The following is a 144,179-nucleotide window of genomic DNA, read 5'->3' as shown; positions in this document are numbered from 1 at the left end:
AGTGTCTAGATTAACATGAGCTGATTATTGAGAACTTTGGGTACTGGGTAATCTTCCCTGAGGGCCTGTTCTGAGTTGCTCTGGTCTGACAGGAGTGTCGTGACTATCATGTATTTATACATTCTCAATGTTTCTGATGTCAAATTCTGTCTCCTAGCATTGGGCATTTACTAGGCTGTATTTGCCCTTTTCAGTAAACTTCCATTGCTCTGAAAAGAATATTGGGGCAGCTCCACCATTACATATGTCCTGAATGTTTAGAATTTTTCAGTTCACTCTTAATGTGCAAAATTAGGGCCCATAAATTAAATTCTACACATGGATAACACAGCCCCATAATATTCCAACAGCTTATTTTGAGGAGTGTTCATTCCTGACACTGATTTCTTTTTAGTCATTGATGCTGTGTCCAAGGGCTGTCATGTTGCACAGTTGTTTCAATGAATGTTTGTATGGCTGCAGGCAAAACTTGACTCAGCTTCCCGGACTTTATGTTTGCAGCTCTTGATTCTGCTGCTGCATTGCTGTCCAGCTGAACGTGCTGCTGTGGACATAGCAGTCTAGCATGTTATGCACCGCTTTGGCAGTTGGGGGCGGGGATTAGAGCACGGTCACGGCCACGGGGGGGTCCAGGGCGGCTGCGGGTGATTGGCTGGATGCAGACACTTCCTGGTTGAGGCACACCTGGTCAAAGAGGTGGTGATGCCAGACATGATAACGGATCAGGGCAGCAGAGGGAACCCTTGAGACTCCTCTGTGAGGGTGCAGTGTATGAGCCCTTGTGGTGCATATGCTTAGGGGTAGTGACATGGGAAAAGTGACTTAGTGGCTTCTTGGTGCCCTGGGGTGATGTTAGTGTTGAACATCCTATTTGAGGGCCTCGGCTGCAGCACTCTGGTCATTGTTGAATCCGGATGTGTTTGGTGTCACTGGGTCTTTGTTCTGACAGCATTCCCCAGGCTGTCTTTTTTGTCAGGCAATAAATCTTCTACACTTTTCTCCTTGGGATGAAGAGCTTTTTGCAGAGATATTTCCCATTAGAGTCACACAGGATTATGATCTCTGCACAAGTTTGCTGCACTATCTATTTATTAGCATTGTGCTGACCTCGCTTTATTTGAAGTTACATCAGGTCTGTTATTTGTGTCATCATCGACAGATATAGTTGTAGTTGGGACAGAGAAACAGCGCATGAAAAAATAGGAATCTAGTTTTTCAATGGTCTGTTGCAGTTTATCTCTCCAAAACAAGTCCCGCATGTTGATGTGTTTGATAGTTACCTTGTTTGCAAGCGAAATAAGTGGTCTTTTAACTTTCTTGTTGTAGCTAAAGACACAATCAAAAATAATTTAAAATGTATCGATGGACATCATTAAAAAACCTAACGTTCAAAAGCCAACAGCCTTCTTTGTTGGTTATGTAAAAACTTGAAAGCTGGAAGGCTTCTTGTTTGGAAGTATTGATCCTACGGTATATCCACAAAGGGCACGATTGAACCAGTTTGACATAATTGGCAGCATCACAAATGCCTAAATTGGTCTATGCAGGCCTGAACTGTACAATAGGCTCATTAACAGTTCAAATATTTCCACAGGTCAGTCTGAACTGATGCATTAAAATTATTTCAGTAAGGTCACACAAACAATGTGCTCTTCCTTCTAGGGCTTCTGGGGGATATTTCCATAGTGACGGCCAAGATAAAAATTGCAGCCTGGTTACAGTGTTAAGAGGCAATATGTGCACAATATGGGGTTGTGCCACTTCTTCTATGACTAGAAAAGCTTGAGGACAAACTTTAAGCATGGCAGCAGTAGCGTTAGAAATAGAGTAAAGAAACTAATGTTAGTGAAGTAGCTTAAAGGGGCAGCTCCCCCAAAAATGAAATTTCCATGAAGTTTCCACTTACCCTGAAAACTATCAATGTATCTATCCAAGATGGACACTGAGAAGTGGATTTTCTACATTTGACTTCTTTTTTAGATGCAGTTTGCTGTGATATAATGGTGATTGACCTTTTTTCTGTTAATGAATCCATTGAAAATTAATGTTCCAAAAATTCAGCAGCAACATCTCTTTCCGAATATAATGCCACAGTCACTCGCAAACATCAACTGAGCTCAAAAATTCTCATTTTAATCCAGAACTATTTGCTCTATTGCTGGGACTCAACTGTGTACTCGCAAGCAGTTGATCCGCCAAAGCACACCGATATTCTGGGATTTCGTCACATCTCAGCGAAACTGTCTGGATAGATCATTCTCTGGGTAAGTGGAAACATAATTTCATAATCTCATTTGTGGGTGAACTGGCCCTTTAAGTTAAATAATTGGAAATACATCTAGCTCTGTTATAACCATGAGTCTTGTGAATATCATAATATCATCGTTGCATAAAACAGTACTTGTTGGATAATGTAATTGAATTGCTCGAAAGAAATCTCAAAAGATTGCCCCGACCCCTTTGTGCTGGGACAATACCATCCGACAGTACCTTCTGATGCTCCATATGGTGACATCACATAAAGAACCGTAATATGGAGAGTCAAGTCTCTCCAGTCCAGGGGCGCCCAGGATGGGGGCCAGGACACAGGGGTAAGGCCAAAAGGTGAAGGGGCTGGGGAGTAGGGCAGTCCAAGAGGCCACCTGGAATAGTCCATGGGGCCTTTGTGTTGCTGAGTAACAGTGCGGCACAGCTGAGTGAGTCTCCCGGGCTGACCCTCTGAGACCGTACTGTACACAACCTCACTGTCACTGCTGTCTCTTTGGCTGCCAACTCAGTCAACTGGAAACACGGGGCTAAAATCAGATTGTTTCTCTTATTTTTTTTCCTATGCTTCATGGGTCATTGTGTTGAATGACAGATGGGTTCAGCCTCAGCTCCGTCCAGGAAAGGCAGGCGCGGAGAGATAGGTCATTTTCTTGTCTGAAATGTCGTAACATCCTCATGTTACAGCCGCAGACATATTCCTTACAAATGACTGTGTTTAGTTCGGTGCTGCCTCCTGAATGTATCAGAATGCAGGACGTGCCTCTGTCCCGGAGAAGAGAGAGCGGGTCAGTCTTCAGAGACATAGCCTAGTTTTGAAAGTGGTGTTGGACATGCTGGAGGGGTGCTGGGGGTGGATTGCTGCTTGTTACTCTGCGTGCCATTGTTGAACACATTATAGTATGGAAACAGCTGAGGTTTGGGCTGTTTCTCAGATGTTATGAGGATATATCTGCCTGTTATTATGATTGGTTCATCCATTCACTCAGGGGTACTGAAAAATCATTGCACACAGGTGTACCCCTGCATTAACTCATGCTCTGTGAAGTGAGGGTAGATGTTATGAAGAAGCAGGAAGTTGAACACATGGAAACACTTTGACCCCTGTAGCTGCTGTCAGATCTAACTTTCTGTTTGAGTTTTTCTACACAAGCAGTAAGGAGGCTTGCATCCTCACACAATTCCCAGTCACAGATGCACAAACACACGCACACACACACACACACACACATAAAGAAAAGAACAGCTCTCTAGTGCAGTTTTTCACAAAGGGAGCTAATGGAGGACTAAACTAAAAGCAGATAAATCAAATTATTTGTTAAAAAAATAATTTCTGATAGAATTTGAATTTATACTTTTTATGGTAAACAGATACAGTGTGTAGAATGTGTTATTTGAGGTTAATTCTGTTAAACAGTAAAATTAAACAGGACCGCATAATGTTTTACATGTTCATTCTGTGATAAGAATGAGTTTTTACTGATTAATTTCATGATAAATGGACTCCCTGTATGTGATGGGTATGGAAGCATTCTCTGTGGCATGTTTTGAGATCAACATAGTAATTTCATTATCATATAAACAGGCAATAGGCAGACTGTATGTAATTGAATTTCATGTGATGTTGTGTTGGCGTAGCACAGTGTAATTACCTTCAGTCCTGCTGTAACTTTACTGAAATGAAATAGTTGACAACAACAATAACATCTCTGAGAATCGAGAGATGAAGCCAAGGTCAGGGCAGAGGTCAATCTCAGAGCTCCGCCACCTCTGACCCCTGACCTTCCCATTGGAAGCTGTCATATCCATCAATCAGACTGACTGATTTGATATTGCAGTGTCATGGATCTCCTTTGGTACATGATTTTGACTTATTAGCTGGCTATAGTGTTCTCTTTCAGCACTTACCAGCCAGAATACATTTTCCCTTTTAGGCTCTACAATATAACCAATCAGAAAGCATTGTCTATTTTTTCCCATTATGATAGCATTCAGCGTGACATTTAATGAATGGGAAGCTTTTCCGAAGCATCATAAATAAACATTACCTGTGTTTATTCATCTCAGGTGAGAAGACCACTCTCTTGTCTGCCTCTCTCCCTCCCTCTCTCTCTTGTTCTGACTGTGTGGGCGCTCTGCGCTGTGGGTTAGTATAATTTCTGCCCCTCTGAGGGTTCTTCTCCTTAAACAAAAGAGAGAAGCAGGTAGCTTCATTATCATCATCAAGCCCTATTCCTGTATTCCTGCCAATTAGAGCCATTAGGCAAAACAAAATTTAGCAATTAGCGAGAGTAATTGCTACACAATAGCTGATCTTTTAAAAGAATACTCAAGAGTACAACATGAATTGCCTCCCAAAGTTATTTTATTAATGCATTTCTCCATAACTTCTCTATAACCCTCTATTTTTCCGCCGGATCAAACTCAGGCTGTAAAATGAGCCTTATAAGTCTGTAATAACCAGCTGTTTGACAAAGCTGCCACACATTTGTGGTACTCAATGTTTATGTTTTTATAAATCTGTAATAACTGGATGCCTGACAAGGTAATGGCATATTTACAGTGCTTCTAAGTGAGTCCATTATCTAGCTGTCTATTCCATTCTGCTGTAATGTGGTGGGAGCTACAAAACAGCTTCTCCTGCTAATCTTTCTCACCATTATACATCCACAAAGTATGACAGACACATGGCCATGTATTGTAATACATTGAGATGCATTATTGATGTACAAAATCTATATAGTATACATGATGTCTGTTAGTAGTCCTTACACATGAACACAGAATCAGATCACCTTCGGTGATCCTTTGCCTTAACACATTGATATACAATCAGTGAACACTTTATTAGGTATTTATTTGACCTATTGTTTTGACTCATTGGTCTTCTGCTGCTGTGGCCTTTTGTTGTGTGTTCAGAGATGCTCTTCTGCATCTTCACTAACCTCTCTCATTAACAACGTGTTTTTGCCCGCAGAACTTCTACTCACTGGATGTTTTTTGTTTTTTGTATCTCTGTTGTGTGTCAAAATCATAGGAGATCAGCAGTCAAAGTCACTTAGATCACATTTCTTCCCTATTCTAAAATTTGTTCTGAGCTACAGCCGAACCTCTTGACCAGGTCTGTATGCTTTTATGCATTTAGTTACTGCCACATGATTGCCTGATTAAATATTTGCATTAACAAGCTGGTTTACAGGTCTACCTAATATGTTGCTCACTGAGTATATATTGAGAGTAATATATGACTATTTTGGTGAAATGGAGGACATTTTGGGTGCAGATCATTAAGGCTTTTATTTTGTCCGAAGTACCCAAAAAAGAAACCCATTTTTCCCATTTGGGGTGTAAAAGCAGTGCTGGTTTTCGAGCTGGCCTATGCGCATGCTGTCAGAGGGAATGTGCCCATGCGAGCGGAAGTGTCTGGAGAGATGGAGCAGTCCTCACCTCCGACGCAATTCCACACGGACGCGGTGAGCGCACTGGCGGTCCCTCGCGAGGCGTCAGGGTTAAAGGCAGCTAGGAGACGGGGCAGATGGGAGAGCATATGACACGTGAGGGTGTGGGGACACTGTGGGATACTGCGTCCATCTGGACTCCCCTCTGATCTGCCACCGTTCCCTCCGCTCCCGCAGCCCAGAGTCCGCCGAGCGCGGATCTGTGTTAGATCAGACCGAGCGGATACACTGCCCTAGTTCTCCGCGTGGCAACGGGGCCATGCTAATTCTGTATGTGATCATTCAGAGTAGCGCTGGGGCTGTGCTAATTCAGGAAGTAGAGGGGAGACTGTGCTAATTCAGGGCACAGCGATGGGGTTGTGCTAATATAGCGAGTATGTTGGAGACTGTTGCTTTAGCCTATGTTGAAATGGTTGTGTTCATTCGGCAAGTGGAGGGGTGTAATTCAGGGCGCAGTGATGCGGTTGTGCTAATATAGCGAGTATGTTGGAGACTGTTGCTTTAACCTATGTTGAAATGGTTGTGTTCATTCGGCAAGTGGAGGGGTGTAATTCAGGGCGCAGTGATGGGGTTGCGTGAACTTGAGAAGTAAAGTGTGTTAAGTAAGTGTGGTGAAGGAACTGTACTCGTTAAGTGTATTTACATGAGTAACACATGTCCGTGTGTTAATCCAGTGCTTGTTCATGTGAAAGTGGGAAACTCTGGAGGGGTGACTGTGCTAATTAAATGTGTGGCTGTTGGGCTGTGCTACTCAGTTTATGTAGCAGATCAGCATTTATAATACACTGTTCAGTATGTGGTAATGGAGCTGTGCTAATTCAGCACCAAGATAGAGTGGTGCTAATTCAGTATGTGGTAATGAAGCTGTGCTAATTCAGCAATAAATTAGGGTAGTGCTAATTCAGTATGTGGTAATGGAGCTGTGCTAATTCAGCACCAAGATAGAGTGGTGCTAATTCAGTATGTGGTAATGAAGCTGTGCTAATTCAGCAATAAATTAGGGTAGTGCTAATTCAGTATGTGCTAATGGAGCTGTGCTAATTCAGCACTAAGTTAGGGTAGTGCTAATTCAGTCTGTGCTAATGCAGCTGTGCTAATTCAGCACTAAGTTAGAGTAGTGCTAATTCAGCATGTGGTAATGGAGCTGTGCTAATTCAGAGCCAGTGGAACAATGGGAACAGCAGGGCCACTCAGTCTAATTATGCTTCGATGGGGATGCTAAAGAGGAATTAATGACAGCTGACAAGTGCAATTAATAATTAAAGCAGGGCCGCGAGTCATGCAGCGAGCATGTGACAATAGTGGGGTCACTGTAAATGACAGATCTGCATCATGTGCTTCTTTATATCTCTCTCTCTCCTTCTCTCCCTCTCTATGACTCTCTCAATCTCTCTCTTTCTCTCTCTCTCTCTCTCTCACACACTCGCACACACACAGACACACACTCACACACACACACACACTCTCTCTCACACACACACACACATTCACACACACACACACACACACACACACACACACACACACACACACTCACACTCACACACACACACCACACACACACACACTCACACTCACACACACACACACACACACACACACACACACACACACACACTCTCTTTCTCTCTGTCCTTCGTCTGCAGGCCATCCTGCACAGCGACTGGACTGCTCCCCTGACATCAGCGCTCATTTCAGTGTCCGTTGCCCCCCCCCACCCCCCCGCCACCGCACACCCCCCGCCCCACCACCCCGGTCTTCCCTGCATTGTAACCTCCCTCCCCAGGTTGGTCATATGAGTGGTGCAGCTTTCACTATCAGGTGTTGACGAGCCTGTTTAAAATTCATGTTGAAGATTGTTAGACAAGGGAAGAGTGAAAGGAGACAGGGGGCTGGTGCTGAAAGATCATTTCCATATCAAAGACTCAGGCTTTGGGTCCTAATGGTAATTATACGGCCCGCATTCGGGCTCATTGGTTGGATCATAACAACAAAAACAGGAAGAAAAAGACTTGGCTGGGGCTTTCAGGTTATGTTAATACAGCTCGTCTATTTAATTAGAGCTCTGCCGTTGTCTTTGGCTTTGTTTGCATCTGACGTGCTTTCTGGGGGAGAGGGGAACGGGCAGAAAAGCGTTTACGGAGGATCCAGAAATGAACCAGAATGAGAGCGGCTGGTTTGAGCCATAATGAGGTCCGCTGTGGATGGACCTTTGATGGTCCTCCTAGCTCCGCCCCCTCCTCCCCATTTGCTCCCTGGAGTGGACTGGCGAACAGGGAATGGGCTCGAGTCCTGGTGTGTGTGTGTGTGTGGGTGTGGGTGAGCGGTGTGTGTGTGTACTGTATGGGAGTGGGGGGTGTTGGGGGCGAGGTATGGCCTTGGCCGTGGGTGTATGTTTTTTTTACACAGAGTGAAGGACTTTGATAGGTATTTATTCAGATTTGAAGGAAAGCAGAAATTAAGATATGAGAACGGACAGTTGTTTCTGTCCAAATATTTGTTACTGTTATTAATGCTATAGAAACTTAGGTCAAACTTATTTCAGTGTGATCATGCTCATTGAAAAATTTAGGTTTAACCCAGTGTTGTCCACAAGAGTGAATGATTACACTACTGTCCATTTGCCACTGTGACATCAAAGTCTTATTTTATTATAAAATTAGTTTTATAAATAATTGTATTATTATTGATGCAAATTCACACGCAATATAACCCTAAAATCAGGCAATCATAAGAGCTAATGCACTCTACAATGCCAGATATCATTTATGTAGCTGGCAGAATAGATCAATTAGAGAAAATATGTTAAAAAGAGTGAATATTTTTGTGGTTTGCATTGGAGATGAGATAATATTACTGATTTCAGAGAATAAGTTGTTACAATGAAAGACAATGCAGAAGTAAGGCAGTAATGACAAATGAAAACACACGAGCATATTGCAATGCATTATTTGTTTACAAGGTTCTAATGTGTGCACATGCTGTGATAATGTCAGACTTAACTATCCATAATAAATTTCATAATAAATTATGAAAGACTTCTGCTCAGTTTCTTTGTCTCCAATATTTCAACACATTTTCATACGACATGTGTTGTGTGTTTTAACCTAAACGCTAAACACTAGAATCTTGTTATGATTCTGTTCCCTGTTCATTTCAGTTGCCAAGGTCTCCAACTACAATTGAAAATTCAGGAGTTTTGTTTGCATAGCTGAAACAACTAATACAAATATTTTATCAGAAACCTCCGAGGCAAAATACACATGCTGATCTATAAGTATGAAATATTTATATATCCGTCCATACATTTCATCCATTTTCTTTGCCCCTTGTGTCAAAGTCAGGGTTGCGGTGGCAACAGGGCAAGCTGAGTAGCCCAGACATCCCTTTGCCCAGCAACTTCCTCCAACTCCTCCTGGGGTATCCTTAGGCATTCCCAGGCCAGCTGGGAGATGTAATCCCTCCAGCGCACTCTGGGTCTGCCCCGGGGTCTCCTCCCAGTTGGACCTGCCAAAGAGAGGCGCCTAGGGGGCGTACTTACCAGACGTCCAAACCACCTCAACTGACTACTCTCAATGCTCAAGAGCAGTGGCTCTATTCCATGGTCATCTGAAGTAATATTATTTTGTGTGTTTTGCGATTCCAACATTATTTAGAATCACACGCCTCGAGGGAAAACTCTGGCTTGCATTTAATCACCTTTCAGTCAGATCAATGCAACCAATGCAACCAAGTGTCCATTTCTTTCTTTTTGGGCAAATCCCCAAAATGAACACAACTGGGTTTGCGCTTACATCAGGTTATACAGTGCAGTCCATATGTATTTGGACAGTGGCACAATTTCTATTATTTTGGGCTCTGTACTCCAGCACTTTTGATGGTAAATGAAACAATGATTATGAGGTTAATGGGCAGGCTGTCACCTTTCATTTGAGGCTATTCATATCTATATTGGGTGACCCATTTTAGGGGACCAAAAGTAACTGCTCAGTTGCTTCTGAGGAGATTCAGATGAGATTCTGAAACTGAACACCAGTAGATGAGTTTTAGAGGAGATTCTAAGACTGAACACCAGTAGATGAGTTTTAGAGGAGATTCTAAGACTGAACACCAGTAGATGAGTCTTAGAGGAGATTCAGAGACTGAACACCAGTAGATGAGTCTTAGAGGAGATTCAGAGGCTGAACACCAGTATATCAGACTTGAAGGAGAGACAGGTTTAATGTGAGTCTTAGAGAAAACAAAAATGTTGATCAGGAAGTTTTAGAAGGTGCTGAAGATGGGGCACTGGTATATAGTACATACTGTCAGCCAAAGCACAGCTGACCTGCAGTGTAGTTGTGGAGGACAGAGGACATAATGGGAAGGGCAGCTATTTAATGGAAACAGTGAGGAAGAAGGGTCATCCTGTTACTGTTGTTGTTTAAGTCCAAGCAGTGTCTGTTCAACTAAGTTGGCAAATAACCTTGAAAAAAGTAGATGCTTTTCTGTATTGTTTTACCTTACGATAAATTAATTGCAAGCATTGAAAACAGCAGTAACTGAAAAATAATTAACGTTCTTTAAAAATAATTGCTATGCTCATTCTACTCCTTACCATCCTTACCACACAAAATCCACGCACAGCCACAGCTTTTCCAAACAGTGAGTGAAGGTCATTGACATGGCTCTCATTTTCAGATGCCATTTGTTTTTCTCTTTGCCAAAAAATGACTGAAATCTTAACTGAATACTTTGGTGGGTCCATGTAATTACAGAACATTTAGCAGTTGGCCATAGATAGCCATACATGTAAACTGCTTTGGGGTTTTTAGGTTTTTAATTTGATATCATTCATCAAGCTGTCTACTGGGAAGGTGCAGAGGGTAGGAACACCAATCTAAAGAATTAACTCAGAGCTCAAATGGTTCCACAAACAGCCCCTTTAATTCATTGGTCCTAAGTTGTCAAACCATTGAAGAGATCAGATATTTAAGCATTAATTATTCACAGTTCAATGCAAGCTTTAAAGGTCCCCAATTATTATTATTTGGCAATTTTATAATATCCCACAGAGTCTAACAAACATGGTGATAAGCTTTTAAAAAAAAAACATTACAAAACATACAAAAACAACAAAATACATATCCAGTGAGTCTCACTCGCTTCAAGCTAATCAGGCCATTTTGGGTGGGTGTTATGCAATTCTTTCACATGGTCTGCTTGTGCACATTGGCTATCTGACCAGGAGTGACACAAGTGTCCTGTCCATCTACTGCACACACATCTCCTGCTCTGAAAGTGAACATGGCATCCGAAGGTAATCTAGCAGGGGACAATAAGGAACTCCCTGCCCCCCATCAGATATGGACAGACATGTTTGAAAGGTTACTGTATAGACAAAAGTTGAATAGAAAAAAGCTGACCACAGTCCTGCATCTGACACTCACAGTGGAGCAGTGCTTGCTGCCAGTCAGATCTTTTTCATGATTACGCTGTTCTCACTCTTGTGAAAGACTTTGGGCGTGGAACTTTGTGTTGGATAATATGGGACAAATTGCTTCAATAATGATTCAGTGATGTGAAAGATTTTATCCTTCAATATGGGGAGAATCTGTATGATAAGGGGCGGATGGCAAACTGACTACCCTACCACACATGTTCAAGCCAGAGTCAGATCCGTGAAGTTGAAAGCACAAAGGAGACATCTCATTGTTTTAGTGATGTGTAGGGTAATAAAGGCGAACACATGAGCATATAACAGCACAAAGAGTCATTAACAAGAACCAGAATATTCCATTAGTCCTCCCGTCAGTCCAGACTGCTTAAGAAAATATTATCTCACTACAGTTAGAATACATTTTCACAGAATATCTCCTGCGCTTTTGGGTTAGTTATGGCATTCAGTGCTGTGTTGTTCTTTCCCTTCAACACTGAGCTTGGCTTATTAGGGTAGTCTTGACATGGGTAACAGCAGCAACGGTTGATAGCCAGTCCCTGCAGAAAGGTCCATTGTAGGTCTGCGTAGAGATTTAAGCGGTTGCAGATAGTTGTTTGTGTTATTTTTATGTTTAGTTTCTTTAGGAGCAGTTAATGTTTTAATTGTGTTTGAAATGTGCCGGATCTGGAGGTGGAGAGAGAGGAGGAGAGAGGGAGAAAGAAAGATTTGCAATGTCTGGGTCGCATTCATTTCTTTTTTGTATTTCTGTCGTGAACATTTCCATTCACCAGTGACTTGGAAGTCAGTCTGACAGAGTGTGTATGTAATGATGTACTGAGCTGAGGTAACCTGTGAAAGGTCTCTTTGGATACAGCAAATGGCCGAAGCGAAGCTGTGCTATTATGAGAGAGACTTAAGAGTCATCTGTCCTAACACTGCAGTTCTCCACCCCTGGGCCTTGGCTCCTTGGCCTGCTGGAGGAAAGAGTCAGATAGAACAAAATAAGCAAAAATAAGAGCTCCAAGAGTGAGAGGTAGGCCCTTTTTATTCTTGCCTGTCAAAGTCTGAGGGAGAGTAAGTGACACATGCACACACTCACACACACACACGCACACACACACACACACACACAAACACAGACAGAGAGACCCACACACAGAAATACATAAATATATAACGCTATGAACGTTTCAGGTCCCAAAATATTACATAGTAATAGCAATTACTATTAAACGAAGAGTTTTCACACATTTGTCTTTTTTTTTTTTTACCAAATTCTTAATCTAATTTGACCTATTATTTTTGTTCTAATTCAGGGCTTTAATTATGTCTTATCATTGTGGATTATAGCCTTTTTGTGATGACTTTGTATTAATTGTATTACTTTTGACATGTATTAAATGCGTTTGTAATATGAATATGTTCAGCAGACTGATACAGTAAATTGAATTTGAAACAGAGAGTGAAAGGGAGAGGGAGATTTATAGATACCGTGAGAGCTGGAGGAAAGAGAGCTGGATTGTGCAACTGATTTAGATGTGGCAGGTTTTCTGAGAATGATGAGAGATCTGAATGATGAAAACCTCAGTCTTTATCAGTACGTATGTTTGGTGGGAGGAGCGAGTAGCTGTTGCGATTCAGAGAGTTGGTTCAGTTGTGACGTACATACAGAATCAAGAAACCATCACACAGAGTTTGGAAGTTCAATCACATAGCCTCACCACTGGGTTAGGGCCAGAAGGATTAAAAGCGACTGATGCAGGTCACGGTATTCTGTGAAAGTCATTGCTTAAGTGAACCTGTGCTTCTTGGGACTGAACCATGGCTTTCTCCATAGGAAGATTTGCGCTGGAGCTGTATTTTGGTTTTACTCTTCTGTGCAGTCCTGATTTCAGTCTGCCCCAGAAGCCTTAGATCCATAAAATTCACTATTGAAGAGGACCTTAATATTCAAAATAAAATCACTTGTTCAAGATAATTATATTTTTTACAATTTTTTTGTCTGGAACAAATAGTTTAACATTGAGCTGTACACTACACTTGAGTTTATATTGCCTTTTGGGTGAGTAGTGTGTGCATGTCACTTGAATGTTATGTGCTAAACTGCAGATAGGTTTGGGAGTTGCTTTGTGGGGTTAATATTGTATGTTGGTGGGTGCTGTGTGGTCAGAGAATGGTGAGCAGGAGTATTGGTGTCAGGTGGGTTTTTTGTTAGTGAATATTGCGTCCTGCCTGGATATTGTGTTGTTGGGGTCAATAAGGTGTGCTGGGATCAGCTGGCTGGTTGAAAACCTTTTCCTAACAGAGTCTATAGTTAACCATCACAGACCCAGGTTTCATTGACAGCAGCCTATAGGAAACCTCTGGTCTGTCTTTAAGGAATGCTGCCTTTCACCGAACATCCACATTAACACATCCCACTCAGGTGTCAGCTGAGGGAAACCAGTGTCTAAACCGCTACGCTTGGCCCTTCTCTCTCCCTGTCTGCCATTGTCACGGCTTTCAATGGCTGTCTGATCGCCTCGGCTTTCCGCGTCTCAGCAGAGGCCACGTTCACGGACGCCCGCTCGGCTCTCACTGCGAGGAGCAGGAGGACAGCGTGAAAGGATGCAGGAGATAATGTCACCGCGTGGGTCAATGTTTCCTCCGCCTGCAGAGTCAGGCCTTTCACGGAGGCAGAAAGACAGGGAGTGTTATGGATAGGCCATTGTGCGGAGGGCTCCGTTCGGAGGCTGCTGCGATTAGGGCTTATTGCAGAGGTCCTGACTGAAAGCGCTCAAAAGCATCCATTCTGCTCTTTGTTCCTGAAGAACTTTTCATCAACAATGCAGAATAAATTCCAATCATATTTTATAGACACTGACTGCTTTAATAGCGCAGTCTTTCACCTGAACAATGTATTCTGAGACTGGTGAAATGGAACTAGTCTTGGCCTGTGGGTCTGCTTTTGAGTCCCCTGGCTGGCCCTCATGGTCAATGATACCCCCTCCTAATTAGTTTGTCTGAGGTAATTGTGCTTGTACACAAGCAGCATGGCACAGTGTCACTATGGTGGAGGCAGTAAGCAGAGTGTTCTAAATACTCTCCATGCAGGTTTATAATGGGGGCAGAATGGGCACCTCACCAGCCTTTCAGTGATGAGTGCTGTATGTAGCCAAGAGCAAAGATGGACCATGAGTCTCTGCGCTGGACAGACAATGTACAGTATGTGTATAAGTGTATGGGTGTGTGTGTGTTTGTGTCTATGTCAATGACTGTGTGTGTGTGTCTATGTCTGTGTCTTTGTGTGTGTGTGAGAGAGCGAGTACAAATACTTGCTTTATTTGACACGCTTATAATGATACCTTCTGGTGGCCATTTTGAGCTTGATCCCACTTGTAGCTGGTTGCAGCAGCGTATATTTCCGTTATTACGTGTAGGCTGTCACTGAAGCACATGTTAAACATGCTAAATCTGGTACCCATCAAAAATTCTAATAGTTAAACCTGAATGCATTTCCTATTATAACTTAGCCAGGCCTAATGGAGACTTTATCAAAAGTGTATTAAAACAGATATGTTTTTATAGGGGGGCAGTGGGCTATGACAGAAGGCCACAGTGGACCACTGGGCCGCAGTTGCTGGGAGGTTTGTGTGGTAGGGAGCAGGAGGTGTGTTCTGCTATTTGGATTAGTGTTGTGGGACCAACCTTCCCACAGCTAATACTTCACCTCTGTGCACAATTAAGCACTCTCTGTGGATGTATGTGTGAAGTGTGTGCATGTATGTGTGTGTGCATATTATGTGTGCGCATGCGTGTGTGTGTGTGTGTGTGCATGTGTGCCTGTACTTGCGTCATATAGGTAGAGAGTATGCTTTAGCAACAAAATGTTATTTGCCATGCGAATAAATCCCCATTTGAATTTAATTGAGTAGAGAGAGGGGTGAGATCTGTACACAAATTGAATCACACAAATTGATAAAAAGTTGAATAAAAACAGAATGTGTAATCTGTAGATGGTGTATTTAGCAAAAAAGGGCTGGGCAGGGAGAAAGGGGGGATGCAAGGAACAAAGGAGGACAGAGGGGAGTGTGAGCGATAGAATGAGAGAGGGATATGCGGGAGAAGAGAGGAGTGGCAGGCCAGAGTGGCAGCACTCAAACTGATAGTTTCTTCATTTTCTTCCTTTGTTCTTTTCTTTCTCAGTATGTTTTCCGTGTGCAACGGACGTGTATCTAAAAGCAGTGTGTCAGCAAGTAAGAGAGAAAGTATGCATCACAGTGAAACAGGATGGTGTTTGCACAACTCACTGTCATCTCACTGGCTACTTCAGAACTGGGGCTTATGTTAGTAGTGCTGAGCATAATAGAAGTTTGAAAAATGACTGATAATGCGCTTTGATGAATTCTTATCATATCACACATGGTTCCTGAGGCCCAGTAACATCAAGCCATGAGAACTGCCTGGGCCCCAGTGCTCATAAGACCACTAATAACCCCAGCTGTGCCCCCCCCCCCCCAATGGATGGCACACACACACACACACACACACATACACACTCTCCAAAACACATGCACACACACTCTCTCTCTCTCTCTCCCGCACACACACGCAGGCACACACTCTCTCCCATACACACACACACACACACACAATCTCTCACACACACGCGTACACACACACTCTCTCTATCTCTCTTACACACACACACACACACACACTCACTCTCCCTCCTTCCTGCGTGGGGTGAAAGCTCTGGCGGGGTTATTTCATTTCTGCTGTCATTGTCCTGCTTGTTTGGAGGAGCAGAGGGGGCCGGCCTGCTTGCGGACGAGGTCTGGGCTAATGACAGGAAGTCTTTAAAGTCTGCAGTGCATTTCATCTGCGCTCTACAGGAGCCCGCTGGCCAGGGCCAACGTTTGATCCCCAGCGCGCCAGGAGCTCAGCGCTGCTAGTTAATTAACAAATCTCTCATTATACTCCCTCTTTCTCTCTCTCTCCCTCTATCTCTCTCCTACTCTCTCTCCCCCTCTCTCTCCCTCTCTCTCTCTGTCTCTTGCTCTCTCTCTCTCCCCCTCTACCTCTTTCCCACTCTCTCTCTCCCCCCCTCTCTCCCTCTCTGTCTCTTGATCTCTCTCACTCTCAGTCTCTCTCTTTCTCTCTTGCACACACACACTCACACACATCTCTTGTTATATTATGATACACCCTTTCTCTCTTTCGCGCTCCCTGACATGGATGTACACACACACACACACATACATACACATGCAGCATACACATATGCACCCATGGCCCCCGACACACAATGTCCAATTCTGAATTTTCACATATTTTATGTGCTATGAAAGTATTTCGAGACACTACAAAAAACAGAAATGCTGATTCATATAATTGTATACTGCACCTTTAATTCTGTGGAGAGGGGACAAAAGTGTCCTTTTCTATTTGAACCGTACAAATTCCCATTTGTCTCTCTCCCATCCCACCCATTCAGAAACAGTTTCTCTCTGCCCCTGTGGCAGGCTGATACCTGGCGTGTACTATAAGGCGACTGGACATTCTCTTTCTGTGCCACTGTCTGACTCACTCTCTCCCTTCATGTGTGTGTCTGTCCAAAGGAGAGAGAAAGAGAGTGAGAGAGAAAGAGAGGGATAATTAAACTCCTCTGTGATGTGAAGGGCGTAGCCAGGGCAACAACAGCAGAGCTGGGACTTTGCATTGGTTCTTTCATTGGCCTCAGGGTGCCGAGAGACTCACATTAGCATTTAGCATTTAGCAGTTTAGCATGTGTGTACTTACGGTATCCGAGTTTTCTGGGGGGCCTGATTCGTCAAGGAGAAAAAAGAAATGAGGTCATTCCGAAAACAACAGATGCAGCCACGGGTTGCACATACACAAACTCCAAATCCAAGTCTGTTGGCCAGTATCTGTGTTCCGAGCAAAGGGTGAACTGATGGAGTTACACATTTGAAACGGGCCAGATTTTTTTACAGAAGTTTACAGCAGTTATGTGTTGTGGTACTGCAGTGTCTTAGACTGGAAGTGCTCTGGAACGTTGTTGTATGGTATGACAATGTGATTGTATTGTAGTGTGACAATATATTGCTGTTCTACTGCTTATAGTTGTGGCACGCTGCTGTTCAACCTTCCGTTGATCAGTAAACAATAATGCACATGTTCCAACCAAGTGGAGTAAGAGATTTGCTCCTCACAAAATGCAGATTCACAGAAATCTCTTCTTGAGTTATTGTGAATGGACAATGGAAGTGAGCACCTGTGCTTTTGTTCTGTACCATCTGTAGAAGCAGAGCATTTTCGTAGGTAAAATTGAACAGAGGGGCAGATGACAGCTTTAATCCAGGGATCATCAAATCACGGTCCTTGAGGGCCGGGAACTTGTGGTTTTCCACCCTCCCTTTACCGGAAGACAGAAAACCAGGGCTGGATTTGGATTCAGGGCCAGAATTGATGATCCCTGGTTTAATCTCACAGCTAAAATGCACAGACTTGTGTTCTCCAGCTCGGCAGCACAAACATCAATCTCAATTGGAGCATTATATCATCTTACATACTTGGACACTTACCCAGAGAATGAGTTAATCTGTTCGAATTGCCTACTTTAACTGGATTGTTACTTCACCTGTTACTCTTATACACTGTAAATGGGGCATTGGTTCCCCTGACATACTGTACTTGCATACTGTGACCAGGGCATTTTGCTACCATTATTACTACTATTACTCTGTCTCTCTCTCTACTGTAAATTGAACATCTTGGCTCACTTGTTATACATCTTTATTGACTGAAGCACTGAATTCTGGATATTGCAGTTCTGTGTAATCACAGCCCTCAGTGTTGGATTCTGAAGGATTCATATTACTGTAACAGCACTCATTTCTGGATACTGCGGCTCTGCACTGTTGGAGCACTGAGTTTTGGATCACGTCGTCCAACGTTGTGTTGAGTGCTGAGCGTTGGAACGGAGTGTAGCTCCTGTTGCTGCCTTGTGTGCATCAGCGAAGGCTTCTGCTCCAGTTAAGCTGTGCAACTCTGTGCTGGTGACTCGTGATGCTGAGGTCCGTGTGGCCTATTATGTACCCCGGTAACACTTCTCTGCGTGTTGTAGTGTTGTTACTGCCCCCTCCCTCATTAGCATGGTACACTTGAGCATTTAACCGTCATTATTATTTATTTATTTGCTTTCATTGGCAAACAACCCCGTGATTAATACCATTCAGTAAAAGCTGATAGCCGAGAGCGGGGGAGACCTCCAGCGACGTGAAAGCGTGGCTCTTTTTGGCCTTTTCTCTTTGAGACTTGCCCATCAGAGCAGTGGAGAGAGCATATTAGCCTAATGGCTCCAGCATCCAGATGACCTCATTACCCTTTCAGGAGCCTGCGTGCGCATTCCTGTCACAGAGCCGGCCGTTTGTGTCCTGGCTGGTCTCTGAGTGGAGAGGGGTCCTGGGTAATTTGCCTCAGCGGAGCGGTGTGGCACTAAAAGGCTTCTGGGTAATTGAGTGGCTGGCTCCGGACTGAAGCGCCCTGCCCTCCCTCATTATGCCATGTTTCCTGTGCTGCTTGTCGTGGTCTGGCTGTTCAGCCGACGGAAACCGACAGTAATGTGCTGTGACACGCCATGTCCTCTCTGTGAGACAGCAGCAGAAGCTCCCTCAGCATAAAGCCAGGCACTCCCCCCTCGCCCGCCCCACCCCACGCCTGCCCTGTGCTGGACTCATCCCCGGTAAAGCCCCCACACCACACTGCTCTGTGTCACACTTGCTGCAGAAATGTCAGGACCCAGAGCGGCCCCTCCCTCCCGCCCGGCTGATACGCAGACACGTTGGTAAGACCAAGCCCCCCCCCAGAAGCTGATTTCATTGATCCCCCTGACCTCTGTCCTCTGTCTTCCTGTATCTGTCCTTCTGTCTCCGTATCTCTCTCTCTCTGTCTGTTTAATGCCTTCACTGGATACAGCTGTCTATTATAATTAAGCCCTTCTCTGTAAAGTCAGCCCCTCCCGTCTGGTCCCCTGGCTTCCCAGCAGATTGACTTGTCTCTCGTGACAGTAATCTTTTAAATGCTAAATCCTCCCCTCCCTCACCCACTCTCATGTTATTCCTGAGGTTCGTACTCTGATCCGTACTGTACGTCCAGATCATTTATCAGCAATACTGACACCTTTGATCTATCGAGCGAGGTATCGACGAGGTCGCTTTGTTTAGCATTCAGGGCGGCAGCCTTACAGTAAGGTCACTGTTTTGTTTCCTTTTGAAGCGCCCCGCGTGGCCATTGGCTGATCGATCGCGGTGTGCTTCACCTGAGCGGCGGCCATCTTGAGACTGACAGCGCGCCTCCTCGTCATGGCGCTAGTGTTGTTGTTTCCATCCGCTGTTACTATTCATGCTGCGCACTGGGACAGAAGGAATGAGTGAACCGCCACAAGCAGGAACGTGTCACTTCTTCTTTGGAGACGTGTGACTGAGCCGGGCCCAGTGGAGCAGGGGGAAATCTCCCCCGTCTGACTGCAGCAACCCTCCCTGCCCCCCTCCACCGCAGAGACTCCCTCTGCCCTGCACCCTTGTCCGTCCGTGTAATCCCTCCCCTCTCCTCCTCGGTCTCTTCATGCCTCTTCATCTCCTCCTTCGCTGATTGGTGTGCTCCCTCCTTCGCCCGCCTGCTTCCTCGCTGAGTTTTCCCCCTGGCTCTCAGCCGCTCTCTGCTGCCCCTCTCCCATGTCACGCGTAACCTCCGTGATTTCCCATGGTGCTCTGCGCTGATGCATTCTGGGTAACGGGTCACCTGTTCTGCTCACTATTCCCAAGCCAAGACGGGTGGAGGCCCTGAATGTACAGCATTGCAAATTATGTGGATGTTTTAGTAAACAAAAATAAAATTCAGTGCAATTGGTTTCTTTGGCTGAAGAAAATTGACTGTATGTAATGATTAATGATGATGAGGAATTTCTTATATTGATCTTTAAACCAGCTACTACCAGCTTTACTAATCCAAGGAGAGGAAATACAATGAGGGTTAATTTATCAATTTCAGTATCAATATCTGCTTCAATATATTGTGTGCCTTCGTTCATATGAATGCTTTCATCCGATGAGGCGTAGTCAGGCAGTTTATTCCTCGTAGGAAATTATGTTTTACCCTGCGAGGAGGACTGCACTCAGCTCAGAAAGCTTACAGTATGTGGCTGTGACTGAGATTTGGTCACATCACAGTCACAGTCACAACGATACAAACGGCAAACCTTGTGGTGCTCCATTGGGCTTGTTTTTACTAAATAGAGCATGACACAGACAGTCTGCTAATTGAACGCTGCATATACTGTACCTGGTTGTTCAGCACCAAGCTGTCTTATGAATGGCAGTTTCCGACTCCTTCAACCTGGAGCCACTTTTCTACTGTGCAAAAGCTGACTGGCTGTGTGCCCAGAGCACTTCTAGATACAGGCTCAGTCAGTGGCTCAGTCTGAAATCTCAGTACAGGGCTGGGGATGCCTGACTGCACTGACCCTGGTCTGTCAGCACCTGTTTGAATGCAGTGAGACTACAGTCACGCCAAACTTTATATTCGACCATGGATGGCAAAAGAAAATGGCTTCTTCCATTCTATGATGTGACAGTCCTCTCAACTCTCAGCTGCTCTGTCGAAATAAGTGAAAAAAGTTTCAGTAGAAAAAATTGCAGTACAATTTAACATATGCGGCGGTTAAGCCCAAGTCCACATTTACAGCCTTTTTTCATATATGGTGTGTGGAACAAATACAGAGGTTAAATTTCATGTTTGGTTAGCTGATTGAAATGTGAAAATTTAATAAAAAATAAAATCAACATTTCATGAGCCTATACATCTGGGGAATATTTTGGAATGTTTTTGCCATTTACAATCTCACCAATATATATTTTATTTGCCCCTACTTTGGTTTCGCTTTCGGAGAATGTTTTTTATTTTATCTTAGATAAGCATATTTTCCAATTTCTAAAGAGAAGATGAAGAGGATATATCCTAATCTTATCATATGATTTCCACCCTAATAAGTATAATGAAGTTATTTTTTTGCATTTCAGTGTCATTTCTTGGAGAGACGCACGCTGAAAATGTTGGATCAATTGAAAAATTCTTCAAAATTCAATTGGTCGCATCTAAAAATTTGACTGAACTAAGTTACATTTAATTCAATGGATCTATTTACTTTGAAATTAAATTTCATGTATTTGAGTCACATACGTTTTTTTAGACGTGACTACTTCAAAGAAAGTTCATCCGACATGTGACTTTTTTCAGTGCAGGAGCAGGCCTGGTGCGTGAAATGTGCTCATCATTCAGTAATATTAATGCCCCTCTTTCTCTCGGGCATGGGGAGGTATACCCAGTCCCCTCCCCCTGAAGGAGGCCCTGTGTCAGAGCTGGAGGCTCTGCTCCCAGAACACACCGTGTGGTGGGAGCCTATACCGCATGCTTTCAGTAGAGTGTGCAACCCGAGCAGTGCAAAATGTGTGTATTGTTTGTGTGAGGGGTTCAAAGGGCTGGTGGAGGATTTATGCTAGGAACGTATTGTGTAAGGAAGAGGAATTCTCAGAATGATTGAACTGTATGCTGGTCATTTCTCACAACACTTGATAATTCACAGAAAAGTGTATGGATCGGGAAGGTCATTCCTGCTGAGCGCAGGGTCTGGATTTGAAACTGGTTTACAAATGTACATTGCATTCTTATATTTCGTGTAGGAGTACATCATACATTTTCTGCTGGAATGCAATATTTTTGTTGAAATCAAAGCCAGTAGCAGGTAGTGGCTATGCACTTATAATGCCAACGTTTTTTAGTCTAAAAGGGCAAATACGATGGCCATACTTCAAGGACACATCTCTGAAGAGCAAGAGTGTAAATGCTGTCTTCAACAAAAGAAATAACACATTTTGAAGCTGTGACAACACCACAAATAAACAGAGAAAAGAGAAGTCAATGTGACAGATAAGAGATGGGAGCCTATAGTTATCCCGCACAGAGTGAGGTGACATTTAGCAGGGCAGTGCTCTTATTGTGTGTGGGTGTGAATGTGTATGTGTGTGTTTGTGCTCGTGTGTGTTTGTGCATGAGGACCCATGTGGGTATGTGTTTCCGTTCTGCAAGAAACGGTCTGTCCTAACAAGTGTCTTAGTATTGTGTATGTAAATCTTTTTGCTTTCTCTCAAGTAGAGAATAGTAGCTTGTTTTAAGTGAAATTTTCTTGCCCCATTGGTACTTTTTTTCTCTTATTTAGCAAAAACGTAATAGAAAAAAGGACCACAAGCTTGTGTGCGTGTGTGGTGTGGTGTCCGTGCGTGCAAGCGTATGTGTGTGTCTGTATGCGTATGTATGTGTGTGTGTGTGTGTGTGTGTGTACAAGCATATGTGTGTGTCTGTATACATATGTACGTGTGTGTGTGTGCGTGTGTACAAGCGTATGTGTGTGTCTGTATGCGTATGTATGTGTGTGTGTGTGTGTGCGTGTGTACAAGCGTATGTGTGTGTCTGTATGCATATGTATATGTGTGTGTGTGTGCGTGTGTACAAGCGTATGTGTGTGTCTGTATGCGTATGTATGTGTGTGTGTGTGCGTGTATACAAGCGTATGTGTGTCTGTATGCATATGTATGTGTGTGTGTGTGCGCGTGTGTACAAGCGTATGTGTGTGTCTGTATGCGTATGTATGTGTGTGTGTGTGTGTGCGTGTGTACAAGTGGTTGCGTGTTGCATGCATGTGTGTGTCTGTATGTGTGTACAGTACACGTGTGTGGGTGTGTGAGCCCATTTGAGCTCATATACACACATGTGTGTGTGAATGTGTGAGCGTACAGTATTTGGCTCAGAACAGCCTCCCCGCCTCCCCTCCTCAGGAGACTACACATCTATTTTATTCATGAAAAATGAGAGTTCTTCTCCCGCAGGAGCCAAATGCACACGGGTCATTACGAACGTGATAAGAAGTTGGTCAGTTCATTTACAGGGCTGATTAACAATGCTTATAAAAGCGATAAGGAGTTGGTCATCTCATTTAAAGTGAAGGGCACTATACATGATAATGTTGAAGGGTCTGTCTGTGCCACTGTTTCTAATCCTGGGAGGCCTGTTCTGGAGTCATTACGGAGACAAAGGCCTTTTCACCTGCGCCGTTAATAACCTTCCAGAGAAATCCTGACAAACCCAGTATAACCCCATGTTTAATTCAGCAGAGGACGGAGCAGGACGCAGGGAAAGCAAACACAATACTGGATGATTAAGATCTAATCCGATTTCACACCACTTGGGTTGGCACAATGATTTAATTTAATGCTGAATTTGGAGTGATGTGGTGCAGTCCTGCTTCATGCACACTGACGGAGGGACTCTGAGATCGCACTGATACTGAGAGAGGAGCCGAGCGGCCGTCACCAGAGATATCCGCCCCGCTGTTTGCGCTCCTGTTTACACTCTCTTATTGTCAACAGAAATTAGGCGATGGTGGCTGCTGGTCTGCTATTGTGCTGCGTGTTGTTTGTGTTGGGAGGCGGTTGGCTTCCTGCACATGTTAGCGTTGTATGCAAGCATGTGATGTGCTTTGCATAGGTCCTACTGTGTGCGTATGCATATCTGAATACTGTGCTGTGTATGCAGTTGAATATGTGTGTCTATGGTATGTGTACGTGTGTGGATGTGAACGGGGAGTGTGCTTTTGTGAATGTGAGGTGTGCTGTGTGTGGTCTGTGCGTACAGGGTGTGGTCAGCGCATTCGTGGTGGCTGAAGCAGCTTTTTGAGACGGGCGTTTAAGGATCCACGTTTTAAAATCCTTCCTCCTGACGCCGACACTGAGAGGCTAGTTAAGCCTCTCCTCGTGTTTGGCAGCTGTCTCGGGCCGAGCTCAGGGGCCGTTTCTCTGCGCTCAGGGCTGCTGTATCCTGTCGCATCCAGCCAGGGCCTCGCCTGGAACCCAGAGAGCAGAGCAGCAAAGAAACACGCCGAGATGGAGCAGCCGGTGGGGGAGCGCGTGTCCACTCCAATCAGCACCCCCCCGGCCCCCGGCAGACACGCCGGACCCGGACTCTGCGCCGGGAGGAATTAAGTGTGAACGACTCCATTATCGCTGCGAGTGAATCCCAGTCACAGGCCGGGCTACGGGAGAGCAGCCCTTTGTTGCTCTCGCCGCTCCGATGTGCTCACGTTGATTTGGAAGCGTAATTACACAGCGTGTGCTCTGTTTGGAGAACGCTTCATTATGGCGGCTGTGCTAATGGCGCCGAGGCAGCGGCGGGGCCCTCGAGTGCGCCCACTCCCAGGACCCGGCCCCAGCACGACCACGCCAGGGCCAGGGCCAGCCCCGAATGAGCGCCGTACTGCGCGCGCGCGTGTGTGTGTGTGTGAGTGTGTGTGTGTGTGAGTGTGTGTGTGTGTGTGTGAGTGTGTGTGTGTGTGTGAGTGTGTGTGTGTGTGTGTGAGTGTGTGTGTGTGTGAGTGTGTGTGTGTGTGTGTGGGTGTGTGTGTGTGTGAGTGTGAGTGTGTGTGTGTGTGTGTGAGTGAGAATGTGTGTGTGTGTGTGTGTGCACGCGTGTGTGTGTATGTGTGTGTGTGTGCACGCGTGTGTGTGTATGTGTGTGTGTGTGTGTGTGAGTGTGTGTGAGTGTGTGTGTGTGCGCATGTGTGTGTGTGTATGTGTGTGTGTGTGTGAGTGTGTGTGTGTGTGTGTGAGAGTGTGTGTGTGTGTGAGAGAGAGAGAGTGTGTGAGTATGTGTTCGATGCATGTTTTGTAGTTTGTTTTATACATGAGATGTGTTGTTTTTCTTCTGTAATTGCAGTGTAACATGTGAAGTTGTGCAGAATGAGCTGTGTTTTGCTAATTGGTCCCTGGTACGGCTGGTCATAAACAGTTTGGTGATTGGTGGTTTAACTTCTCACCTGGAGGAGAAACCATGATATCTCATTTTGTCTGCCACATGTGCCTCTGTACCCCTCCACTGCTCCTTCTCTTTCACACTGTTTTGTGTCACAGAGCTCTCTCTGTCTCTCACTCTCATTACATTACATTACATTATTGGCATTTGGCAGACGCTCTTATTCAGAGCGACGTACAGTTGATTAGACTAAGCAGGAGACAATCTTCCCCTGGTGCAAATGCAGGGTTAAGGGCCTTGTTCAAAGGCCCAATGGCTGTGCGGATCTTATTGTGGCTATACTGGGATTAGAACCACCGACCTTGCGTGTCCCAGTTTTACCTTACCTTAACCGCTACGCTACAGGCCGCCCCTCTCAGTGGAGGTGGGTGAGACTCATTCCGTACTCTGTACTTTCTTCCTCGGGAGGTGGGTGGGACCCACACCCTGGCCGATCACATTATTATGACTGGGCAAATGGGGGTTTCCAAAAGGGGACCCTTATTAATAACCTGGGCTCATGACTGCCATGCAGACAACACAAACAGATTCTGTCCAGAGTCTCTCTCTGATTTTGTGATTAATCAAATTCGCCTACTCCATAAATTGTACGTAAAACAGAAAAAGAAGTGCAAACTCTACAGTTGGCCACGATAGAGTGAAATAGATATATATATAGAATAGCAGCAAGAATGGAGGCAGAATACAATGGTGCAGGAATCACAGTGGCACGTTTAGGACTGTGTGTCAATGGTTAGTTGAAGCTATTAATTAAATGGCCTGCAAGTAATGTGATTAAAATGGAGAGATTTACTGTCATCCTCTTGATTAACTCAGGCCAGAGCTTTATTAATTTAATAAAATGGGATCAGTGCTCAGCTGTTCCTCTGAAAAGTTACACACGTTTCCCAGCTCACCATTCAACTGTACAGTGAGAATAATAATCTGTGTGGAGTGCTGTTCTTATAACTAACAGTAGAGCAGCTGTCTGCCTGAAGTACGTTCTTTATAACTAGCAGTAGAGTAGGAGGGCAAGTGCATCCAATAATGGTGGAGAGACCTTCCCCAATCAGTCTGGGTGGCATATGCACAGCATGCTTTCTTCTGTCTCAAAACTCGCCTTTTCCAGTACATGTACATGTTTCAAGGTTTTTACTTTAAAAACCTTGGAAGCACATTGACAATGACACTTAAGTAACTGTACCTAGCTCTGGCTCCTGTGTGGTATGCTAAGCAAGTCTGCAAATGATTCACTCTTCAGCTTTAGAATAAGCTAAGATTTAGAATAAGAGTGAGCAGAAAGCAGTTTTAGAAAGAAAATGAAGGCCATTATGTGAGTTGGTTAGTTCTTATTTAGCCTTTATATTATTCAGAAATTTATATTGCTCATTACAGCCATGAATCCTCTATGAAATAGAAGGACCTCCTGGACCTCCTGCAGTCAGGTCCAGTATTATTGGCACCCTTCGTAAATGTCCACAACAAATACTGTTGACTAAACTTTTGTTTTCATTATTATTTACTTTATTTTCTAAGTAGTGTGCTTTATTAATGATTCAATGGAATCAAACAACAAACACTTTTCAAAATAAAAAATCTATTTCCCCAAAGATCCGGTTTCACGATTATTGACACTCCTGGTTTAATACTTGACACAATCATCCTTGGCAAGGATGACATCCGTGAGTTTTTTTCCTATAATTTGTATCATTGTAAGGATAGAGAACACATTTGGTGTGAGTTTTGACGATTCCTCCATGCTTTGATATCCTTGGTTTTGCACTCCCTCTTCTGTTCACACCACAGTGCAGTTCTTAAACCGTGATCCTTTATGGCCTCCCTCACCATCTTTCTTACCATCCGTGGGCACTTGTGTCCTCCTCTTGGCAAGTTTGCAACCATTCCATTTTTTTTATTATTATAGTGGTAAGTGGTATATTTAGCCATTTGTATTTTTAATTTTTTTAACCTTTTTTGTACCCATTACCAGACTTTTGACGGCTAATTAATTCTTAATAGATAATTCTGAAAAGACAGTTATTTGACTTTTTTTTTTGCCAAATATTCTGGAGCTGACTGTATATATGTTGTATACTTAGCATGTGAAATGTACTTTTTTTTACATCACTTTGGCTGAAAGCACCTACTAAATGACTAAAATGTCAATAGTTTAACATGACCTCATCGACTTAAACCCCAAAACCTCAACAACATAATAACAGCATGTCCAATAGACCCCCATCACCATATCAAACATCAGTTGATTTACATCATTTCTACTCCATGCTGAATACTGATCTGACAATGCTTTTTCTTCATCAAGTATCATATTTAGAAGAAATATGTCCTAGGCAATGACATCTCCCTCTGCCTGCATCATCTTAAGTGTAAAAAATAAATGATCACAGATTAGTACTTTCACACAGCTCATCTCTGCTGACCTGAACAGAATTTGTTCACTGAGCCCTCTACTGAAGGATCAGATCCACTCTGTCACTGAACCCTCTACTGCAGAATCAGATCCACTCTGTGACTGAGTGCTTCTCTTCTGCACACAGGATCAGATCCACTCTGTCACTTAACCCTCTACTGCAGAATCAGATCCACTTTGTGACCGAACCCTCTACTGCAGAATCAGATCCACTTTGTGACCGAACCCTCTACTGCAGGATCAGATCCACTTTGTGACTTGGGCTTCTTTAACAGAGCATCAGCCTCAAAGCTGCCCTCTCCAGGCCCACTGATGCCTTCACTCGCTGTGATGGGACTGGTCACTCGCCGTGATGGGACTGGTCACTCGCCGTGATGGGACTGGTCACTCGCCGTGATGGGACTGGTCACAGCTCTTTGTCTTCTGTTATATAACGGAACAGTCCTGTCCCAGTCACATCAACATATTAACCGACAGCATAAGAGCAAGAGCTGCCCGGCTAGCTTTGCGTAAGAGTACTCCACACAGAAAGCTCTATGTAAAGGATGAGAATACTGGGTGTGTGCATGCACGTGGACGTGTGTGTGTGTGTGTGTGTGTGAGAGAGAGAGAGAGAGAGAGAGAGAGAGAGAGAGAGTGTGTGTACGTGAGAGAGAACCTCTTTTTAATGTCCAAAAAGTTACATTTCCTAAACCCATTTTCCTCACTTTAGAAGAATAGATCACATGATTTCCAACAATAAGGACTTTTATCAATCATAAAGGCATATTGAAATAAGGACATTTTGTGGAAACCTTGAGAGTATTACTTTGCAAAATGTATTACAGTTTTTTAAAATAACCTTGTCATTCACAAATGGATTGTGCCCCAAGGGACCACAATGTAGCAATAAAACTTAAGATTTGACAATAGCAGGAGCATTATATAAAATTTTCTCTCTAGGACCTATGCTAGAAATACCAGGTGTGAAAACAATGTATTTATAGTAAAATGCAGGAACACAAAAGATATTTGAGGTGAGTTATATAAAGGTAAGAATTGTGTGTATTGCCTTGTGGGAAAGCATTTTCTGGGACTAAGGCTCTCTTCAGACTTGCGGGGTGACACAATTTTTGTACCTTTAATTTCACTCTTTATCATGTTAGCAGGGCACGATAATCGCAAGCTCCATTATATGATTATGTGTCTAATAAGCAATGTATGTGAAAGCTGGGGGGTAGTGTACCATGATGGTGTGATTTGCTGGAGAATGGGCATGTCCTCATAGGCCAAAATCAGCTATCATAGGGTATAGGGACACAGTGGATTTCCCCATACAGCTCTACTCTATTACTGCTGTTTATTTCTGCACTTGGGGCAAATAGCTCTTCATTGCTACCACCAGGGATGCTGGGCACAGGCATGTTGAGGTGAATATATCTTGAAAATACAAGGCATCATGTGCTAGTGATTAAAATAAATAAACTTATACGTAATGGCAATATACGTAATGGCATTTCAGTGATAATGTGTAATAACATAACATTCTAAATTGTCTGTATTGGCACAGAAAAGCTCATTTCGGTGGCTCACAGGATTGTAGAGTGAAGATTAAGATTTACAATAAGTCTCACTCCGGTAATGGAAGGTCCCAATATTCGGAACATTGTACAACTGTACCTCCCAAATCTTATTCACAGCGTTCTAAATGCTTTACAACTGAGACTCCCAAATCTTATTTGTGTGATGTGTAATTTGTAGGATCCTATCAATCTCCTGAGGGTGCACACAGGACCGTGATTCATTTGTTGGGAGAAAGGCACACGTCAGCATTTCCTGAGGAAATCTCCCCCCTAGCCTTGTAATAAAACTCATTGCTTGTCCTACTTGCTGTACTCACAGGAAAAAAAAAAAAGTTTAGAACAACCAACAATGAAAATATAATCCTTTGAAGGATTGGGTTTGCATGAGATGCACTGTGCTTTTGTAAACGATTAAACAAACAATGAATTAATGTCACAATGGGTATGATGATTATGTCAACTCATTTGCAATAGGGATCATCTCATTAATGGTGGATCCCATTGGACTCTTATTATAAACTGTGTTGCACTGAATTGTAAACAGAATTATAAACTGTGGAGAATCTATTTCTTGAGTTATATCGCAGTGTACATTGGAGTCTCTGCAGAGGGCTTATTATATACCTTTAAGCTCCTCATTTGCATTCTATGGGGGAATTAAACGTATATACTCTTGAGTCTGTGTGGGCCATGTTTCATACATTGCTTTCTTTACTTAATAAAGCCTTACTCCATGGCTGTCTTATAACAATTATATTCAGCAGTCTATTACACCACAATGCATGCATTACAGTATATTTAATAATATTTCATTATATTGAATACTTTTGGGGAGATGCAAATAATTTACAAGAATTTACAAATTTTATTATTGTAATATTATTCATTTATTTCTTAGTGAATTTAAATTTAATCCACATGTATAAATTTAATCCACATCTTTCCACTCAAACTCTGGACTACACCTCCCATAAGACACTTTGGTATAAGGCGCATTGGTTACACTTTGAAAGCACCTCTGCTAATGTTGTCTGAATGCAGTTTGTATTATCTCTTCTTAATGTATTAGTGCACTACTGTTTGATGTTTGCAATAGTTTACTGTTCCTATTTTCGGTACATGTTTAATATATGCTGGTGCAGTGGTTGTTAGAAGAAGTGTGTTTATGACACTGTATGACTTTCCTGCATGCACTGCCTGGGAAACAAAATAATATCCTTGCTGGCTATTGCAGACTCTCTTAACTTCAGATTCAAGTACTGATATTGAAAAGTTTCTCAGAAGCTGAAATATCTTTGCATCGTATACAGTAGCTATTATGTTTCCAAATGACTTCAGTAGACAAGCCAAGCTCTAAACAAAGCTAGTGGCACTGAGAAAAGTGGGTTTGAACTCTTACTCTAGTTAATTTAAAAACATGTATGTAATTAATTATTTTGTCTCCGGGAAGCATTGTTACTTGGAGGGGTTACCTGTATTTAATTAGACTAGTACTGCATAATTACTGAAAAGGTTTTCTGAGGAACATAGCTAACAAGCTAGTGTGCACAATGTTTAAAGGGTTAAAGTATTTGGTAGAATTCCACCAGGTTTATATGCATTAAACATCCCCAGTAGAGTTTACTGGACCTGATTATGTACTTTGATGCAGAGAGTATCATATCCAGTTGTCTGTTTTATGGAAATATAGGGCAGCTGATACAATTTCCCCAGCCCCCCACATACTAAACACATGTGTGTAGTGATCCTTTGTCAAAATACACAAATAAATCATTGTTCAACTAAATGTCATGCCATTGGCAGAAATATAGGTCTTGATTTGTACAGTATTCTGTGAGGGATTTTCAGTGAAGTCCCTGTGGGGGTCTTAGCATATACTCTTTTCTTTTACTTTATCTATTTGTTCTCTTGTCTTCGGTGTCAGAGCTGGAGAGGGACTTCCTGTGGACGATTGTGTAAAGAGCAGTGTGAGATGTCACAGAGCTTTTACTGTCACCAGAACTGTTGCTGTCAGAGAGCTGACATTATCACTGGGACTGTGTATAAATGTGCAGGGTGAGAGAGACCCAGAATGAAGCAACAGTAAGTGTGAGAATAACAGGAAAGATTAGAGGAGTCTGCACAGAGACACTCAGACTCAAGTTCTGTTTCCTTCTGAGTTAGGATGAAGCATTCATAGTGAATGCCTGCTCTCCTCTGGGTCAGGATTAATTCACTCATAATGGAGGCCTGTTTCTGTTTTAGTCTGGGTTAAGTAGTCACAGTTGAGGCTCTCTTTCTCTGAGTCATACTGATGGTTTGTCTCTCTCTTTGGGAAAGGGTTAAACATACGCTTGGCAAAGGCATGTTGCTCTGTTTCTGAATGGTATACTCAATTGTGAAGGCCTGTCTCTTATCTCTGTCAGTCAGGATTAAATAGATACAGAGAGTGAAGAACTGTTCTTTTGCTCCTTCTCTCAGATGTCAATTTTGGTGGACCTCAGAATTGGGGCAACCACAGAACTTACCATGAAGGACGGTGTCACATGGAGACTGAAGTAACGGTCCTTCTCACACTTGGTCATAAAATACTCGTAAAAAACTGCTGTTGTTGTAAGTCTTGAGGAGATACTGGCCTTCAGGCCTCTGACTGCCCAAAGGTTCAGAGCCAAGAGGTACAATATGTTGGGCAACTCACACTTGGTCGGCATATATTTTTGGGGACTTCAGATTGATATCCTATCTTAAGTGGTTTGCATGTTGATTCCTGATCAAACACAAGTAAGAGAGGCCATCATGACTGTGATGCCCACCCAGCTTCTCACCATGGAAAGAGAGCATCAGGAGGCCCTATCACAGTGGTGGGAGCTCAGGCAGTAATAAGCTGCTTGCTGCCCGCCTCTGCTGTGATCATGTAGATTTACTGCTGCTTAGAAGGAGCAAGCTATTAAATCATTACAGTGGCCATTACAGCCGGGCAAGCTGGCTTCTTCTCCTAACCAACATATGCTTCCCAACCAATGCCTAAACTCTTATTTATGGACTTAATTTAATGTGCGGGAAGAATTCAGAATTAAATTTGGTGTGTGCCTCCAGAGAGTGTCGGTGTATAATAACATGGTAATTTTTACACATCTTTATGAGAAATGAGAAAATTAATTCTTTTTGACAAGCTGTAATTATTGGAGCTGGAACAGTTGCAGCTGAGCAGTTTGAGCTCTGCTTGTCTGGCAGTGAGCTGAAGGAGAGAGGTGTGGGGGGTACACACACACACACACACACACACACATACGTATACACACAAATGCGCACACACGTGCATGGACACACACACACACGCACGCACACATACACACACATGCATGCATACACACATGCACACATGCACACACAATTATACACACTGATGCGTACACAACGATACACATAGCCGCATGCACGCAGACTCAAAGATATGCACCGGTACACCGCTAATCCCCAACACAGGCACATACGCACACACACATGAACACACAAAGGATATCGGTGTGTTTATTTTGAAGTTTGCTTGTTTGGAGGCATGATAGTCCATATCTTTAGCTTTATTGATAGCCTTTGGGAAATTAGTTTCGCTTCATCACAGACTGTGGCAGACATGCGCATGTTCTAAAGATGTAAACAACCTATTAAAATGAGCCGACCCAGCTATGAACAAGTGCATATACAAGCACAGTGCAATGTGTGTCACGCTGTGCTTACAACCTCATCTAATGTTCCAGCAGTATTTATGTGGGGAAAAAGGTTAAATTTAATATTTAGCTGACTAAATATGTGTCTAAAACCAGAAGCTCATGAAAAATCCATAACAGCATTACATTAAATCTAGTGTGACATTATAAAAAGAAATGGTTTCTGCTTCAGACGGCTTCTGTGCTGTAAAGGTGGGGTGCTCTGTCATGGAGGACCTTTGCCTATTTGCTGCCAGTGTGACCTGTTGAGCATTCGTCTGCATGACACACGGCCGGGGGCTGAGAGGGATCCAATGCTCACATCCCTCCATTACTCAAACCTGTGGCTAATGGGGTGTGATCACACTGTGGGCTGACACACACCTCCTGCTCCTCTCCAAACTGCCAAATGAAAGCCATGACAGAGAATGGGTGTGGTCACAGTGGTGAGAGAAGTGGGCGTGGCTGTATAAAGGTGGGGTATAGAGATGTGGAAATGGTATACAGTATAGTCTCTGACAGTTGGCAGCAAAACATCTCCAAGACATCAATGACCCACCGTCAAATTGGCAGTAGGTATGACGTGCTTCTACTTGTATGCTTTCCATTTTGCTGGCAAACATGTTGATGGTGTGTATGGCCACAACGTTCAATTTTGGTCTCATCTGACGATAGCGCTCTCTTCCAGTCATAATTCCAAAACAGGCTTGGTAAGACACAACCTATTTCTGCAATTCTGAAACTGTGATGCTTTGGTTCCTTATGGCTTCCCTCACCATCTTCTTTACCATGGGAATAATATGCACTTGCTTCCTCTTCCTGGCACGTTTGCAACCATTCCATATGGTTTATGCCTTTTTATTATTGCCTTTATAGTGCTAAGTGGTCTTCTGAATTGACAGTTATTTGGCTTTTCCCATGCTGATGGTTGAATAAGGATTTTTTTGTACTCTTGTGAAACAGCAAGTAATGGAATGACATAAGATAGTTCCCTGAGACTGATATTAACTAAATTAAAGTAAAATTGTATTTCCATTTTCACTTTGTTTGATTTTATTTACAATAATTACTAGGAGTGCCAATAATTTTGGCACCTTTGGTTTTCAGAAAAAAATAGATAAAATGAGACTAAATAAAAATTGAAACATGAGAGTAACTGCATTGAAGTAAAAGTATATTGTTTTCCTGTATGCTTAAACATAAACTATAGATCATTATCCATGTTTTTTTACTATATGCAGCCTTCTTTCTCCATTTTTATTTCACTGTATGTGGTCTAAGTTCTGGCTGCATGCAGTGCGGTCGGGTGCTCTCAGTTCACTGGAATCGCAGGCTGCATAGAGTGCGGTCAGATGCGGTCGGCTAGCAGGAGCCTCAGCTTCTCAGAGAGATGTGCGGCTCTGTGAGCATGCAGAGAGCTGGAAATGGACCCTAACTGGATCTCTGTGCGTGGTGTGCTGACCTCTCCTGCTCAACCCATTACACTTTATTTATTTATCCTCTTCCATTTTGTCACCGGCTGTTACATTTTTGATGGGCATCCCTGCAGCGGTAGTCCCCCTCGGGAGCTGTGTCTGCTGGCCGGTGGGGCTCAATTATGGATGTCAGGCAAGCGCAGGAATGCAGGTGTCAGTTAGAGAGGCGTCTGAGCTGGGGTTTGCACTGACGGTGCAGTCCACTAGGCTAGAGCTGCTCAGAAAGCATGTTAAGCAGACCGGGTCAGAACCTGCCAGGTGCTGCTAATGGATTAGCTACTGTCTGAGTAAATTAGCAAGTACATCTGTTCGGTTTCTGACGGAAGCGCGTAAATTAGCAGCTCTGAGCTTACCTAAACACACCTCCCAGCATGCACTGCGGTTATGAACGCACAGCGAAAGCTTCAGCACGCATCCTGTTGATTAATCATCAAGATTAATTAAAGGTTTGATAACCACAAATTATATAATGTATTAATTTATTATTTTTCCGAGGTCAAGTTCTTTAAAGAACGCAGGTTATTGCACGGGGTGTGCCACAAGGGTCCAACATTGGCCTCTTCTCCCTGAAGTCACTGCGGGGAGCCTCTGTACACATGTGTCCTTCCTGTAAGCTTATCGTTTCCTATGTGATTATTGTGCATTGTGTTCAAATGCACAAGGGGGGAATTCTTGTACTATCCCATATTAGAGATGCAGAGGGAAATTATATATTCTTGTAGTTCCTTGTATTGTGTTTGCCCTGATACTTCTCTATCTACCATGTATTCACGCAGACATGTTTTGGGCGAATGACGGATAAGGTTCTGAAAGGAGGGCAAATATAGTTTATGTTCACGTGAGTGTTTTCTATGCATTCATATTTTTTGATTCTGTTAAAAATTGATGTGATTTTAAACAAGATTGATAAGTTTCCTCCCCCAATGGGTTAGTGATGCTTTTGAAATAATCTATTTTCTGTGTATTACCCATTAGCAAAATTGGTTGAACATCAATATTTAGACTGGCTGAAATGTAAACTGCTTCAGACAATTTCAATTATATTACCATTAATTATACAATGTTGTGCCTTTCACAAGATTATTCACCAACTAGTTTCCTGTCGGGAAAAGAAACATTTTGAAAAAGATTGTTTGTCTCTCTTGTAAAATGTAGTGTATTGGATAGATCATATGACTGGTATATACGATGTATTTGTGCTGTAATCCTTAGCCTGGTATTTAGGTGAGCACAGAAAATATAAGCTTACTGCTGTGTTGTACATTGTGCAGGTCATACAGATACTCTGAGATCATATACATGGTCAAAGCCACTGAATTTTTCATAAGCCACCATAAACACTTTTGTGGGTCAATAAAGGAGAGTACAGTTAACTAGCATTTTATGTGTGTTTATTAACTGTTCTTTTAGGAAATTATTGTATTACAAATGTACATGCGCTTGAGCACAGTTCCTCTAAAGGTAAACAAATGCTGATGTCGCATAGTTGTCAAAACTTGACATTATCCCTGGTGCTTCTCACATTTTTAGATTTGTGTTTACAAACTTATTATTTTTACTTATTAATATAATTTTCCATATTTTGAGATCTAATATCTAACATTTTTGTGGCAACAGAATAATACTGTACATTCAGACAATATTTTCTACATGCAACTATGCATACTAATGATAAAAAAAACTTATTGTTACATAACTGCTATTTGAAATATTCACCATATCAAGATTTTTTATTGAGGAATGCATGCAAAATGTCCACAAATGTGTTGCGACAATATACATTATTGCTGCTTTATTCTCATTGGTATGCATCAAAATGTAAGAACAAAATGCATTGTTCAGCAAAAATGGCAATATATTGGCATGCTTTGAAAATATGTTTTGAATGCCTCCATATGTCTACATTTTTTAAACAGTATTAATATGTTTGTACAGCAGAAGAGAGGCAATACATAATGATTATGTGGGGCTGAAAAAAAATATTTCTGGATCATGCAGTACCGCAATCAGCGGAGTGGTGCTGGAAAATGTATGAACTTGAACTTCTGAGTGCAAGCTGACTGTAGCAAACAGTCATTAAGGTAGGAAGTAGTAAGTTACCAATGGCACATACTGTTTCTTATAACCTTGCATTGCTCAATAGCTTGCTAATTCTAATAAAAATGATGCTTGAAATGAGGCAAATAAACTGGACTTCCCAAAATATTTTGAGGAAATCAGATGAAGTGCTTTTCTGTTTTGTTGTTATATCTCCCTTCTGTGTAAATGTGAAGAAAAAAAAAAAAGCTCGTTTAATCTGCCATTTCTGTATTTTTTTAACAATATCAGAAGTGCATTCCTGCTTATTGTGATAGCTAGCCATGTGTAGCAAAGCCAGTACATCTTTGTTTCCAACTGAACGTTGGTCACTTCAAGTAGGCCTAATACCAACAAAGAGGAGTTTGGCTGTGGAGTTATTTTTTGGACTCCTGTTAGAGGGGGCCCTGCGATGCCTATTCTCAGGATGTAGAGAGAGACGAGATAACAAGTTAAGACTGAGCTGCTGATCATGGCTCCGGCATTTCATGAGATGGAGTCACTGTATATATTTTAAGTTTTTAGGAGAACATGGAGGACAGTGATTGATACCTCTCATTAGCAAGCTCCTTGTTAGAATGAGTGATTGAGCATTGATTTGACCTCCCCAGTAATGTTCGTGCTGTGAATGGCAAGGTCTGGGTTTGCTCTCTGTAACTACTTGTTTTTTTTAAAGGATACTTGGCAAACAGAGCTTAATGATGTTTCTGAACTTTTGCATTGCTGCATTGTCTTCAGCTAAAGCCCTCTTTGGGGAAACCCCTGCTGTGACAGCTTGGTAACAACAAGAATTAAATAACGGAATTAACAGAATTAAATAACACTTTAGATTCCGTTATAACTGATGATAGTTTAAACTTAATACATATTACTCCAAGCTGATTGACTTCTGCCTAATGAGTACTTTTTATATATTTTTTTAATTAGTTCTGTTTTTTTTTTTACTGGTACTCGGTTAACACCCTGAAGCCAACCCCTTCCTTGGAATATCTGTGTGATGTGAATGAAAAATGAAATGTTTGTGAAAAGACATTTATGTTTGGGCCATTGCTTTTATAATTAACTTCAAATACATCAACAATTGCATTTGAAAGTCAAACATTTAAATAGTCTGTTTTGACCCAGGTTTGGCCTGTATCTCTTCATCTCTGCTTTTGGATATTTTAACATTTCTGCTGGAGAAAAAAAATGTGCAGTTACATAAACAATTTACTATTGCAAATGCAATTACTGTTCCATTTAGAACAACAAGCTTACATTGTTAGTGGTATTGGAACGTGACCTACTCCATGGGTCCAGTCCTCAAAGTCCAGTCCTACAGTGGATTATCTGGCATTCCCAGTGTGATTTAGGCCTTTAGGGCAGCACCACTGACGCATGCAGGAGATGCTTCTGGCGGATACATGGCCCCGGTCTGGGGAGGGAATCCTTGTCTTCCGCTCTTAAAAAATGGAATTAGTGAAGGCCTGCAGTTGTGAAGGGATCCAGTGTTTGTCTCTAAGAACAAGTGATGTCCAGGGAGAAGTAAGTGATTGAAGTTAATGGGACATAGAGCCGAGGAATAAGGAGGATTTTCACGGAACATTCCAGCGCAGCCACATTTTCCATTGTCAATGTGAGAGACTGCATGCTAGCAGAACACTGAAGGTTTATTCTTTGTTCTTTACCCCCTCTTCTTCCCAGCTTTATATATCACTCACTGTTCTGGGTTTGCCATCTTAGTTGTGAGATCTTTACATATGATCCCTTCCATATGATTTGTGGCCTTTCCCTGTGTGCCTTCAAGAAAGTTTTAACGTCCTTTGACAATAATAGCAACCATAGGTGTCTGAGTCAGTGCTCAAATCTTGAATGCATGTCTGTGTCTGCTTACTGTATGTCTGTCTTTCTCCGTATGTCTGTCAGTCTGTCTGCCTCTCTATACCATAGCTTAATGTCTGGTTGTCTGCCTGTCCCTATCTGTCTGCTGGGTGCTTCATTAACTTTCTTTAGCTGATGTTATAGGATTTTTGTCAACTACTCTGCAGTATCTGTAGAGGCTGATAGGAATGTACTCACTGATACGGAATCTATCAAATCCTACTGGAGCTGAACCTTTTCCCGTGAAACAGAATGATTAATCTGTCACTTCTCATTGAAAACAGCATTGAGTTTGACAGTGTATAAAGAATGAACGATGGTGACTATGCATATAGTATTCACATATATTTATGTATGTGTCTTTCTGTGCTTCTGCTTGTATCAGTACAAAGAATGTGTATGCATGTGTGTTTGCATTCGTTTATTATATGTGTCTCTGAGGGTGTTTGTGTGAGCAAGAGAAGAGAGAGAGAGAGAGAGAGAGAGAGAGAGAGAGAGAGAGAGAGAGAGAGAGAACCTTAACGACTAGCAAGCTTGGCTTCCCAAAGAGTAAAGGCTGTGTCCTCAGTTGGGATAAAGAAGCTTTCTTCATTTTTTTGTTAAAAATAACTGAATGAATAAAAAATTCCAAAGGACAGTAAATATTACATTGCAATATTGCAGAAGTGGAATTTGTACTGTTATTGATGTTGTAATCAATATTTTACTTGACGAAATATGCCTTTGTGGGATTTGAATTTGAATCTTGCAATATTAAATTGAAGAGAGAGTGACAGACATTCAGTCATGTGAATGTTGTCCGTTGAAATTATAGATGCTGTTTCTAAGAACAGACCCAACAACTGACTGTGTAGGGCAGGTGGGACACTAATTAACTCAAACACCTAGGCTATCTGTTTCACCTGCTAGCAAAGGTCAGGTTTGACTCCACATTTGCCTTTTGCAAGACAGTGAAATTACTTAAGAGACATTTACTTTTCTCACACTCTTGTCCCACAATATTTATGCTTTAGAGTATCAGGGTCTATCCAAACAAAATGTGTTTTTACTTGTTAGGAGTTACAAGAAGAAGAAAAAGAAAGGTGTCTCTATTGAAAATGTAAAATCAATATAAAAGCATAAGTATCTTCTTTGAAGCAAGTGTGATTTCTTTTTGTCTCTTAATGTTGTTTTTTACCCTTCCTTTTCATGAACACTGAAGATGGTTATGATGTAATGAAGATTGAAGACATAAGGAAAGGCTCCATTAGGTTTTTTTTCTTCAGTAAATTAAACCTCAATTAATCACACTTAATGGCCCTTATAATACTTCCTCCAATACAAATGCTGGCTTTCACTGCTCAAGGTTACTTTGTATTGTTTTGACACATCATTGTGGATAATGTGTGATGTGTAGATCACTTTAACTGTGATGTGTTCGGGTTGTGTTTGGTAATACCTGTTTTGATATTTAAATTCTGAATTGTGCTCTCGCCCAAGGCCTGGTGGAAATGTGGCAAAAATCTGTCTCAGCATGTGAGAGAAAAAGACACTGATCAGAAAATGTGCAAAACTTATGTAGACAGTAGCTTTCAGCTGTCTTATCTTCTGGTTAATCCTATAGACTGTAAAAAAAAAAAAAAAAGGTAATATATGTGACTGTAATGTCACCCATTGATTTTCCATGGACTTGGGGCAAGGGAAAAGGGGGGACCCTTATATGGTCATGGGCTTGGTCTGGGTGCAGTGTGATTGACAATCTGGAGCCATTAACTAAGTTTGTGAAAGTGTGTAACCCTAACACTAACTCACCCCCCCCAAAATGAGACACAGTGATAGGCAATGATGCAAACTATCCCTCATTGATAGACAAAATGTTAAAACTTTGTCCAAATGACACAATAACTGAACAAAACGGCACATGGAAAGACATTACACAAAGAAAAAAACACATATTGCGACTGCATATTCTTGTAGGAAAAATGACTGTATTTGTCTTATGACCATATTGGTACCATTGACTTACATTGAAATGGGTGGCTGAAAGACCTACAATGGAGACAACAGCTGTAGTGCTAGTGAGCAACATCTCTCAAGAATACCAGGAAGTGAAAGCTTGGTCTTATCTGCTTGGTTCCTCCTCTCTGGTGGGTGTTAGGTCCATTCTTTCAGACTGTGGCTCTACACGATGTAGTGTAAATGTCCGCAAGACTGATGAACTGTTCTAGAGCCTAAAGTTTTTTGTTTATACTTCGGGAAGGCCTGCGATAACAGTCACTGAATTTCAGTGTTCCATCTGGCTGTCCAATCGACACTGTGTGACAAAGTAGGACTGTTCTGCAATGTAACAAAATTGTACAGGTGCGCAACACTGAGAAAAAGTGTCGTACTACGTGTTTTCAGTTGTCGCAAGGGTCATACGACGAGTGTAAATCAGGCCTAAGGAAGCTAAGCTGTGTGCCTGCCTGTGTGTGCATGTCTTCATGCGAGCCTTCATCTTTTGTCAATGTAAGAGTAAACCAATGCAACACACATCGAAAAGAAGACAGAAACAGATCTATTTGTCCTATATTTATGCACAGTGGGTCATCCACAGTAGAGAGAATTTGTGACCTGTTACCATTCTGCGGGACACTGTTCGATTGATGTGACCTCAGCTCTGTTTTATTCTTGTAATAGTGGAGATCTCGACAGTGCTGAATATGACATTGGGGCAGATTGCCAAATATGCCAATATTATCTAGGTTTCAAAGCCTATTTCTGGTAATGCTGCAGTGTTTCTACAGTAAGCCCCTTAGGGGTATTCTCCTATAACTCCTTTAGCGTAATGTCACAATATCCCTAATGCAGCATCAGCTAATGCAGCAGTACCCCTTCAGTTACTTCTATGGGTTAATGATTTAGAATCTGCCTTCAGAATAATGCTACAGCATACCTAAGGTAACTCATTCAGTATAATGGTGCATTTCATTGTGTTCATTCTCAGGGTACTGATGGACATGCCTGTCCTATGATATACAGTAAGTGAAGGTGAACCAGTGTTCTCAGGTGAGGTAAAATGTCTTAACTGACAGTGTGATCCAGAAAATTATTTATCAGAAATGTTTTGGATGTGCTGCATTGGCATCACTGTAGCCTGTCTATGCATGAAGTCCTTTTCTAATGTCATTATTGAGACCTGTAAAAGAGTCCAGACATTCTGTGCAGGACCCAGTTGGACTCCCACTTTATAATCCTTTGTGATGTAAATTACCCTCGTAGTCGCTGGGAAGAGGTTTTTAAATTAAAGTTAAGAACTGATGGTGATTGTAGCTATTCTCATGCTAAATTCCCCTCTGGTATCGTTGGTTATCTGTCCTTCACCAGTGTGAAGTAAAACAGCGGTCAGTTCTGTGGGTGTGTGTGTTTTTCACATCCGCTTCTGTCAGTCTGAGCTCTCCCGATCATGCTGCAGTACAGTTGAGCATTATCTTTTCAGCAATGATTCAGGCAGCCTTGAACAGCTCAGCGCACCCAGCAGCCTCTTCTCTACACTACCCTAAGCTCTTCTATGCATCTACTCAACACTCATCCTCTCCACTCTGCCATGAATAGCTCTGAGTATCCATTCCATCCATCTGAGGATGGCCTCTTCTTCACACTGACAGCTGGGACCATCCCACTAGCTTGCGTTCAGTTCCTGTGGGTGGACAACTGTCTGTTTTTAGGTTGATCGGGCACTATTGGTGAGGAATGGGTCTGTCCCTCATTAATACCTACCAGTCCCTGGCTGTATTGGCCTTGTAAGGAACATGTTGCTTTGAACAAACCGCAGTAGGGGAGGAATGAGTCTCAACACTCCAGATCACATAAATCTCTCTCTGCCTGCATAGTGCAGGACTTAGCAAAACAGTGAGCTGAGCCCAGCACATGGATAAATGGGGACGGGGGGGGGGGGCTGGGTGGGCAGCACAGAGCACAAAAATAGTGTCCAAGAGCTGATTACTCCTGCTGGAGGAAGTTCCAGTGAGTCACTGCTTCCCAAGACTGAGTTTAGCGGATAGTCCTTCAGACCGGGGAGAGAGAGGGGGTGTAGAAAGAGAGAGACAGAGAAAAAGAGAGAGAGGAGATCGAAGATTCAAGTTTTCTTTTATTGATTTCCTCCTCCAGTTTTCCTCTCTGCAGTTCTTGAGAGTTGAATGACAGTAAATTGAGTGTTTTCAACCATTTTTATCCCTCCTGTTCTCCTACAACCATCCCTTACATAGTCCCAGCATGCATCCTTGACATAATAAAGACCCTGGTTCCCAACTTACATTGTTGTTGTCATAGAGACACTAAAGGCCACTGCAGATCAAAGTAACATTAGGCAGTGCACTATCGGAGGGTTGTGATACAGTGGTTGTTTCGCAGTTGTTTTCTATTTGGCCATCAGGATTATAGGATAGGATTTTACAGAACTGTGGAGATAATTGAAAAGCCATTTTTCAGTGCTGTAGATATTATTGAAGAGATGTTTCGCGGCTCTGGAGCAGTGGTCAGAGCACTATTCGGTGCAGAGTTGTTTTGTTTAAAGAGAGGTTTTTACAGTTCTGAAGAGGCTGTTGGAGAGTCATTTACAGTGCTGAGGAGATTGTTAGGGAGGTGTTTTAACAGCTCAGCGGGGAATGTTGGAAAGTTGGACATGAAGGGACTGCGCTTGATGGTGTTTCCCTTGCTCCTACTATGAGTCCGGCGAGAGATCCAGCGGCATTCGGAACTAATTGTGGATTATTCAGGAAGGCCTTCATTAGCACTTGCCACACATGGTCACCAGATGTGTGGCTAGCGAGAATGGACTGCCATACTCTCCCCCCCACCCTCTTCCTCTAACCTAATAGTCTGCCCTTTGTTTCCACAGGGCTATTGTGCATTAAGTGTGCCCCGGCCTGGTAAGAGAAGTCACTCAGGGCTGAATGGAACTCTTTGTAACAAAGCGGGAGAGAGCCCGTGGACTGGGGGGCTGGGAGGAGTTCATGCATGTCTCTGGAATTTTTATGGCTTGTTTTTGCAGTTTTAGAATTCTGAACTGTAGCCCATAACATATCCATTCCACCTTCCAAAGCCCACTCTGATATAGCTTTTGTCTATACTAAAATATATGTGATATACGTAAGTGATTCTGTTGGGTTGATTATATTTGTATGAGCAGTTTAGTTCACTATATTGTTGCCGAATTTCATTCGTCTTTCACGGTGTTGAGAAACTGAGGTTGCTTGTTTGTCGATCTGGAGGTCCTCAATTTGTGTAAAAGTTGATGCAGAAGCCCCTCATTTTTTCCACAGGCTAACATTCAACCTTTTCCTGTTGTGTCCGAGTTGATACTGAGCTTTCAGTTTCTCTAATATTTTCATTTTAAATCTCACAGTTTGCAGTTTGTTCCAGAGTTGACACTGATGATTCTCAGTTTCTTTGAGTTGACTTCAAAGCTCCTCAAATTGTCTGAGTTGATAATGAAGCTGAAAAAAACTGAGGCTCCTCTGCTTTTTCAAAACCTGGAACATGAGATGCAGAATGCTACTGAGGAGGGCGAAGCGGGTCTTTGTGATGGTTTCTCTTGTGTCAGGGTGGCAGCAGTTGCTATGGTGCTGTTTACAAACACATTACTTCCCCAGCCTTTCTTGCCACAAAGTGGAGAGGCTTGTGGAGAGGTGAGTGGTATTGATTTTGAATCGAACCTGTTACTCTGTTTGGAAGCTAATGCACTTTCCCCCAAACCAAAAAAGAAGGAAAACAAAGGACAGCCGACTCTACTGCTTTACCAAAGAAAAAAGATTTCTACGGAGGAAAAACATGCTTGAAAGAGGAAATCAATTAAACCTAACCCCTATATTTTGTTGACTGGTAACAACGACTCTATAAGGAAGAAAACAGTGTTTCCATAAAAAAATGTTGCTCAGTGAAAGCGTGCTCAATGATGATGTGGCCCATTCAATGTTTAATAAAGATGTGATCCTGTCAAGATGAAATGGCTGCAGACATTAAGGTCTACTGGTTATGGGGAGTGTTTTTGTAAAATGTGCTGGATATTTTGACCGGTGAAGTTCATTGGTGTTTTCTGCTGTTGAATAGTGATTATAGTGTGAGCATGTGTAGTTTGGTCCCCTCCCTGCCTGCAGGCCCCATAAGTCTCACGGATGAACTTTTGTTATGTGGAAGTCCGGTACATTGTGTGAAGGACCAGCTTATTGAAGCAGGAGCTTTAGGCTGAAATACATTTTCTGACTTCTAAGGTAACGACATCCGAAATGTCAAATCCAATTGGTGCATTACAAGGCACAGGTAAACTTCACTAATTTAACGCCTCTATCTCCCCCGGTCTCCCCCCTTACTGTATATGTACAGTAGAGTGTCTGTGTAGAGTATCTAACTCCACCCCCCTCCCTACGTAGAATGTCTAACTCCATGCCCCACTCTATGTAAACTGTTTAATTCTATCCCCCCTCCCTATATAGAGCATCTTACTCCATCCCCCTTCCCATGTAGAGTGTCTAACTCCATCCCCCAGTCTAGACAGAGAGTCTGTCTCCAACCGCCTCCAAACCCCATCCCACTTCCATGTGTAGAGTGTTTAGTTTCATAAGCTTCAGTGCCTGCACTGGGATGAGTAGGTGTTTAATAATTGCAATTGTGTGACAGTGCTCTTAGGGATGGTATTTCGATGAGTAGGTATGTTTAGTGACTGTGCTTGGGTGAGTATCTGTGTTTAGTGACTTTAGTGAGTGGGTGCACTTAATGAATGATGTGGTGAGTAGGTGTATTTAGTAACTCTGCTGGGGTAAGTATGTCTGCTGCAAAAGCTTTCAGGAAGTGTACTGGCGTTGAGGACGGTTGAGGTAGTAATAGGCCGGGAAGCTGAGGCTTGGTTGATGGCGCAATTCTGATTCTTCCCTTTTCCTTTGACCTGTGCTTGGTCCCAGGGGCTGTGCTGCAGTCTTCTTTTGTACGGTCTCAGGAGTTATTAATCCGGTATGAGGTCTGAATGAATCAGGGTAATGCGTGGTTACAGTACTAATTCACCGCCCCACTGTTTGTGTCTGTTCTAATTAAGGCAGAGTCATGGCGCGGTCTGTTCCATATTATATGCTGCGTCCCCTCCCTGGAGGACCAATGGGGGAGAGTTACCCCCAGGTTCACTTTAATTGTTTTCTTCCTTGAAGTGCAGAGTGTGGGAGGAGCATGCTAATTCCAGTGGGGGGTTACCGTGGCAGCGACATGCTGCATGAGCTGTGCAATAGAAGAAGGCCTGGTTGTTGATTTAAACCACACCTTCCAGCATTCCTGCCCGAGACACAATAGCCTTTGTTATCCAGCACCCGTCTTCTTATCCCCTAATGGCTGGGCTACTGAACCCCATTGTCTCGAAATACTCTCTCACACACTTGTACACACACTCGACCATAGGCACCAACACAAATATCGCAAGATGTTTCTTCTGCTTTAGCATGCAGTCAACAGAGTGCAGATTGGAAATCTGTTACATATCCGTGTGCTAATTAAAACCATCCTTTACCATGTGCGAGTGAAAAATCAACAGCCTTAATTATGATAATTACCACCAACTTCCTTTATATTCCCACGCAAACAAAGCAAATGTTATCAAATGAAGCTGCTCGTTAATGAGGTCGTCTGTCAATATCTGGTAATCACATATGGGTCATTTCTCCACAATGAACCACAGATAAAGATCTAGGTGATTTCTCCACAGTGAAGCATTGACTTGTCCACAGTAATGGTGATGGTGGTCTGCATGTGAATGCAGTGGCTTTGGTTGCATGTCTAGTATTTCTCTCACTGGAATGGCATATTATATCTACCTTTATACTTTTTTTTTTTGTATCTTTTGATGTAGTATGTATCATATCATCTATTTCTGGACTGAGCTCTTACAGTTGGTATCTCATATTAGAGGGTATTGTGTTCCAAAGTTGAGTTCATCATATCTCTTATTGCTGAGTTTATTAAAGTGGATTTTTTTGTATCTCTAATTTAGGAGTTTATCACACTGGAGTTTATCAAATCCCAAAGTACAGTTTATCATCCCAAAGTAGAGTTTATCACATATCATAATGGAGATTATCATGACCCTAAATTGAGTTTATCGTATCGTATGGCTCGGTTAGGAGTTTATCGAAGTGGAATTTATTCTATGTCCTCTCTTAGGATTATAGATGTCACTTGTTTGCTGTTCCCTCTGCCTTTTACTGTCACCCTGGTGATTTACTGGCTCACAGTAAGATACACACAATTCAAGGCGTTTATTGTAATTGGGTTTATCATGATCCTAAATTGAGTTTATCGTATCGCTCGCTTAGGACTTTATCAAAGTGGAGGTTATGGTATCTCTCACTTAGGATTTATCATGTCCCAAAATTGAGTTTATCATATCTCTTACTTCAGAGTTTATGATAATGGAGTTTATCATGATCCTAAGTTCAGATCATTGTATCTCTCAGGTATTTCTCTTTATCACTGGTTTGAGTTTATCATACAGTTGGGTGCAAAGATTTGGGCACCCCTGGTTTGAATGTCTGTTACAATTAATCTGTATGTGATGAAAAGCAAATCTTTGATGATTTACTCGTTAGGGCTTCAATGAGTCAGTTGAGTATAATTCCAGGGCTGAACTTTTTATTCTGAAGTAACTAAAGTATCCAACGGCAGTGGCTGTATTGTCTGGTGTTAACAACCATGGCTTCCTCTAAACAGTTTTCAGAATGAAGATGGTTAATTTTCACCAAGAAGGAGAAGGCTACAAAAATTATCTCAATGTTTCAAACTACCAAATTCCACTGTCAGAAACATTATTAGAAAATGGAAGATAAATGGAACAGTTGAAGTCAAGGGAAGATCTGGAAGACCAAGAAATAGACCTGGTGAGAAATGCTGAGAAGAACCTAGACATCACTGCAAAAAAGCTGCAAGAAAGAGTAGCAGACACAGGTATAGCTGTTCACAATACAACAATACAACATACTTTAAACAATAAAAACCTACATGGCAGAGTTGCCAGAAAGAACAACCTCAACCACCAGTGAAGCAAGGAGGTGGATCCATTATGCTTTGGGGTTGGGTTGGAAGGAAGAATGGATTCCACCAAATATTAATTTGAAATTCTAGAGGCTAATGTTCACAGGTCAGTCCATACATTGAAGTTGAAGAGAGGTTGGGTATTCCAGCAAGACATGATCCAAAGCATAACTCAAAATCAACCATGAAGTACCTCCAGGAAAGACGGATGAAGTGCCATATGTGCAAGGAGGCCGAAGAATATTTCTGCCAGGAAGAAGAGGTTTTCTGCCAGGAAGAATGGGGAAAAATTCCTAGACTCTAGCTACAGGAGGCGTTTACAAGCTGTTATAGTTGCCCGAGGAGTTACTAAGAAATGACGGGGTTCCCAAACTTTTCCCTTTTTTATTCTTTTGAAACTGTGAAAAATATTAATAAAAAGTAATATTGCTTTAAAATTTGAAGAAATGTATAATCTTTAACGTTGTACCATTTAGAGGTCAGGTTTGCTTCCTGGCTTTTTGACCAGGGGTGCCCAAATCTCTGACTGTGAATCTGATAAAAGCTCTCACTTTGGAGTTCATCATAATGGAGTTGATCCTATCCACTGTTGGTTTTGTATTATATTTAATACATGATAGCCCCCATCTATCCATTATGTGACTCTCTCACACATGTTATTGATATTATTTTTTTTATTTTGTGTTTGCAGTGTCATACAGCAACAGGAGAGCTGTAGGAAAATGAAAACTGCTGAACCTGAAGACCGGTAGGTATATGTGTATTTCCATTCCATTCTCCATACTTGTGCTTAAAGGGTTGTGCTGATACATATAGAACCATACCAGTGTAGATGGAACAAACCAGAATAAATCACAAGAATAAGCAGAGAAGGAAACTTCAGAGTTCTCTGCATGGGGTGGTTATGTCTAGGGCAGGTGATGAGTGAACCAGCTCTGTATTCCCCGTAATTGTAAATACCGGAAAAAGGCTTCCGCAACACTGAGGGGAGGTTTATAGCAAGACAGTCATCACAGGAGGCCATTGTCAAAACAACCATTTAACTCCAGTTTAATGAGTGTTTTTTCTTAATGAATGTTAAGGCAGAAGACATCAAAAGGAAACGATACCACAGCTACAGTATGTCTGATGAAAGGGTTTGGATCTTGTGGTTGCAGGTCGTTTATAAGGAGATTAAAGAAGATGTCACTTGTCTTCTGTTCCCTCTGCCTTTTACTCGTTCAGAGGGCTGTCACTCTGGTGATTTACTGACTGCCAGTAAGACCCAAACATTTCAAGATTGTGTTGTTTTAAACAAGCTTGTTTCTGTGTGGCAGATAAAGAATGTATTTTAGATGGGCAATTGGGAGCAAGTATAATACAGGATAGGCTGATAACACAGGGTGTATTTGACGCAGCTATTGTTATTACAATACTACTACAGGTAAAATATATGCACTTTGTCTGTTTGAGGGATTTGTTATAATACTAGACAGATACTGAGTGCACTTTCCTGAGTGCATGGTGTCAGTATTAGGCAGATAGGTGGCATGTTTCAGTTAGTTGAGGTTTTATTTTAGAGGAGATAGGGCAGTCCATCCTCATTTTGTATTTTTCTCTTTATTCAGATGGGGGAAACAGAATATCAGAGATAGAGATCAGATCCCAGAATGTCTCATGGCTGGGAATTAAACCCCCTCAAACATAAGCCATATAACCAGCACGGCTCATGTTTGTGATGGGATTTTAAATGTTAGATGGGTAAGGGCATGTTTGGGATGATTTATAATATTAGATGTACATTAATATTGGGTATATGGGGAGCACATTTTTTCATTTTAAACAGAGCTGCTCATTGTGACCTAGTCTAGCTCTCAGGCAGGACTGTGCCAGAATTAGGTGAATTCACTTCTCCATAAATGGAACCTTTATCCTCATCTCTTCCTCTTGCCTCTCCTCCTCTCCTAGTTCCTCCCTCCCTCTCTCTCTCTACCTCTACTTCTCTATCGCTTTCTCTTCCCTGTCTTCTTCTCCCACCCCTGGTCTTGTTTGATGTGATAAAAAGCATGTTGCCTAACACTCTGCGTGCTGTTTAATTTGGGCTCGTCAGATGAAAACAAACTCTGTATGTCACGTCAGAGCCGCTCTGCCTCTCTCACTTCTCCTGTGTGTATAGGAGGCCCATGGCATAATGTGTGATTGGAGAGACCCCCCCCCCCCCCCCCACCCCACCCGTTCTTAATTGTGTTGTAAATTACCTTTGCTCTGTATTAGGCTCTGCCAGTCTATCAGGGCCATGTATGGAGGGGGGGCAGGGGCCTCTGTTTGATGTACGCTCAGAGCAGGGCCGCTCTGTATGCATTAGCGTGAGCGGGATCATTATGTGGCCTGTGTATTTGAGTCATTTTTATTTAAGATCGCAGACAATGGGCAGCTGATTGAGGGAAACAGGAGGGAGACAATGGTGGTCTGTGACAGACAATACAGCACCATTCCTCCAGCTCTGCTTTAGAAGGGCTCGCGCATTGGGCCCGGAGAAAACATGCTGCTTAGGAGGAGGAATATTTTGCCGTGGTATGTCATTATTTTGCAAATTTCTATTATCTCATCATGTTGTCTTCATTGTAATTGCAGCTAATTAGGAGGCTGGTTAGAGACCGGCTTTGAGGCTGGCTTTTCTCTGAAAAGAGCCCACCGATTCCCGCTCCACACGAGAGGAGGCAGAGAAAGGGGAGATTAATCTGGTTACCTTGGCGACACTCGCTTCCATCTGCGGAGAACAATGCATTTTTGTTTCCTTGGATCAGTTCAGATCAACAGAACGTGGTTTCCCTCCGTAACAATACTGAATTCTTTTTAACTGCCCCCACCCCCCCTCCCCTTCACCCTCACCCCCACCCCTACCCCCATCCTCCTGTCCCTACCGTTCTCCCCTTCTTATTCTCTCTTCATCTGGTGCCCTGTCTTCCTCTGCCCCCCTGTCCGGCCTTCCCTAATGTAGCAGGGCCAGGAGGGAGGTGTCTCTCAGGATCTGCGAATCAAAGAGCAGAAGCTCAGAGGTTGTGAGGGTGATGACCTTTGACCTCATCACACAGAGCTGGAAAGCTTGCTTCCAAACCCCCCTGAACTGGAAAAGCACTTAATAATAATAATACAGTCTGCTCTCCCCATGTCTGTATCTAAGAGAGAGACACACAATGAGGTTGCCGCTAAGCTGTTGCTGTCCCACAGCACAGGATAGAGACTGTGAGTCTGTTACCACAGAGGGCATAGGTGTGATATGAATCTACAGGGCAGGACTGGAATATGCTGTAACTCCACAGGACAGGACAGGACTGATGCTGTGACTGCCCAGTACAGGAGTGTGTCATGACTAAAATAGAGGACAAGTGTGTATCCTGACTAAAATATAGGACAAGAGTGTGTCATCACTAAAATAGAGGACTGGAGTGTGTCATGACTAAAATGGCGGATGTGAGTATGTCATGACTAAAATTGAGGACAGGATTTTGTCATTACTAAAATAGAGGACAGGAGTGTATCATGACTAAAATAGAGGATGTGAGTGTATCCTGACTAAAGTAGAGGACAAGAATGTGTTTTGACCGTGCAACAGAAGACCTTGACTCTAAAGCGGAAAACATATGACTCTATGAGTGTGATACAGTATCACACAATGTTGTGTGACTACAGCAGAAGTGTACAGTGATTCTGTTGCACTTCAGGACTGAGATGAACTGTGGTTCACCCAGCGCGGGACTGCACAGCGACTCGGCTGAGCGGGTTCAGATTAATAAAAGCCTTTGTTCTTTTTGTCCTAAATGCATCCGCTTCGGTATCACACGACTCCTTGTTGTTGGGACTCTAAGGTTGGATTGGAGCAGAACACAAGGTCCCTCCATCTGGTGTTCACTCAGCACTGTGGAGAGATTCACACAGTGTAGAGGCCACTGTAGACATCTGCCTCGCTGTATATCACACGCACTCACACATGCACTTGCACACACATGCATGCACACACACACACACATGAAGGCACGTATGCACACACACATGCACACACCCACATGTATGCACACACACATGCACACACATACACACACACACATGCAGGCAAGTATGCACACACACATACACACACACACACACACACGCACACACACACACACACACACACACGCATGTATGCCCACCTGTCCATCTGTCTCTGCAGTTGGGGATGTACATGGTTGCAGTTTTATATTTCGAAAGTGGTGAAAATTATCATTTGATTATCCACCAAAACAGAAAAGCCCTTTCGTCAACTGTTTAAACTCGGGTTTTACTTGCGTTGCTTGCTAAGAATTTGTGACATCTCGGGGAAAAGAAAGGCTTCTCTCTGGTACCAGCACACATACTTATCTTTGTGAAGAATTTCCTGTAGTGTTTAATGTTCAGTCAAAGTATAGGGCTGATGGGACACTCTAATTTAACATGTCATCTCTGTCCAAATCCCTTCAAAGATGAGCCTCATGCCAAAAACTTACTCCTTTTTTCTCTCTAACTTCCACTGGTGCCAGAAAAGCAGCATCTTGATACCCAGCATTCAGAAAAGGTTGCAAAATTTTACTTTCAACAGCAGTTGCATTCCAAGCCCTAACATGTGCTGCACATATGCACCTGTTCTTAGCATTTCCACTAATGGGGGAAGAGACACTCATTAATCCAGCTCTGCTTTTTTATTAATTCGTTTATGCACACATTTAACTATAGTGCAGAAATCTACCATTACCACCGTGCTGTGAGTTCACAGGCTCTGCACTGGCTGTGGTGTTGTGATGGAAGGTAAGGGATGCCCTTCACTATAGGGTTAGACATATTTAATCTATTTGTATCCGAATTCAAATATAGCCATAGTTGGTTGAGCAGGTAAATGAACATACATTGTTTTATGGTTGTAATTTGCAGGACCCATGGTTATGAATACACTATAACTGATTTCTTATATTATGATTCGTAGACTATATCTAAACCTCTGGCATGAGAAGGTTTTTTAGTCTTGGGCTCATCTGAGATGTTGCTGCTCTGAGAGGACACTGGTGGTGGAGTTACTGGCTGTGTCTCAAATGGTCCTCTAGTTCCCTATATAGTACAATAACTAAGGTGTCATCCATTTCTTACAAATTGGTGGACTTGATTGGACTTGATTTGAGGCACAGCCACTGTTGCCTGCCCTCACAAAGTTATATGAAAATAATGACGTTAAAAAAAGGTATGTCTGTGCTGCAGTTTTTCTTGTTGAGGCAATTCTGTTGTATTTCCAAGCTTAATCCAAACCCAGCCATATACAAATCAGTGGTACACAAAACAACTCTGGTAAACAAATGAGAATGACAATGGCAACTCAGTTCATGGACGGTCATGCTTGTGATTTAGCCACGTTCTGTCCTGTAGCTGATAGAGCAATGGCACTCCGGACTTCGGATGTGATGGTATTGTGCCAAACCATCTTTCTGAATGGCCTTGTTGTCCAGGGGTGGATCATAGCACCCTCCAGCAAAGACAATGCTTAAGCTGGTGAGCCTAAGTGTGGAACTGAAGATTCCCAAGCCAAAGTCTCATGGATAACCTCACCAGTCAATCCAGACAGTACTTCCAATGTCAAAAGCCATGACAGTTGTTACAGCATCGTTCTTTTAGGTCATAACTTTGGGCAGAATGTCCGCAGTACTTGGGTGTAACAAATATCCATTCATCAAATTTTCCACTGTCAAACTGGCAGTGTGTTGTCTCAAGCTTGGTATGGAGTAGGTGTGTCTCTTACCAGAAGTATAGAAGATGATGTCAGACGTGTTTACAAAGTCCTGTTGGGCATAGCATTGCTAATTCCTTCCAAACATAAGGAGAAGGACATGATGCTATGTGCGAACAATGGCAGAACATGAATAGGTTTTATTATTTTGAGACAAATGCTGTTTTCTTTTGTTTTAAAGCAAAACTAATCCAATAATCAGTGTTTGTTGCCTGTTCTATTGTTAGTTTCTCAATTTTTGCACTAGCAGCAGCAAAGTGAGACCAATGTAATGGCCATTCGTAGCTTTCATTTTAGTAGACCGGCATCAGTGTAAATCATGAGCTGAGCTCAGACAGCTGGTTTACATTCAGCTTGACAGTGACCACCATAGAAAACTATCCTCCACTAAACTGAGCTAGTTTGATTCCAGTTCTATAGTGCAAAAAGCACATTGGAATGTACGGTATAGGACTGGGTTATCTGTTATCTGTTAGACTGTGCTTTTGATGTTCTCTTTTATGGTATATTCAAATTTGCATGTACAGGGATGGCATGCAATACTAGAAGTCGGCATCTGGTGTTTCAAGAAACAGAATAATGCATGTTTTTATGTTAACCTTCTGTCAGTACTGATATTATGACCCTGAAACCAATTCTGCAATAGGAGAGGACTCGATTCTACGATTCTGGGTCATAAAGTATTATGTTATCACTCTGAAACCAATTATGAGATGCTTGACGTTTCAGGGCACAATGCAAACAGAAGGGGATGTAAATGTAAAAAAAAAAAAGAAAGAAATATAATTCTCTTTGGTGACAGGGGCATGCTTGAAAGTGGCATTCTTAAAACCATCTGCTTTTCAGCCATATTGCACTTTCATGTGTTTTCCCTTGCCATACACCATAAAGTGAGGTAAAAACGTATATATTGTGAATGTACACAACCACTAGACTTCTGCACAGGGCTAAATGGTCCCTTTCAGGCTGTGCTGTATAGGACAGAACAGTGGATTCCTGGTTGGAGGCAGGGTCATGCTGGTGAAAAAGACTGTGTATGTGTCTGACTTGGCTGTAAACAGAGTCCCCCTCAGAACCCCCCCACCAAACCCTGGGGCCGACTCTGATGTGAACTGACAGGGTGGGGGAGGGCCATAGCAACAATGGGACCATATAGTGCACACTGTGCCAGCAGGAGTATTGTATTCAGATTAATATAGTTGTGTTTTGTCAATAAGTCATTGTTATCATCGGAATGATGAGAAATGCAATGGTCATGATGACCATAACCATCACGGTGAGGACGGTCACTAAGACAGTGAAACAAGCTTTGTCAAACGCTTTGACAGATATTTTTCATTTTTAATTGTTGACAAAAACGGTCGGGAAAAAATTAAAGTTGAAGAAAATGTTGATGTTGTTGTTGCTTCAGACAACAACATCTTGCTGAAACTGCTTTTGTTTGGACCTCTGAAACTTCTACACTTACCTTGTTTGCTGCAATGGAATATTTGAAGATGCAACCCATCAACTCCACAATTAGTTGATGATGAAACAGCCATATTATCACTACTGGGAATAAGACGCTCTGTGGTGTATATTAGACCTGGGGAGGCTCCCTTTTTCTGGTTGCATTCGGAGAGTAGCGCTAGGTGACTTGCGTGCTAAGAACACAAAAGCCTATTCACTGTAGGGATGCATAAATTAAGAGTAAAAGAGGGGGCATTATCTTCCCTTATTGGGAAGTGGGCACAGGAAGGGGCAGAGTCGGACAGCAGAGATACATGTTGACCGGTCCACTGGGCTGGAGTGGGTCGGATGCCAGGCAGATGCCAGGCCTGTGTGTAATGCAGTGGGAAGCATGCAACACGGTGGCGGTATTGTTCCTATGCGCGGTCCGAAGGACAATGCCCTCTCTGCCATCTGCATCCCCTCCCCTCCCCCACTCCTCCTGCACAGCGCTGGGTGGGCTTAACCATCTGTGTACCAGTATGGGCTCCCTGGCACAGGGAGGGAGAGAGAGAGAGAGAGAGGGGGGGGGGGGGGTGTATGAGCTCTCTACATCACTTGGGGAAAAGGTCTGCAGCTGCAAATGAAAACAAGTGAGTCCTTCACTGCAGGGAGATCAGAGGTCCTGCAGCCACTGAGAGATTAGAGGTCAGATGCAAGTCCTACTGGCCAAAGAGCGATCATAGGTCAGACCCATTGCCTTCAGGCAAATAGGAGGTGGGAGATAATGTCTTCTGGCATAGCATGCCGGGCATGTGCTAGTACATGCACATAGATTCTCAATGAATAAGAATGAATCCATTACTCCTTTAATAATGAATTACAATTATCGATTGGCTCTCACCTACAGGAGAAACTCACCTGAAGCACTACCAACTAGTAGCACTTGCCTGGGTGATGCATGGTGTCCATGTTTGCCAGAATGCTCCCCACACATTGCATGCGCAAGTGCCAGTCTGTAAAGTGATTGTATGGAACATGTAGGAGGGTATTGGAGCGTAACTGGTTTATATATGGTGCCGGCTCACACGGTGGCTCCAGTCCAGCTGGCTCGTGCCCCTCTTCTTCCTCCTCAGTGCCTCTGGGTGGGAGTGGCTCTTTGTCTCACTGTCACTGGCAGGTTCTGGTGACTGTGGTGAGCCCAGCGGGGGAGCAGGGCTCCAAGGGGGGGCGTCCCTCTCTCCCCGACCCAGCCCTTCTGCCCTCTCTAGCAGCGGACCTCCGCCCCTTACGCCCGCGAGTGGGTGGACAGTGCGGGCAGCGTGGTGGAGAGCGGCCATGTCCTCAGGCCCCGATTGGCTGCAGCAGAGCAGAAAATGCCACTACAGGAGCTCTGCTTCAATCTGAAGGTATCTGTCACTCCGTAGGTGTGCTTTATGGCAAGGACTGGATCGCCAATAACACTCAGCCATCTGCTGTGGCCTTTGCTACCTTCGGTTTTACTCACATCCGTTTCAAATCTGGTCTGAGGACTTCTCCCCATTGTGAGCAAAATTATTTTCTCAAGAAACTGTTGCTTCGCAAAGCGAAGCATAAGGTATCAGTAGACCAAAGAGTACTATAGTTTTCAAAAGTGTGGCAGTTCTTTGCTCAAAGCTGGATAGCCTTGAGTTATTCATTAAACACGAGTCAGTTGTTCCGAGTCTCCTGACAAAAGCATTCAGTTTGATGTAACACATTGGAAAATACTGGGATACTGTTATTTTTAAAGAGGAGACAGAGAAAAATGAAACTGTAGTTTTTAGTGAGAGAAGACTCTGTGTTTGCAGCAGGGAGATCAGAGACAGTGTTACTGTGGCATTTACAGATGGACCTGTCCTCAGGTGGTGCGTGAGCAGAAAAAAAGACTGAAAATCACTATACTACACCAGCTCCCATGCTCCCTCTGAAATAAGGCTTATCCTTCCAGCTCTGTAATCTGAGCACTTCTGTTGATGTGGGGACCTTGTGCATAAACATGTGCTCTTAAACATTGTTGTGAGAGAGCTGCCAAATCCATTCGCCCGGAGATGGAACTGAGCATCCTGCAGGCTTTGTGCCGTAAACCGTTTAAAGAACAAAACACATGTAAACTTTAAGTAGATGCTTGAGATAGGAGTCCACCCAGGCATACTGAGAGAGCAGAACGGCTTGAGGGATATTGGCGCCTGGAACCGGGGGACTATTTTAGCGGAGAATTGGGGTGTTTTATCTGCGGCACCAGTGCGGGTGTCATTATTAGGGCCCCCGCTGAGCTTGGCGGGAAGTCTGCGCGGCTCTAATGGAGCATGGAGATCATCCCTCCGTCTCTGGCTCTCACTCTCATCTCTTATCATCTCATCTCTCCTTCTCATCTCTCATTCATCTGAGTGGCTTATTCAGCGGTGTCGCCGACGCCGGGCCTCGCTGCCACAAATTGTTACGGAAGCAGAAGTAAAAGAACAGAGGTATTTTCTCTGGACTTCACAGCGTCGACTTGGAGAGGTTGGCTCAGGGTGGAGGTCCCGGCTCTTGGTTCCTCTCGCAGCGCCCAGCCTACGAAGCTGTAGAAATGAGGCTGCCATACTGTAGGCCCGTCTGGCTTCTCCTCTCAGTGGTGCAAGTGTTGTCACCTTCTGTAATGTCTGTGGGTTTGTCTGAAACTGTATCTGTAGTACTGGCTAACCGAGACTCTGGCATTAGTGATGTGTGACTGTGACTCTATGCTGTCAGTCTTTTGCATTGTATAAGTAACTGGTTCTGTGACCAGATCATGGTGATGTCTGAGGAACGGCGATTCCCAGTAGCTGATTTTATAAGTTTTGTTCATGACTGTGTGGCTGGCAAGATATTAGTGAAATGAACTCAATGGACAAAAGCAATTCAATTAGACAATTACCTTCCATTTTAACTTCCATTTCATGTCATGCGGTTCCGGCAAATAAAAAAAAGGTTATTCTTTTTCGAGAGCCATTTTTCATTTTCTTTTGCGATGTCAAATATGAAATTCAGTTGTCACTTTTAGCAGGGTGACTGTTTATTTGTGCAAAATATGTTATGTGGAATATCTTATTTGTACAGTATATTCCATATCTTAGTGTAATAAGTAAAGCGGAAGTGTTCTTTAATTTGAACCATTCTTGTGGAAAATGAAGAATGACAAATATAGTAAAAAATTATAATATTGTATAGTGTATTTCAAGAACACTAATCAGATTCAGAAGTTATAGAGAAGGACAATAAGAAATTCACAGGAGCTGTTTAGTTATACTTCTGCACTTCTGTCATGGGTTACATTTTGTACAATTCTTTCCCCGACTTGGAATTGGAATACCATGCAGTAGGCAATGCTAGCACTACAGGAGAGAACTAGCACCAGTCATATCTTTCACTGGAAACAGCTTTACACTGTGCTTTAGTGTTAAGCTGAGACTAAAAAGCTGACTGAAAGCTACCCTGTTCCTGTCTAAAAGGAAAGCGTGTATCACCTATTTTAAATCCTGGTGATAAAGTAGTCAGCTAATGCCATAGCTGAGGTTCATACCTGCAATGTAGGGCCCAACCTATGTCTTTGGCTAGTGCCTTTACTTGTTGAATCACTCGGGAGTCCTCGGTTACAATTTATGAAATATAGGTCAAAAGAAAATATGAAAAAGTGTTTATCTGGGAAGCTTGTCAAACTAGCTAGGTTTATTGCAAAACAACACACTAGTGTCTCTCACCTGAAAAACTGAAAAACTGTAAAGGGTCTTTGTAACTCCCAGATGTGGTTATTTGCAATGAAACACAGAAATCCTTTGAACTGGTAATTGAACCCACTGTGAATCTGGGTACCTCAAAGCTTCTGCATTGTATGTGACCGCATATTTGTTGAAAAATTTTTTTTTCAATGGCTTTAAAAAGTTATGCACCTGATTTACAAGGAAAAGCTTTTCATTGTTTTAATACCTCTGTGTGCATGCATTGTAATCCATTTGTCTTAAATACTTAAATGACTTAAATAGTGTTTGTGGGGGTGCTTTTTGCGCACGTGCGTGTGCACGTGTGTGTGTTTGTGAGTGTGTGTCCATCCATATCCCAATATTTCTGTGACTAAAAATAGTATGTTATGCTGTAGCCTCATACATTGGTTGATATGAAACATTTAAACAGATTTGTGATCAGCTCAACTAGCTTCACAAGTGTACCATAAGGAGTTTCACAACTTCCACTCAGGGCATTAATTGGCTAAGTACATCTGTGCTTGGCATTGTTAGTGTATGTTAAAGATGATGATAATGAAGCAAATTGTATCTAAAATTGAAAATGTTCATTAGTCCTTCTGTACTACTGGTAGATATAGGCTGTGTGGTTAGCCAGTCTGTGTGTCTGTGAATGCAGGAACTTTTTTGTCAAATGATTGCTTTAGAATGGTGAAGCTGTGCATCAAATAATACTGTAGTTAGCCCCCTGACATTCTACTGTATGTGTGTCTGAGTACCAAAATGTTATGAACTCTATACATTTGTGTGTGTGTGTGTGTGTGTGTGTGTGCCTGTCCATCATTAACCTTTTCCTAATTTTGAGAAGCAGCGTGTTCATAAAAATAAATAAAAAAACGAAAAAGGTTATAAATAGCAGCGGACACGAAGTGATTGTTTCACTTTCGTAAATTTGTAAATTAGTCATGGTTTGGAGCCAACGCAGCTAATTAAAAACAGGTGGAGGAGCACAGAAGCACTGAACCCCTGTAATTAACAAGAGTTTATCAAGTTAAGATAATGCATGAAATAACAGGACTCCCATGTTAGACTGCTCACGTGAGCTAGAGCATTTCCACATGACTTAGGCCGTCAATCCCTTATATCCAGGCCCACTTACTGTAGAGCTTCTCACTGAACACACTCTGCAGCTGTAGAAACTGAAGTGAACCTCCACACAGAGCGCAGAGTACAACATCAGTGTCCAGGCAGTTCATCCCATTGCCTTCTAGCCCATAGTCCAGTGCTAGTGCAGTACACACAAACCTGCTAGACGCCCAATATCTTCTGCAAGTATTGCCTCAGTCTTTGGGCATTTAAACCAACAGATGAAGCTTTCCCAAATAGTTTTGGGAGTTTGAAGGGCCACTTCACAGAAAAATGGAATTAAACTATGTTTCCACTTATCCATCTAGATAGTTTAGTTGAGATGTGACACATTTTCTAGATTTTACTTTTTTAGACGCAGTTTGCCGTGATATAATGGTCTATGGACCAGCCCATTTTAATCGAGAACTATTTCTTCTTCTGTGGGAACTCAAAATGGTGTCCCTGCAAGAAGAAGTTTCTGCCAAAGCACACAAGTATTCTGGGGCAAAGTGTCCATCTTCTTCATTCTCTGACATGGTGAAAGGTTCCTGTATTGTCTTGGCACAATTTCACAGACTAAAGTTCACAGCTGGCTAACAGTTCATGTTTTGATTTGCAAGCCAAGCACAGCAAACAATTGGCTAAAACTGATCAAAACAATTGACACTTTGTTATTTGTTATTGTGCAGATTGTTAATTTTACTTTTATGATTCATATTGATCATCATTACAATCTTATTAACCCTATCGACTTCGCCCCCTTGTGGTTGAGTTCTTGACGTTTCAAATTATTGTTGTGTTCATATTTATAGAATACAAAAAACTGCAATGTAATAAAACTGCCAAACGGTGATACCAGATTGTTAAAAAGACTCTCCGCTAGCGAGAACAGCAACTTAGATGCTTATCAGCCTCTTATTTGCAAAGCAGGACAATAAAATCCCTGCCTCCACCTCGCTGCAATTATGGTTTACAACAACAATTGTATTTGAACAACGCTTGATACTATTTCTCTATGTCAAAAAATGTTCCAATTTAAGAACAAATATATATATAAAAGTTTTTTTTAACTAATTTTAACTAATGTTGCAGTTTATTACATAATTTGTTCAGCCATTTTAAAGAAAATTATACTTTTGTTGGGGCTATACATGAGCAAATGTCATCTTGAACAGCTTCTTGGTCTTGTGTAAATGCATTGCTAGGTCATTTCAGTACCAGGTTTTGGGAAAACTCATTTGGAATTTGAATGCTAGCTTTACTACATTTTGTACACAAGTTGACATCAGGTTTGTGCACACATATAAAGTAATTCTGGGTTGGTCCTTCACTTAGATATTCAGTGCTAAACTATACTTTGTGCTAAACTATACTTTTTTACAAACTATACTTTGTATTTTGTATTTTTGTCTAGACTGTATGTGCGTGCTCTGACATAAATTTGTCTGAATGGTACAAGCCTTTTCTTTAATTTATGTCTTCAACCATGTGTGTCCAGTAAATAGTTTTTGAGATATTGACACTTTTATAGGACTAGTACAAAACAGGTGGAAATTGCCCTATAGGGAGGCAAAGTGGAAAGGGTTAATGCTGATGCAATATTTTGTTTTTGCAAATGAAAAAACAAATATTTAATGGATTCTTTAGCCCTATGTATACGCCTATGTATATGCATGTTTGTGACAGTCTGTTTATGTATGCATATGTCAAAGATAGTATGAGTGTGTATGTGTATGTGTGTGCCTGTTGTGTATGTGAGAATGTCAAATGTTGTCAAGGCTTATTTGGACTCAGTGGTCACCACTTCAGTGTGTGGAATGATAATCAGCATACTTAAAACTGTGCTCACGTTTATACATTTTTATTTTGTCTTTTCAGATGTTTCCACTAAATTTAGTACTTTCTCTTTTGAGTCTTGATTTCATCACTGTTTTCCACACCGCTTTCATATGTCCTTGACTTTAAAGTTCTTTTAACATTAATTAATACCTGAGGAAAGCAGATGAATGTGTGGAAACAGGCTCTTGTGTGGTTGATGTGACGACACACTGCTGTTTAATGTCTTCAGAAACACAAAGCCATTTTTTTTCCTTTCTTGGGAAAACAAACTGTTCCATTAATTAACACTGAACCTGAAGATTACCAACAGCATACATTTATGAAGAGTAGCCAGAAAAGGAAATAAATATGACATTTGAAACTGACAAAACTTGCTGTGTGTACATTTGTGTTTGCATGTGTGTGTGTGCATCTGTGTACGTGTCTGTGAAGGCATGCATGTGTGGGTGTGTGGGTGTTTGTGTATGTGTGTGTGTTTGTGGGTGTGTGCGTGTATGTGTGAGAGAGAGAGCGATATTAGTGAAGTTGTGCTGTGAGGTCGTGCAGTTCACGTTGAACACACACAAAATGACGGCTGAGTGACACACTGTTTACAGTTCCCTCTGAAAGGCTGCTGCTGTATTTCAACCTGTCAGAGTAGCCTTTCTTTCCACAGAACAATGGCTGATTGCTTTTCTCTCTGCCGTACAGACCTCACACTCCTAACACTGAGTGACAGCATTAAGAGCTTTCTGCTGCTAACGCTGAACACACAACCATACAACCTCTCTGACTCCTGCTTCTTCTAGGGTACCTGGTGTGTGAAATTGTGTTTGTGTTTGCACGTGTGTGTGTGTGTGCTTGTGCGTGTGTGTATGTGCACGCTGTGTGTGCGCTGTGTGGGCTGTGCATTTGGCAGCGCAGCCTGGCCAGAGTGCACAGTCCCCCTCTTGCACTGCACTGGCCCTTTAAGTAAGCTTACCGCGAGGGAGGGAGGGAGAGGAGAGAGAGGGAGGGTGTGAGTGTATGTGTGTATGAGAGAGAGAGAGCAAGAGAGAGAGAGGGAGAGAGAGAGAGAAACAGAGACTCTCAGTTGTTTCAGAGGTTAGAGGATCAATAGGCAGGGCTCTTTGGAGGATCCCTCTTACTCCTGGAACTGCATGTTGTGTTTGGATTCCTGAGACTCAGACCTCCTCCAGCAGCATGCTCACAGACCCTGAGTTACCCCCGGAGTTCACCAGGTATGCTCATTCATACAGAAACAATGCTGAGACAGAGCGAGCCGGGCTACAGGGGCAGGCTAACAGTAGAGGGACAGAGAGAGAGCGCTGAGATAGAGAGAGTGGGTACTGGGACACATAGAGAGTGAATACTAGGACACGGAGAGTGGTTACTCGGACACAGAGAGTGGATACTGAGTCAGAGAGGGTAGAATAAGGGCAGAATAAGACTGCTGGAAGCGAGTCAGGGAGACAGGGAAAGGTCGAGTCGGTCTGTTTGCTGTCAGAATAGCGAGTTTCAGAGTCAGAGTTTTGTGCTGTTTGCTTTTGAGAGACAGGGGAGTAAAAAGTTGTCATGGGGCTGTTTTGTGTGTTTATGACAAAAAGCTACAGAGAGAAGGAGACTGAGAAAGAGTGAGAGAGAGAGAGAATGAGAGAGAGAGAGAGAGAGAGAGAGAGAGACTAGTGTGTTAATGAGAGTGTGTGTGTCCACTTCTGGCTTCAGTAAATACAGTGCAGTGACCATGTGGAGGGTCCAATCATCTCTGTTCTTAGGGCTCAGTTCAGAATAACCACATCTGTGTGGGTGTTCACATGTTTCTGAAGTACTGTGTCTGTGTGTGTCCATATGTTTTAAAAGTAGCGAGTCTGTGTGTGTCCTTTTTTCCAGACTGCTGTGTCTGTCCATGTTTTTCGCAGTCCAAGTGTCTCTGTACTCATCCGTGTTTCAGAAGCACTGAGTTTGTGAGACAGATGTAGTACTTATATGTAGTACTGCCTCTTTGTAACTCTTCAGGGAATTATGATAAGCAAATCAGAATGCAAACTTCACCTGGTCAAAATGTGTAATATGTCTGTTCATTTCTTCAACTGAATTAATGTGTTCACTTTGATATGTTCAAACTTTGGAAAATTTGACATAGCATTTTTTTTTCGGCGACAATGTAAATTTCAGGTGTAAATAAAATGAAACATAATTGCGCTAGGCTTCATTCCACATGTTTTTTTTATTATATTTGATTGAACTTTCATGTTGTTTCAGCTGTTGCTTTGGCCACATGATTTGTCACTTTTAGTGGGACAGGAGACTGTGTTCTCACAGCTGGCCCTGGGGCAATAAGGCTGCTAAATGCTCTAAAGGAACCATCAGGCATAATACCCTCTTTTAATGCAAGCATTTTTATTGACTTTTTTTTATTGCAGTAAAGCAATGATATGCCAGATGCAACTAATCGTTTGTTCGGATATAAATTCAGGGGTTTATCACTGAATTAAGAGCGCATTTATATGTCGCAAAAAAAATGTGTTTTTAATAAATCATTTATCTGGCGAAGCAAAGAAGGAAAAGATAACAACAGCTCGGTGGAATTAAAAAAATTAAGGGATTACACAGAGAAAAGCGGAATGTATGGAGATAAATTTAGGGATTACAATGACTTAGGAAAAGGATGGTTAAAACTCCGCTTTCGAGTAATATATTCCATCAGAGCTCAGCCCAGCGTGTGCGTGTGTATGCGCGAGTCGCCTTCGTCCTAACAGATCTGTGCATCTCTCATCTCTGTGGCCAGCTCCTCTTCTGCACAGGGCTGAACAACCAGGTCTGTATTTATTATTATAAACATCAAATTGGATAAAAAGAAATATAGGAGAGTCGTAATATAGGGGAGTTATATAGTACAGGGGGCAAAGTCACTTGTTCACTTGTAGTTTGTAATGTGAGGAAACTGTCTGCAAAAGTTTATTTTTAAAGCTTTTCTCTGTTTGTAGTTCTATGTATAGAAGTAAGCAGAGGTGCTTGTAATGACTGAAATTATTGCAAAATAATTAGAGGAATCAGGGGTGTAGTTATCAACAATGTATTTTACACTTTATTTTAAATTGAGCTTTTTTCAGAATGAAATGGAGTGTCAGCATGAAACAGATAAGGAAATGTTTAAATATTATTTAAAAACAGCATACAAATATTAAGCTTAAAAACCACAGAATATTTTGTATCGTCATATAATTTTCTTGGCAAGGCTCATATAATTTATATTATCTCTTATAAGTGATAGCGATGACCAAATCATGTGCACTATATACTGTAATTATTATGTGTTATATTTCTCATTTTGAAATCTTTTCACATTTGAGCAATAGTAATGGATAATATTTAAAACTTTTAATATTATGTACAGAGTCCTAGTAAAATCTATCAGTGTACAATACATTGTATTTTAACAATGAATGATACAGATGTTTATGTCTTTATTGTAAATAATAATAATAACAATAACAACAACAATTATAATTCATATTATTATTATTATGACTATTTATTATTCTTCTTATTATTATTATTATTATCGTCTTTTTTTTATTTTTTTGGTTGTTGCTGTTTTAATAAACTTATGTTTAGAGGTAAATCTGTTGAGGTGATTTCAGGTGATTGAGGAGAAAAACAAACACCCAGAGATTTTCATAAATGGTCCAAAATTTCTTGAAGACAGTAATGTCTTTACTTTACTTTATGAGTCCAATTTGGACCGAGTATCAGCCTTCAACAGAATTACTTTTGCAATTATAATTTAAACGATTCTTCTTAATAATGATAATAGCACTGTTGATACTGCTAAAAAGGGGTAATAATTATTATATGTATCACCATAATATTATAACTTCCTTATTGAATGTTTCCTAAGTGTTCCTGAGTTGTTCCAGCTTACAGTTTGTGTCCAGGTGTAAATGACAGAGGAAAGCCTGTGTGCATTGGGAGGACAGGGTTCTGTGGAGAAGTTGACAGATTCCTTTAGGCCGGCAGGGGAGAGGAAGGGGAGGGAGGGATTGGTGTGGGACTTTAACACTCGGCCATTTGTGGGGCTTTAACACTCGCCCATTTGTCTCCCTGGGTTTAAATGGTGGAGTGTCGGCTTGAACGCTGGTGTTATTGACCTGTTCTCGGTGGCCCAAGCTCTGATGGAGACAGGACTCTGTCATCTCCTTCTCTCTCAGTGCATTTCTCAGTGTGTCCGTCACTGTGCCCATTCACAGCAGACTGGCCCATTGTCTGGGCCATATTGTTAGCCCTCAGAATGGGTTGATAACCGTGTCTCCATGTTTGAAAAAAGAGCGAAAGAAGAATACCAGAGGAGAATGCTAAGTTTCCCCCTCCCCTCCAACGCTCCCCCTCCTCTCCTCGCAATCTAGACCTCCCAAGGGTTGTCATCTGACCGCGCTGACCAATAAGGTGGCAGCTCAGTTGTTTTGAGTTGTTTTTGGGCTGGAATGCCGGAAGGCTGAAGTTTAAATGAGAAGTTCTATTCTTCCCTGGGGTCTTTCAGGGTCCTGTCTGAGCCTCGCAAATGTCTCTCAACAAAGGTCCTTTTTCTTTAGGCCTGGTGTCTTCTGAGAATGCAAAGAAATGGGAAGTCACATGACAGCTGGACAGGGTTCAAGGGTCAGGCCAGGTTTTCTACATTATCTCTAGGAAAATGAAAACGGCATTAATAAGAGGGGAAGAGGAGCAGTTCTGTTTCTGATTTTGGTGATAGAAACAGAAGAAGGGTTTCGGGTTGAGTGTTTGTGCCCATTTTAGGCAAGTAACAGACAGCACGCTCAATATTTATAAGGTGTTGCTGTGGAAAAGAAAGTCGGCAGTGAGACACTTTCTTGTGTTTGAGGTTTGGAAAGGCCCTGTCCCCTCTCACAGAGACACAATCGCTGCTCTGTCCATCAGGAGCTGGGAGGAAAGCTTGCACAGGAAGAGGAGGAGCTGATATGAGTCAGGTGGTGTGTATGAGAGTGCAGACGTGCATGCAGCACAGAACAGCTGTGGTCAGAACAGCCAACACTGAATGTCTGAATGACCCTCTGTTACAGAATTGAGATGTGTGCGTGTGTGTTTGTTTGTGCGTGTGTGTGTGTGCGTGTGCGTGTGTGTGTGTGTGTGTGTGTGTATGTGTGTGTTTGTGAATGCATGTGTGTGTTTGTCTGTGTGTGTGTGTGTGTTTGTGTGTGTGTGTGTGCGTGTCCGTGTATGTAGGAAAGAGACTATAAGTGAATGTGAGTATGAGGAAGTGTTTGTGTAGGAATAGGTGTGTCTATGTGTGTCTATGTGTGTGTGTGTGTGTGTGTGTGTGTGCAACAGAATCATTGAGTTGTTACAGGTCCCATTTCTCTAGGACAGTACCTCCAGTGTAACTTTAATATGGTGGTTAATACAGGCTCCGTGTGTGGGTAGATTAGAGGCTGGGTTTTATGGATTACTGAACAAATGGAGACTAAATCTGTGCATCATAATGAAGAGCAGCATTCATCTGTCAATAAGCATTTCTGTATTATTTCATAAACGCGTCTGGGGAGAGTTTGGTTTCCGAATGGAGGGCCCCTCGCAGGAGCAGATTCTGTCTCAGGGTTCACTCCACGGAGTGCTGGTCTCCAGCACTTTCCCCACACACTTTTTCTACTGATTTTTTTTATAGAAACATGGAAGCTTTCCAACGTAAAATGTCACTGAAAATCACAGCACTGTGATTCAGTCTAAAGAAATAAATAATGATAACAAAAACAAGGCAAGGAACTCTACAGACTGGGAACTCTGCAGACTGCAGATGAAGTGATGACTAAAACGCTGGCAACAAGCGGGTGCTGCTGGTTTTTTATTTTTTTATTCTTTTTTTTGAGGGGGGCGGGGGGGAGGGGGAGAGCCTTTTCCTTGAGCAGTTAGCTGGCTCATGCCCTCTGTTTCATCCACCAGTGCACAGGGCCACAGCTTTTGCTACAGGATAGTGTGTGTTTTGTGTGTGGAGGTTGTGTGTGTTTGTGTGGGTGTCCATTTCTGCATGTCACTTTTTGTGTGTTTTTTGTGTGCGTATCCACTGATGCACGTACAGATGTGTGCTTCTACCCAAAGGTTTATTTGTGTGTTTGCGTGTGCGTGTTTGAATGGTAGTTAGGCAAGACATTGTTTTTAGTTTTTTTTTATCTGTTGAATAAAGTGCTGTTGGTCCCTTCTTAAATTGTTTATTTAGCTAGGCTTACGTGGACTTTTTTCCTGCCTGTGTTTTTCTCTCTGCTTGTGTCAGTAGAGCCTGTTGTCCTAAGCTGTCCTTATGTTCCAATGCTCTCATCTGTGCCGTTTCCTCTTAGTCAGTAGGACACAGACTTCGCAATTAGTTTTTTGCATTTGTGCTGCTTCTTGTAAAACACTTAAGGGCAGATAAAGCAGGAATCTAGGAAGTACGTGAGGTATAACCCCTTCGACTTCCTTAAATAAGAAATAAATGAATAAAGACAGAAAGAAAGAAAGTAAGAAAGAAAGAAAGAAAGAAAGAAAGAAAAAGAAAGAGAGGACTGTACAGTGCAGTCATCATATCAGGAGTCTATTTGCCTTAATGGTTCCTCGGCAGGTCATATGTATGTAAATGCTGAGGTTTTTGTTTTCAGGCACAGGACCTGGAGCTTACTGAGTGAGTGAGCGTGTTCCATACAACTCAGTTAGCAGAGTAGATAAAGCTTTAAAAGGCCGATAAAGGCGTAATAAAACTGCACAATATCTGCTAACTGCAAATTTTCAGCGTACCAAATGATCAGTGTGAAAGCAGACTCAGTCAGTTAAGTGTGTGCTGAGTAATAATTGGTGCTGAAAAGGCACTGAGGGGCAGTGTTTGCCGTTTAACGTATCCGCTCGTTCAGTCTTCGTGCAACAAGTATTTTCCCCTGTGTTTATGAATAATTTGTGTGATTTCATGCTTCTCTCAGCTGTGGCCTTTACAGATATGATAGTGTGCATTTGCGATCGAGCGGTTTTCACAATTCTGTTCTCTGCAGATAGTGTGCGTTTGTGATCTAGTGGTCAACTCAGCTCTATTCCTTTCAGATGGGAGAGTGAGTATGTGAGATAGAATGGTTAGCTAAGCTATATTATTTAGAGCATATTTGTTTCACACAGATTCGTTTTTTTCTACTCTAGGTGTGTAAGATGGGCTGTTCACAAAGTTCAGATCACTTATGAGACTTATGAGGCTGTACTGATCTTGTCTGTGACTGCTGCGCTCCGTCTGTATGTAACTGTTTTTCTCTTAGTGTGTCTCTTACGATGGCTTTTAGTTTCTGTAATTGTGTCCCTGTCAGTGTGTGACACTTGTTTGTATGTGGGTCTCAATTAGTGCCTGCCAGTGTATCTACGAGTGTGCAATGTGTCTTCCTGAGCGTGTACACCAGAATTGTTTTGGTGCCAATGTGTCTCCGTCATTGTGTTCCCTATTTCTGTGTGTCTCTGTCAGTATTATGTTTCTGTATGTCTATTTCTATGTAAAGCATGTTTCTGTGCATCTCTGTCATTGTATAATATACTTCTATGTCACTCTATCAATGTGTAATATGTTCCTGTATGAATTCCCTCACCGTATCTCTAGAGAAAGCTAACTGGGTTTGTTTCATTAAATATGAAAATGTGTGTTTAACACAGCTGATGGCGATTAGGTAAATCACTCTGATTCTGTACTTAAACTCTTGTCAGAATTTAATGGACACCATTACTGACTTAACAAAAATGTACATAACTAACATCAGAGGGTATTTAAGTAGCAGTTTATAATCATCAAAGCACACGCGTATGTATAGCTTTAATCTAAGCTTAATGGTTGGGTACTGGGTGTGATGAATCCATGAACTAGTGCACTGTGTGAGTGAAGAATGCTTTTGCACTCTGGGAGTATAGAGTACTGTTGCACTCTGAGAGATTAATATACTATTGCTCTAAAGGTTTAGTGTGATGGTTCATTTAGTGTAAAGGAGTGTTGCGGTCTGGGAGTTCAGATTACTAATGGAGTCCTAGCATTTTCTGCATCCTCGTACTTTTTAGTACTTAACAGTAGGTTATGGGACTATGTGGCCTGAGTACGCCGTTCCTCTCTGGGAGTTTACTCTTACATTCTGGAAGCTCCTCCCGTGTGTTGAATGCTCATAGCATTGTTGTAGCGTGTGAGTTTCGAGCACTGTCACATTTGGGAATTGTACTGCGTGGTGTTGCGGTGGAGGGAGGGTAGCTTGGCAGGCGTGCCTTTATTACTGCCATAGTAGGACGGAGTGAAATTATGCTAATGGTTGCTAATTATGACCTTGGAGACACTCCTTGCTGCCAGTTTATCTGCTTAATAAAAGCCTGCTTTTAATCCACACATCAGTACAGGCTTTAGAGGTTTTATGCAGGCTCTCCACCAACACGGGTCTGCCAACTTTGAATGAAATGCCTGCTATAACCTGGTCACCTGGGGAGCTGGATTGTACAGTAATTATACTTCAAAGGATTGGAGGAAAATAGACATTTTATTGCTCTAAAGGAGCTGTGAAAATCCTCCATCAGCCAGCCAAATAGGGGGCATGGGCCAGGGTGCATGGGGCATATATGCACTATATACCCACACATGCACGGATTGAAATGTAGGCCAGGGATTTGAACCCCCAACCTTTGGATTAAATATACAGAGCAGTCATCACTGTGGCACACAGCTGTGTTTGTACTGTATGCTTGAGTGTGAGAAAGAGGCATTATGGTGTATTTACCTCCTCTGAGGGTATATAGCAAAAAAGAAATACATTGTGTGAGGGAGCCATCAGGGGCAGAGAAGATCGGCCGACCAAAGCAAAGGGGGATAATGCATGTGTACTGTGCTGTCACAAGGCAAATGCAATGTCAGGAGTGCAGCCACCTCTGCCACCACTGACAAAATGTAGGAAAGAAATAAAACTTATTCCAATCAAGCAGTAATTTTCGGAATAAAGGATGCGAAGACGGCCATCATGTTAAGAAAGACCCTTTTTATGCTCAGTGCCGTGTCAGGCCAAATGTATAACGACACTTTAGTGTGTGCTGGTTATGGTGTGCCACCTGTGTCTCTGTCTGCGCCTGTTCAGGTTTACCTCTGATAGGTGCATATTAGCTTGCTGGAGAGTGACACTGGGTTCAAGGCTGAAAGTCGTAAAGTGTCCCAGAAAACATCATGCAGTTATTGTAGAAATATAGCTTTTTAAAAATGAAAAGACTTGGGTCATTCATTAAATTCCCCACATGGAATCGATAATAATAATAATAATAATAATAATAATAATAATAATAATAACAACAACAACAAGAATAATAATAATAATAATAATAATATTATTATTATTATTATTAACAATAATAATAATCATCATAATAATAAACATAAAAATCAGAGAGAAAGGTAATTATATTCAATGAAGTGACTTTTGGCACAGAACACCCTTCTCTCTGTGTGTCCTAATCTGTTCGTCACTCCTACTATTCTATCTCTCCGCACCTACTCTATCCTCTCGAGTCTCCTTCATGTGTCTCTCCTCCTCTTCCCCCTTCTCTACCTCTGCTACCCTCTTCCTGAGAGTACGCATTTCCAGAATGTCTCCCTTTCTCTCTTTTCCAGGATGTCTTCCAAGCGACCAGCCTCTCCATATGGGGCAACAGATGGAGAGGTAGTCATGGTGACAAGCAGACAGAAATTGGAAGAGGAGGAGAGTGACGGACACCCCGTCATTCACTTCCCCCTGAGCTCCAGCAGCAGCAGGCCCTCCCCCCGCTCCCTGGACAGCCCCCCCATGGTAGGACAACATCTCCTCCGCACACTGCACACTGCACACTGCACACTGCGCACTGCTCCCGACCTCAGCTCACTCTCCGACAAAGTCACACTGCTGCAAGCCATACCGTTTTTGGAGGGGTGATCGTCTTGCCCTCAAGACCTAAATGTTGATGTTGGGTTAGATGATGGGTTTGATGGATTGAAGCAGAACTTCTGCTCAGATAATAACCTGAATGGCTGCTGTTGACAGAAGCCCGGTGACTGGTTGAGGTAACAGTGACTGGCAGAAATAGCATCGCTGTGAAAAATGGCATTAACACGTGAAATATTCTCAACCCCATTAAATTTGATCTCAGCAATGAACAGTGGTGTTGTGTGTATTATTACTTCATATTAATGTCAAATAACATTACATGCAGGCTATTTCAGGTGACATACAAATAAGGTTTTTACAAATGCCAGATATAGTCACGCGGGATTTACTGATTGCTCTGCGGCATATCATGATATTAACGCTCCATACAATAATGGCACATCGATCTGAAGCTCAGGGTTGTGTTGTGTATGAATGATAAAATCACGATCTCTATTTTAAATATTAGTCTATTCTTGATTCCGAAGGAGTGCTAAAAAATTCAACGTGAGTAAATCAAGGGGCTGTCGTCTGGCTGGATCTGTAAAAGCGCTGGTCGCCAGTCGTGCGATGAGCCCCAGTGACACGGCACCGAATCCCAAACGTGTCACCGTCGGCTGTGTCTGGCAACCCGGCGGCGTGTAAATGCCGTAGCCTCCGCCAGGGAGGGGGGGTTTCACTCGGCAGGGCTGTCTCTGCGTCCTGCCTCCGCAGGGATGACTCTGCGCTTCGACCCCAGCCGCAGAAGCAGCTGCTGGCAGGGCGCGCTGTGGAAGAGAGCGTACGCACGCCTCCCCTCTTCCCAGCCGAGGGGAGAGCCGCGTCGGTGAGACGGGGCAACGAACGCGGTCGCCACTTCCAAAATCGGGAGAGGCAGTCGGAAAGGATAAAAAACCGTAATGGAAAGCCACTGAGATATTTCCCGAGGGGACAGTGTGAAATAATTTGGAATAGAAGTAATGCATGCCAACGGTGGAGATAAGTATGTTGTTGAACCTGCGATATTTGTTTAGATCTCGCACGCGGCGGGCAACCGTTCAGTGCCACTTTGGCTGTGAAAAGCATCCAAGCAAAAAGAGGGATAAATCACATTACCGAGGAACGAGAAGCAAAAAGTAAGCAACAGTTTCTGGGCTTAAAAGCTCACGAGCAGATATAATTACACACAATTCGCAAGATTATCTGACACTCCCAACACACTTATTTGCGGACGTGGAGAGAGTAGTGTCTGTTTGGGAAGGTGTTTCATCGCATGAAGCCAGCGTCGAAGTCGCAGAATTCCCCGTCCTCTTGATATTAATTAAAAATATGAATTTGTGTCATTCTAAAAACATTTAATACTGTCGTAGTGAAATGCCAATTTATTCTATTGTGAATAAAGTAGGGCCCTAGTTACCAGGATAGGGTGTATGGTGTGGTTTTATGTACTGAGTGGAGGTGTGTAGCATAGTTTCAGGGCATGCACTGTATAGTGTGGGCCTATTAACCACGCAAAGGTGTGCATTTGTAGTGTGTCAATGTCTGTGAAGCGTTTTGTAAAAGCGTGTTCTGTGTGGATGTGTCAGGTGTAATGTGATGGGGGGTCATGTTTGAATGTGTTGAGTGTTTTTGCGGACAGGTGGAGTGTTGCAGTGTTAGGCTGTGTTCTGTTTGAGGTGTGATGTGTTGGGTCTTCTGTGTTCTGTGTGAGGTGTAATGTGTAGGGGGTTGTAATGTGTTGAGTGTGTTTTTGTGGACCGGTGCTCTGTGTGTAATAGGTGAGTTCTGGTCACAGGACTCACGTGGAATCACAGTTGAATGTCACAGCACTTATGGCTGACCTTTCCCCCAGACCCTTTATCTGTCTGATAAGTGAGGGCGCACAGACAGCAGACTTTGGAAAGCACTGCAGCACTAAAACAAGTTGTTGATATTTCAAGGAATTAATTGTAATCTGGACAATGATTACAGGTCTTGCAGGACACTGGAGGCCTCAGAGCGCCCTTAACTCTCATGCCCCTCTCCCCTGGGCTCAGTTCTAAAAAGCAATGATGCAGGGAAAGGGTTTGTTATTTACAGGCTGCCAATTCTGCCTTGTTGAGCAATTTGATGTTAAATATACTTCAATAAAACCTAATGTGTTGCAGGACATAACAAACCGCAATTTCAGACTGTCAACATATCTGACATTTATAGCAATTGAAAGTTTGACTATGTTATGTAATGTAGTATATAACAGTTAATATTTCTTAGAAAAAGTAAATATGCCCCAGAGTAAATGCCACTTGAAGATCAATCATTAGCATCCACATAGTTTTTGTCCTTTTTGTGTGTATATAGCATTTTTGCAGTGTCATGTACTGTAATAATGGCAGCAGTGAACCTGTGTCCATTTGACTATGCAGTTATTATCATGCATTCATGAAGACAATTAACAGAAATTGAGTTCCTCCCATGCAGATCACAGAGACAATATCAGCTCAAATAAACTATTGTCAGGGTTCAATATGAAAGTGAGCTTGGCATTTTACATTTTACTGTAGTAACCTCAGAGCCAACTTCAAACAGTGTAGGTGTACATATTGAATAAAGATTTTCAATATTAAATGAAGTCACTTGCATTGTATTATTTAACTTTGGTCGGAAAAGATAAATGTTTCATCTATCATGAATTGTAGCAATAATATAATCATAAGAGCCATATTATTATTATTATTATTATTATTATTATTATTATTATTATTATTATTATTACAGTACCATTTTTGGTATCCTGGTTATAAAAAGCTTTTTCAAATGTAGAAAATATTTTGCAGACCTCTCAAATCTTTGAAAATGAAATGCTACTTTAATCGTCTGACTGACAAATAAAATGGGAAAGAATAAAGCCTTATATTGACATGGATGAATAAATCCTACCCATCTCGTGGAGGGGTGGATTTTGGAATGGGATGGGATGTGTAAAATGTGAAGTTTGTCAGGGCTTTAGCGCCAATCCGATCCGCGCTGAGTGGCAGTAGTGTTGAGTGAGAGAGAGATTTACATGCGAGGACTCCGAGGGGCTTTGTCACGGCAATTGTACAAAGTGATACACAGTGTAAATCGACTCCGCGTGTCCCTGGGTAGCGGCTGGTTTACAGGCGCTAGCGAGAGGAGATTACTGCTTTATCTTGTCATACTAAATTAACACGGCAGCGCACGCTTAAACAGGGCTGACCTCTTCATCTGCCGACACCGCAGCGCCAGAAGAAAAAAGAGTGAGATTTAAAACCCGCTCCTCCGTCCGCGCGCGCGTTTTGCGTGCGCTGGAAGGGCAGTAGGAGCTCCCTGTCCCCAGAGTTTTACAGTAAAAAACGGAAGCTTTTACAGATAAAAGGTGGGAAGGGTTTTACTTGCAGGTGATAATAACTAGGTGATAATTAATCCCTTTTGTATGTTTAATGAGCGGAGCGTGCCAGAGAGGAGTGCTTGGTGAGAACTTACTTGTCCGCCCATTCCATGTTGTTTAAGCAAGGTGCGCTCACGAGGACAAACTCCTTGTCAAACTGGAACATGCCTAGAAGGTAGCTAGATGTTGGCTTACGTTTTGTAAATAACCCTGAAACTCTAACGAGCTGTTCTTAATTAGGCATTTTATTACTTGTTAGGCAACGGTTAGTAAGACTCGCTTAAAATATTATGGGACTGAACTGAGTCAATTGTTTAACTATTTAAACATGACCAGTAACTAAAAATATGAATGACATTCTGCCCTGAAAATATTTTGATAAATATAAATTAAAGTCAGCGGCGTGTTTATACAACAATGCATGGTTATGTATGATAGCATATGGACAGATGTATTAAAAACCAACAACAATTTGTATTGATCTTATTAAATCAATACAGTAAACAAAAATATGTATTATTTTAAAATGATAAACATTAATATAATACAATTATTAATCTTAACCAAATAGTAATTATGACTATTGTTATTAGTATAACGATGAGTGTTACTGCTATTATTATATAATAAACTTATATTATTTTTATTATTACTATGATGAACAATAATAATAATAATAATAATAATAATAATAATAATAATAATAATAATAGTAATAATAATAATAATAATAATAACACCATTAATACTACTATTATTATTATTATTATTATTATTATTATTATTATTATTATTATTAATTATAAAGAACTATATGTGTGTGGTTCTATAACAGTTACTTTTGCATCGTGTGTGCATACATGATCAATAAAATCATATGACATGTTAATGACAATATTGCACTCTGTGAAATATTTACAGGGGTTCCAGGCTGCAGGTTTTCTCTGATGAGTACTATTTTAAGCCAGCTGTACAGTTAGTGTATCGATGCTGCGTGGTTGTTCATCTGAAGGTTGAACCTGTGAGTTACAGGTAAGGTTCCTACAGGTGATGGTATTTTGATGGAACTTGTGTTAAAGGCCTTTATTGTGTTCCAGTGTGTTCTCTCTGTGCCTGACTTCACAGCACAGGAGCTCTGCTGGGAATGCTGGGATCTCATGGTTGCCCCACAATCACAAATGACAAGCTGCTCTTTAGCCTCTACTCAAACACTGGCGCATACCCACACTCACAGACAACTACATGAGCAAACACACACAAACACACACACACACACACACACACACATACACAACTGCCAGGCTGGCTCGCTCATGCGTGCACATGAACAGGAGGATTTGTTGTTCCAGGGTCATCAGCATGTGTGGGTGTGTGCGTCTGTGTGTGTGCGTATGTGTGTGTGTGTGTGTATTTATGTGAGAGGGAAAAAGAGAGCAAGGGTGTACATGTGTGTGATCTGTGTTCGTGAATATCAGAGTTAAGGTGCTTTCTGCGACGCGTTCGAAGGCGGGGTTGGGAGCCGCTGCCTGTGTGCTGCCTGAAACGATAAAATAAAAGCGCAGAAAGACCGAGAGCAAGGGCTGGCCACAATTTAGGATGTCTGTTCCACCCATCCCCTCATCATACTGTGTCTGCAGGAGAGCTGGGTGTTTATCCTGTGGTGGCTGAGAGAGGAGCGAATGAAAGAGAGAGGAACACGAGCAGTGGCATCTGTTTTGGCTGAGGGAAGAAACAGCATTTAGATTTGATTAGATTTTCTGGCAACTGTGAAGTGTGTTTAAATATGCTCCTGTCACAGATGAGCTTAAAAAGACAAAAGTTGTTTAATTCAGTTCCCGTGCTGAGGCAGTAAAGGGATAAAGGGAGGCAATGGGAGAGCAGTTTGTTACAGTCGTTTGGAAGAGAATTGACATCTGCAAACTAAAAGCAGAACCGCCTACACCAGCCGGATTGCAGATCAAATTCATATAAATACATATATTCAAACAAACACGCACACACGCGCGTGCACACGCACACACACACTCGCACACACACAGAAATGTGGAATACGAAAACAATCCCTCTTACGCAGCTACGCATTGACATATACTCACATACAAATTCACCCACACTAACGCACACAAATGTAAAACACAGTCATTCATAGACACTTGTAAAGAGCCATATATGTGCTCTCTCACACATACACACACATACACGTACACAAATATGCATATGCATCCTCTTACATGTGCAAGAAGACAACAGGGCAGAGCCTGGTTTTTTTAAATGAGTGCCAATGAGCAGCAAGTCTTCAGGCCATACTGTAAATGTTTGATTTCACCTCTACCTGGACTGGCACAGCTACAGCATGCCGATGGATCCTCATCAGTAGTTTCAGAAGCGTCTTAAGGGGTTGTTTGGAATATAATGGTGATAGATGGTATGTTAATGTTTCTCTGATTCGTTTTGGGTTTTTGCACCGAGTTACTTCCAAGATTTAAGTCCCATCTCCTTCTTCTCTCTCATCTTCTGTGACTCCCCTCCCTCCCTCCCTCCCTCCCCAATTTAATTCTGAAGTCTGTCTAAAAAAGAATGTAATGCGTGAAAGCTAGATCCGGAAATGGGAATCTTGGCATTTTAATCCAACCAAACATGTCATTAATCAAAGATCCCCTTCTTTAAAGAACCATGCTGTTTTTAATTCTTCTGGAGTGAGGAAGGACCATTGTTTACAACCTTTTGCTGATGACATTTGTAGTCCACGAGTAGAGAGAGAGGGTTATTTTCTCTCCCCTTTTCTCATTTTTTGTTTGTGTTTTCTGGACATTTTTTTCTTTAAATAAATAGTGCTTCTTTTTCTAAGTAGGCTAGGGATTAAATAAATTGGATGTGACAGGTGTGACTTGGTGTTTAAAATGCATGCCAGACTAATGTGGGGAGAGTCAGAGCTGCCGCTCTCCTCTTTTCTCTCCCTCTGCTTTTAAATCGTGACGTGTCAGTGTTGCATATTTTCGGGGTTTAAACTGTGAGTTGTCCCTCTTACGTTTGAGCGTAGCACATTGTCTGGATTTAAACTGCGCGTCGTCCCCCTGGAATATCAGCTTTTATATACTTTCAGTGTGGTTTACAGTTATCTTGTCTCCTTGGCTTGTGAGAAGCATTCCCTCCCCTGACAATGTTTCTGCTGTTGTTCAGCACAAGCTAACCAAATTCAGATGAAAAAGAACAGATAAACAGAGCAGCACAGCACTGGCAGAACAGATCGGACCAAGTAGACAGATCTGCCGTGTTTATGCTTGGAAAGCATCGGAAAGACTGCAATTTATTTACTTCAGCCACTTCAAATGTACTATGTTCAAATTGTGTGGTGTGACTGGTTCCCAGGTAAAATTGTTCAATTTCTCATTGCGAAGGTTGCGGAGGGATTGCTGAAAAAATTTAGAGAAACTGGTGAAATTTTGAAAATTATGAAAGTGAAGTGTATGAAGTGAAATAACAATTAGAAAGCACACACACCCGTTTCAGCTGGGGAATAGGATACAATGCATGATTGTTCTTCATCATAAAAATGTATTGCATGCTATGGTACTCAACTGTTAAGTTAAAGCAATCTTATTATTGGTGTCATCTGTGTAGAAAAAACCTTAGTCAGAAAGAGTACTTGGTCCTGACCTGGCAAAAACCGTGGCGTCCCATCACCCCATTAATTTGAGTTATTTTATGTTTGAAGTGAATCTGATAGAATTCCTCTGTAATATCAAGTAGTAGCCTTCATAATTTGATGGATATTGGTATCAGTGAAGATGACAAGATTTGCACTTGCCAAAGTATCCTGATATATATTGGCAGGTTATTGGATTTTATTGAACAACACTGTTTAGAACAGAGGAAAGTGACAACACCTTAAACCATTTTCCTCTAAATAAAGTTAATTGTGTCAGTGGAAGAATGAACATCACGAGGACCTCAGCCAATTTAAAGTCCCCGGACCATATTGCTTTTTTCGGGTACAAATATTGACTTGAAATGGAACATAATTTTAGGATTGGGCAAAATAGTACTTTGGCAGTAGTTTCACACAAAACAAAAGAAAGGATTCCAAGTTTGTTCTGAAATCACCCAAAAGGAGAAGTGGCCTAGGTCTGATACTGTGAAGCACAAGGAATTCTGCTTAGGGACAGCTGGCTGCTCACATACATGAACGTCAGTTACGCTCTTGGCACATCTCTAGTAAAACATATTTTAAGGAATCATTTGTAACGTTTCTTGAGTTCGTTTAAAAAAATAATAAGAAGAAGATTGGGCCATCTGGGAACTTGGTTGTAGCTACACAACACTCTGGGAAATAGCCTTTCACCCTACATACCACACTTCTGAATGTGTCCCATGAGTGAGATCACAGCAAAGGATTCGTGGCGTTTTCAAAGCTGAGCTGGCTGTTGAAGAGGGTGGAAATTAACAGTTTTATTGACATCGTAAAACCTTTTAAACTCACGGCTGTCATATTTTGCCTGGTTTTTCTAATTGGCATTGACAATTGAATTGTGTTTATACAAAGAAGAAACAAATTAAATTGAAAACCTTTGTATTTACGTCTGAACCAGAGTTTTAGTGTGCATATTTCTGTGACTTATTACTAAATGCCTGCATCTTGCCCCCAGCATTTGCTGAAGAATCACATGCTAAAACACTACTTGCTCCTGATTTATGGTATCTATAAGGTCATGAGGACATCAGCATTCATAACCCCTCTCATTCCTCTGTCTCCCTGAATAATATGATTAGAATTTGAATCAATATTAATCAATAACTGCAACTCTAATTGTGTGCTAAGTGTCATCTGATTTTTTTGTTGCTGTTTTTTGGGGGGTGCAGCTTGGGGGGAACACATCATAGCCTTAGTGAATGTGAGAACCGTGTTGGGGCTGACAAGAAGCGATAGGACATTTTCTAGCCGCCCAGGAAATTCCATAAGAATTTATACAGAAGAGACCTATTTAAAGTAAACATATCTTAATATGTAATTTATCACATTCAGCTATTACGTACATTTATTATGTACAGTAGGGATATTCAACCACAATTAATGTCACATGAAAAACATTCTGTTTATCTCTTTAAACTGACATGGCGTTCAGCTATGCCCAGCCTGGTTTGTTCAAATATTGGTATGTCATGGCTTTTTCTAATTCCACTGTGTTCAAAGCTTCTCCCAAACCATGAATAAAACGGTCTGGGCTTTTGTTAATGATCACTATCTGATCACTTCAATTAAAGTGAGATTGCCATGTAAACAACTGAATGCTTTTTATTGAGACATTGCAGAGTTGAGTTACCTGCGGGAGGATTGCAGCTGGTGTGTTTGCAGTTGGAAACTGTTTGTGGGGTTATTCGAGTGACTAATGAATTGGTGTTCATGTAGTGTTTAACACAATATGCTTACTCCAGTCTGTGACACAATGACCCCATTTGGTTATCTAAGTATTGGGATTTTGTCTTGTCTAAAACACGGAGTTATTCCACTAAACAAATTTAGATCGACGTCTCTCACATATGGGTTTATTCTACTTTTGAACACTCTGCTGGTTCGTTCCGCTTCCTGTCAGTCATACAGGTACTACGCGCGATAATGGGCCAGATATACTAAAGATTAACCCTGATTAGCGAAGCTGGACTATTGACCTTGCGCAAATACCTGACTTGTTTTGTAATTAAACCTTACAGTAGATTGCCTGTGTTCTGGGAGAGAGCCAGAGAAAGCACTACTGGGGGATGTGTAGTCACTGTCCAAGGCCAGATTAAACTGATCAGGATTGTATCATTTTATAGGTTATTTATCCGATATGCTGTTCTATAATCAGAAAATTGTTCTGAGATACTGTGGTGTATTTGTTATCCTCATGTCTTCCCTGTTGGTGGCATGAATTTAACATCAGTTTAATAAATAAATATTACCAAGCGGGAAATACACTTCAGTTGAAAAACTTGGAATTGCTTTAATGCTGGGATGTCTTTCAAAGGAAAACTTGAGCTTTGGGGAAAAAAACGTTACCTCTGTTCAAAACTGTCTGAAATCTTCAGTCTTTAATGTTTTCTTCTGTGTTTAATCCAAATGACTGCACACAGAAGAATCCAAAAACAGCAAATTCCAGAAAACTGAAAAGGAACTCTGCATCTTAAATGAGTTTTAGCATACTGGCTGTCGATGAAAGCATGTAGACATGAGGTAAAGAGGAGGATCGATACTGAAGGGAACATTGTAAGTCCGGCTCCAGCTCTTTGAATTAGGAAGGGTTCCAGATCTTTTGCGATGGCACATCTCCTCACTACCTCTCCTGTCCTCTCCTCTCCTCTCCCCAGGAGCATGAGGGCAGTAAGGGTGCTTCTCTGAGCCCCTACACCCAGCACAATTCTACCTCACCCACGAAGATGGAAGACGGTGGCCGCCCGGGAAGTGAGCCCGGCTCGGCCACAGCGCTGGGCACCCCGGAGCGGCGTAAAGGGAGCCTGGCCGACGTGGTGGACACGCTGAAGCAGCGCAAGATGGAGGAGCTTATCAAGAACGAACCAGAGGGTGAGTACTCTGAAGCCCTGTCTGTGCTCTCATGCTCTCCGAAGGTCCTGTCTGTGCTCTCTCTTTCTGTCTCTCGTCCTGTGCTGTCCCTTTCGACTGCTTCCTGTCTGGACTTGCTGTCTCATGTATGTACTTCCTGTCAGTGCTGTCAGTTGTCTCGCCTACTTCCTATCTGTGATGTCATTGTTCCTTTTACTTCCTGTGTAAAGTCTGACTTTCAACTGCTTACTGGCTATATCTTCTCCCAAACCTCTTCCGTGTTTTGGGGACTGTTGGTGTTTTATTATAGCTGTAGTTTTATCATAATTCACAAAGCCTTTCTTTGACCTTTTTGCATGACTGATGTACAGTATACGGGTAAAGGAGAATGATTGTAGAGAGAGCCTGTGTTTTTGAAACTGCAGCTGATGTTGCACCTTCTTTGCTAGAAAGATATTTCTTAGAAGTATCTTTCAAGTTAGTATTTACTCAAAGTGTCCTTCAGGCCAGTAGTTTTGTAACAGCAGTAGTTTATTGGTATTGTAAGGTCAACAGTTTTTAAAGCACTACCAACAGCCAGGAAAGCCATTTTTACACGAGTGTCTAATAATGTTTGTAGTTTCTCAGTATTGTTACAAATGCCAGTAGTTTGAGTATGGTTCTGAGGAATTCTGGAACATTCCTTGCCTGAAGTGATGTGCTGGTTTGTGTGCTGTAGCTATGGCAGAAGCACCTCTTTGTTTCAGCAGGGACAGCACTAGTATCTTTGTCTTTTGGTCCTTTGCATATTTATTACCAGCCTCACTGTACTCAGACCATCAGTCTTTTACTGCAGGATGAGGAGAGATTGATATCAGCTCCTGCAGCATCCCTCACACACTCTGTTCAATAAAGTTCTCTTTCCCCTTATAAAGGAAGCGCCAACCTTTCAATGATTAACTTTCAGAATCATTCCCGAGACAGAAAGATGGCCATATTTACCAAGAAAACATGGATAACAATAAAAAGGTGTAACAATGAATTCAATGCTGTTCCAATCTGTGTGAAGTTAATTGGGAATTCACCATGACAAGTTGCAGAAAGCAGGCAATTATGCAGTCTCTCTTATGTAGATCCCAATTTTGGTTAATGTCATGCATTCCAAAACACAAGACAACACTTTACCTGGCCCTTATATTGAGAATCCATTCAAAAATGTAAACGTAGACAAAGTTATCAGGAATTAAAGACATGCCCACATAAGACTACAATATATTTATTCACATTTATATGTAAATAAATGGCCAAGACTTAACTGTTAAACTTAAAGTGTACTCAATGGACCATTTACAAAATCTCCCTTGGTTTTTAGTGCAGTCATTCTAGTAATACGTATGCATTTGAATAATTAAATGCACAAAAATGACGAAGAAAATTGCTCGGAATAGTGACTTGGTTTCACGTTATGACTTGGTGAAAAATCCCACACAGTCACTCCTTTAGTTAATACGGCAGCAGCTGCTAAGGGAGTCGCAGAAGGGGGGAGGACTGGCTCTTCAGGGCCGTACGGCGGGCGTCTCTCGGGGTACGGGGTGAGAGGTGCGGGGTGCGGGGCCAGGGCCGAGGTGTGGCGGGTGATTTGCGTGTGCCAGGGCGACATTCGCGGGCGCTCAGGGGGGCTGAGAGTAAGCAGCACTGAGACACGGTGTGGAGAGGGAGATCCATTAGTGCAGGACACAGCAGCCTTCAGAATGGGTCATGGGCCACGCATTATCTCTCTGCTGTTTGGAACAAAGGAACCCTGTGCTGAGAGAGAGAGAGAGAGAGAGAGAGAGGGGGAGGGAGAGGGAGAGAGAGAGAATGATAGAGAAAGAGACAGATAAAGAGAGAGGGGGGACAGAGAGGCCAATAAAATGAGAGGGAGAGAAAGAGAAAGAGGTATAGAGGGAGAGCATGAGAGAGAGAGAGAGATGAAGGGAGTGAGGTAGATGTATGGAGCTCTGCTCTTGTACCCAGATGTAAATCCAGTCCTTTCCTTTAGCCCATTGTGTGACTGTGCTCTGAAAGACCATTAGCAGAAAACGGCAGGTTGGGATGAAAGATTAATGAAGGCTTTAATCATTATGAAAGGACTCTATTATTATTTGTTTCATCCCTCCTTCCTCTTTTCACACGTCCCTGAATCCCGGCCTTCAGCCAGATCGATGACACACACCGAGACGTTCTAACGCAGTGAATGTGTGTGTGATGTGAAGAGGAACTACAGAGTGATAATGGGACTGCAAACAATAACTATCTTTAGTGCGCTGCTGACACATAGTGTATGAACATAGCACAGGGCTCAGTGAGGTGCAGAGACACAGGCCAGGATTCAATAGAATTTGTCCTTGATTTAAAAATAAATGCAAAATATAGTTTGCAATGAACTCACCAAATTATGAAAAGAACCTAAACCTCATTGTGAGTCAAATTAAAGACAGATGTTGATTGTATTCTTGCCATCATTTTGCTATATAACACCCACATTGAAGCATTGAGTCACAGTGTAGGTATAACATACAGCCCTCAGCAAGATGCACCTCATACTGTAGATATGTAGAATACATATAATATGCTCTGCAGTATAACTAACCCTGAAACACAATACCACAATACTTAGTGCTAAATCAACTCTAACAAGCTTATCCAAAAGGGACCATTTGTACTCTGTTAGTTTTAAGTAGGCCTTATCGGAGTTGATTTTAGATTAAACATTTTGCAGTGAAGAAGTTCTTTGTTTAGCCTCTTTTGTATTTGGGTTTATCATTTGAAGACTGTACATTTGCGAACAGAGAGACAGTACACACCAGAGGGTTGGCTTCATCAATGTGATTTGTAGGGAGCTGTCATGGGAAATAGGCACGGGAAGTTCGATTTTTAAAACAGATTGTAAATTGTAAGTTCCAAATTGCATAGTTACAATATATGGCAATGAAAATACTTCCACAAGGAATAGAAAATAGCCAACACAAATCTGGCCATCAAATCGGCTGCACTTTACCTCTTTCAGTTCCTTTTTAAAATAATTGCGTTGCAACAAAGTAATAGTTTTCATCACTTCAACTCACTGAACTCCAGTGCAGGTTTTTTTTTTGCAGAGTTTAAGTCTTTTGTTCAAAGATGGGTTTTTCAGCAGCAGAACCCCACTGCGATGCCCTCCAGTCGCTTGCTGTTCACAAGCCCTGTGTGTGCCTCTGTGTTTCTCGTCCACTTGAATGAGTGCATATCCCTTCATTTATCCTTTGGGAAGGACGTACACGAATGACACAAATCTTTATTAATCCGCCGCCATTGTGTCTCAGATGCATGGTGGGACAGACAGTCATCCGTGCAATCCGCTGCCTTCATCAGCCCACTGAATCAAGTGGCACTTTACATAAGAGACAATCAGCACTTTACATAAATACACTCTATACTTTACATAAAGATGATGATTACTTGATAGACTTCTGAATCCTTACTGAAAGCACATATTAGAAAGCAATATTCTGAATTTCACTTTCAGATAAATTCTTGCTTTAATAGGATGAATAGTGTCTGCAGTAAATAGCTTGCACATAGTAGTCATGCCAGTTGAGTGTTTTTAAGCACCACTTGGCTGCATGAAAAATGCTGATACTTGCATTGGAGATTTATATTTATAGAATGATATCATAAAGAAGAACCAATAATAATTATTTAACTTTCCGGAAATTACGTGTTTTATAAATACATGTCTCGCCTATTTGCACGTCACATTCATGAGTTTTCCCTTGCCAAGTCATGCTTTTCTTTTGCCAAAGTCATGATTTCCTGGTCTCTGTCATAGCACAGCTCTCAGGCCGGACAGTCGCTCAGAGAAGTCGTCGTTTGCGTTTCAGCCAATTCCTGCTCCCAGCAACCCAGTCCTGGGCTGCTCCACTTAGTTCTCAGATAAATGAGTAACTCTTCTCATTGAGTGTGGTGGGGAGTCGTTTATTAAACCTGCAGCCAGTGAAGATACTGGGTCACTCCCGTATGCCTATTCTCCCATGCGTGCGCCCGGGCTGGCTGTCTGAAGCACTGCCAGGACCCAGTCAGGAGCAGGGACACTGGGCCGGTAATATATCACTGCCAAACATGTCCCTAGTCAACGGCAACCATTCATCTCCCGTCTCTCAAAACCACAACCCCTAATGATTCATCTCACATCCCCCTACTGTAAATACACCACGCACATTCACAACAATAACTACACTGTGTCTGCTTCTGTAACAGTTTTATTTCACGCTGTAAATATTTGCACCTTCACCTTACATCTCCTTTCTTTCCCAAGGTTACTCATTAACTTTACAAATTTACTGTGCTCTCATATCCTCTTCCTCTTCCCCCTTCTCCAATAACCTCTCCTTTTCTATCCACTTCTCTCCTCTCTTGTCCTCTCCTCTCTTCTCCTCTTGTACCCACTCCTGTCCTCTCCTCTCCTCCCCGGTTGGCTGTATTTGTTTCTCCGCTGACTGTGGGCTCTTGTGTCTCAATAATCTCAGCTAGTGACAGCTGTGTGTGGGGTCTGGAGAGGTGGAGGTTAGATGCAGAAAAGCGTTCGTGCTGGAGTGTGCGGCGTGTGTGTGTTGTTTTTGTCATAATGAGAGGGAATCAGAGTACTGGGGTTGGGGGGGGGGGGGGGGTTCGAGAGGGACAAGAGCTCTCTCCACCATTCCCTCACCTGAGGTCCGTGATGCTGCTGTCGACCCGACTCATCACAGCTGTAATACTCCTGGGTTTACCCTGTACACTCCCCTACCCCCCTCACACACACACACTCACACACACACACACACACACTCACACACACGCGCGCGCGCACACACACCGCTGCCACTCTAAGAGCTTCCGTATGTGGTTTAACCCAGACTCGCTTCTGAGAGCTTCTGTATCTGGGGCACAGATGTTCTGAGCCTCCAGAGGAAGAGTGGGATCTTGATTCATGGATCCGGCCAGCCCTGGTTCCTGCAGCTAAGGGGAAGCCCCACATTGCAGGCTTCACAGGGTTTTTATGGGCCGGTCCTGGCTCAGAGCGAGGAGCCCTGCCACACCAGTGGGGCTCTGCAGCGGCACAGCGGTCTTTATGTATGTCAGAGATTTCTCTATCGATCCTGTCAGAACGAATACCCTCACAGCGCTGAACACCTCCTGTACCAGCCTGCAAGACACTCCATTGATCCCCGTATGTTTAATGGATTACAGTATGTTTAATTAATGATAGTATATTTATCGGTTTATTGAATTCTCCCCCAAATACGTGAGGCGCTCCTGCCTCCCGGCCCCAGGCTGTGGAGTGGCGCCGTCCGTGCTCAGCCGAAAACCCAGCTGAGCAGATTTACACCACCAGCGTCTGCAGACAAACTGTAAAATGGGATCTCACTTTGTCATAATCCCGAGAGCCCTGCCGCAGTAGCTGGACTGGAGAGAGTGGGACTTCAACAGGTTCCTCATTAATGGCTTCCATGCTTTTCACACAGAAAAGTGTGATTCAGGCGAGCTTCAGTCAGACTGTGATTTAGGGAGCAGCTGTGGGTCAGTTCTGCTGTGAGGTCAGCAGGTCTTGCCGAGGTAAATTGTTTTGTCTGATGCCAGGTCATTAGGTCACGCAGGAGGAGATACTAACCATAAATGGAGACAACCACAGGCAACAAAAAACACGTTATTCAACAAAGAGCACGGTTGTTATGTTTGTAGACCCTGAACAATAAACACAGTCAATATGCAAACACATTCATGAACACGGAAACTGGCTGAGGAAGGATCAAGGAGGATCCTATAACTGTCACATATGTGCAGAGGCCTCTTGGACAGCCCTGGAGTGTTTGCTCTTGTACTTGTGTGTGTGCGTGTTTGTGTGTGTGGCTGTGGAGTGACCAGTGACTGAGGCAGTTATGGAGGGACAGTTTAAAGAATGAAATTGCGAATGGCAGAGAGTGGCTGATCTGTGGAGCTGCTCACAGAAGCGGTGTTTGCGAGTGGCAGAGAGCGGCTGATCTGTGGAGCTGCTCACAGAGGCTGTGTGTGCGAGTGGCAGAGAGCGGCTGATCTGTGGAGCTGCTCACAGAGGCTGTGTGTGCGAGTGGCAGAGAGCAGCAGCTGATCTGTGGAGCTGCTCACAGAGGCTGTGTGTGCGAGTGGCAGAGAGCGGCTGATCTGTGGATAGAGCGGCTGATCTGTGGAGCTGCTCACAGAGGCTGTGTGTGCGAGTGGCAGAGAGCGGCTGATCTGTGGAGAGAGTGGCTGATCTGTGGAGCTGCTCACAGAGGCGGTGTGTGCGAGTGGCAGAGAGCGGCTGGTTCACAGGCTGAGCGTGGGAGAGCACGCAAACCTCCATATGTGATTTGCGCCATTTGGTAGTAATTAGTTTGTTGTATAATTGAACACTAAGTGCTGTGTGTTTTGCAGGCATTGTTTGCCGTTCTTTTCCGTCTCTCGGAGAGAAAGAGAAAAGCAGTGGCAGAGCTCAGGAGCTAAAAGAGAGGGGGGTTTGTGAATGTTGAAAGGGAGCGCTTTACTACTGTGCAGTGAGAAAGATGTGTCTTACATTCAGAGAAAAAGAGGAAACACACAGAGGCTAATGAGCTAGAGATGGGAGTCCAACTAAGCGAACGGACTGTATATCTCTAATATATAACAAACAGATCTCTGTTACATGACAGATTTCATTTTAGAGATTGGTGTTACTGTACCTGAAAGATTGGACAGTACAGTTTTTGTTATAAGGCAGATTTGATTGTAAATATTTCTTGTCCAGGAGAGATGGGACTGCATGTGCCAGTCTTACAGCACATATTTAACTTAATATCTGTGACAAGGCAGACTTGACTGTAAATGTCCTGTAAATACAAACTTGGTTATAGATCTTCCTCACAGAATGGATTTGACTACAGACTACACTCTGTTACAGGATAAATTTAAAGCACAGGTTTGACAGGCTGATTTGTCTTGCTTTTAACCAGAAAGAGTGAGTTGCTAAATATGTGTAGGAAAGCCAGGCACACACCTCCACATATAAGTTTCATTCTTCAGGGTTTTTGACAACTTTTTCAGTGCATCGTCGCTGGCTAAAACTTCCTAGAGGAACAAACAAATATCTTGTTTTTCTGATTCGATTGGATGTTTTTCTCTTATCCTTTTGGCATGCAAAACAGCCAAAGACATGGGAAGAACCTGTGGGTTATATTGCAGTCCATTGTTCTGATGTCTGAAAGAAGTATTCAAGTCACTTTATATTGAATTGTTTCATCTGGTTTCCAGTTTTTTTTTTTTTTGTAATTCTTCTAAGACCTTGAACAAGACAATCAATGGAGATGAAAGCTTTTTTGTCTCACTCTTGTTTTGTCTTTCTTAAGCGATTGAACAATACAGTGCGGATGGGAATGCGGCCCTGTTGCTTTGTGCACTACATGTGCTGAAAGGGTTTTATAAAACAGTCCTGTTGTCTTTTGCTCCGAGTGTGTGCATGGATGGGAAAATCAGGCCCGTGTCTTTGTGTGCTGCGTGTGTGTAAAGTTTTATATTCACCACCTGGTGTGGCATTTATATTGCCACAAAAGCCCAAGGTCCATGAATTAGACAGATTTCCATAGCGGTGTCATTAGAACCTCCATCAGCGAGCTATCCTTGCGATTGGCCCCTACACCCGAGTTTCAAGCAAGGCCCCTCTGTGCCTACTTTAAACAGCCTCTATTTACATAAGGCTGGAGGACTTTACTGTACCGTCATCGCGCGTGCAAATTAGTATGTTAAATAATTCTGCTGACTTTTCATGTGGGGTTGATTGCGATTAAGACACAAGTTTTGTCATTAGGGGCTACGTTTATATGCACGCCGCACACACACAAACACACATACACCCACACGCACGCCGATTTCATGAGTGTTTCACCTGTCTGAGCGATGATTACAAGAAGGCTGCTTTCGAAATTTCAACTGAATCATAATCCATATGCTAATTTGCTCAATCCACCCCTATCAATTAACTTGTAAAATTTATTTTGAGTGTGTACAGGAATTTTTAAGTCAATGCTAAGTAATAAAATGGAATGTTTCATGAATATGTATAATATTTTTAAACCTTTGTAGTACTCATATAAAAATAAAATTCATAATGCTATTTCTGCCTTTTAACCTGTGCACTAACTGCATGTGCTTAGCTCCTGTGTGCCTCTTATTTTGTTTCAGTAAAAGATGTATGATACCATGGTGACTTATGAGCAGAAAACTCTCATTATGTTTACAGCATATAAACACTTCCACTCTTTCATGCAAAGCATATTAGCACACTCGTACACACTCTCACACGCACTCACATACACTCTTACGCAAATTCAAAAGCAATTCACTCTTACAAGCTCCCTCAAACTGACATACAAATGCACAGAAGCATTCACACAAACTCTAATACATTTGTGTATACTACAGTCACACACTCTGACTTTCTCACGCATGCGTGTGCATATTCTACTCACACACGCAGTTGTGCATTTTTCACTTTCCTGACACTCTCATTTGTTCACGCGCACTCGCACATTTACACACGCGCGCTCAGTGAAAAGGGAGGGAAAGGGGGAGGCTGTGCCGGAGGAGGTTCGGGGAGGGGGGGTGGGATAGCGGGGGAAGGCGGGGGTCTCCCCACACAGAGAGAACATATTAATTAACCCCCAATAGCTGCAGAGGGATGAGGGAGTCAGACAGAGCAGCTTTGAGATGAAGTGATCTCTCTCTCCGCCACTGCACTGGGGTCAGGCCCCGGGACCAGAACAAAAGGACTCCTTATTAGAGCCAGATGTTCAGAGACAGACCAGGCGGCTCAGAGACCCCCCCCGCCCAGGCCGAGGGGCCGCTCTGCTCGGGAGAGGCCCAGACCGTGCCCGCCAGCCTGGCAGCCCGCCGCGGCCCGCCCCACCTCCACGCAGAGCCCCGGAAGGCCGAACAGGTGTTCCCCACTTTTGATTTCAGTGTATTTAAATGAATCCTGTCAGCTCAGCTGTTCAAACAACTGCTGCCTGCAGCTGCTCGTCACTTCGGGCTGGATCCGTCCCAGGCTGCCACTCTTCCAGCCAGCAGGGTGACACTGCTCGGCGACAGGGTGACACCGGCACCCTCTGTTCCCCGCCGTCCGTTCCCCTGGTCTTTTTACGGTCGAGCGGCGGTCCCGTCCTCGCGGTCTGTGCCGCGGACCGTTCTGTTGCGTTTTTAGGAGGAATCCTCCAGAATCCCTCCCGCCAGGATGCAGCGGTTTATGGGTTTCAGTGGAGGCCACGCAGAGGGAGATGAGGGTGTGTTTAATCGCCCTATCAGTGCTGTGTGTACGCCATCCCCTCGCTCAGGTACTCGATGCTTCTCTGCTGAGTGTTCCTCAATCAGACTTTGAGAAGGTCTTGATTACACTCAGCCTCAGGAAAACAAGTTTAGCTCACTAGGAACACGTGCCCGCTGCGCAATTTGCTGTCCTTGTCAATAGGAAAATATATATATATTGTAGGAGGGTTCATTCTGGTTTCGGGGAGCAGAGTTGTGAGGGAAAACCTGAGGTTTATGAGTGTGGGTACATGGGATCAGGTCAGACGTGGAGGTAAAAATTTAAGGTCTTGTAGACCCTTCCCTGGTGCCTGACTTAATTCAACGACAAAAAAAAAGTTAATGTTTATCGCTACTTTTTTTTCCCTCTGCGTCTTGTACAGAGACACAGCTTTCCCTTTTCCTTTTTTTCTAAATGTATCTAGTTCTCACTTTGACAGCATTACGGAAGGGGGGAGATGGAGAGGGAGTGAGATTGATCTTCTAAGAAATGATATATCAGTCTTTGTCTGGCGTGGTTTTAGACGCATGTGTGTGAAAAGACTATGTACCTGTGAATAAACAGGGTGCAGAGACCAAGCGGCTGCTGACAGTTGATATATTCTGTGTCTGCAATTTATACAGAGGCCTGGGTGACTTTAATGTGTGGCTTCCGTTTTTTAAACCATTGTGTTTTTTATTTTTTGTATTATTTAACAGATTTTGTTTTTTTAAAGATACAATTAACTAAAATAACCAAGGTAAAAATCAAACAACTATTTAAAAAGCTTTTAATTATTTTTTTAGAGACCATTCACTGTGTGTTCTTGGCTGAACACTTTCTTTGAAATTCTGTTCAATTTCAAATATATTTAGACATTTAAAAAAATAATTGTATAAATGAAACAGCAGTTGTGAAATAAATTATTTCTTACTCTGATAAATAATTAAAATAATCATTGTGAAATAATATTTGTATTACTTTGATATAGTTTCCTTTTAAATAAAACATTTCTTAAAATACAGACTTTCCCAAAAAGACCATTATTAATGAAGAGGTGTACTTTGTTTGCACTGTTCAAGTTCCTTTATATTTTGAAATAACCACATTTATATGTTGGCTATGTTATTCCATACCTGAATCAGAAAGAGCTGCCACTTTTAGTGTTTGTGTGTTTGTGTGTGTGCCTGTATGTGTGTGTGTATATGTGTGTGTGTTTGTGTAAAATCTTAGTGATTGCAGTCCTGTGACTACATTTCTGATTGCTTTCTGATTTGTTTCCTGGTCAGTGGAAATAAGTTGTGTCAGTATTTGTCAGTGCTACCATATTTGTAGAATTGCAGTACACAAAATGGATGACTTTTTTTTTCCCAGCAAGAGGAAACTGAACCATATAGAAACCATGTAATGAATCATGCATTCCAGGGCATCTACAGTAATGCTTTAACTTTGTTAAGACTGCACTGTACAGTACATTAGAGTGCAGAAGTAAACTAATTAAGAGCTTTAAGGCATGAGAATACTGTTGTTGACAGGACTGGGAGAGAGATGGCACCCTCCCTGCAGCCTAACCGATGCAGTGCAGTATCTACCCCAATATCGCTATTATTCATATTTCATCAGCCTATCAGAACTGGTCCCAGGCCTGCTCTTTATCTGCTGTTAACAGCTGCATGGCAGCCCTCTCTGGGCCGATGCTGGACAGCTCTTACTGTCCCTATTCAAATCCAGGCTTCACTCAACAGCCTCTAAGTACTGCTGAACAATCCCCCACTGTGTGTGTATGTGTTGTCATGAGTGTGTCGTGGATGTGTGTATGTGTGTGTGTGTGTCTGCCTGTGTGTGTGTTGTGTGTGTGTGTGTGTGCGTGCGTGCATTTGCGTGTGTGTGTCAGGTTGGAAAGCTGAGAAATTCAATGAAACCGCGACGGAATACAAACAAACTTCTCTGTCAATCAGGCGATGGTACACACAAACATCATAATAATTTTGATAATAATACTCATCCGTCAGGAATGTAATTGGAACAGGAGGTGAGCAACACAGTCTCTTGTTTTTGATTGGGCTCCTAATTATAAGGTAGCAGCAATGTGTCAGGAGTGTTTCTCTCAGCAACTGATGAGGCTGTGACAGGCCTGTTCCAAACCAAGAGATGAGCTGAAAGCAATCTGTCCATTTCCACTGTGTGTCTGGAGTGTGTGTGTGTGTGTGTGTGTGTGTTTGCGTTCTTGCATGTGCTTTTGTGTGTCTGCGGGCTCACACATGGGTGAGTGTGTGTGTTTGTGTGTGTGTGTGTGTCTGAGCATTCTGAGCATGAAAACAGCCAACGGTCCCAGTGTTGGTCTTGAATAGCCATGGCTTATCTTGTCATTGTAATGTTGTCAGCACACCCAGCTGGATAAATACAGGTTAAATATATAAGTGTTAGAGGGCACTGGACTGATGGTAGCTGGGATTAGAGAGGTAAGACTGGGACTCAGAACTGCACTGGCTGGAATGGGCTGGGCAGGGCTGCGTGGCTAAGCTGGCAGTTCAGACTGGTGGGCTGGGATTCAGTCTGCGGGAGAAATTGTTGGTCCTAACTGGGTAGTGGTGTAGAGGAATGCTGAGGCCCTCTATGTTTCACTGTTGTACATACACTACATCACTCTGAAAATAAATTCAATTACAGCAAAAACATTGAAACCATCTGAAGTGTGTGCGTATAAGGAACAGAAAATTAATAGGCTTGCTGGCTTTTACCACGTCTGAAAATTTAATTTGCTTTTTTATTTTTACAATGTCATGCCCTCTCTGCAGTTTTAGCAATCTGCCAGTGTCATGTTGGCTGGGAATTTGGTTGAAATAAAATTGGACATAATCACCCACAACGCCATCTGTCACCAGAAAGAAAGGAAGTGAAAATTTGGAAGGGCATAGCTATGTTTTAGATTTAACTTGATTTGCCACATTATTGTCAATGCCCTTAATTATGGAGCGTTCGGTAAATGTGTCCCTTTACGGTTGTATCAAATGGAAGTTTGTAAGCTGCTTAGATATAGTTATTGATCAAGTATAATTGAAGCTGTGAAAATTTCAGCTTGGATTGACAAAGTCAACATAAATAGCCATCTCCATCAACATTATATATTAATGTATCTACTAATAAACGATGTATTTATTCATTTATTTCCCATGTTTATGAATTCATATCTTGTATTTTACTGTTAATTGTAAATATCTGCCTTATTACATTTGATACTGTGAACAAATATTTAGTGTTATCCAGATGAATCTCTGAATATCGTGTTTTTTTCCTTCAGAATCCGTGAATAAATAGCTGGCCCTTTCCCGTCGAATCCGCGCGAGAGGGAAAAACACGGACAACTTTGTTCTCCTCTCCAGGAATGTGTAACAGTAGAGCAGCGGCGGTGTGGCAGCGCTGCTTCTGTGCAGGTCGGCATGGCGATGTGGTGACCAGATTTGGCCCGGGATTAAAGTCCCGCTGAATACTGGACTATTGTGGCAGTTTACAGACCTTAGATAAACTGTGGCGGTGTTGTATAATTGGTTATTCAGTCCTGACCCCTGCTTTGCGCTCTGCGCCAGAAACTGCACACCCTGCTGCCAAGGGGAGTCAATGCGGAGCCTGTTGGGGTGGGGCCGGGCGGGGCTCGGCCGGAGCCAGGGCCTTTCCTGTGGGCCCTTCCCATCCCAGCTGGGGCTGGAGTAGGGACAGAGGTGCTTTTGTTGTACAGAGGGGGCCTGGCTCCCTCCTCCTCCTCCTCCTCCTCCTCCCCCCCTCTCTTTTTCTCCCCCGCTCTCCCCCTTTTTTTTTTACATCTCTTTTTTTTCTTTTTTCTTTTTTCCCCCCAACAAAGAGTCTCCCGGCTTCACAAATATGAGATAATAGGAGAATAGCTGGCTGTTTTCCGTGAGTCAGGGAGCATGTACGGACCGAGGCATAGAGCGCAGAGCGAGAGAGATTACATTGTTTGTGAAGTTGGAACAAGCGCAGTGATTTTCCCAGCAGGTCTGAGGGCTAAAATTAGACTTGAGCGTGGAGTTGGGTCCCGGTCCCGTGCCTGTGTTTCGGCAGGCGGTCGGAACCGACGTTTTGGGGCCCGTCACGATTGGCCCGCTGGATTGTGCGGGATCCAATGGCTCCGAGGGACATGTTATGATAAAATGAATTCTTCTGGGTCTGTGTTTCCTCTGGAGCGGGGGGGCTGAGGAGGGGTGGGGGTGGGGCTGCCGCTGACGTGGTCATTTCCAGCTTCGACTTCAACACCTGATTAATGTTTCTTTTTTAAATGAAAGATGTTATGCCCAAAATAACTGAATCTCAGACGATGTATTTAAAAGTAATGTGATGTTGCTCACGGTGTGCTTTTTATGGTAACTATTCTTAAACAGTTTTTTCCTCTTTGCAAATGAATGGGAAAAAGGGAATGGGACACTACTTTTAATATGTCTTTGTCTGATAACAGTACTTTCATTACATACTTGCCCATAAATGGTGGTTGAAGTTATTTTAGCTTCCTGATGTGAAAATAGTGCTATTTCACCTTCATCCTGGGTTGCTGGAGGGGTAGGGAGGCATTGGGCTAGATTTAAAATGCTCTGAGAAGGGGGGGAGGATATGAATGGAAGATTAAAAATGCTTTGGGGTGGGGTATGGTAAGTTTAGTATGAATATTCTAAATGGGAGAGTACAGATTATAAACAGACTGTGGATACAGCGTCTCACCCTTATTCCACTCATAAAAAGAGCTGAAAGAGGTGCTTTGAGACGCTCAGCTTTAAACCTACCGCAGGTTCCATTAGCACCGCGCTGCCCCTCACAGCAGTGTATATTCAGAGAACAATGTCCCTTATACAGATCCCTGTCTAAATATCAGCTTGCTGTGTGCGCCAGCTCTAAGCCAAGAGCTCTATAAGATACCGATCAGGGAGAAGGGGCTACAACTCCTCCCTGAGTGGGCCACATTCAAGCTAATGGAGCTTTTTACCGAAAGCCAACACCCAAAAATAATATATAAAACAAAAAGAACAATCAATTGATTGTACTACTACACTACTAATAATAGTAATGAAAATAACTAAGAAAAATCTGTTCAGGTAAGAGAGAACTTCTGTTCCATTCTGTGTCTAAAATCGTAATCTATGCGATAAATAAAAATGTTTATAATTGTGCAAAAAACTATATTCATTGAGATTTAGCATTACCAGGTGTTGACATAATTAAATAAATCAAATTGAACACATTCTTTTGGGGTTTCCTATTGACTCAGTACTACTTCTGAAGTCATTGATTGTCCCTGTACACCTCTTTAACAAACAAATTGTAAATTGTAAATGTTAGATTTGGTTGGTATTTTACAAATGCAGTAACACTGGCTACCTAAGCCCTAGCCTCCTGATTACAAACCAGACTCAGTAACTGTCTTGCTGTCTTCTGGATGTAGAAGTATTTGGATGCAACGTGGGATTCCAAACGGCAACCTTTAGGTTACAAGCGCAGTTACCTGCACATTACCCTACACTGTCCTCTATAATCCTGCCAACCATTGTCATTTCTTATTTTGATTTTTGAGTCATTTTTCAAAGTAACAGAAGAAGAACGAACTAAAATATGGACAATAACAATAGGGTTCCAGTACAGGAATCTGTATTCTATATTTTCCTTTCAAAATACAGCACTTGCATTGTTAGGCAGTCCAGGAAGAGGAGTTAGTGACAGGGGTACTCATTCATACTTAAATGTATTATAATTGACTTCATATATAACAAAGCTAGCACAGACAGCAAATGGCTTCTCATCCCTTTAAGTAAGTGGCAACATCAGTACTGAAATCCCTGAGGACAGCGCTATGAAGCTTCATAGAGATGGATGGGTCTCCCAGAGCGATAGACTCTATGTAAATGTTTCGATTGGAAGTCATGTTTGAGGTAAGTTTGCCACCTGCCAATTTCGATGAAACTAGAGGATGGATCACTGGACCGTAGCTCTTGATCATCACTTCCAATCCCAGCATACAGTAACTTCCATTCACAATCTAAATAAAACTACTGAGAGAGTTTGATCCCAGTTGTTTGCATATGCAGAGTCCCATTTTAAACTCTTGAAAAAAAAGTTAACAAATTTCGACAAATTTGCACTCTGACAACAGTTTCAGGAGTGTGTTTTAATTAAAAATGGACATGGCATTTGTGGCAAGGCTGGTTATTAATTCTATGTATCAGGCGTTGTTTCACACATTGTTTGTGTGTAATCCATAAAATAAAAATTCAAATTCCCACTATGAGGCTTGCTGTGATAAATTATGTTTCGTTACATATCCACTACCATTCCTCTTTGGAATTTCAAGTTTTTTTGACCTGCAGTTGCTCTTCCTGTTGCCCTAGACCCTTATACAGTAAGCTCACAATAATGCCTTTGTTTCTCACAGTCTTAGTCATAGGCCGCAGTTCTCATTTTTATGAGTCTTAAAGCACCATTCCCCATTCTGACAGTCTTAAAGCACCATTCCCAATTCTGACTTAGAACAACATTTTCCTTTCTGACACACCATTCTCCGGCAGCCTTCTTAAAGAACACCATTCTCTATTTTCACCAAAAAAGGAGAATGCTGTACTAGGACTGTCAGAGAGTCCAGTTTTCCCCAGTCCATCCTCCAATCTCTGACAAGCTTAGAGCACCCTTCTCTATTCTGACAGTCTTAGAACACTATTCCCCATTCGGTGAATCTTAGAACACCATTCTCCAGAAGAGGTGTAGCGATGGGGACTGTTGTTGATTTTTTGAAAATATTCCATTTAGCAATAAATAATGGATTCTTCACATTTTATTTATGAATTGATGTTTACCTTTCATCATTCATTATTTCATTTGAAATATTGCATTTGTAGCAGCCCACAAAATGTCATCATTTTTACTGTTGCATACTGAAAGGACCCCAGGCTGGCAGAGCTGTTATATAAAAATAAAAAAATAAAAAGTTATAAAGGGAGTGACAGAGAAAAAGAGAAAGCGAGATAGAGATGAGAGTATCTGTGAACACATCCTATGGTACAGACAGTCAGTTGTCCCCTTGTCTGTCTGTCATCTCTCAGTCACAGTGATGTTTACTGCATCTTCACCACCCTTATTCTCTCTCTGAATTATCCAGTGCGAAATGGACGAGGCTTTCATTACTGCTGCACTGGGCTGCCACGCACAGAAAAAGCCCTTCCATCGTTATTAATAGTTAAAGTGTCCTGGCTGTCAGCGGGGACAATGGCAGCCATGTTAATAAATAAAAATAATAACTATTCCTGTGTGCGCCCGAGAGACCCCAGGAGAATAGGGCGGCGCTGCCATTTGTTGTTCCCTTTCACTTGTCAAAGCTCTTTGGCTTAAAAGCCTCTGTCATTGTTTGGTGTGGGAAGGGGTGTGGGGGGGCTAATAGCACCTGTTGGGGTGATAGTGAGACAGCTGTCAGGAGAGAATGCAGAAGCAGGGCTGGCTGTTGGTCAAATACTGTCCTCTCCCAAACAGAGGTGAGAAATCCAAGTCCTTTTCATTTTTGCTTGAAAAGAGTTGATCATCTCCTCATACCCCTCAAGAATACCCCCGACCCCCAGCCTTCTTATGTGCACCTACACATACATGCACACACACACACACACACACACACACACACAGGACACAGGGTAGAGTTCTCAGGAATTTCTAAAGGGTGCTGCTTTACCTGTGGGTGTGTTTTTACCACCAGTTCCACTGTATTTGTGTGCAAGTGTGTATGCTGGTTTTAGTCACTGGGCACCCTGGAAACAGTTGTCATTCCTCAAATCTGAACTTTATTATAATGCAATCAGAGTGGTAATTTCATATCATTTAATCTAATATGTATCTCCTACAATATATCCTCAGTTTTAATCAAGTATTAATAGCATTATATCGTATTAATGGATGTAATTAACCTTGTATTTACATGTTTATTTGTTCGGCCATCTTATGCAGGGAGACAGTAGCTAAATTAATAAAATGTGCTGTCTGTCTGAGGCTCAGTACACTGGGGTGCTACACATTATACCATGGGACCCATTACAGTCATGCAAATAACAGTAACTATAATAGCAGTCATTTGCATGCATGGCTTTACATGTGTGCCACATGTACATGAGAGTCTATGCTCAAGTGTGTGTATACATATATGTGTGTGTGTGTGTGTGTGTGCGTGGGTGTGCAGCCATTTTTGTGTACTCAAGTCTGTGTGCAAGGTGTGTATGTGCGTATGTATGTACTGTATAAACAGTATGTATGTATATGACCATAAATGTTTGTGGAAACAGTGTTGATGCCCAATAATGTGTGTTGCGATACTCTAGATGCCCATGGATTTGTATTGAGATAAGTGTAGATGCCCATGGATTTGTGTAGAGAAAGTGTAGATGCCCATAGATTTAGAGAGTATAGATGCCCATGGATTTGTGTAGAGAAAGTGTAGATGCCCATAGATTTAGAGAATATAGATGCCCATGGATTTGTGTAGAGAAAGTGTAGATGCCCATGGATGAGTGTAGAGAAAGTGCAGATGCCCATAGATTTACAGAGTATAGATGCCCATGGATGAGTGTAGAGAAAGTGCAGATGCCCATAGATTTACAGAGTATAGATGCCCATGGATGAGTGTTGAGATACTTTGGATTCCCATGTATTTTCTTGGAGATAGTGTGGATGATCATGGATTTTTGTTGAGATAATGTAGATACTCATGAATGTATGATGAGACATTGTTGATACCCATGGATGTGTGTGGTATCTCTGCCATTTTAGCGGCTCTTTGAAGGCTTAAGCTCCATGATTTGAGCCGATCATCAGGTCGTTAGTGTCTCTGAAATCCCTGTAATATCTCTAACTGACAGTCCTAAACTCTGTCGTCGCCCAGCGAGAGAATCTCACATAGGGATTGGGAGCAGCCCAGACAGTTGGCTTGCGAGCGTGATTCTGGAAATCAGAAGTGATATGCTAAGCTTTTTTTATCCGCTAATACTTGATACTGCTGCCGTAATGTTCTGCCACTCAATATGTAGCGAGTCTGTCTTCAGGACTGCTGGCGTCCATGTGTGGGCTGATGGGAACTGTGACATGAAAATGATTACGATTCCAAAAGTCGGGTCATTCGAGTAAGAGAAAATATTCCTGAAACAAAGTTTTACTTGTCGTCAGCAGTTGAACGCGGTCGGGGTTGCGGTCGTAATTCGGGGCTGTCGGAAAGGTTCCTGACAGGGTTAATCCTCTGTTGCTTGTGTGGAGAAGCACTCCTCGGCGCCCAAACAGATGGCTGGAGCCTGACGTTCTCCACACAGCCTTTCTGTGGGGGTTTGTGTCACTTTCCCTTCAGTTCTGTGGAAACGTTGTCCTTGGCAGGTTAGCAATTAGAGAGAAAAACAGGAGCGCGTCTGTAGTAGAAAAACACAGCGCTGGTGCATAATGTGTCCATTGTCATGGTGCATTAACAGGCTTTTTGTTTCATGGACGAAAGGGCTAATGATTTTCTAACAGCAGGTGAGGAAGCAGTCTTCTTCTCTAGCTCTTATCTGCCTGCTGATGGAGCCATTACAGAGAGGAGCGTGGAGGGGGGAGAGTCGGCTTTATTACTGCAAATGGACTTTAAATGAGTTTTATTGTGATGTAGTCCATGTTAATTTCTCCCTGTCGTTCCCCCCCACAGAAGCCCCCAGCATTGAGAAGCTGCTGTCCAAGGACTGGAAGGACAAGCTGTTGGCCATGGGATCAGGGAGCTTTGGCGAAATCAAAGGTAATTTACTTTGTTTTGACACACAATCTTGTTCTCCTAGTGAATGTACACACACACATACACACACACACACACACATACAAGCACAGATGCACCGGCATCCAATTGCACATATACACAGAAATACACACACACTCACATATGCAAGTGCATGCAAACACACACACACTTTATTCAAAAACCCCAGAGCAAGACAACCAGAGGGCAAAGGACAAACCAAAAAGATGCTGATCTCACCAAGTATCTCAAGAGAAACCGAGGCATTAACCTCAACAAGATGCACTGAGAAACCAAGATGATGATCTCCCCAGGAAACCTGGAAGCCAGGAACGGCAGTGCTGAAGACACTGATCTTCTGAGGCACTCCAGAGAGCCAGCCAGGCTGAGGCTCATCGGGGAACTAAAGAGACACGCAATTCCAAACTGATTTCACAGAGAAACATTAGATGACATGATTGTTAATAATAGATTCTGCTGGACAGCTGTAACTTTTGATTTAGCTCGGAGATATTCGCAGGCATTATGGACACAATTTTGCGTCATTACAAGGCAAGAAACCTTTAATCAAAGGAACATGTTCTCCTTTTTTTCCCTTGAAAGAACGATCAATTGATCAAATCCTCCACACTGTCCCCTACTGAGCTGACATTTTAGAGCATCCTGCCAGGCTTAAAGGAGGCAAGCAGCTGGAGAGGGCTGTCAGGGCTGTCAGAGGGGTTTAATTATTACTGTGTGTGTGTCTGTCTGTGTGCATGTGCATGTGTGTCCCCACAAGTATGCAGAAAGTCATGTGTCCTCACAGTGTAACAAAAAACAGTATTTGTGTGTGTGTGTGTGTATAATTATGTATATTTGTGCATTAACACATATGGGTGTGTTGTGTACAGATACAAAGAACAAGAAGGATGAGAGCAGTAAGCACAGACCGCCTTTTCAGCTGAGAAATCAAAATGCCCAAACAAAGAAAATCAAAAGCTGTGCCCAGAGTTTTTGGTTGTTGAATGTACTGTCTTAATGTGCCCAGACACCCGAGACCCACAGATTGCATAGCCTATGAGCTCCACAGTCCTGATGGACTCAGACCCATAATTGAGGGATGGAGACAGGGATAGGGAGGGCAGGGAGTGTTGCGGTGGACAATGACAGTATTTTAATGGGCAAAGATGAGGTTAGAGCAGGAAGAGAGAGTGCTGGAGCCAATAGAAACAGCATTAGGGTGGAGACTTGTTGTGTACTAGTTCCTCTCCCTGGGAAAACAGGAAATGTAATGAAAATCAGAACGCCCTTGGCTCTGTTTTTCCTCCCTCTTCTTTCAGTTCTGCTCTTTTGTAGTGTGCTGTTGCAGTAGGGAGTTATCTGTTCAACCTAGTCATTAATTAGTTCGGAGGGGTTCTTGACAAGTATTACATTGTTACAAATTGGTTAATTACTGTGGGATGTGGTGTGCGCTTGGTTATGTAACCTGCCTAAGGATGTTTGCAAGAGCAGGAAACCACTTATTGATTCATTGCTGAGGTTCCAGGAGCGGAGGTGAAACACATCACCAGTGATTGATGGAGTGTGTGTGTGTGTGTGTGTGTGTGCGTGTGTGTTTGTGTGTGTCTGTGTGTGTGTGCGTGTGTGTGTTTGTACGTGTGTGTGTATGTGTGTGCATGCATGCGTGCCTGCGTGCATGCGTGTGTGTGCGTGTTTGTGTGCGCATGCGTGTGTTATTGTAGGGGGGTCGTGTTCATGAGGGGCATTTATCCCCCCTCCCTCAATGGAATGGGACATGGGTTGTATTTACCCTGCACGAGGGGTATTTACCTGCCTCCCACTGCAGGATATTTGAGCGGTATTTACCCAGGGACACGAGGCTCAGCGGGACGCAAATAAAAGCCGCGGCTCACCATGAAATGCCACCTTCCTGAAAGCCCCTCAGACGGCCTGCCACAGAGAGAAGGCTGTCTTTGATCCATTTTAGCAGCGGCCCAGGCCCTCCTGCACCCCCACCTGAAAGGCGGGCGGCGAGCTGTTTAAACAGGCGCTGCGTTATTCTCCCCGGGAGCTGCTGGGACAGTTAGTGTTATTGTCCATTGTTGGCTGTGAGGTCCTGGTGGGGGGGCGGGGCAGAGGGTGACCCTCGCGGGACAAATGGATCTCACTCTCACCTTCCTGCGAGGTCAGGGGTCGGGTCACTCGCGACGGCTCTCTCCTCTCCTTCGTGTGTTTTTTGCTCCGAAGGAATGTGGCTCTGCTTTAGGGAGAAGCTGCAAGGGACTAAGGAACTGGACTGCTGAGAGAGACTGATGCGGACACACACTCGAGAATATATTCTCTCTCTTGTCTCTCTTCCTCTCTCACACGCGCACACGCACGTGCTTTTACACACATGCACACACACAAACATAGACACACAGAAATGCTCACGAACATGCTTCAATGCACAGACTTACACAAACCCACAAGCATTTACATACATGCTCATATGCATGCATACAAATACACACACTCATCCTCATTCACACACTCACACATTTACACAGACATACAGACCACACAACATGACACACATCAGAACACAAAATATTATATACACACATATGAAATATGAATACACTCCCCTGCATTTTCCATAATTTTTAAATTACTTTGAAGCTTTTCTTTCGCATATGCATATCTAGTTTGTTAAAATATAAAGGCTTATTCTTTTATACAAATTCACATGCACCTTAAGATACCAAAGAACAGAAACCTACATGTACCTAAAGATAACACATTTGCACCTACCGTGAGATAACAGAGCTACACGTGCTGAATGATCTTCACATATCTAGTGATAACACATTTGGATAACTACTCTATATCCACAGCATGCCTACAAGTACATAAAGATAGCAGTTCTGTATACGCCGAAAGATAAGTAGTGGACATGTATATAAAGAAGTTCCTAACTGCTCAGTTCTCACATCCCTCCGCAAGATGATGTTTTCCTCTCTGCCTCTGTGAAAACTCGGTCTCTGCTTGAGGAATGGAATGGGTTCAAAGGTCAGCATATGTTCTGAGCCCTGTGAGGTCAGAGGTCACGCAATGCTAAATTCATGCTGGAGGCCTTCTGACTTGAAAGTAAACAAAAAGCGAGAGGCCACATTGAGGGAGCTGCAGTATGGACTCTGCCGTTCTGTGTGCTTGCAGATGAAATGTGCTGATCTGCAGCTTCTCTAGATTCTCTAGATTAGCAATGTCTAGATTATTTGCATCAATATGGCAGTCTCTGATCCATAGCCTGAGTGACTATGGGCTATAACCTGCACAGTTAATGACCAGCACTGTTCCTGGGCTCTGACCTGCACATTTAATGACCAGCACTGTTTCTGGGCTCTGACCTGCACATTTAATGACCAGCACTGTTCCTGGGCCCTGACCTGCACATTTAATGACCAGCAGTGTTCCTGGGCTCTGACCTGCACATTTAATGCCCATGCACTGTTCCTGGGCTCTGACCTGCACATTTAATAACCAGCAACGTTCCTGGGCTATAACCTGCACATTTAATGACCGACGCTGTTCCTGAGCCCTGACCTGCGCCTCTTGCAGGAACTCCAGACAGCCTGGCGGACAAGGAGCGCCAGCTGATGGGCATGATCACACAGCTGACCAGCCTGAGGGAGCAGCTCCTGGCCGCCCACGAGGAGCAGAAGAAGCTGGCCGCCTCGCAGATGGAGAAGCAGCGACAGCAGATGGAGCTGGCCAAGCAGCAGCAGGAGCAGGTGAGTGTTAGGACCGAGGGCTCCAGTGTGTGTGTACGTGTGTGTACATGTGCGCATCTGTGTACGTGCGTGTGCGCATCTGTGTATGTGCGTGTGCGCATCTGAGTATGTGTATGTGTGTGTGTTGGGGAATGTGTGCGGTGCTTCTGGGTGGGAGCGTGTTCTGGGTATGGCCAGAGGGGAGGTTTGGGGACAGGCAGGTGAATGCTCTGGCCATGGAGAGGAGGAATTGTCTGGTGTGGGGGAGAGTGAAAGGAGGGGTAGGGGAGGAGCTTGGAGGGAGGATGGGGGGATGAGGGGAGTGAGGGGAGGGGTGTTGTGAGCCTGCTAGATATCCACCCCAGGCAGCCTTTAACAAATTAAACCAGCAGAGGGCTAAAGTGATGCATGCTGGGAGTGGTTGTGTAGCGGATGGAGGTGCAGCAGACTTCCTGCGGGCATTAGGCTGGCGGGGATAGTGTGGAGAGGCAATCTCTCTTCTGTGTGTTGCTGAGCTGGTGGGAGAGGAAGCGCTGTGTGCCTGGGGACTCGGGAGGAGAAGGGCCCCAGCGTGCCCGCCCAAGGAGCCATGTCGGGGTTTTTTTACTGCGTTTTGCACAGAAAACTTAAATATATACATAGGTTTACGCTGCTTCTGAATACCTGAATATCTGAATTCTGAATCCATCACAGTAGGGAGGATAAAGTGTAATACTCAGAGACACTGCAGAACAAATCTGCACAAGTTTTGCCTCTCAGTACTGTGGTTCTGAAGCGGCACAGCGCCGGTGATGGCACAGTGTCATTCGCAGAGAGCGAGGTGCCCCCACGTCTGAGCCGAGAGCAGGCGTGGGGGAACGGGCATGGGGTCACTCCTCCAGAACAATAAAATGAGTGTCACTCACAGAGGAAATAATAGCACAGCACCGCTGAAATCAAGGTTGCTATGTGTCACGGTGTGTGTAGGTTTGTGTGTGTGTGTGTGTGTGTGTGTGTGTGTCTCACACCTTCTATCCCTGCCACAGATTGCTCGCCAACAGCAGCAACTCCTCCAGCAGCAACACAAAATCAACCTTCTGCAGCAGCAGATCCAGGTGAGTCTTTACTGTGTGTGTGTGTGTGTGTGTGTGTGTGTGTGTGTTTGTGTCTGTCTGTGTGATCAACATTCTGCAGCAGCAGATCCAGGTGAGTCTTTACTGTGTGTGTGAGAGTGTGTGAGAGTGTGTGTGTGTGTGTGTGTGTAAGTGTGCGTGTGTGTGTCTGTGTGATCAACCTTCTGCAGCAGCAGATCCAGGTGAGTCTTTACTGTGTGTGTGAGAGTGTGTGTGTGTATAAGTGCGTGTGTGTGCGTGTGTGTATGAATATTAGGAGCGACTGTCTGAATGATGTTATTGTCCCCTTGCTTACTCAGACACATACAGGCAGCTGTACCCTTGATTATGCAGATAGAGGTCTGAAGGGATAGTTCTGTAGTCTGCTCTGCACTGACTGCTGTCTTCATGCAGGTGGCATGAGAATGGCTTTGTGAAAGAGGAAGAGACCCATTTGGCTAATAAAGTCAGAGAGACTGGGTTTCCTCCAGGCTGTGGATGTGCAAGGCTTTGGCCAGCTAACAGTGTCCCACTGAGACAGTTTCCCTGCACTGGACTGCAGCCATCATACAACAGGCCCTTCTCAATGAGTAGTGTTTCTCCTAGAGGGGACTGTGTGTCTGTCTGTGCGTGCATGTGTGTGTGCGAGTTTGTGTGTGTGTGTGTGTGTGTGTGTATGCATGCATACATTTGTGTGTCAATATAAAAGTTATACATATAATATGTTGACCAAGAAAAATCCTTCCACACACATGCATACACAGTAGTTAGTAGAGTTTGTGTGTGTGTGTGTGTGTGTGTGTGTGTGTGCAAAGTAGCCTTTGTAAACTCATTTGAATTCCTCTGGTCCCACAGAGACACAGCTCCCTATCCCCAAATAAATGCATTACTAGGATTGGCACAGCAGTATATAATACATACACTATATATGGTCTCCCTGTTGGCGAGCAACTGACCAACCAAATTAGCAGAAAACCACAGAGGTTACTGAGCTTCCCAATAGACAAAATATCGCTATGATAAAAGACTGAACGATGAAGGACTTACAAGAATACACTTGTGAGATTATACACAGCTGCACTGAATAAATCCTTTCTGAAGAGATCACAGAAAATATCTTGTACATAAAATAAATAATGAATAAAATCTTTGCTTAGTGTTCCTGTTGCGCTTTCCTACTGATCGGGCCCTGTCTGGGTAGCCGTCCACAGTTCAGATTTAGTCAACGCTAAAACTTTACGAACACAAACACTTTTCTATAGTATCCCCAGAAGTCTGTGGCCCCCTCCCCCCATCATTTCTCTGGGCACGCGGCTCTATGCTCCTGGGTGCCAAGCCGTCCCCAAGCTCACTTTCATTTTAATTAAACTGTTCAGAGACGTGTTCTCCCATAGGACCCCCTGGCGTTGCCACTGCCGACCGCCATGAAGGGCTTTTCTGATGCCCGTATTAAAAGAGAACACCTGCAGAGCTTTTGGAGTAGGACGAGGGGTGCAGGGGACAAACCATAACACACAACTCATCTATTAAACATCTTCCACATTTAACAAGACTAATATTTCTACAGCTATTGAATTTTTCATCAAGTGATTATCCCCGGGAGCGGATTCCCGCGGTGTGCCAACGCGAGCTTCACATTAGACCCGTCGTACCTTCACAGAAACGCTGTTTCTCCTTACCTTCACAGGAAAAACGGTCCATATCTGCATCCACCGAAACCCCCATTACAGTATCTTTGCATAGGAGGTGTTTTATAGTTCTTACTTCTGTCCTGCAGATATCATGAGGTCGATATCTCTGCCCATCCTCTGTCTCTCTGTGTTTATCTGTGTGTGTGGTGTTCTGATACCTGTCTTATTCAAATACTTTATGTGAGACTTTTTTTGTTGAGAGCACACGACGGCCTTTGCTGTAGCTTGCGATTGTGGTGCTTTCGCTGCGAATATTGTCCTAGTAATGAGACAGATGACCAGGCCCCTGTGAACCAGTCGCTAATTTGAGGCAGAATATAAACCATTTACATCAACAGCATTACCGCTTAATTAAGTAAAACAAAGCAGATTTACGGAGCCTAACCATGCTGAAGCTTCATCTCATGAGGCAGGAGACTGCATGGCGGAGGGGAGTTAAAGTGTTCTATAGAAAACCGACACATGCTCTTCTATATCCCAGCGCAGTAACTTAATAAAACCCATTTGTTGTGCATCTCCACATTCTTGGGGTTTTTAATCTGTTTTTCTGTAAAAAAAATAAAAATAAAAAAAACCTACTGCAGTGTAGCAGTAAACACACCATCTAACCCAATTAGTGGTTTAATTGCTTAATTCGTCATATTAAACAGAAATTAAGCAAATTTGTGTTTTCCCTCATTTGGCTATACTGGTTTTGTGATTGGGGAAAAATGCTGCCTCTGTTCCTACCGTAGCTACATTCTCAGGATTTTGGTTCTGATGATAATCCAATTCGGGTCGAAACGTTGACTTCCATATGGTGAGCAGTAATGTAGACTTTATTCTGTTTTTAAATCCATAGATTCTGTATGCCATTGTGGTCTGTGTTTCATCACTAGAGCCAGTTTCAGAACCCAACGCTTGGTATCAAACTCTGGGCTGGACATCCTCAACTTCCAGAAGGACCTTCTTTTTATATGCAGTGTAAAAGCACTCCACCATAAAATTCCTTTCTATGTCACATCTACTTTAACGTGGCGCATGAATCCTTGAATGCATGTGTTTTGTGTGTGTTTCATATGTGTGTGTGCGTGTGTGTGTGTGTGTGTGTGTGTGTGTGTGTGTGTGTGTGTGTGTGTGTGTGTGTCTGAGTGCGTGTGTGTGTGTGTGCACGTGTGTGCATCTGTGTTTTGTTTCCTAACTACAAGTAGGGGCACCTCCCTTCCTCCCCCATGTTTTATAAGCATGGATGCTGAAGCTGATATACACAGAGTAGGAGGGCGATAGGAAGGGAAAAATGGCAAAGCGAGAGAGAGATGGAGAGATGGACAGGGAACGTTGGACGGAGAGAAGGAGCGATTGCTCCCCTCACAATGTCTGTTACATAAGTGACTGGCGCTTAATGACACATGGAAGGCTCCTCTCAGGCCCACCCGGCTGCCAGCTAATGGAGCTATTTGAGGAAGGACACAGGCGAGCAGATGGGCACAAAGCTATGCCCACCTACGGACTGCGGCTGACGCACTCACAGCTCTCATTCCTAATCGATGGCTAATAAAAGCCAGTCGGTGTGCCGCTAACTCTCCACTTGATTCCATTATGAGCTAATCAGTGGAAGGTGCCCTTCCTGCACGAAAAATGAGCGGAAAACATGCGATGTAACATACCGAAAAAAGAGCGAGTAGTAGTCCTTGCATCACGTAAATGTAGCTTACTTCTTTGTTGCTGTGTCCATCCAGTAAAACTCTGTTTTTCTCATCCTGGTGTGTGGCTCGTGTGACCGGAGCACTGTTGTGCTGTTGCATCCCTGCCCCGCCACCATGCGTGTTTTTTTGTCCCCAGTCCCTCAGACTGCCAACAGACCATGCTACTGAATGCTCAGCGTGACCTGCCCTCCGCCACGTGGCAGATGATGTGTTTGTGCACACAGTGAGAGAGAGCAGGTGTGAGGATGTGATGTTCCTGTGATCACGGCCATTGTTGTAGTCCTCCACCTACCATAATCATTATTGACCGCTGTATTTTAAGCTCAGGGTAAAGAGATGTAGAGTAGAAGTGTTGAGAAGCCCTAGGGGAAACGTTGAGGAAAGGCTTCCTCTTAGAGGGTGTTGACAGAACTCATTGTGAACCGGACTCCACTGAAACGTGTGGCATGAACAGTGGCACAAATAGGCTGTGCCTCAAAGCACATATTTGCGCCCGTGTTAGCTTGATCCAAACATGCTCATGTCAGGAAGCTGGGCATTAAGTCTGCTGTAAGTGACCGGATGGCTTTATTTGGTCTTCCAGTGTGCTAGCGAGATGCAGCCTGCACCAAAGGCCACACCACATAACACTTATCAGTACATCTCTGAACCAGCAAGAGCTTTTTTATGAGAGAAATTACAACTGTGTTGATTACAGAAACAGAGCCCCACGAAGTGTAAGTCAATTTGTTATAACATTTCTTGTAGACTAAATATCATTTTCACTGGTGAAGCTTTTGTCATCATGGTTCCAATCTGTGCTAACACGGATGAAATGAATCGCTCTAATAACTAAAATTTGTATTTAATGACATTGATTTTTATTTAACGCCTGTATTGGAGTTTTACTTTTTGGAAAAAAAAGACTGCTTTTTCATCTCTTTTGCATTTGACAGTAAAGATGCTGACAATTAACCGAATATATTCTGAAATCTGTAAAACTTACTCTTTGTTTGTCCAATTAGCAAATTAGTCTTCAGCAGTATCATAGACTTTCAAATCTTCTCATAAGAATCCTCCATTGGTGCTAACACAAGTTTTGTAATACAAACAGCATGATCATAGATGTACTGGCTAACATGACTGAAATGTTTGCCCCTTGAAGTGTGTCCCAAAAGATAGATTTTTTTGTCGTTCAGTTTGATCCCGTCTTTCTAAATCTTCTTCTTCTGCAATACACGGTGTGTGTGATTCTCCCTGAGTTAAATGAACCAGAGATAGGCAACAAAATGAGGTGCAGGGCAATTTGAAAGGACCAGGGACTGTAGCACAATCACGGAATGAGGACTGTGGAGACCATCGGTACTGAACAGTTATAGATGGGCTGTCTGTGAGCAGGAATCAGTCTGCCTACTGTATGCTAATGTGAGTCTGCCTGGTAGAGGAGTTTCTCAACCCAAGTTAATTCCTGCCCGCGAGAACAGAACAATGTTGCAGCCAGAACAGAACATAAACGGCTCTCTCCATTGGTTATTGGTTATATGGCCGTGTGTCCCCTCCTCAACAATAGGTCAGGAAGGTTCTGCATTAATTGCTTGAGCATATGGTTCTGAACAGATTCTAGCTGTGGGACCCACACTTTACCAGGGTATTTTTTCGCGCAGTCAGATGTTAGCCATATTGTCAATGCTGGCAGCTATTGTTCCACTCATTTACTTCACAGAGCTAATTACTCCCTAATAATAACTTTACCTTGGAGTTTTCACTCTCTGGTGCCAGCAAACCTGTTCACACTACATATGTTAATTATCAGCACATCTTCATTATGTTCAAAAAGCTTTAAGTTCAAGCTGTGCTGCCTGGCGAACGATGCAGAGCCAGTTCGCTGCCAACTTTCCACTTTTTCTCCATTTCTTTTTTTTTTTACCTCTAATGAAAGTCATGAAGAAAAGTTTTCCTCCTCTGGCGTTTGCTTTTATGCCAGTTTTACTTGTTGTTTCTGAGAGGCTGATTAGAGGGTTGTTGAATATGCAGCGTTTGTGTTTCCTTCAGGTTTTCTCTCCACACCAAGAGCAATTTCAATGCCTGTTCTCTTCGTGTTAGATCTGCATTTTCCGTACACTGTGGCTGTTTTCTCCCTTTTAGATCTATGTGTTCTTTACATTAGATCTGAAAGCAGAGCAGTGAAGATTGGCTTTTTTACTCTCAGAACCAATACTCTGTGTGTTCTGCTTCCATACAGAAGTATGAAGAAATATAAAAAAATATTTTGAGCCTACCTACCAAAATGGCTTACCTCGCCATGGTCGGTGGTAGCTTTGTGGCATTGTCTGCCATGTTCCATTGTGTTTTGAATAGGGAGGTGGAGCCTCACTGGAGGTGGGACTGTGATTGAGGTTGAGACTTACTAGAGGTCCAGCTCAAACAAAGAGGTGGAAAACTTTAAGGACTCCGCTCACTCACTATTTTAAAAGCCTCAGTTCTCCTGGCCTTGGTCTTGTCCTTGAGAAGAGCCCTGTTTTGAGTTGTTCTCTCATTTTCCTAGTGTGTCATTTCCCATGTGTAATTATGGAGGGGCAGTCTGATGGGGTGGAGGAGGTGAATGGGTAGGCTTGTTGGACTTGCTTGTTATGTCCATATGTTACTCATTACACCCTCAGCCTTACTTCCTGACATGACCTCCCCCCCTCCGACATATACACACACATACACACAAACGCATCCGCCAGTTGTGTGTGTGTATGTGTGGAGGAGGGACATCTGTCTGTACATGCTTGTTTGTTTGGGTTGGTACACTTGTGTGTGCATGCATGTGTCATGTACACGCATGCATACCTAGCTGCCTGTCTGTGTGAGGGGGTGTATGCATGATTAGTGTATTTGAGGGTAATTGTCTGTCTGTTGGTTTGTGTGCGAGAGAGAGAAAAGACTGTGTGGAATTCAATGCCCAGCTGTTGTAGAGGATTATCTGGGTTTAATAGAGCTGACAGATGGAGTTGGTGCTATTGTCCAGAGTATTCTGGGTCAAAGGTTAAATGTGAAGGATGAAGAGGGTGGGGGCTGCTGGGAATCACAGTTCTTTTCTTTTTCTTTTTTTGTGGTCATGAGCCTACAAGGAAGTCCTTCATTGGAGGGCACATGCTAAACGGGTTTCAGATCAGCTCTTAGCAGAAGAGAGGAACTGTGGGACGTCCCTAATGTGTGCTCAACAGATGTTCTCACTACAGTATCCATAGGCCAGCATGTTTCACTAGATGAATCTTGTCTCCAGGTCAGAAAATTATATTACACTCCACATGGCTGGGCCAGTGTGACTTTTTTTTTGCATTCATTCCGTTTTTTAACAGTGCTATTTTCAATCACTACGGTAAAAGGATATACCATTCGAAAGCGTTCAAACACACGGTTCTATCTGTATAACCTATTTTAAGATGCCACTGCTTTAGTTATTTTGTAACATGTGGGTGGCAAAAAAAAAAAAAAGCGTGGGGGACCTTGTCTTCTATGCATTTTGGAAATCAATATACTACATCAAATAAGGTAATGTCAGTGTCCTTTTCACGGGAAGGGTCCAGCAAATCAAATGCATAATAATGCAAAACTTTCTTTTGAATAAAAAGTAATTATAATTATATAATTATAATTTATTGAGCAAAATTTGTAATATTGCTGTATTTTATATGTAATAAGCCCATAATATCATTTAGTTTGCATGTGTCTTTTTGGAGTCTCCAAATGTATTTTTTTGGAAAACTGCCTAGACATAGCTTAGAAAAAACTATGCAGAATGCTCATTTTTGGTGATATTGTCATCGGATTTGAATTTGATTTGTCCAGTGTTTTGGCTGTGGCTCCAGTGTGTTTCTAAGTGCGCCAGGAACCGCCACAATAATCTGTATCCACTCAAAAACATTCAATATTTTCAGTGAGAAAAAAATTGTCCACTTCCACTGTATTTGAGCTTCTGTAACTTTGATTTAGTAATGTTTAGAGTAATTCTAACTCTTAGAAAATAGACCCCAAATGGTTACCTTTCAGAAGACACCAGGATTATGCTTATTTGTGTTTAGACAAGGGATGATATTTAAGGGGTTAAATAAGTGGGCTTCATAAATCCATGCATTAATTGCGACAAAAGGAAGTACAATCTGAAGAAGAGACATGAGCTGCAAGTTTGCTTGTTTTGAATTTCTGCTGCATACTTCTCCCATACAGAGAGAGAGACAGAGTCTGTGCCATTGGTATAGCTATACCGCACAAGCAGGGGACACAGACGACCACAGTGCAATGTGCACCCGTTTCGTGTGACCACACAGAAATGTGCACCCAGTATATCTAACCACAGAACAGCACCTGCCCAATATATCTAACCACAGTACATCTTGTGCCCAATAGAGCTAACCACAGTACAGCATATGCCCAATTAATCCTGAAAGAAGGAAGAACACTGTTGTGTCTGTGATTACACTCCGCGGGGGGCCTGTTTAAGCTGAACAATAAAACGACTCTACCTTCTGATCACTGTGTAGGCAACATGGCATTTATGGTTAACCCAAATTGTTGAGTAATTATTGTGTGGTTGAAAACAAATGTTTGAATCCCACTATTCCCTGTGCAGCGATCGTGTGATTATAGTGTTTGGCTCCGGTCTGGGGAGCAGGCAGGGAGCTAGAGACAGAGCACGGTCATTACTGCCATAACTGAGGGAGGGAGGGAGCGAGGGAGCAAAAGAGAGATGGAGAATGAGAGGGGATAGACTAGATGGGGCAAAATGGAAATTGAGAGTAAGGGGCGGGTGGAGGGGGGGGGCTGGGCTGGCGGTTAGGGACAGATATAGGAGATACTGTAGGGAGCAAAAGCAACATGAGGGATGAGGGGAACAGAGTGAGAGAAGGGAGAATTTAGATGCATGGACAGGAGTACATACGGTATGTCTTCTACTGATCTGGACTTATACAGTATTCAGCATCGGTGTTCACTCCTGCCATTCAATTAAAAAATATCTTTGACCCAGCATTTCACTGACACCTGCAACAACTGCCTATTCAAGTCTCATCCAGTCAATGACTCCAATTAAGCTGGAGGTTTCTAATTAACCAAGGCCTTGGAAATGACAACAACTTATCTTATCCACTTACTCACTTATCAGCATTGGCAAAGTTCATTTTCTCTCAATAACAGTTCACATTTACACTCAATGACATTTAGACTCTCAATAACAACAGTAAGCATTCACACCCTCAATAACCCTGCTCCATATTTACTCTCAGTACCATCACCCTGTATTAATAATCTCCGTACCATTACTCCACAGTTACACTCACTCCACATTTACTCCACTAGGCACCAAAGGCGCAATCTCCCTCTCTCTCTCTCTCTCTCTCTCTCTCTCTCTCTCTCTCTCTCTCTCACTGTCTGTCTGTCTCTCTCTCTCTTCTCTTTCTCTCAGTAACATCTCTTCTGGAGTCTTTGTGTTTTTGGCAGTGCCTTCCTTGGTAGAACCATCTGTCTCCCAGTTCTCTGTGTCTGTGTTTGAATCTCCCTTCTTGCCAAAGTCACTGTTTTTTTTTATCCTGGAAACCTTGTGAAGGCTCATGGCTTCATGCCGAGATGAGCTCTCCACAGAAAGAGAGGCCAGCTGTTGGGAGAGTGTGGAAGATTCTGCGTGATGTTCTATGGAGTGTGAGTGTGTGTGTGTGTTTGTGTGTGTATGCGTGTGCGTGTGTGTGTGCGTGCGTGCGTGGGTGTGCATGTGTGCAGAATGTGTGTGCATGCATTCATGTGTATATTCTACAGTGTATGCTTGTCAGTAATTTGTGATATAGGGTTGGTTCAGGAGGAATGTCACTGACCTGCTCACTGGCATGCATGCAGTATGACCATGAATTAAAGACCTGGGACTCTCTTTCAGTGTGCGTTGCAATCATGTGTTTGCTGCACATACATTACATTACATGCCATTTGGCTGACGCTTTTATCCAAAGCATACAGTATATAACTGTGCTGTTTCTTGCAGGCATAATCACTCTGTATGGAGTTATGTTAGCAAACTCAATATTCAGCTAAAATGCTTCTTCAGAAAATTATTACTTTTTTTTGGGAGGTGCTTTAGCAATCCCTGAAAATTGCATCCTCTAATTTATACCTCGAATACCTGTTCTTCACAGAACTAAACCTACAATATCTGTAATTCACAGAACGAATCTCAGACAGGGATAATAATGAACAAAGAATGGAAAGACTAATGTGAATGTACTTAATTAGGCGATAGGCTGCCAAATGTGGCCAGTGTAGGCTGCATAATATACAAGCACCTGATATTCTGCTGGAGTAATACAACACCAGTCTGCCACAAGAAAGCTCTAACAAACCTCTAGCGTAGTTGATATAATGGGGAATACGGTTTCAAGCATTGCTTCAGAAAACCTAATAAATGCTCAATTGGGTTCAATGACATGGATAACATCAGTGTCAAACTTGTGAAACCTGGGGAAACTACTTGTGCTTATGGATGGGTGTCTTGTAATCTTGAAGGGCAGCTCTCTCTGCCCCTGTACACAAGGTAAATATGGTTACCTATTACCATTAAGGATTATGTTCACTCATTGCCCATTCCCTTCTTTCTCAGAACAAAACCCAGACACTTGCTTTTCAATAAACCAGAGCTCACACTAGCCCATGGAATATTGTGTCTTTCAAAATCTGTTTTCAAATAACTTTTTTTGCCAGAATATGACAACTAATAACATAATAAATAACTCACTGAGCACTTCATTAAGTCTCTATTAGACTTATTAGCATTCTCTGCAAACTCTAGAGACTGCTGTGCATGGAAATCCAAGGCCTGAAAACCTTTTGACCATGTCTGCCTGCTTTTATACATTTTGTTGCTGCCACATGATTGGCTGATTAAATATTTGCATTAACAAGTTGGTGTATAGGTCTACCTAATAAAGTGCTCACTGAGTGTAGGTCATTCTTGTATTATTACACTTGTAACTGATGCAAGATAAAATAGCAAGATTTGTCAGGAGGGAATAAGTTACCGTACAAAAAATGTTTTGACGTTCCGATTGAAATAAAGTTTTTCCACACTGGATAATAACATATATAAAAAAACCATCAACATGATTTCTGTTTTAATTTACTCATGTTGAGTAAGCTAGCTAAAACGTGACATTGTTTCTGACTTTACATACAAATTAAGAAATTAAATGATTTTTCTTTGAATCTCGCAATGTTACCAAAGGCTGTGTAAATAAATAGGTTATTATGATCAATACACAACACAAACATCAGATATGATTGGCTGAAAGAAACAGGAGTAATTATTTTGTTGTGTTCAAGTCTGGGTCATCGCCTGTTGTAATCTTTAAAAAAAAATACTGCAGTGTATTTTTTCCCCTGCATTTTGGCTCCTTTTTCTGCGAAAAAAAATACTGAATTCTGTGTTAACACTACCACTGATAAACACACCAAAAATACCTTTCCTTTACAAAACAAAAACCTTGCAGCAGTGTTACACAAACAAGTATGTGACTGATACCTCTCTCTCTCTCTCTCTCTCTCTCTCTCTCTCGTTCTCTCTCTTGCTGTATCTCTACTGCAGCAGGTCCAGGGTCAGTTGCCTCCCCTGATGATCCCTGTGTTTCCTCCAGACCAGAGGACTCTGGCTGCAGCTGCAGCCCAGCAGGGTTTCCTCCTGCCTCCAGGATTCAACTACAAACCGGGCTGCAGTGAGTCTCTCTCCCGTGCTCTCCCGTCTTTCTCTCCTGCATGGGAGTGGGGTGCGGGGTGTAGCCAGCACTTGGGGTTGGGGGTACGGGTAACAGTTTGTGAAAGAGGGTTCAATAGGGTTTATAGACTCAAAGTATGAGATGATGGGCAACTGTGGGATTGTGGTATGTTGGGTGAGGCATGGGGTATAGTGTAGAATGGTATTGGGGTATTGGTGTTGGAAGGGTTGTGATGTGTGATATGTGTTTGTGTCTGGAGTTAGGGTTATGAGAGAAATATGGGCCATGAGATAGGGCTGGTCATGAGTTAGATGCGGTCATGGGTTAGTCTGTGGGGTATAGGTATGAGGCATACTGTAGGATTTGAGGTTTGAGTGTATAGCAAGAAAGCAGCTAAATTTTTTAGAGCTGAAATATTCAACAGGTATGCATCTTTTTATGTTGAAAACAACAAAATATGCAACCATTAAGTTATCATTTAATCTAGTTTCTGTTTTCCTTTTGTCTCAAATTGTATTTTCAATAAGTAGAAGAAAAAAAAAAGTCCTTTGGGGCTGTCTTTTTTGGCTGTAGCAGACCCAACTGTGAGGCAATGTGTTGTTTACAGTGAGAACAGGCGTGTGCCAGGATTCAGCTGAATAACGTGAACACACAGGGGGGTACACTGACCTGCCCCAGGTTTCCTCGCAATAACACAGGCCACAGCCAGAACACGCTTCCAACACGCCTCCAACATACTTCCAACACTTCACGACGTCCAGCTCTGCCCACAGAACTTCACAGTTTCTGAAACAAGTCCACCCATTTCAATTATTACTGTCTTACTCCCTCTAGTCCATTACCACCTGCTGTCACTCTGTCCTCTTTAGCTGAAAGCAGTGGAAAACCGGATTCTGTGGATTATTACCCAGTTTAAACCAGTGAGAACTAGCCTCTAAGCATAAATACCCAGTTTAAACCAATGAGAACTAGTCTCCCAGTAGAGTTAGAATAGCCCCATGGCCAAAACCAGCATCTTCTGTTTCTTTATTTCTTTATTTCTCTCTCTTTTTGCACAGTTCCCCATGAGAGACATAAAATATGTGAAACACTTTAGTTTGTTTAGGTACCAGAGGAATAAAAACTCCCAGAATACACCCTTGACATTGTTCCAAAGAATGCTTCAACCAAGAGTTTTTAAGGAAATGGTTATGTGGGAAAAATATTTTGGATAATCCAATAGGAACATCTAGGGTTATTGTTTTTTGATAAGAGGCCTGTGTTCTGACCCAGTAGCAAAAATGACATTACTTACTTTATGCACATTCCTTTAACGTCAACGCTAAAAGGCAAGTTAACAATGGCTGAATTAGAGATTCATTTCCATTTTGAGTAAAATAGATGGCATAATTTGCATCCATGTGCAATTTCTTATCTATCAATTAATGTATATACCTTGTCAAGAGAATAATATTGGTAAACATAAATTTAAAAAATGTAATTCTTTAAGAGAAATGGAATGAAATCCCACAGATTTTGAATGCATCTGTTATGTTATTTATTATAAATGTACAGTATAATAAAATGGGAGATCTTTTCAGTCTCTAAAGTGCTGTTTACAAAATTCCAACTGGTGGGTAAATAATTACACAAAGTAAAAATAAATTTCTCTCTTGGTCATTTTGACCCCTGAATAGGTAAATACTAAATAAGGTAACCGTTTTTTTTTTAAAGTAACTCCGACATGAGGTAATTGAATATTATTATTTTTAAGAGAATATTCTACAACAGTAATGGAAGACATTGAGAGATGATCCAAATATGGCCTATTTTTATACAGAGATGACAGATGAGTAAGGGGGAAACAGAGAACAATGTCACACTGTGTCCGACAGTTCTTTGAGCCGTAATGCTGGGATTTTAAGACAGTATTTGCTCTTTTATGATGTTCGCGATTTCATATGAGTAATATGGAACCTTTATTACTGAGAATAGAATCACACAAATGGCTCTCTTCTTTCTCAGAACAAAGCTTTCTCAGAAAATGTGTAAGAAGAACTCAGGCCTCTTAATGGATTTAGTCTCACTGTACAGAAATTGAAAACTGAGCAACAGCATTATATGTACTGTTGGTTTATGAATACAAGTTCTATATACAGAGTAGTCTTAACAGAGTGATAAAAGAACCCAGAAACACGTGCTGATATTGTCCATGTGCTTGTTAGACTGAACTTATTCTGTATAACTCAGCAGTGCTTGACTTAGATGGGTGATACTTGGAGTGAAGATGGGCGGATCTGGTATGAAGGGGACATGGTTCGGTGTGGGGTGGACAGGGGGAATGGGATTGACACGTCCATTGCCTTCTGCAGGTGACCCTTACCCTCTGCAGCTGATGCCCACCACCATGGCAGCTGCTGCTGCAGCTACACCTGGGCTTGGTCCCCTGCAGCTCCAGGTAAGCACTGCATACGTGTGCTCATGCTGTTTCTCAATGGAGATGTCCTGCGGTCTGCTGTGTCCCGTTACCTCCATGTCTTCCAACACGATGATTAGGAAAGGCTTTGGGAAGAAGCCCTTTTTTTAACCTTTTTCTGTTTCCCATCAAAATTATTAATTGTACCTGGCAGCATTACTGACAAGCTTGTATGATAATATTCTGATTTCCCAATCAAAGAGCAAGAGAAGTGTAAAACATGCATTTAAAAAATGCGTAAAAAGGTTCAGTGCATATCCGGCTGCATTCTTCTTCAAAACTAACAGCTGGGGACCCTGCAGTCAGCTGTGCCTAGGAGTCTTGTGGGATGATGCATGTCTGGTTATAGCATCTCACTGGGAGGGAGGGTGCCAGTTAGCAGGATAGTCTATACCTCATCACACCCGAGTGATTCCGCTGCTCATCTGGGATATGTACGTGAATGTTCGAAGCCTACGCTGTATAATCTGTATTCACTAAAATGGCTTTCTTAACCCATCTCATACATCACTTTTTCATCGGGGATGATACCAGTATTACACAGTTTTTCCCTTTGGAACATTACAAATCCTTTCCTTCTGCTCAGTGCACTGTTATGCAGTTTCTGCCCCACTCTCAGTGCCAGTACAAACGCTTTGGCAGTGACTAAATCCAGTATTTACTCCATGATGAAACATGGTATTGGTCCAATTCGTCAGAGAGGCAAGTCAAGTTATATAGCTTGCCTTGTCAGCTCAATATATAGCTACCTTGCAGGTTAACCTAACTTAGCTAGCTGGATACAATATTTGTTCAAGATATTTACTGTTCACTAACTACATTATTTCTTTTAATCAGTTGAAGATATTGAATAATGCCATTTCCACATAGATACTGTAGATTTTTAATCTAAAGATATGCGGTAAGGCTCTGTTTGTTTACCGTCCTTTGGTTCCACCTACTGTACACAGAAATATAAAATGTTGCGCTCAACCAGCTAATTAAGCTGGATCATCACTACAGTACATGTCTGTTAAGCCACAGATATAGATAGCCTGCTGCATTAGCTGTATGTATGCAGTCGCCCCTGCCCATCACTCAATGGTTATCTACTGCTTTTTCATTTGTGTTGCTTCACTTATTAAAGTTTAGACTTTGCATTAAGGGTAGTCAGACAAGTTAAAAACTGAACACAGTTGGTATGGTTGGCCAGCTTTCTAACCTGTAGGTATGAAGCTGGCTCAGGAATCAACCAGTCTTGAACAAACCATACTACAAGTTCAATAGTTGTGGAGGACAAGGTGCATACACTGAGCTCCGTAAGTCTTGGGACAATTATAATTTTTTGTTGATTTGGCTCTGTACAGAATTTGTAATCAAACAATTCACATGTGGTTACCATGTAGATTTACAGGTTTTATTAAAGCATATTTTCAAACATTTTGGTTTCACCATGTAGAATTTACAGCACTTTTTATGTGTATAAATTTCAGGGCACCATAATATTTGGGAGAAATGCACTGCTGCCTGTTCACCACAGTGTGGAAGGTGATTGTGCCTTATGCAGGCCTGGTGCTTGTGGACCCCATTAGCAGACCTGACATGAAAATCCTGTCACTTTCAGAGAGAGGTCAGGGAGGGCAGGGCTGCATCCAAATGCAGCATTCATCAGCCCCAAGAGGGATTTACAGCACAGCAGGTCACACGTGCAAGTGTGTCAGTTCCTCAAATTGAATATCAGCAATTATTGCTTTATGACTGTTTTCAGTTGACTGTGTGAGACAAAAAATCACTTCAATTAACTTTATGAAATCCGAACAGAATACACTACGGTTAATAATATATATGGTTAGAGAAATTAAATACAAATATTATAGGAATAGTTAACATATTATGGTTAATACTAGTTGAGTATCAACCATTAACTCCCTGTTTGAAATATGGAAAATCTGACCAATCATACAGAGCACTATTGGTAAGCTGGTAATGGCTGGTTTTGTTCACTAGATTTAAAGCCGATTTACTTATTCAAAAGGAAAATCCTGTGTGTGTGTGTGTGTGTGTGTGTGTGTGTGTGTCCATTTGCTGTACTGTATGGAGTTGTGCTCAAGCTAAGGAGAAGAATGGTGGAGACAAAGAGGTGGAGCAGGGATGGAGAGACAGGGGTCAGAGATGTAGCAGGGATATAGAGATGGAGCTGTAGTTGCTGGATCTACGATCCAAATGGAGAGGAGAGGAGCAGATGGGATGGATGAGGGATAGGGAGACGGAGCGATAGAGAGATGGAGGAATGGAGCGTAGCTGCTGGCCTGATCGGCTCAGCTGGTGTAATGAACAGTCATACTGGAGAGGTATAAAGAGGGCCAATGGAATGGGTCAGGCATCATATGGGGAGGCAGATGTTGGAACATATTGTACAGGATTACTGCACTGTACATGGGGGAGAGGGGGAGAGACGGGGAGTCTGAGACAAAGAGAGAGAGAGAGGGCTCTGGCTAATGCCTTTACTAGCGTATACTTTCAAATATGTGGAGAAGATACAAAGGTTTATTTATCTGAATTGCCCCTGTGAGAGGTTTAATGCAATACGCCGTGCTTGTGTGTGTGTGTGTGTGTCTGTGTGTGTGTGGTGTGTGTGTTGGAGGGGGCATGAGATAAAAGTTCAATATAAAAGAATTTGATTTTATTCTTTCATGGTATGGTCTCTTAAGTGCACAGAAATGGTTTCAGTGATTGGACGCCTTTCCCTTACATTGTACGGTTGTACATCTCCTATGAATTGACGGTACATGTTAGATTAGTCCCTGTGCAGTCACCGAACATGCAATATCAATCCCTGCTGTCATACCGCAGATGAAAACAGATATACTGGAGCGCTCCTACCTTATTGCCCCAACGGGGCTACTGTGTCATTCTTCCAAAGCAAGGAGGAAGAAATGGCGATAGAAAATTGAAAGGGGAAGTTGACTTTGTCCTCTAAAGACCTTTTGTCTATAGAACCGTTCCCTTCCATCTTTTTAATGGTACTGTTCTTCTAAGTAGTGCTATGGTGTGGGTGGAAGGTCCTTCTAACCCCAAGCCGCCCCTGAAAGCACTGTTGAGCTGTACTTATAAAGAGCCAGGAAAGTTATTTATGCCCAAGGAATTTTCCATTTATTTGTGGAGGTCAACGCGCTTTGTCTTTCTCACAACCCCTCCAATCCGCGCGGAGACCACGCTGTTGCTTCTGCAGCGTCTGTTATCGGTCAGGTGCTGAATATGTCACGATGCACTCTCTCACACTCGAGAGCCGCGGAGCCTGGCCAGAAGAATGCGAGGGGAAGGAGAAATTGCGGCAGGTCAGCCTATAAACAATAGACACGGCCGTTCCACACTCCCTTCTTTCAGGGAATTCTCCAGAAACCTCAGACGCAAGAAAAACATAAACTCGGTGAACCGGGCTTATTGAAGGGGAGCAAGGGGCCGTGGCCCCCCGCCCCACAGATCCGCTCACACTGGGCAGGCAGTATATCTGCTCTAACTGCCTGAGATTGCAGTAAAAGTTTTCTGTCATCTAGGAGAATGAAAAAGCCTGGAGAAGGTCTCTTCAGAGGATGTGTCCATGACATTAAAGACATCATTGCGGCAGTAATGGGGGTGTTGTGGGCGTGATGTGGTGGGGGTGGGGAGGGGCAGTGGTGGTAGAGTAAAGACACTGCATTTCCTGTGTTTTTTTGCCAATATACAGCACTGTGCAAAGGTCAGAGACCATCATTTCTTTTATTTAGTTTCCTGTGAAAACAGCCTTTAAGTGTTAGTTATTTATTTAATAATGCAGCAAATATATATTTAACATAAAATTACACAACAGCTATGTACAATATTTAATAATAAATCATTTAGACTCATTGGCCCTTACCCCATATCTCAGGTGTCCAGTTTTGGTGTACTAGTGCAGATTTTCTCCTCTTTTGTTTAATTACTTCTCTCGGTCGCGGCTTTTTGAGAGCTACACATCCAACCCGACCAATATCATTGAGTTGTCTTCTCACAGTGGAATGATTGACTGAAAGGCCTGTGGATTTCCTCAGATCTGAGGGAAGAGTAGTGCTCGATTTTTTCCCTATCTCTCAAAGATAAAATCTTTAAGTACTGTCTTTGTGATGGTGATCATTTCAGTGTTCTACCAGTTCTTGTGCGGTTGTTAGGAGATGTACTTATTTTCTGTTGACTTTTACTTTCCTTATTCACTTGAAATATCTTATATCTTAGCTCATCAGAAATAACATTCAAACACAGTTTTTGTGTGTTTTGTGTCAGTGGTGGAGGCTTTTTCTGATGAATATATGTTTTATGCATTATTGTATGATACTGAAAAAAAGAATCCACTGAATGGCTGGCTTGATATAATAACTAATAAATAGTTTGGGTACTTATTAGTTTAAACCTTTCCAATAATACATTTCCTAATTATATTAACTAAGATGAATACACATACACTTTTATTGGTATCATAAACTTTAGTTTTCACTCTGAATCCTAGCTGCAGTTATCGTGTGTCAGTGACAGCTAGCAGGTTGTGATGGCTGTTTTGCTCTGAGATATGACTGTTCTCTGAATAACGTTCATTCAGAGCGTATGGCCTTGCAATTTATGTGTCATGTGGGCCTGATAATGCATATGCTAATGTGGCTCAGCCAATTTTCCTGCAGCTAACATCCGCAGATTTAACGTTTGATTACGACTGTTCATGTAAGGCATTAATTGGCCCAGAGAAAAACGTTTCTGGTATACATTTCACCCTGCTTGCTTCCTGTGACCATCCTTCGCAGGTATCTCCTCTCACCGCTCAGCTAAACGTAGGCATCCCCTGAAATGCGGGTGCTAATGGTGTACAAGCCCCCCCGCCACCTCCCTCCCCATGCATGTACATCTCGCAGTCTTGCGAGTGGCTGACATTTAAAGCCCTCCGTGCCATCCCGACCCAGATATGAATTGTACCAGATTTTTCTGTCTGTGCCTCCACTCCCTCTTCTGTGTCATGTGCCCCCCTTCACATGCCTGTCAGTGACCCCGCTGGTCTGTGCTGTCTCTTCCTGTCTGCTCATCTGCATGGCAGCGCAGTGCTCCTTGGGCACGCTGTAAGTGTGTGAGTGACCGTGTCTCTCTCCCTGCCCCATTGAGCAGGGCTGAGTGACAGAACCTGGCCTGTAATGGAACTCAATTCAAACAGCAAATAAAGCTATTTGAGCCAGTGGTCTCAATCTAGCACCCGACCACTTCCCCCAAGAGGAGGGGGGTGGGGGTGGGAGGGGGGGGGGGGGTTACGCTTAGGCGCACACACCTCCTGGAGCTGGGCTAGGGGGGAGAAAAGGGGGGGGGGGTTGGGTAATTGAATAGAAATGGCCAACAAGACCTTTTATTCCATCAGCTATTCCTGGCCCTTATGTCTCTGTCGCTTGTTCTTTCCCTTTCTCCCCCTTTCTTTCTCTCCCTTCCTTTATCTTTCTCTCTCTCTGTCTCTGTTTATGAGTGCCTGTGTGTGTGTGTGTCTGTGTGTGTGTGTGTGTGTATAGTGTGAGTGTGTGTGGGTGTGTGTGTGTGTGAATAATGTATATGTGTCTGTGTGTGTGTGCCAACGTGTGTGTGTGTATAATGTATATGTGTCTGTGTGTTTGTGTGTGTGTGTATAATGTGTGTGTGTGCGTGTCAATGTGTGTGTATGCGTGTGTAATGTGTTGAAAGGGTGATGGGAGAGCTGCTGTGGACATTTGCATAAACAGTCTTTGTTTCCCGCTCATGGCTGGCAGCCAATCTGAAACAGAAGGACAGAAGTTTTACTCACATTGATTTGGTTCCACATCTTGAAGAAAAAACATGATTAAAAACACTCTCGTCTCATTCTTAATATCCTTACAGGGCACATAGTGCTGTTCCCTGAAAAGTTAACAATAAAACATAACCATAATTTACCATACATTGATCATTTATGTTTATATATAGACTTTCCTTCCTTTTTTGTTCTGTAAAAACTCAATGCATTTCATGTTTTAAATCTAGGATGTTGAACCACCCCTGAGATTATAATTGTGTGATACATCTAACAAAAATTATTTTCCATTGTTTTTTTGTTTATATACTGTAATCATCCCGAGTTACCTTAAAATGTATGTGAAAGCTAAGCACCCAGTGGGATGTGTAAACCACATGAATAAGCACTTTTTAAAATAGCATTAGTACTTGCCAGGTAGAAATGATAATTTATTGTGTCAATATTGATCTGAGCATTTCATTTGGTTGTTGGTGTTGCAATAAATATCATAACTATTTAAATCACATATGCCATTTAAGGTTAGCCATTGCAAGACCATGATTCATGTGGAAGAGACTGACTGGGTGACCTAACAAACCACTCCTTACTGTTATGTCTTTGTCTATGTCTTATTGCCTGTTATGTCTTTGTCTATGTCTTATTGCTTATAGGGCATATTCAGCTGAATCTGTTTATCTTTGGGAAACCCAGCCTGTGTTTAGGGTCTGTCAGAATGTGAGGTAATGCCATTTTGAAGATGTTACTTTGGCCTCTACATTTGTTCTGCTGGGTGCAGAAATCCTCCACTTTTTATCTTGCACGATGAACACGTCAGCCACTTTTTCACCTTTAGAAGCACTTTCCGGTGTCTGACCCCGCTGCATAGCGTTTCCCAGAATGCACCTGGGTGGGACATCTCTCAGTCCTGTGTGCTGTTAGCCGGGCCCCTGGGGGGCGAGTGGCAGGACGTGAAGTGACAGCCCCTCCAGGAGAAGTGCTTGCCTGTTAAACAAAAACAGCCATCAGGACACTGCTAATGGCTGCCCCAGCTTTTTAGCTTGCATCTTCTTTTTGTTTGTGCGAGGAGCGTATTTATTTATTCATGCCTCTCTCTCTCTCTCCCTCTCTCTCTCCCTCCTCCTGTTTCTACAGCAGTTTTATGCAGCCCAGCTGGCGGCCATGCAGGTGTCCCCAGGGGCCAACCTAGCTGGCACACACTCGCCCTCTAGTGGCCCCACGGAGAAGTGCAGAGGCACCCCGCCACCAAAACCCAAGGTACGGTTCCGTCCGCTCTGCATCCTGAGCCACCGCCGTCTCCGTCTCTCTCTGTGTTTCCATGTGGCCTCTCCAAGGCTGAGATGGCTGCTCCATCTGAACACCCACTCTGCACAAGCAGGCCATGTTCCAGGCCAAAGACGGGGGGGGGGGGGCATTGCCCATTGCCCATCAATTCAGGAAGCCCCTCCCTGAGTATCAGACTCAGACACAATCACATACACCAGTGCTGACCTCTGAATGTGGGGTCACTGGTCAGCGTGAGGCTCAGAAATCCCATTTCAATAATAGCAGGAGGGATGTGCAGTGGGGGGTGGGAGAGGTACTGGGGGTAATATATACTGTAGGCCTGCTGTGGAATATGCCGTGAGTGTCTGTTTTCTCTGTAAAGTCACTGATGGTGTCTTTCTGTGCACTATATATGCGGCCACTGACAGAGTGGGTTGTTCCTGCTCGGATGTGGTCGCAAAGAGTGCAAATGATTTCTTTTGTCAATTTCAGTTTTTCGTGAATTTCTGTGAACTGTGGTCTGATGCGTCATGGACATGGCATTAGACATCAGACATTACGTTATAATAATAACACCCAAATCATAATTACCAACTGTCAGCTCTCAGCATGCTCTGCAAACCACATGTGAATAAGGAGCAGTTAGCTTGGCTTCAGGCCCCGGTCCAACCAGCAATTCCAAATCAGATGAACCTTGGTGGAGTCCAGAGAGCTCTCAGATAGCAGTAGAGAACAGGAAGCTGGTCTGTTGATCTGGAAGTGTGGTGTCCATTCACTTATTTCTGTGGAAAGGTTGAAAATGAACAAGCCCTTACTGTGGGGAGAACCAGACGGAGGAAGTGCTGTCACAGATACAGGCCACAGGCTGGCCTACTGAGACCGAAGATCCAGAAATGGAAACGGAAACGTTAAGGGCCCAGCACGCCTGTTCCAGGGCTTTGAAGCAGATACAGGCCTCCACTCTTAGCAAGTGGAAGGATATGAGTGTACGCATGGTACAAAAGTAGGTCAGGACAGTGCAGGCTAATCTCGCACTGGTTCTGAATGAGTTTCAGGATGAGTGGTTCAACAGTATTGGCTGGGAGGCTGACCAGAAGGAGGTGTGCGGGGTTGTGTGCAGTTGACCAGGGGGTTCAGCACCAGGGGGGTGTCAGTCACTGTGTGGAGAGGCAGGTGAGGAATGGAGCGGTTCATTCTGAATCTGCCACTAATATGGAGCAGGCCAAGTGTGATGTAATCCTTACAGTCAGACATGGGGTGTGTTCCCCAGGGCAGGAATGAGATCAGAGTTTTCTCAATTCTTAAAGGTAGAAGGTCACCCTGCAAAAACCTAAAAAGTATTTTAGTCTTATTTTTAGACTTAAAAGTCTTTTGTCTATTACTTTTTGGCTAATGGGGTAAATCAATTAAACTTGACAAGAAAAAAAGTCATTTTAAGTCTCATTACAAGACCAAGGATTGCAGTGCAGCGGGAGGTACAGGCAATATAAGAGACCTGGGCATCAGATAAAAAGGAGAAGGATCACCTGCTGATTGTGCTGGACTGAGAGCCCTTGTTAGGCTGTGAGTGGCCCCAGTGACCTATTACAGCTGGGCAGGGCTGAGACTCATGGTATGTGTGTTGTGAAATATCAGGGCTGGAGAAAGAGCGTCTCCAGCCAGCCTGGAGGAACAGCCTTCAGTGTGGGGGAGAGAGTGACAGTCTTCCGCTGGTGAATTACTAGGGCAGTTTTATCGCTGGTGGGTAATAGCTTTTATTAGATGCACTACTGCAAACATCTTCCGCTAACAATCTAAGAGACCCCAGCATACCAATCAATGTGTCAATCAATTTTTTATTATCCCTGATGGACAATTAATTTTGCTACCAGGTTAAAAATGTCAATAAGAAAAAATGATAAGAATTTCAAACAAAACAGTGAGAAGATCACTGTAAACGTTCTTCAAATGGTTACTCTTTGCAAAAGATTCAAAAACAGCACTAATGAGTGAGTCTTCCAACAGTTACTGCTGAGTATTTTCTTTCCTAAATGTTATTAAATATAACAATATTTCCTGAGCCTCCATTATTAACAGGCATTTGTTAAGTCTCTATACTCTACTCTAAATCTCTATGAGATTTTTCAAGGGGAAGTGCACATCTCAGTGAAAGTTCTCATTGTCCAGTGACACATGTTGTTTACGCAGAGCCTAGACAATCACATGCAGCTCAGCCAGTCACATGTACCATACTGTAGAACCATAAAGTACACACAGCCCAGCATATATAATCCAGCCCTGTCACTCACAGCTAGTCCTGCCCCCACCACAACCCCATCAATCACACGCAACTCAGCCCTAGTCCAGCCAATAACACACAGCCCACACACACACACAGCCCATTTACTAAAAAACACCCCAGCCAATCACATAACAGCCTCAATCTCAACTAATTCCTCCTTCGTTTGCATTATTCATGTTGGCCGGCCTCCCGCTAAAGGATTTTCTTTAGAGAGCCCTGCGAAAAGGGTTTTAACTGTAACAAATATTCAGCTTTTTCTTCTACAGTGCAATTCAGCAGCCGAACCCAGTGCAATATAGGTCAGAATGCAACCTTCAGTCAGTTGGGCCATTGTCTCCAGCGTAATGAGGAGATCTGCTGGGTTCCTCCCCATTCAGCCCCACTGTAATGAACCCAAGCCTGTTAAAGCTCATCACAAGACTGCAGGGGAAGGTCTTAATCAGACCATTCATGAAAAAACGTTAACGTTCCCACACCAGACACCACATTGAGCATAGCTGCTACCTTCAGCCTGACCACAGGGAATAGGCTTCTATCCACATGCAGTATTTCACCTCTCTTCTGTTAATATAGCTCGTAGATGTTATGGTGCAGAGAGAATAGCTTTAGTTGCAGTGTGGCAGTGCACAGTGAATACATGGATAGTGTATGCCGCTGGTGAATATTACCGTTTCTGTGTGTTCACCATATCTGCGGACGCATACTGTGGTTCATGTTACAGACTGCTACATCCTGCTTCTGTTTGTCCTCTGTGGCTGCGGGTTTCAGGAATGAATAAGCATTGTGTGCGTCGCTTTTGGTTTGATTGGCCGCAAGTTGGAATTCTTCTCTCTTATGTTCACACATTTCGGGTTGAGACCACAATGAGAGCACTGTTGCAGAAAGCCCTTTTTTTGTCTTCAGGGATTGGGGGAAAGTTTCCCCAGCACTAACCGCGGCATGCTCTACCCCCCTCTCCACTAGCACAAAGAATATGTGTCTTCTGGTCAGGAGGGACTGTGGATCTCGCTACTGCTCCATGATCTAATCCTTTCTTCCTGTCATGGGAGCGCACTACTTTAAAAAAATATATGATTATGTCATCAGCAGGGATAATCATGTTCAATGTAATTATATCACCCACAAGGCTAATAACCATATGGGTCCAGCATTGTGCTTCATTGCTGTGCCTCAGATTTTGGCCACCCTCACATCCCATCAGCTCAAACAGACCCAAACTGCTAAAGGAGGTGTCACCACAGTGTTATTGCTCACTTTCCTCTCTTTTGGTTTTTTCTCTCAACTATATATGTGTGTGTGTGTATGTGTATGTGTATGAGTGTGTGTATGAGTGTGTGAGTGAGTTTGTGTATGTGTGCGTGCGTGCATACAGTATGTGTGTGTAAGTATATGTGCGTGTGCGTGTGTGCGCATGTGTACGTGTGTATGTTTTTGGGTGGATGAATATAAAGGGTCTACTGTACATGATGGATATGTCTGTAAGATCTGACATTGTGCACAAAGTTAAATTGAGAGTACAGAAAGTACAGAGGCATTGAATTGAATGTTTTTTCCAACAGACGATTAAAGGACAACTTTTTATCAAAAGGAAAAAGTGGAATATGATGGCCGTTACTTTTATATTGGGTGCCTGTAGTGCGAAGCCTTTCGTTAAAGAAACAAAGAAGCTGTGGAATCCATATGTGGTTTCCTAAACTAGTCCAACTGTGTGACCCTCAATACAATACAATACCCAGAATGCATTACTCCACCTCTCCTCTCTGTGGGTGGTAGTATATTGTATTTACAGATCCTTTTGCTGTTGCACATCATTTCATGTCTGTTTTTGTTTGTCTAGATACATCAATGCTGGCTCTGGCTCTACGCTTTAGATATTGTCTTTTCTTTTTCCTTTCCATGTGAAGCTAGCTTGTGTCTGCTTTTCCAGTGAGTCATCTTAGCAGTAGGTCAACTGAAACTGAAGAAAGCTTCAGGTGTTTGTTAAGTAAATTTACTTGAGCTGATAGGTTCCCAGATAGGAATGTAGCCTGTGCCTGAACCCAAGTTGCAAGTGATCCAATGCTAACTGCTGTAGTACAGACTTGTTCATAATATATAATTATAATTGATAATTCAAATAGAAATAGAAAGTACCATTTTATTACAGATATGTACCATGCTGTACGCCATATGCAGTTATTATTAATCGATACATATCACCAATACAGAAATAGCAAAAGCATAGAAATCAAGATTTCTTCCTTCATTGTAGGCTGTTGAACATTTTTAAGGCAACCTCATTCATTTTCTCACAAAGAAATGTGATTTAGCCAGATGTATGCAGATTCAACAAGGTTGCATTATAAAAATGTTCCAGGTTAAGCAACACTTCTGCAGTGTGTTTGTGTGTGAGAAATAATCCATTCAAATAAGAACTGCCACGTAGTGTAGTTAAACTATAAAACATTCTCTCGTTTTTCAGTATGTTTACCCACTAAATTGTAAGATACCGGACAATATGTTGCATTTTAGATTTAAGGCAAAGTTGGCCTTTAAGGATCAATCGGGTGTCATATATTATAGTCAATAAAGATTATTGTTTATGTACTTCAGTGTAACTGAGAATGGCCCACATCTAGTGCAGTTTGTCTCCCTGGTCAGTGAGCCAACGGCGATGTACTGTCTGGAGTGGGTGGGGCAAACGGCATGGCTCAGACTTTTTATTGGCTCCCGTGTCCCCATGAATGCGGTCACCATGGAGACGTCTCTGCTGTTTTGCTTTCAGGACGAGGGCGCTCAGCCCCTGAACCTGTCGTCCAAGCCTAAGACAGCCGAGAGCAAGTCACCCACCTCCCCCACTTCCCCACAGGTCTCTGCACAGAAGCTGGGCCCCGGGTCCCTGAAGCACAGCGCCCCCACCAGCATTGGAAGCCCGCCCGCTCGACTCAGCTCCATAGGTACCTCACCTGCGTGTGTACAGAGACCTGCTGCTTCACAACGCATCCTCCTGTCACTCTGCTGTACACCCGCCTACCTACACTATACGCCAATCTGTCCCCTCCCGCTATTCGCTAGCCTCGTGAGTCACTACAAAGTTGTTGTTGCTATTATTATTATTATTAGTAGTAGTAGTATTATTAGTAGTAGTAGTAGTAGTATTAATATTATTAAGAAGACCAAGAAGAAAACAATGATACTCACCAAAGATACTCACCAACCCAGTCTGTCTTCACTCTCTATGTACACACGCAAAAATACAAGTACACAAATACTTTCTGTTCGGTGAAGTTACAAGTTATAAGTTTATATTTACAAATAATAATGCAGCTAAATACCAGTAATTAATGAATGATGGAAATTCATACAGAACGCACAACAAATCTAGTACTAATCTACTAACGTGTGTCTTATTAACAAGAGAGCGGAGATTTCCAGACTTGGTCAGTGTGTGACGATGACACTGAGGTAAGGAAGGGTGCACTCGGCACAGCTGAATGAAGAACACAGAGAGCGGACATGACAGGCAGGACGTATTGTCAGATGGGATTAGACTAGCCTCTCACACAGCTCCACTGTCCTGGTGTCTCCGAGCCCTCAGCATCCACCTCCCCCCATTCCCCACGTTCAGCAGTTAGCCCTTTCTTCCTTTCATCTCAGTGTTTTTCAACAAATCACCGGATTTAATAACAGATTACTGGATTTATTGTCCAGATGTTTTTGTTGTTGTGAAAAATGGATTAGAGTGTGAAGTTTGTTGGAATCCTCCCGAACATGTTGAGGCGAGCCAGTCGTTTAGTGTTCGCCTTCTGCCCTGCCGTGGCTCCATCTGTTCTGCTGTGTTTATCAGGTCAGCAAGATTCATAACTCCACTCCACAGCGAGCCCACTTCACAGCTGTACACATTGTTTACACACCATAGCCATTTGTCTGTGTGTGTGTGTGTGCCTGTGTGTGTGTGTGTGTAGGCGTGTGTGTACCTTCTTCATTCCTCCCACACCTGCCATCTCTCCTGATCTTTTGACTGCCCCCTGACTGCCCGTCCCCCTTCCCCACAGAGGATGTGACAGAGTCTTCCTCTCTCCTGTCCATTTTTCATCCCTGCTGTCACAGAACTGAACGTGTCCTGGGACAGCTCAGCCAGCCTCGCCCTCCTTCCCCTAGCCCCCCTCTCAGCACCCAAACTGACAGCCATACATCTCCCAGCTCCTTCCATTGCCTCAAATTCACTTTCACCATGGAGATGAGAGCTTGACATTCTGTCCTTCAGTCCTACTTTCACTCACACTCTATATTCACTATACTCTCACCCTGTCCTTTACTGTGATTCCAGAACCATCTCTCAGTCTGTCCTTTACTGTGATTCCAGAACCATCTCTCACTCTGTCCTTTACTGTGATTCCAGAACCATCTCTCAGTCTGTCCTTTACTGTGATTCCAGAACCATCTCTCAGTCTGTCCTTTACTGTGATTCCAGAACCATCTCTCACTCTGTCCTTTACTGTGATTCCAGAACCATCTCTCAGTCTGTCCTTTACTGTGATTCCAGAACCATCTCTCAGTCTGTCCTTTACTGTGATTCCAGAACCATCTCTCACTCTGTCCTTTACTGTGATTCCAGAACCATCTCTCACTCTGTCCTTTACTGTGATTCCAGAACAATCTCTCACTCTGTCCTTTACTGTGATTCCAGAACCATCTCTCGGTCTGTCCTTTACTGTGATTCCAGAACCATCTCTCACTCTGTCCTTTACTGTGATTCCAGAACCATCTCTCACTCTGTCCTTTACTGTGATTCCAGAACCATCTCTCACTCTGTCCTTTACTGTGATTCCAGAACCATCTCTCACTCTGTCCTTTACTGTAGCTCTTAATGCTGCATGGTCAGCCCTGGAGTGCCTTAGACAGGGTAATCAGAAAGAACACTTAGAGCCATGGCACCTCCAGATTAAAGCCACCATTCGAACTCACAGCACATTATGGCCAGTGGCCACTTCAACAGATTTACTGGTTCTGACTTTTTTAAAGAGTTCACTTCTCTGTCACTACAAATCTGAGCGCTTAATCTGCCCTGAGATGGCATTTACTGGTGGATTACTGCAGATTAAGAGGCGTAATCTTCCACGGGTCTTTGTTCGGTTTAACCCGAGATGGGAAGTATGATAGTAGGAGGCGAGGGTCTCACAGATGGAGCTGACGGCATGGCCCATAAGCTGCGGAAATAACACAAATAATAATGGCGAAAAGAAGCTGGGAATCATCTTTGATACATGTTGGGCAGATGTTCCACGGGGAAATTAGCAGGGCTGGGGTTTAATAGGAGTAATCTGTGTGAATCAGGGCAGAATGCAGTTTATTCGCCTTTTCTCTTCAGAGAATTTGCAGAGCTTTAGAATGAAAGTGTATAAACCCTCTGGATCCCCTCTTATGAAAAGTGCTGAACAAAACATGGAGCTTTTAAATGATCTCAGAGTGCCATGCAGATTCCAAAGGGCCCTGTTGCGTTTGTTTTACTGTGTGTGCTTCTGCCCTGGGGTATATGGCTGACATTAACAGGAGTAAATAATTACAAGATTAATGTAACCCTGTGTGATTTGCTATTATTAGTGAGAAGATGCACAGTAACCGTTAAGGATGCAGTGCTACTGTATATTCAGTGTTCAGTGAAGGTATATTCAAACATGTAGTTTCTACATGTAGGGGATGGTATATTCAAAAACACACTTGTGTTTGCACATTTTTGCTTTGGTATATTCAAGCACAGTCTTATCGTTACAATACATGTGGTGGTTATATTCAAATTCACTTTAAATGTTACTATGTGTGGGGGGTGGTTATATTGATGCCTTCAGTGTGAGTACATGATGAGCTGATGTTATTTAAAAACACGCTCGGTGTCAGTAAGTGAGGGGGTGGTTATATTCAAGTGGAGTGCTGGGTGAAAAGGAACACATTAAGAATCAGACATGCCCAGGGACCGAGTGAATCAGGCAGAACCTGGCAGGCGAGTGTGTATGTTAATGTATTTACACTGCACACTGCAGGGCCTCTATGTGTTCTTCCCAAAGGCTTCACCCCTGCCCCCACCACACACACACACACACACATGCACACACACACACACACACACACAATACACATATGCACATACTCACACACACATACATGCACACATATACACAGACATACTCGCGCGCACGCATGTGCAGACAGACACCCACGTACGCACACACAATACATACACAATACACATATGCACACACACAGACTTACACACACATACACACACTCACACTCACAGACACACAAAATGACCCCTCTCTCTCTTCCTGCAGACCTCCTCTCCTCTATCACATCCGGCGGGTTCTTGAACGACCACGAGGCGGTGACCAAGGCCTTCCAGGAGGCTCGGCAAATGAAGGAGCAGCTGAAGAGGGAGCAGCAGGTGCTTGACGCCAAGGTGGCGGCGGTCAGCAGCCTGGCCCTCAACAACGGGCGCTCAGAGAAGGTCAGAAAGTCTGCCGCTTTCAATAACCTCTGTTTCACATAATATTCTGTGTGTGTGTGTGTGTGTGTGTGTGTGTGAGTATGTCAATAAGCATTTAAAAATCATCAAATGAATAATAGTACATTAAGTCAGAGAGTCAAACTGTATGTAATGTACATATTTTAGTAGTACAATATCCTGAGAGGCAGGACTAAGAAAGTAGCGGGTTATCTGTAAGGCATGTACCATTTTCCTCAGATCAAAATAACCGAGTTTCAGGAAACTAGAGATACCGAAGAGAAAAATGCGCCATTCAGATATTTAATCTTCAAGGAGTGCTGGGGGCAGGAATTGTGTCAGGCTCCTTCTGCGGCGAGGCTGCTAACGCTCTGCCAGATGCTAATGCCAAGTGACACCGGCTGTTCCTCAGCAGCTAGGCTAAACGCCGCTTATTTGTTAAACACGCACAAGTCAGCTGGTACACATTACAGTGCAGAGGAGCTTCAAAAGCATCTGTAATGATGCTATTCAATATCGCTGACTGCTTTTCAACACACATATACAGCTCAGACAGAAAATATTCATATTCCTGTCATAATGTTTTCATGAAGTTCTAAATAAATCTTTGTGGACATATAGGCCTTGTTTATGGGTAGTTCAAAGGCAGGCCTTTTTATTCAAAGTTTTATTATTTCTCTATGCTCTGTCATGGTTGTCAAATGATGACCCAACACCATGCCACACTCTACATGTAAATACAGAAGACTCCAGAGCAGTGCTACTCTCTACAGTAGTAGCTGCTGGATGCCCCAGTGCTGGGCCACTTTAGCTGTGACTACAGGAAGGCCTGATGCTGGGCTGTTCTCATTAGCCGTGGCTACTTGAAGGCCCAATGCTAGGCTGTTGTCTTTAGCTGTGGCTACAGGAAAGCCAAGTTCTAGGCTGAGGCTAGGCTGTTCTCTGAAGCTGTGGCTAGGTTGATTCTAGGTTGTTCTCGTTAGCTGTGGTTACAGATCCCTCCTCAGTCCCCATGGCAGTAATTGTCCTGACTGCTGCTCTGCTGATGGGGCTACATTAGAATAATCCCTCGCTTTCAGCCTCTCTCCATTTTAATCTGATTTAATGCAGATCAGCTGCTGTTTAACACATGACTTTAGGCTGACTGTAGATGTTGCCGTCCTTCCTTTTCCTCCTCTTGTCTTGCGCTTGTGTGAAGGCGTTTGAAGGCTGTGCACGCCCTCAACAGGCCATATGGGGTCAGAGAGCTCTGAGACAAGGCACCTCCACACAGAAGACTGTCAGGTGCTGGATGGGGGTTATTACAGAGAGCAGAATCATTCATGGCTTCGTGGGTGGATGAAGGGTAGCGGTACAGTGTTGCCCAGACACCACGAGGAACATAAAGATAAGAGACCAATGACAAAGAGACCAATGACAAAGCTCATGTTCACAACTGCTGTCAGATGTGATCTGTGTCTCCAAAAAATCAGACATGGAAAGAGGTGAATTTCAGTAATTATCTTTTAAATAATTCATCTCAAAGTCAAGTAAAGACTTTACTTCAGTATAAACTGCACCTATTTAAGTGTCTGCCAAGATGAGACGTTGTATTCTGCTGCTTTATTCGGAGCTGGATATAGTCACATCTGCCCGTTTGCCTGTCATTTCTCTGAGTCAGGGGCAGCCAGTTTCTGGCCATAGATGTCTGCTGCAGAATTTCAGCCCAGACCCCACCTTTCTCCAAGCCTCAGGCAGATGCCAAATCCGTCAGTGAATCTGGAGCCCCAGACTGGACTCTGTCCAGGCTGTGGGATGCTGTGGGTTTTCTTTGTGCAGCGACAACCTTTCACCCTACAACAAAGAGGGGACTGGGCAGTGCTGCTATCCTGTCGCAGAGCCAAAGTCCAGATTAGGAAAGTAAAACACTAAATGTGGCGGTTCGCTCTGGAGGATAGCTGCAGCTTGCGAGCCTGCGTATGCACTGGGCGAGGAGTAAAAGCAAAGCCCTCCTCAGAAGGGCCACCCAGGTACCAACACTTCCACAACTCACTGCACCTTTAACCAATTAGTGCTGAAAGTAGCTGGGAGTAATCCATATCTTTTTAACGTCTTTACTTTGAATTACAGGGAAGTGTACTGAAAATTAGGATTCAGTGCTCTATTCAGCTGTCCCCCCCCCCCCCTTAGGCGTGTTAACAGAGAAAATGAGGATAGTCCACTCTTTACTGTTTCCTGTTTGAAAACCCTGTTTGTTTAGCACATTTATTCAAATCTGATCAATTAACTCTGAGGAACAGTTTGATTCTATCACTGAGAATAGAAAAATGCATTTCATTACAGCATCCCAATCTGCACGGGTCACGCTGTAATGGAGGGGACACTGTTAAGTGTATTTTTAAAGAGGCCATGTTTTTGAGATGTATTGTAATTGTATAATTAGGTTGTAAATGCAGCTCCTGGGTAGGGAGATCTGAGTATGTATTTACAGAGATGGGGGTGTGAAATGTAAATGAGCAGGCAGGCTGCATTAGTTATGCAAATGGCGAGTAAATCAGCCTTTATGGAGTGTAATAAACACCCATGGGGGTGTGTGGTCTGGCCCTCTCTCTTTTCTGGAGTGTTGCCCCACAGACGCTCGCCACCGTGTGAAGTGAGAGAGGGGGCACGCTCCCGCAGGTGGCCCCGCCGAAACACCCGAAAAGGGAGCGTAGGCGCTCGGCTCCCCCCTGCGCTCGGAGACGGACCCCCCAGCTCAGGGCGGGGAGAGCACGGCTCGTCAGGGTCTCCGTTTGGGGCTGCGGAATGAAGCACGGCCCTGCCGCGTTCAGGCTGTGCGTGTTTCAGTGGGGGCCTGTAATAAGCCTCTGTTTGGTGCTGTTCTGTTCGGTTGTATGGGCTGACCCTATATCCTCTGCCCACGCTGCTCCTCAGGTCTAACAGCATGTGTGTCAGTGCACACTGTTGTTTTAAGTGCGTCTCCATGGATTTCAGAGGCAGGAAGTTAAAAGCGTGTTTGCGCTGCCAAGCTTGGCCTTCAGTTATAGCTTCCATAGCAAGGTTGCGGTTGCTAAGACTGCTCTGAGAATCACCCACTATCCATTCAAACAACCCAAATCACCACTGTCTATCCTAACAACCCAATTACAACTGTCCATAATGACAACCCACTCTCCACTATCTACACCAACAACCCACTCATCACTGTCCACACTGACAACCCACTCACTACTTTGCACACAACCAACCCACTCACAACTGTCCATAGTGACAACCAAATCACAATTATCCATTCAAACAACCCACTCACAACTGTCCATAGTGACAACCAAATCGCAACTGATACGGACAACCCCATCACAACTGTCCATACCGACAACCCAATCACAACTATCCATTCAAAAAACCCACTCACAACTTTCCATTCAAACAACCCACTCACAACTGTCCACACTGACAATCCAATCACAACTAGCCATACTGATGACCTCTATCCACTCCTACAACCAAATAAAACCCCAATTGCAATTCCCTACACCAAAAATGTTCCATGTACTGCATGCACCAACAATCCACTGACCACTATCCACAGACAAATACAATTCTGACAACAACTGACTCATTAATCACAGAAAAAACAACTCTACTGATACCCACTCCAAAATCCACTCACGCGTCTACTCAAACAGACCACTTCCTACTGCCAATGCAGCACCTTCCACTGTGTCTCTCCGTATATCTGTCTGGTAGAAATGAATGCACTGCACCCTGCTGGATCTTTGGGGAAACACTGTGTGGTACTCATTGATTAAATGTGCAGGAGGAAACAGTGGCTGATTTACTGCATTATATTTCAGCTGATGCATTAGGAGAATAGTTCTTGAGTGTGCTAAACACTCACACCAGAGAATTCACTCTGCTTTTGTAATGACTCACCTATCCTACTTGATTGATTGATTGACTTATTGATTGACTGATTGACTGACTAACTGATGGTTGTATGTGCCTTGTGTAGGAAAAGACCTTGGAGAGTCTGACACAGCAGCTGAAGCAATCAGAGGAGGGAAAGTTCAGCCACTCCCTGATGGACTTCAACATGAGCGGAGACTCAGATGGTGAGCTGTGTGTGTCTGTGTGTATGTGCGTGTGTGTGTGTGCTCGTGTGTGGGTATCTGTGTGTGTTTGTGGATGCATGCATGTGTGTGTGTGCATGTGTGTGTATATGTGTGTATATGTGCATGTGAGTGTGTGTGTGTGTGTGTGAGTGTGTGTAAATGTGCGTGTGAGGGTGTGTGTATATGTGAATGTATATGTGTGTGTATATGTGTGTGTGAGTGTGTGTGTGTGTGTGTGTGTGTAGGTGTGTGTGTGAGTGTGAGTGTGTGTGTGTAGCTGTGTGTGTGTGTGTGTGTGTGTGAGTGTGTGTATATGTGTGTGTGAGTGTGAGTGTGAGTGTGAGTGTGAGTGTGTGTGTGTGTGTGTAGGTGTGTGTGTGTGTGTGTGTGTGTGTAAGTGTGAGTGTGTGTGTGTAGCTGTGTGTGTGTGTGAGAGTGTGTGTATATGTGTATATATGTGTGTGTAGTGTGAGTGTGTGTGTGTGAGAGTGTGTGTATATGTGTATATATGTGTGTGTAGTGTGAGTGTGTGTGTGTGAGAGTGTGTGTATATGTGTGTATATGTGTGTGTAGTGTGAGTGTGTGTGTGTGAGGAGGAGGAGCTGGTTGGATAACGTGCTCTTTGCTCTCGCCCACAGGCAGCCCCAGTGTGTCTGATTCACGGATGTTTCGGGAGGCGCGGGGCCGGGGGACCGGGGAACCACACATAAAGCGCCCCATGAATGCCTTCATGGTCTGGGCAAAGGATGAGAGGAGGAAGATTCTCCAGGCTTTCCCCGACATGCATAACTCCAACATCAGCAAAATCCTGGGTAAGACACCCCCTAGGATCAGAGCAGAGAGAGGGGGGTGGACATGCGTGTTAATCCCGTTGTGTGTTCACGCTCTCTGTACTTCTGCAACACACAGGAACATACATGGATCACTTTTCTTTGTGTCTTTTTTTCAGGGTGTATTTCCACTGAGCCCATTACCCCCCAACAGTTCACTCAGTGTGCCCCTTCACCCAAAAACACACAGACAGCTCACTTAGTGTGCCCCTTCACCCAAAAACACACAGACTGCTCACTCAGTGTGCCCCATCACCCAAAAGCATACAGACTGCTCACTCAGTGTGCACCCCACCTAAAAACACACAGACTGCTCACTTAGTGTGTGTGTGTGTGTTCCTTCTAAAAACACACAGACTCACTCAGTGTACACCCCACCTAAAAACACACAGAGACTGCTCACTTAGTGTGTGTGTGTGTGTGTCTCTTCTAAAAACACGCAGACTGCTCGCTCAGTGTGTGTGCACCCCCTCCCCTGCCTCTAAAAACACACAGTCCCCCCTCCCTCAGAGATAGCTCACTCAGTGTGTGCACCCCCCCCCCCTCCCCTGGCTGTAAAAACACACGCCCCCCCTCCCCCCTCCCCCCCTCAGAGATAGCTCACTCTGTGTGGCCTTGGCTGCTCCCTGTACTTCCTGTTACTGTGAACTGATTCTGACTGAAATACATTTCTTTCTATTTTTTATCTCTTGTTTGCCAAACATCTGTAAAAAGCGTAAATAGGCACTTACACCTGTAATAATTCCAGTGATCATTACAAGGGAGAAGAAAAAGAATGGCAAAGCCCAACTGTTATTACTTGAATCCCCGGCGATTAATGAATTGTTCTGGAGAGCCGGCTCCAGCTATGATGATATGATTCATTATGCATTAAACAAGCACTTCAGTTCGTCTGACATTTTATTCCCACCCCGGGATTGTGTTTGACATTTTCAAGAGCTTCTAAGTATTTTATTCAGCAGTGAAATGTGGTTTTAATAAGGCACCGCTCTGAATTGTTAACAGAAGGAGTTTCCTATTCCTCTATGTCTGGGCCAGCTGAGACAGCTTTTTTACATTACACACAGTAGCAAGATTCAAGGTGTAAATTCAGCACACACACCGGCAAGCATATGCAGACATTGCAGGTGCGGGTGTGGGTGTGTGCCTGTGTGTGTGTGTGTGTGTGTGCAGTATGTGTGTGCATGTGTGTGAGAGTATTCATAATGTGTGTATTTGTGAGTATACATACCGTGTGTGTGTGTGCATGTGCATGTGTTCTATATGTGTGTCTGTGCCTGTGTGTATGTGTATTTGTGTATGTGTGTTTGCGGGAGTATGCATAGTGTGTGTGTGTGCATTCACGTGTGCATGCATGTGTGTGTTTGCCTATGTGTGTATGTGTGTTTGCATGTGTGTGTTTGTGTGTGTGTTTGTGTGTGTGTTTGCCTGTGTATGTGTGTGTGTATATGTGTGTGTTTGTGTATGTGTGTGTATATGTGTGTGTATGTGTGTATATGTGTGTGTGTGTGTGTGTGTGTTTGAGTGTGTGTGTGTATGTGTGTGTATATGTGTGTGTTTGTGTATGTGTGGGTTTGCATGTATGTTTGTGTATGTGTGTGTGTGAGTGTGTGTGTTTGTGTGTGTGTTTGCATGAGTGTGTGTGTTTGCGTGTGTATGTGTGTGTGTATGTGTGTGTTTTTGTATGTGTGTTTGCATGTATGTGTGTGTGTGTGTGAGTGTGTGTGTGTGTGTGTATATGTGTGTGTTTGTGTATGTGTGTGTTTGCATGTATGTTTGTGTATATGTGTGTGTGTGAGTGTGTGTGTGTGTGTGTATATGTGTGTGTGAGTGTGTGTGTGTGTGTTTCCTCAGGAGCGCTCACACAGCAGTGCTGGCTGTGTTTTCCCCTCAGGGTCGCGCTGGAAGGCCATGACTAACCTGGAGAAGCAGCCGTACTACGAGGAGCAGGCCCGCCTCAGCAAGCAGCACCTGGAGAAGTACCCCGACTACAAGTACAAGCCCCGCCCCAAGCGCACCTGCCTGGTGGATGGCAAGAAGCTGCGCATCGGCGAGTATAAGGCCATCATGCGCAACCGCCGGCAGGAGATGCGCCAGTACTTCAGCGTGGGGTAGGCCTGCTGGATCCGCATGCTCCTGTCTTACCCTGAGCGTAGGCCAGTGTTTATAAAAAACAATAAAAAACCTTTTCAATATTAGGAACGTTATATTAAATCCTTTAAAAAGACATTTTCATAAACTATCAAGTATGAGAAAATAGCTGGTTGTGGGAATCAATACCGAACAACAGTGACGTGTATTTAACAAAACGGAATTACCTAAAGATGGGTATGCTGAAATAAATTATAATTCACGGGCAGTGCCTACCTCATTATATTGCTTGATTTGTGAAGCCAAATTACTGGTTCAATGCGATCGGTTTATCTCTTCACATTTACATTTATATCATTTATCCAAGCAGAAGAAACATATTTCAACAAGCATTTCTAAAATAAAATAAAAATTTGTATTATCTTTGCACAATAATAGGCAATATTTTATAAATACATTCAGAAATACTTTTATAAATACCTTTACACGTGCTCAACTGGTTTGACCTTCATTGTTAATATCTGCTTTTAAAGCCTTATAACAACAAAACTACAGATAAAAAATGAAATCATCTCCCATTTGGCATATAAATACTTACTGAACAAGAGCGGCTTGCAAAGGCTTTTCACACTTTGGATAATATTGTAAGCGGGCAGCATCATGGCCTGAAAATGGAAACAATCTGCTCTGCTCTGGCCTCAGCCCCCAGCACAAGAAAAAGAAACCAAATGAAGTGGTAGGTGCTTGTGCCATTTTATGGTTATTTATTTTTTGAACGGCTATGTAAATCGCAGTGATTTTTTTTTTGTATGGAAAGAAATGCCTTCAAAGTAACCATTTTATTTTCATTAGTGGTTAATGGGCATTTTGCCCTCTCTGTCTAAAAAGGGTGATATTTAATTCAGAATATCTTGTTTCAACATGTGAGTGAACTGAGGTATTATATGACCCATCCAAGCCAATGTTGGCAGTGTGATTCCACAGTATAGTACATTCGGTACATGTGCAATGGTTTTTAATTAAAAGTCATCATTACAGGATAGCTTTTTCAAAGAAGCACTAAACATTCTTAATAAACAAAAACTAGTCTCAAAAATAAATTGATTTTTTGTTTCCCATGAATACAGAAACAATCATGCATTTTCCGTCTATCTACAAACTCTCGTAGTGCTCAACATGTTTTCACTTAATCATTCTACATTATTGTATGTTATGAGCAATATTGCATTTAAGTTTCATGGTTTAGATAATCTTTCCATATTATTGTATGTTAAGTGCAATATTACATTTAAGTTTGATGGTTTACATAATCATTCCACATTATTTTAAATTAAGTGTAATATTGCATTTAAGTTTCATGCCTTACAGAATCATTCCACATTATTGAATGTTAAGTGCAATATTGCATTTAAGTTTCATGGTTTATATAATCTTTCCACATTATTGTATGTTAAGTGTGTATTTAATGTACATGGTTTACATAATCGTTCCACATTATCGTATGTTAAGTGCAATATAGCATTTAAGTTTCATGGGTTGACCGTCCTGAGATCCATATTAATTAGTGCATTTGCGCGTTCATCAATGACACCGTTATTGATGTACTGTCGATAGGTCTATACTACTGTAGAACATTAATGTCATGTCTGTAGTGACACTGTGGTCTCCTCTGTGGCTGTCTGCAGGCAGCAGAGCCAGCTGCCCCTGGCATCAGCGGTGTACCCAGGGGCTCTCTCCCTGGCCGGGATGCCCTCCCCACAGGTGCCCTCCGACCACTCCAGCATGTCCAGCAGCCCCGAGCCGACCACGCCCGTCATCCAGAGCACGTACCTGAGCGGCCCCAAGGGCGAGCAGCCTCGCGTCAAAGAGGAGGACCTGCGTCTGGACGACAGCAACGGCGACGCGTACGAGGACTTTGAGTACGACGACGAGGACGCCGACTACGGCAGCGACAGCGAGACCAACATCCTCACGCAGGCCCACTGATCTGGGACCAGCCCCAGTCACAACCCCGCCCCGCCCCCCCCCCCCCCCCCCGCACACCCACCAACCACCCGCCACTGTCCGAACCCGCCCCGGAATCAGCAGCCAATCACACGACTGTCTCACAGTGACTGTTACACGGAGGGAAGAGTCTTAAAGGAAACATTTAACCGCCGTGACGTCTGCTGAACCCCGCATCAGAAAAAAAAAATTACGAAATAAGCTATGGGACGTAAAAATGACAAAGCACTGAAATATGACCTTCTGGACCTGTTTGTTGATAGAAAGACACTTTCAAAACTGCTTTTTTTTGGGTTCTATTATATTCTCACTCAGGTACACGGTGCCAACAAGTGGCTTGTGAATGTGATTTGATGTTTTTGTGCTACACTTTTAAGAGAAAAATAATAAAAAAAAGAGTTTTAAATTTTTTTCTTTCAGGAAAAAGCACCTGATATGAGTGAAGACAAGGCTTCTCTCGCGCGGCTCGTTTTCTTCAGCTCAAAGCTGTCGACGGATTCTTTCTGTCAGTCGTCCATACAGACACTGCAGCCAACAGGAAGTGCCAAATCTTTACTGCGTGTTGAGAGTAGGTGACGTTTTAACCCCTCGCCCGTGGGTAGGACCGCGCGTTGTCCCTCACCCTGGGGAAAGGGAGGACGGAGTCCATTTTAGACAATCCCCGCCAATCCCAGACCACCAGCAGCTTGTCATCTCTTTCATCTCCTCCCGTTCCATGTGCATTTCACTTCTACTCCCTCCTTCATTCTGCCCATGCTGCCCATGCGTGCTGTTCTCAGGTGAAGAGGAAGACTTCTGGCAGGAGAGAGAAATGTACGGAAGCAGCTTGGGGGATGAAACTTCACCTTTTCCATTGTCGTGCTCCTCCGTGTAACTTCGACTACATTTGGAATTGTTTTATATAAATATATATAAATATATATGAATATATTATTGCTTTTTCCCATGGATGCTGGACAGTTGCACTTCTTGTGGAAGGATACAGTACTCAGCATTTGACTGAGTTTCTCCCTAGCTGCACGGGTGTGTCACGTCCCGAGGTCCCCCCCTG

General features: G+C 43.0%; 1 protein-coding gene across 1 annotated transcript; it reads left to right on the top strand.

Moving 5' to 3' along the window:
- The first annotated feature begins 62,116 nt into the window (after nt 1–62,116).
- Nucleotides 62,117–143,110, top strand: sox5 (SRY-box transcription factor 5). Its single transcript, XM_061251904.1, has 15 exons — nt 62,117–62,244; nt 70,647–70,821; nt 80,648–80,861; nt 99,842–99,928; nt 103,505–103,677; nt 104,682–104,750; nt 115,712–115,838; nt 118,190–118,275; nt 125,216–125,338; nt 130,393–130,564; nt 133,940–134,112; nt 138,104–138,203; nt 138,842–139,015; nt 140,928–141,144; nt 142,810–143,110. Exons 1-15 carry the CDS (start codon nt 62,207–62,209, stop codon nt 143,108–143,110), a joined length of 2,229 nt encoding a protein of 742 aa, XP_061107888.1. The 5' UTR covers nt 62,117–62,206.
- The last annotated feature ends 1,069 nt before the right edge of the window (nt 143,111–144,179 follow it).

This window comes from Conger conger, chromosome 8, assembly GCF_963514075.1.
Source record: "Conger conger chromosome 8, fConCon1.1, whole genome shotgun sequence".
NCBI lineage: Eukaryota > Metazoa > Chordata > Actinopteri > Anguilliformes > Congridae > Conger > Conger conger.
This window is presented reverse-complemented; position numbering and strand designations above follow the sequence as displayed.

Coding starts and splice junctions, on each gene's coding strand:
- sox5 (XM_061251904.1), top strand. CDS start 62,207: ATGCTCACAGACCCTGAGTTACCCCCGGAGTTCACCAG. Junction 104,751..115,711: donor TTCTGCAGCAGCAGATCCAG/GTGAGTCTTTAC, acceptor TCTCTACTGCAG/CAGGTCCAGGGTCAGTTGCC. Junction 130,565..133,939: donor CGCTCGACTCAGCTCCATAG/GTACCTCACCTG, acceptor CTCTTCCTGCAG/ACCTCCTCTCCTCTATCACA.